The sequence below is a fragment of the Carassius gibelio genome, chromosome A18 (assembly GCF_023724105.1).
Source record: "Carassius gibelio isolate Cgi1373 ecotype wild population from Czech Republic chromosome A18, carGib1.2-hapl.c, whole genome shotgun sequence".
Classification (NCBI taxonomy): Eukaryota; Metazoa; Chordata; class Actinopteri; order Cypriniformes; family Cyprinidae; genus Carassius; species Carassius gibelio.
The window spans coordinates 23212324-23355193 of NC_068388.1; the positions used below are offsets into that span (position 1 = coordinate 23212324).

At 37.5% G+C, this 142870-nt stretch overlaps 6 protein-coding genes and 3 long non-coding RNA genes across 11 annotated transcripts; 7 read left to right on the plus strand and 2 right to left on the minus strand.

Moving 5' to 3' along the window:
* The first annotated feature begins 2078 nt into the window (after nucleotides 1–2078).
* LOC127934693 (uncharacterized) lies at nucleotides 2079–4035 on the plus strand. Its single transcript, XR_008147877.1, has 3 exons — nucleotides 2079–2767; nucleotides 3761–3876; nucleotides 3995–4035. It is a non-coding gene; the product is annotated as an uncharacterized LOC127934693 (long non-coding RNA).
* A 628-nt stretch (nucleotides 4036–4663) lies between these two features.
* On the plus strand, nucleotides 4664–5198 carry LOC127933862 (uncharacterized). The gene is made up of 2 exons (XR_008147590.1): nucleotides 4664–4698; nucleotides 4819–5198. It is a non-coding gene; the product is annotated as an uncharacterized LOC127933862 (long non-coding RNA).
* A 1802-nt stretch (nucleotides 5199–7000) lies between these two features.
* On the minus strand, nucleotides 7001–8721 carry LOC127934637 (uncharacterized). Its single transcript, XR_008147865.1, has 3 exons — nucleotides 8623–8721; nucleotides 8297–8457; nucleotides 7001–7909 (listed from the first exon to the last, which is right to left on the minus strand). It is a non-coding gene; the product is annotated as an uncharacterized LOC127934637 (long non-coding RNA).
* A 14596-nt stretch (nucleotides 8722–23317) lies between these two features.
* On the plus strand, nucleotides 23318–28284 carry LOC127933860 (transmembrane gamma-carboxyglutamic acid protein 4). Of its 2 annotated transcripts, none has more exons than XM_052530888.1 (8): nucleotides 23318–23396; nucleotides 23513–23708; nucleotides 23844–23953; nucleotides 24439–24602; nucleotides 24909–24936; nucleotides 26076–26214; nucleotides 26338–26523; nucleotides 27427–28284. In XM_052530888.1, the coding sequence occupies exons 3-8, from the start codon at nucleotides 23854–23856 to the stop codon at nucleotides 27452–27454; spliced, it is 645 nt and encodes a 214-aa protein (XP_052386848.1). In that variant the 5' UTR covers nucleotides 23318–23396; nucleotides 23513–23708; nucleotides 23844–23853; the 3' UTR covers nucleotides 27455–28284. The 2 variants fall into 2 exon arrangements, with proteins under 2 accessions (XP_052386848.1, XP_052386849.1); XM_052530889.1 differs by lacking the exon at nucleotides 23318–23396 and adding an exon at nucleotides 23397–23512 and having other exon boundaries at nucleotides 23585–23708.
* A 1338-nt stretch (nucleotides 28285–29622) lies between these two features.
* Nucleotides 29623–50910, plus strand: LOC127934625 (glutamine and serine-rich protein 1-like). Its single transcript, XM_052532128.1, is given in 14 exon segments — nucleotides 29623–29890; nucleotides 34440–34543; nucleotides 36273–36425; nucleotides 37419–39123; nucleotides 39125–40854; nucleotides 43385–43641; nucleotides 44986–45102; nucleotides 45199–45332; nucleotides 46150–46370; nucleotides 46861–46998; nucleotides 47099–47196; nucleotides 48378–48524; nucleotides 48672–48767; nucleotides 49861–50910. Coding segments are annotated over 14 exon segments (5127 nt in total). The 5' UTR covers nucleotides 29623–29804; the 3' UTR covers nucleotides 50002–50910.
* Nucleotides 50911–57500: 6590 nt separating this feature from the next.
* LOC127934367 (DEP domain-containing protein 7) lies at nucleotides 57501–73726 on the plus strand. 2 transcript variants are annotated; one of them, XM_052531700.1, is made up of 9 exons: nucleotides 57501–57759; nucleotides 66329–66761; nucleotides 69265–69395; nucleotides 69551–69743; nucleotides 70811–71031; nucleotides 71786–71928; nucleotides 72326–72451; nucleotides 73027–73105; nucleotides 73387–73726. In XM_052531700.1, exons 1-9 carry the CDS (start codon nucleotides 57714–57716, stop codon nucleotides 73599–73601), a joined length of 1587 nt encoding a protein of 528 aa, XP_052387660.1. In that variant the 5' UTR covers nucleotides 57501–57713; the 3' UTR covers nucleotides 73602–73726. The 2 variants fall into 2 exon arrangements, with proteins under 2 accessions (XP_052387660.1, XP_052387661.1); XM_052531701.1 differs by lacking the exon at nucleotides 57501–57759 and adding an exon at nucleotides 61232–61390.
* Nucleotides 73727–74984: 1258 nt separating this feature from the next.
* LOC127934368 (cleavage stimulation factor subunit 3-like) lies at nucleotides 74985–93364 on the minus strand. The gene is made up of 21 exons (XM_052531702.1): nucleotides 93184–93364; nucleotides 91891–91992; nucleotides 91663–91758; nucleotides 85636–85668; nucleotides 84370–84467; nucleotides 83997–84063; nucleotides 83892–83926; nucleotides 83684–83810; nucleotides 83474–83551; nucleotides 83108–83270; nucleotides 82867–82976; nucleotides 82627–82743; nucleotides 81805–81879; nucleotides 80901–81044; nucleotides 80685–80787; nucleotides 80171–80240; nucleotides 77985–78180; nucleotides 77554–77704; nucleotides 76394–76488; nucleotides 76207–76267; nucleotides 74985–75533 (listed from the first exon to the last, which is right to left on the minus strand). Exons 1-21 carry the CDS (start codon nucleotides 93208–93210, stop codon nucleotides 75331–75333), a joined length of 2151 nt encoding a protein of 716 aa, XP_052387662.1. The 5' UTR covers nucleotides 93211–93364; the 3' UTR covers nucleotides 74985–75330.
* Nucleotides 93365–99195: 5831 nt separating this feature from the next.
* LOC127934735 (60S ribosomal protein L35a) lies at nucleotides 99196–104073 on the plus strand. The gene is made up of 5 exons (XM_052532307.1): nucleotides 99196–99305; nucleotides 99740–99778; nucleotides 100566–100718; nucleotides 102830–102974; nucleotides 103910–104073. Exons 2-5 carry the CDS (start codon nucleotides 99768–99770, stop codon nucleotides 103931–103933), a joined length of 333 nt encoding a protein of 110 aa, XP_052388267.1. The 5' UTR covers nucleotides 99196–99305; nucleotides 99740–99767; the 3' UTR covers nucleotides 103934–104073.
* Nucleotides 104074–105076: 1003 nt separating this feature from the next.
* Nucleotides 105077–141410, plus strand: LOC127934584 (ATP-binding cassette sub-family C member 5-like). Its single transcript, XM_052532065.1, has 29 exons — nucleotides 105077–105227; nucleotides 107440–107634; nucleotides 117414–117562; nucleotides 119121–119276; nucleotides 119555–119699; nucleotides 124212–124445; nucleotides 124653–124826; nucleotides 124902–125049; nucleotides 125777–125925; nucleotides 126016–126123; nucleotides 128549–128902; nucleotides 128991–129062; nucleotides 129177–129301; nucleotides 132534–132606; nucleotides 133107–133310; nucleotides 133384–133527; nucleotides 134097–134193; nucleotides 134267–134451; nucleotides 134913–135059; nucleotides 135147–135276; nucleotides 135881–136163; nucleotides 136266–136452; nucleotides 137750–137839; nucleotides 137966–138155; nucleotides 138538–138697; nucleotides 139062–139140; nucleotides 139376–139489; nucleotides 139571–139735; nucleotides 140154–141410. Exons 2-29 carry the CDS (start codon nucleotides 107515–107517, stop codon nucleotides 140253–140255), a joined length of 4284 nt encoding a protein of 1427 aa, XP_052388025.1. The 5' UTR covers nucleotides 105077–105227; nucleotides 107440–107514; the 3' UTR covers nucleotides 140256–141410.
* The last annotated feature ends 1460 nt before the right edge of the window (nucleotides 141411–142870 follow it).

The window sequence follows — 142870 nt, forward strand, 5'->3', positions numbered from 1 at the left end:
CAGTCATGACCAGGAAACTCTAGTAAACAAAAAAAAACATTTATATGCTTACACACAAGTTCTTAATATCAAATGAAGATCTACCATTATGAGTCCACTATGTCTTAAAAATATTTTATTATTGTTACATTAATACTTGAATAGTTTTTGGTTCTATTTCAACCATTTTTTTTATTTGTATAAAAGAAAAAGTAATTTATTTTGAACTGAGGTTTATCTATTATCATTTAAATTTGCTGTTAATGAGCTTTGAGTGTTGCTTCATTTAAAATAACATTTAATAAGCGGTTGCTTGTCTTCTGGTGAATTGCTGCTCATCTTTTGTTGTTTGTTTGTAAATGCACTGGAGTGTTGAGCACAGGCTCACACACACGTCTGTTATCTGTGGTGTCACTGGGTCGGTGGAATTCGAGTTTCAGCAGTTTTGGTTCTTTTAAAAGGCAAACGTTAATTAGAGTAGGAGCCTCCCTGCCACTGACCAACGACAGCCAATTCAGACTAGTTAGTGTTGATCTAACAGTGAGCTGTTCACCGCTGCGCCTCCCTCTGAACCCTAAAGGAAACGGCTCACTGACCTTCTCATTTTGATTCTTTTTTTAATTAACATAAACAGATTTTCTGTTGAGAGGGTGAACTGAATATTAACCGTCTACGTCAGAATCATCTTCATCCAGGAGCTGCAGATCGGTGCTGAAGATGTGGAGTCCGTCGTCAATGACGGTACGGCACTGCACTCCCTTTGCAGACTATTTAAAGTCTATTTTAAATGTCACTGTTTTGCCATTCCATGCTCTGTCTGTATGTGCTAATATATGGATTCGGCTTCTGTGTTCTGAGTCAAATTTCCCTGAGTGGGACAATAAAGTATAACCTTCAACCTAAACTCAACTGTTTATGTAAATTGAACTTTAAAAAGCATTGAAAAAAGCATTGCATCCATGTTCTTGTACAACAACACATACTATTGTGTTTTCCTGTGAATTTCTAGCTATTCGGACTAAAATGGTTTATTGTATGATCAACCAGACACAGCGGAAGGTTGAGGTAAGTCATTACCTACTTTCAGACAAATTGAAAACACACAAATGCACTAAGTTAGTGTGCAGTAGTAGTAGTAAGGGTTGAGTTTGAAAATCTGCCCATACTGACGTGATTGGCTTCTGTCTCACTTCCTGTAGCCACAGCGCACACCGCACTTTTGGCAAACAGCAGTGGCAGCAGCTGCATGACAAACTGTGCTCCTGGAAACCGAATCTGGCTTCTGTAAAGAGCAGCCTTCAGAAGCTCTCTCCCTCTGCCTGACACAGCTGCTTCTGTTTTTATATACATCCAATAAAACACCCATGAAGACCATGTTTCTGCTTCACTGTCAGTGCTGTATAAAGGATCATAGACAGTCAGACGGCAGACATGTTAATGGTTGCATGACCTATAAGTTAGTTTCAACACATTTTTCAGCATATTTGATTTTGACGCTGAAAACTTTGAGGTTGAGATAAACTGTATCTCCAGTATGTCTAGCTATAGACAGACTCTGAAAACTGCTAGGACCGAGCATATCCACAAATTCTTTTAAAATAACCAAAACAATCCAAGGTTTTTATTTAGCACAGTGGCTAAATTAACAAATAACCAGATGCTATCTGATTCAAATATTCCATCAATGTTTAATAGTAATGACTTTATGAATTTCTTCACTGATAAAATAGATAAAATCAGAAATACACAACCCATTCTCACTCCAAAGGCGTCAAAAACCGAAGCATGGTCAAGCGCCCCTAGCGTCACTTTTATGACGCCAAATGTGCCTCTCGGCGTCGACTATCGAAGCACTACGACCTTCATTGCTTTCAGTGGGAAACTTTTGGCGTCAGAATTCGACACGAGGACATGAGATGTTTATCGCTATGAAATCACGTTCAAGAAGTCTCATTCAGCACACATCGCGCCATACTTGCTATCAGTTCCACAGTTTGGGTGAGTAGTCGTATATACGCTCTTTTAATGCCTTTTATCAAATGTATTCTGTCTTCTTTATTAATCAGATTAGTGCCATATGTTTGTATTATATCGGTCATCCGCGGCTGTCTTTGAGTTTCATTGCGTTTAAATAAATGAACACAGCTGCTAATTAGTCTGATTAAACTCTATCTGTCACGTGACGTGCCATAGACCTTCGATCCGTTTTATATTATTATTAATTTCAGGATCAATGATGTAAGTTGTATTTGTAGTAAAATCATGGTAATCACGACACAATAGTAATAAATGAAATGTGAAGTTAAAACACAGTAAATGGGACATTAGTAACTGTAACTGTAGTTTTACTATGATATATTAATAATCAATACAACAATACAATAATCACCAAACCAGCTATGTTTGTATCACTGTAATGTTAGTGTTTTTATGTGCTTTTATATGACAGATATCACAGTAATCATGTGTTCTGTACCATGCTTTTAATACCTTTTAATGTGAATCCAAAAAAAAAAAAAAAATCAAATTAAAAATAAATAATAAAACATGTATTTTTCCATCTTGCAGTTCATTCATATCAGTTTATATATATATATATATAAATATTTTGCTCACAGATCATTATTAACATTCTGTATATAATTCAATTTTATTTTCTCTCCCCTTTTTTATTATTTTTATTTTTAGCTGAAAAGACGTAAAGGCAGTCAGCCCAGTGGTGTTTCTGGAGAGGGATTCCTTCAGAAATGGAGAAGACAGAAAGCTGCGGAGGCAGATATTTGCAGCAGTAAGTCTGTGATAGTTTGTCTCTTTTATCAAAAATTCCTGCTGTTATAATTGTACAGCATTTGTTGTTTCTTAAACTGTTGCACTGTCCAAATACCCACACTTGCCATCTTTTCACTTGACCACTTGATTACTTATTTGAAGTCTTTCCTGTATTTGGCCTAGTGTTCGAGTGAGCATGATGACCACGAGTGTGTGTCGAACTTTTCATGACCTGATGACTGTGTTTCCCAATCCTGATCCTGGAGAACCCCAGCACTGCACGGTTTTGGTGTCTCTCTTATCTGCCTTGGAGTCTTCACTGATGAGCTGATGAGTTAAATCAGGTGTGTTTGATCAGGGAGACATCTCAAATGTGCAGTGTTGGGGTTCTCCAGGACCAGGATTGGGAGCCACTGCCTTATGGGACACTTATGTGTTTAAAGAGATTTTTAATATCTAATTATCAATATTTCACATACTGTACATTGGACAGCTTTCCATGACCTCTTGTGAGATCTCGGCAAAAAGTCTGACGATTTATTCCAAAACATGATGCATGATGGGATACACTAAGCTTTGTATAGCGCTCCAGAGCAGTATTGGAGAGGTTTAGTGTGTGTTAAGGACGCTGTGCTTTGGCATTATTAAGACCGGGGACAGTCTTGTGCACACACTGTCACGTACACACACTCTCAAGTGGCCAAGACTGCAAGTGTGGGTATCTGGACAGGGTCAAAGTCTTAAAAATGATCCCTAAACACATCACAGTCTTAATAATCCAGTTTAACACTTGTATGATATTGTACAAGCCCCAGGACTTTCTCATCTGACACTATCAAAGAATTCATATGACTATAGCTTGTTATTAATTACTTGCTTTCAATAATGGATTCATTTAACATTTAATTATACAGCATCTTTACAGAGGTGTAATGTACAAGCTACACGTAATTAATAATATGTCCTTCGTCTTACAGGATTTTTTCCAGATAATGCTGTTCTTCTTTTTCAGGTCTAAAATATCGAGCTCAACAGCTATTTTAAGAGCCAACCCTCACAAACCTTCCTAAAACCTAAAAGAGCTATTACTGAGTCTCAGCGAATCTTGCCATGATCAGCTCTTCCCAGGTACATTTGTTTACTCCAAAAATGCTCTGGTCTGAATCTTACTTTAAATTAACTTAATTATGTTTAATGAGCAATATTAATTGCACAGAGAGTAAGTAGAGATTATCTTGTTTCACAGAAGAGAAGGAAGACCAAGGATATGATTTGCTCAGGATGAGTAATGAAGATGGCCATCTTGAGCTCAAACAAACAGAAGTCCTCTGGTATGTGTGTGTTGAAGCAATGTTATACAACATTTTATGATGATCTCTCACAGAACTGGTCATGTCAGCCTTGATTTCGTTTTATACTATTACAATTACAGCATGTTAGCAAAGTGTGACTGGACATTTTTAATATTATGTTTTTAAAAACACACCACCTGTTTTATTAGCAGACAAGTGTCATGAAATTGGTTTAGTTGATATAAACACCAATTGACATTATTTCATTGTTTTGTAAATGTTTTGTTATTAATTGTGAATTGATAGTTGATTGGTTTGAAGCCAGGCATTACACTGCACAGACTAAAACACATTTGTGAGAGAAGTCAGGAACTTTGGAGAAAGATTCTAGAGGAAGAAAACACATTTACTGCAACAATAGATGAATTCTAGAGTCTCTGAGAACTACACATGCTAATGTCTCATGAGCAAGACCTTTGCTTCTGTAACTTTTTCTTAATTCTTGCAGAATGACATATTTATTGCAGTATTTTTATTTGTACAGATGATCTCATCAGCCAAATGAGGGGTTTTGACCAAGTGATGCTCTTGAAAGGAGTGAAAGAAGAGGATGTGGTAAATTGTCTTCTCAAAAGATCTTAAAACAGCTTGAAGAATGGTAAGTGTACAGTACTACAAGGGTCATAGTTGCTCACACTGCTAAAATCACACAGAACATAAGCTGAGCTCTCTGTCCATTAAACAACTTCTTCTGCATTGTTTGTTTCACTTTGACCAGGTCTGGGATCTTAGGACTGAGAGATCATCTGGCTGAGAACAAGCTACACCTCATCAGTGCTGGACATCAACCACAAACTGTTTCCAGACACGAGAGAAGAAGATCACGATGGGGAGATGAAACCAGTTTAGATGTGATGATGGGAATCATTATTTTCTGGAACAGTATCACATGTCTTAAATGTATCACATGATCTGTATCACAGTTGACTGGATGGGACTGTGTGACTTTTAAGGACATTTCATCACTCATCTGTGTGAACTGATTTATATATGAGGTTAATGTATCTTTGATGATAATTATTTTCATTGAATCTTATTTGTCTTGATGCTACTTTATCAACTTTATAGTCTATGCTTCAATAAAATGAAAATGGTGAATATTGTGTTCTGAAGATTCTTGGTAAATACATCATTTTACTAGGTAGGCTCATATGTGTTTATTTTAGACTTGGAAAAACGACATATTAATTATTGGGATTATTTTTTTATTTAAGACATGAACATTTTTGATCGGATTAATAACATCTGGGACATCAGTACACCAGAAAGTAATTTTTTTATATTTTAGTAACAAATATGCAAATTTTTTGTGAAATACAGGGAGTTACAAGATTAATTATTCTGCATTACAAGATGGTGCCATGGGCTTTATTGTTACAAGCACTTGACGGATAACTGAGAATGTAGCAGGAATGATCAACGTGGATCTTGTACTGCATTAAAACCAAGAGCACGCACATTACTGATGTCCAGCACATGAGGAGCAAGATACGGGGGTGAGGAGGACATTTTTACACTGATTTCGGCTAATTAGTTATATATAATGCTAATATATATAAATAAATTAATATTCTTAGCACTGCATGAATTTGTCCTTGTGTAATAGTGAAGTATCACAATGTGTATACATTGTCCTTGATTACTGCTTTACAGTGGGGAATAGATAATGGCAAGTTGTTGCAGGTTCATCCATTATATTTCTTGCCATTTACTTCAAAAATCAAAGAAATAATCTATTATTTTCATTATTAAATCATTTCTTTATAATTTTTCCATGTTTCATCAGATGGCCTCACAATGTCCTGTCAAAAGGTATAATAGCCATGATGAATAGAATAGAAAACAGAGGACTGTGAAAACTGTAAGATATAAATGTGACTCAGCTCAGTTTGTTGTTCATGATGAGGAGAATACATATATGTAGGTTGTACTGCCCTGCTACCCCCAGGGGCCCAGTAGCACCCCCCGGAAGAGCCCAAAACTGTACATTTCAAATGGCTGTAAATCAGAGTCCAATTAACATATCAAAGAGAAAATGGGCAGGATTATTACTTATGCTATGCTGATAAAATAATGTTGAGCTCAGTTTTCAGAAATAAGTGGAAAGCTGGCATAAAAGCATTTTAAATATTGCTCACTGTAAAATACCACATTTCAGCCTGCCTCTCAAATATATCATAGAGGTTTGCACAATAAACATATTTAGATATCCAGTTTACCTTAAAATAAATAATTTATTTAGTTTCGTTAATAAAAAGTTTTAAACTACATTACCCACAAGCCTCCGTCGTTCTATCTATAGAAAGGCAACACTAGGGGGCTGTTTTTGTAGTTCATTGAAGTTATGCTTAGGGTTAGGATTAGGATCTCGCTAAAGATGTCATTTTTGTCAAGATAGCAACACTTGATTGTTGACTTAATATATTACTAATGTGATGATAGCAGCAAAACATACTTTTTAACATGATGCGCTGTTTAATATGGGTTAAAAGATAGTCCAACCACAGACTGTCCTGAAAAGTCATAGCCAATGGCATCTAAGCTGAGCAGCAGCGTCACACTTCCTTATCCATGTATGACAGATGTCTTTCGTTTTTCGGCTGAAGGGATAGATTCGGTTAACAATAGATTAAGCTTGCTACTTATTAGATTCTGTTTTATTAACGTCTTCCCCTTCCTCCGTTGTTCAGCTTGACAAAAATTGGGCAATATTGATGTGCACATGCCCAGCAGTCGCAGTTGTATCCAACAGATAGATTCCTCTCATTAAATATAAGACACATTTTTAAGATTTGTATTTTTTTTTTTTGACCAAAGACAAATATATTTACTAATCAAATGACGTGCTTCTAAAATTTACATTGTGTTTTAAAGTTAAAATTGTTCACATTTGTGTTTCTGTGATTTACCATTCTCTACCATTTGAACCCTAGGAATAAAAACAGAAATTATAAATTAATGAATGAATGAATGAACAAATAAATACATAAAGCATAATAAACATGCATATTTTTGTAAGGATCTTCCATTATTTATTGATATGTCAAACTCATTTAAAGACAACATGCCCAAATTACTACACTGCATCCTCTGTCACCAAGCTCGTTTTTGCCACCATAAAGAATAAAAAGGCAGTTATGTTGTAAACATTAACTATTTTCAGTATGCAAATGAAAATGCTTTTATTAAAAAACAAAACAGTAAATACAGTATGTCTTTCAGAGAACACTGGAAAAAGATCAATTTTATTTAAAAAATTAAATTGACCAAAATGTTATACAACACAATGTAAATGTTTCAAACTCACAAAAAAACACCATGAAGACATGCATGTCAAGTGTGCAATATCATCTATAAAACTCAATCAGCACAGCATCAAATAAACACTGATTGTCTGAACAATGGAAGACAGAGAAAGTGTTCAGGAAAACAAACACCTGCTAGCTTTGACAATAACATCATGAATTCACTTCATGACTGGAGCTAGGGGATGACTGTGTATGAATATCTCCTTTACTAAAACTCTTAATTAAAGTCTAAAAAGTTCACTGTATGAAGCTTGAAAAAGAGAACAAAATGCTTTATCAATACGAAAAATACTATTTTTAACTATTGTTTTCATCACTGGTTCTGTAATGTATTCATTATGAGCTTATAAATAAAACAAAGTTACATCTTCTGCAAAAATCAAACCACTGCAAAGTCTAATCACTGATCCAGGGACCATTTCTGTGTGTGTGGGGGATAAAGAGTTAACGAGGTGAGTCCTTGTGCATGATGGAGAACTGCAGTGTTATCCTCAAACAATCCTGTAAAACAGAAATATTACATTACATTCAACTTATACATTACACTGTGTTTTGTTTAGACCATAAAAGCAGCCTCTGTAAAGATGCTGTAAAATTAAATGTTAAATGAATCCATTATTGAAAGCAAGTAATTAATAACAAGCTATAGTCATATGAATTCTTTTGATAGTGTCAGATGAGACCGTCCTGGGGCTTGTACAATATCATACAAGTGTTAAACTGGATTATTAAGACTGTGATGTGTTTAGTACAGTATGTGAAATATTGATAATTAGATATTAAAAATCTCTTTAAACACATAAGTGTCCCATAAGGCAGTGGCTCCCAATCCTGGTCCTGGAGAACCCCAACACTGCACATTTGAGATGTCTCCCTGGTCAAACACACCTGATTCAACTCATCAGCTCATCAGTGAAGACTCCAAGGCAGATAAGAGAGACGCCAAAACCGTGCAGTGCTGGGGTTCTCCAGGATCAGGATTGGGAAACACAGTCATCAGGTCATGAAAAGTTCGACACACACTTGTGGTCATCATGCTCACTCGAACACTAGGCCAAATACAGGAAAGATGTCAAATAAGTAATCAAGTGGTCAAGTGAAAAGATGGCAAGTGTGGGTATTTGGACAGTGCAACAGTTTAAGAAACAACAAATGCTGTACAAATTATAACAGCAGGAATTTTTGATAAAAGAGACAAACTATCACAGACTTACTGCTGCAAATATCTGCCTCCGCAGCTTTCTGTCTTCTCCATTTCTGAAGGAATCCCTCTCCAGAAACACCACTGGGCTGACTGCCTTTACGTCTTTTCAGCTAAAAATATAAATAATAAAAAAGGGGAGAGAAAATAAAATTGAATTATATACAGAATGTTAATAATGATCTGTGAGCAATATATATATATATATATATATATATATATATATATATATATATATATATAAACTGATATGAATGAACTGCAAGATGGAAAAATACATGTTTTATTATTTATTTTTAATTTTTTTGGATTCACATTAAAAGGTATTAAAAGCATGGTACAGAACACATGATTACTGTGATATCTGTCATATAAAAGCACATAAAAACACTAACATTACAGTGATACAAACATAGCTGGTTTGGTGATTATTGTATTGTTGTATTGATTATTAATATACTATAGTAAACTACAGTTACAGTTACTAATGTCCCATTTACTGTGTTTTAACTTCACATTTCATTTATTACTATTGTGTCGTGATTACCATGATTTTACTACAAATACAACTTACATCATTGATCCTGAAATTAATAATAATATAAAACGGATCGAAGGTCTATGGCACGTCACGTGACAGATAGAGTTTAATCACACTAATTAGCAGCTGTGTTCATTTATTTAAACGCAATGAAACTCAAAGACAGCCGCGGATGACCGATATAATACAGCGATTAAACATATGGCACTAATCTGATTAATAAAGAAGACAGAATACATTTGATAAAAGGCATTAAAAGAGCGTATATACGACTACTCACCCAAACTGTGGAACTGATAGCAAGTATCGCGCGATGTGTGCTGAATGAGACTTCTTGAACGTGATTTCATAGCGATAAACATCTCATGTCCTCGTGTCGAATTCTGACGCCAAAAGTTTCCCACTGAAAGCAATGAAGGTCGTAGTGCTTCGATAGTCGACGCCGAGAGGCACATTTGGCGTCATAAAAGTGACGCTAGGGGCGCTTGACCATGCTTCGGTTTTTGACGCCTTTGGAGTGAGAATGGGTTGAAATACAATAGCGAATGAAGATTCTGCAGCGTCTAATACTTCAGTTTTATCCATCGCTCCCAAAGATAAACTGCAGTGCTTTACAACTATAGGACAGGAAGAGCTAAATAAAATTATCACCCACTGAATTACTGAAAGAGTTGTTACCTGTAGCTGAATAACCGCTTCTAAATATTATTAAATCGTTGTTATCTTTAGTTCACATCCCAAAACCATTTAAGCTGGCGGTTATTAAGCATCTTATTAAGAAATCACAACTAGATCATAGAGACCTGGCAAATTATAGGGCTATTTCAAATCTTCCATTTATGTCTAAAATTTTAGAAAAAGTTGTGTCTGCTCAATTGTGCTTGTAGTAATATTAAGACTTCATTATCACAGGAAGAAGGAGGCGGTAATGGGCAGACAATGAAAATGAAGCTTTTAATAATCAAATAAAGACAAAACAGCGTGAGCCCCTCGCGGACGACTGTCGTGCACAAAGAAAAACCAGGTGTCGCTCATCTCCAATCACTCCACCGGCCTCGCTCCGTTCCCATGGCTCTCAGCCCCGCCCCACACGTCACAGTGATCCTTTATGCAAAAAAAAATATCTGTACACATAACCCCGCCCCTAAACCTAACCGTCACTGCGGTTTAGACAAATCGTATAAAATCGTAAGAGTGAGGTCGTACAAATTCGTACGAATAAGCCACCTCGTAAAATACGTATGAATTGGCCATGAGATAGCGTTGTTTAGATCCTACCTGTCCGAATGCTACCTTTTTGTTTATTTAAATGGGGAGTCATCTCATTTATCACCAGTAAAATATGGAGTGGCACAAAGATCTGTCCTAGGTCCCCTTCTATTTTCAATATACATGTTGCCCCTTGGTAATATTATTAAAAAATACGGGATTAGTTTCCACTGTCATGCTAATGATACTCAACTATATATCTCAACGAGACCAGATGAAAATTCTAAATTATCTAAGCTAACAGAGGGTGTTAAAAATGTAAAAGATTGGATGACCAATAATTTTCTCCTATTAAATTTGGATAAGACAGAGATATAAATTATTGGACCAACAAACAGTACACAGAATCTAGTACACTACAGTTTGCAACTAGACGGATTTACTGTTACTTTCTCTACAGTCAAAAATCTGGGTGTTATATTATACAGCAATTCATATTTCCCATATTACAAAAACTGCATTCTTAGAAACATTTCCAAGCTACAAAACATGTTACCTGTTTCTGATGCAAAAAAGCTAGTTCATGCATTCATGACCTCTAGACTGGACTATTGTAATGCACTTCTAGGTGGTTGTCCTGCATCTTCAATAAACAAGCTACATGTAGTCCAAAATGCAGCAGCTAGAGTCCTTACCAGGTCAAGAAAATATTATAATATTACCCCAGTTTTACTTGGCTATTAGTGTGATGTGGTAATGGAGAGAGAGAGGACTCAAATGCAAGTGCAATGACATTTGTCCTTTAATGAAACAAAGTCTGGCCACAGGTATTCCAACAAAGGCGTAGGAGAAATAGATGAACAGAAGATGACCCGTAGACTGGGAAGTACAAATAAACTTAGACGACCTCTGTGGCAGGGGTAACCAGCAGACTGGTGAGGCGGAGGCTTTTCGGGACTCACGAAGGAGCCGATGATAGGTGCTCGCAGAGCGGGGAGGCCGAAGTGTTATTCAGCAGGTAAGGTTCTGTGGGTGCAAATGGTGAGCACAGAGTAATTCCAGCAGTGGTGGTGAATTACTAACCAAACCCCGACAAGACAGGACAGGACAAACTAACGTGCAGATGCCAATGAATGATACTCATAGGTGACAACAATCTGACAAAGAGACAGGAAAAAGAGAGGGTAGAAGTAGCCAAGATAATGAGACAGGATGAGAAACAGGTGGAGGGAAATTATCCTAATGGGAAGTGGAGACAGCTGTAGTAAAGAAACGGAGAGTGAAGGGAAAAAGGAGAAGAGTTCCCAGCAGAGGGAGACAGAGAAAGAAACAAGATCATGACAGGATCATGACAGTACCCTCCCCTCAAAGAGCACCTCCTGGCGCTCCAGCGGGGGAATTCTGGCGAGACCGGAGGAAATCATCAATGAGCGAGGGGTCTAGGATGTCCTTGGGAGAAACCCAGCTTCTCTCCTCAGGAACATACCCCTACCAATCGACCAAATATTGGTGCCCATGCCCCCGGCGGCACATGTCCATGATTTTGCGGACAGTGTAGACCGGGGAGCCTTCGATACGAATGGCAGAGAAAGACGCGGGAGGGGGGGGGCGGGAGACCGGTTTAACGCAAGAAACGTGAAACACCGGGTGAACACGATGAAGATTATGTGGCAAACAAAGTTTGACGGCGACAGGATTAATGATCTTGACAATGGCAGTTTACGAGAATCAGATTGGAGAGGTAAATTGGAAGTAGATAGCCATACTCTCTGACCAGAAACATAACGAGGGCTCTTGACACGCGATCTATTAGCAGCGACACACATGCATCCTCTCGAACGACATAGGGCAGCTCTAGCCCTCCTCCAGGTTCGCTTGCAGCGACTGATAAAGGTTTGAACGGACGGACAGTTAGAATCGGTCTCCTGAGATGAAAATAAAGGAGGTTGATAACCAAGGCAACACTGAAATGCTGAAAGACCTGAGGCAGAGGATGGGAGAGAGTTATGAGCATACTCAGCCCAGGGGAGCTGTTCGGCCCAGGATGTGGGATTGCGAAAGGCTAGACTGCGGAGGATGCGGGCGATAATCTGATTGGCTCGTTTGGCCTGACCGTAAGTCTGGGGGTGAAAACCCGAGGAAAGACTAGCAGTGGCACCTATGAGGCGGCAAAACTATCTCCAAAACTGTGAGGCGAATTGCGGACCCCTATCGGAAACGACGTCGGTGGGCAACCCATGAAACTTGAACACATTATCAACCATAATCTGGGCAGTCTCCTTGGCAGAGGGAAGCTTGGCAAGGGGAATAAAGTGAGCCGATTTAGAAAAGCGTGTTAGGAAAAATCTCCTCCCGGGGGGTGCAGGCGGTTGAGGAATCGAAAAGCCGGGACAGCGCGTCCGGCTTACCGTTCTTACAGCCCGGGCGGTATGAAATGACAAAATCAAATCGCGTAAAAAACAGAGCCCAACGAGTTTGACGCGAGTTCAATCTCTTGGCGGAACGGATATATTCTAAATTGCGATGGTCAGTCCAAACTATAAAAGGGACAGTAGAACCCTCTAACCACTGTCGCCACTCACCCAATGCCAGGCGGATGGCGAGCAGCTCGCGATTACCGACATCATAATTACGTTCTGCGGGGGAGAGACGGTGGGAAAAGTAAGTGCAGGGATGTATCTTGCCATCAGACGCTGACCGCTGGGAAAGAACGGCCCCCACCTCTACCTCGGAGGCGTCAAACTCGACGATAAACTGTCTCGAGCTATCTGGAGTGAGGAGGATAGGCGCGGACATAAAAAGAGTCTTTAGCCGGTCAAAGGCCACCTGCGCAGAGCCGGACCATCTGAAACTCGATTTAACGGAGGTGAGAGCGGTTAGCGGCGCGGCCACCTGGCTGAAGTTGCGTATAAACGACGATAGAAATTAGCAAACCCCAGAAAGCATTGTAGCGAAATGCGAGAGTCAGGAACGGGCCAGTCGACCACGGCCTGAACCTTAGTAGGGTCCATACTAATCTCCTCTGCCGAGATAACGGAGCCCAGAAACGTTATTGATGACGCGTGAAAGGAGTACTTCACGGCCTTAACAAAAAGTCGATTCTCAAGCAAACGTTGGAGGACGTGGGGAACGTGCTGCACATGAATCTGGAGAGAGGGCGAGAAAATCTAAATATCATCGAGATATTAAATTGAGCATATCCCGAAGGACATCATTGATTAGTGCCTGAAAGACAGCGGGGGCATTAACCAATCCGAAGGGGAGGACCCTATACTCGAAGTGACCGAGGGGTGTGTTAAAGGCGGTCTTTCACTCGTCCCCCTCCCGAATACGCACGAGATGATAAGCATTACGGAGGTCAAGTTTGGTAAAGACCCTTGCCCCCTGCAGAATATCAAAGGCTGCAGACATCAATGGCAGGGGATAATGAATCTTAACGGTGATGTCATTCAGCCCCCGATAATCAATGCAGGGACGCAAAGAGCCGTCTTTCTTTTTTACAAAAAAGAACCCGGCACCGGCAGGAGACGAGGATGGGACGATAGTGCCGGCGCTGAGAGATTTGGATAAATAATTCTCTAAAGCCTCCCATTCAGGAACGGAAAGAGAGTAGAGCCTACCCCGTGGGGGCGTGGTACCCGGGAGAAGATCAATGGCACAGTCATACGGGCGGTGGGGCGGAAGAGACATAGCTCGGGAACGACTGAAAACCCCTCGCAAATCGTGATACTCCTCTGGTACTCCCGTCAGATCTCCCGTCTCCTCCTGAAAAACAGAAACAGAAGGCACAGGGGGAACAGCAGAGACTAAACACTCAACATGACATGACAACTTCCAAGACAAAATAGACCCCTTAGCCCAGTCAGTGTGAGGATTGTGGAGTTCTAGCCAAGGATGGCCCAGCACTACAGGAGTAAAAGGAGACTGAAAAATAAAAAAGGAGATTGTCTCTTTGTGGTTACCAGAAATAGTCAATGGAATAGTCTGTTTCTGTACCCTAGGTAGGGAACTGCCATCAAGGGCAAATAGAGGGGTTGAGTCTTTAAGATGTGTGAGAGGAATACCTTGTTGGAGCGCCCACTCCTCATCCACAAAGTTCCCCTCGGCCCCAGAATCAATCAAGGCCGCACAGAAAGCTGACGACCCCGCCCACTGGAGATGCGCTGGAAGTGTCGTACAGGAACTAGAAGGGATGGTTTTAGTAATGGTGCTCGCCTGTAACCCTCCTCTTACTGGCGAGCGCTAGCTTTTACCGGACATGCTGACACAAAGTGAGTAGCGCTGGCACAGTACATGCAGAGGTTTGAAATCCTCCTGTCACGCTCATTGTGTGAGATACGAAGACCTCCCAGCTTCATGGGTTCTGGATCAGAGTGGGCGGAGCTGACAAGAGGCGGAGAGAAGAGCGTGTCCTGCAGACGGTGAGTTCGGCGCCGTTGGTCGAAACGCCTCTCCACACAAATGGCCAGGTCGATAAGATCGTCGAGCCGGGGGGGGATCTCACGGACGAGGACCTCGTCCCGAACCTCAGGAGAAAGCCGTTCCAAGAAACGAGAGACCAATGCGGGTTGGTTCCATCCGCTGGTGGTGGCGAGGGTCCGGAACTGAGAGGCGGAAGGCTGGAGGCGCAGACTGTGAACCTGGAAGGAAAGCTCGGACATTTGGGCGGCCAGTGTCTCGACGGCGTGTCGGGCTGTGGAGATGTCCTACTCATGCTTTCCTAGAAGGACACCCTGGTGTTCAACGGCGGTCTGGAACGGGCTGCCACTCGCTGAGTCCATATCTTGGTCAGATTGTTCTGTGATGTGGTAATGGAGAGAGAGAGGACTCAAATGCAAGTGCAATGACAACTGTCCTTTAATGAAACAAAGTCTGGCCACAGGTATTCCAACAAAGGCGTAGGAGAAATAGATAAACAGAAGATGACCCGTAGACTGGGAAGTACAAATAAACTTAGACGACCTCTGTGGCAGGGGTAACCAGCAGACTGGTGAGGCGGAGGCTTTTCGGGACTCACGAAGGAGCCGATGATAGGTGCTCGCAGAGCGGGGAGGCCGAAGTGTTATTCAGCAGGTAAGGTTCTGTGGGTGCAAATGGTGAGCACAGAGTAATTCCAGCAGTGGTGGTGAATTACTAACCAAACCCCGACAAGACAGGACAGGACAAACTAATGTGCAGATGCCAATGAATGATACTCATAGGTGACAACAATCTGACAAAGAGACAGTAAAAAGAGAGGGTAGAAGTAGCCAAGATAATGAGACAGGATGAGAAACAGGTGGAGGGAAATTATCCTAATGGGAAGTGGAGACAGTAGTAAAGAAACGGAGAGTGAAGGGAAAAAGGAGAAGAGTTACCAGCAGAGGGAGACAGAGAAAGAAACAAGATCATGACAGGATCATGACAATTAGTCTCTGCACTGGCTACCTATTGAGTTCTGTATTAGTTACAAATTATCATTACTTACCTATAAGGCCCTAAATGGTTTAGCTCCTGCATACCTAACTAGCCTTCTACAACGTTACTATCCATCACGCTTCCTAAGGTCACAAAAATGCTTTTTCGCATTTGGATCCCAAAGTCTGGAATAGCCTTCCTGATAATGTTCGGGGTTCAGACTCTGTTTAAATCTAGATTAAAAACACTTATCTTTCGCCAAGCATTCGAATAATGCATCTCATAATTTGTGACTGTAGTTTCATCTGATCAAATGCGCATTCTTATTCTTTATCTTTGGTTAAACTAATTAATTTTACTTTGTTGGAACAGCAGCTACGCTAATGATGTCTCTATTTGTTTCTCTGTTCCGCTACAGGATTTACATCCCGTGGTAACTATGATTTACACAAGCTCCAGTCTGGATCCAGAACACCTGAGAAGAGATGATGCTGACCCTCAGAGGACCCCAGATGATGCTTATCCCTGAAACAACATACAGAAATAACAAGTGTGATTGCATAATATAATAATTGCTGTTAATAATGTTCATCATGTGGTTGACTATGTCTTGTATTAATTTTTCTGAAAAATCCTGTCATATGCACATAAATTGACAGTCGCAACTTATAAGCTACTACTAAATATTGTAGAAACTTAAAGTTGCTTTGTAATCTTTTTTATCGTAAAAAGCACTATAAAAATAAACTTGAATTGAATTGTAAGAGAAATGTTTCAATGAAGTGCAAAATTTCCCTCTTCCTTCCCCTCTCCATTTGCACGTACTATCCCAGGGGAACAGTTAATGCCCAAACGATGTGTTGTGTGAGATCTACCAGTTATGTCTCCTTTTCTTTATCCACTGTGTGCGATTTAAGTGAATCATATTTCTGCTCTGAGAGAAGTGGTAGCTGTTTCTTATCTCTTTGGTTATACGGTGGCCCCACAAGTATTCAGGCACTTAATATTATATATAATAAAGGGGGGAAAACAATGTGCATTTACTTTTTTTTCATTACATTTTTAAATTGTAACTTTTATATAAAGCTATTTTAGGATGACGATGCACCATAAAGTGTTACTAACTGAAAAATGTGGTAACACTTTGAAATATAATTAATGATTTAATTAAATTAGCCTATAGGTTTATATGAATAGTGAAGATTATGTAGCCTTCTGAAATGCACATATAACTTTTGAATAATAACCCATAAATAATATTAAAGTAATAAATTATAACATCCAGGAAGAGGTGGGCTTGAGGCATCTTACTCAAAGATCTCATTTCATATTTTCACTTCAAAAAAAAAAAAATTCTCTTCGAATCTAAAAACATTGTGTCCAGAAATTTCAAAACACAATATAAGATAAATTAACATCGAAACTGATTGACTAAATCTCACAAATGTTTATATTCAGATCAAATGACCAAATATTAAATATGCTAAAATTTTATTTTATGCCATTTATGATCAAAACTTATTTTTGCAAAACGCTTTGCTTGTGCTATTTATTTAAAACAAATCCCACTTGGTTTGATGTTTTATGTAATGACCTAAAGTTTCCAGTTCCCTTTTTTGGGGGGGGCTCTCTGTACATATTTCATAACTTTCTGTGTGATAACCTGTTTATTTTTCATAACTCAAGTATTACAGTTGAGTAATAGTTGGGTGATTTTCTGCTGAGCTTAAAATGATTTGCCAAAGCTGATGAAAGTCGATATCATAATTTCAGCGCAAAATAAACAGAATAAATCTTTTCCTCAGAATGCGTTTTCAAATTTGGCATACTTCCGAGTCCGACACTATAAACCATGAATCCTGCAAGCTAGCAGGAGGTATTTCCCATTGTAGAGATATTATCGCGTTTCCAGCAGCAGACCCCAGTTATCCGTCATTATTCATCCAGAGCAAAACGCATGTTTAAAATCCTCCGGGGTTCTGACGAGTTCAACGTCGTTTGGACTAACAACAGCAGATAAAGACAGGAATGTGACTTTTATATCAGCTCTCTGCCAGGACCGGTGTGGACAGACGCTGCTTAACTGCGTTCAGTGCAGCGGGCCGTTTATGGCAAGTGGTTTTAACATTTAATCATTAAACCGTACTAGTAGTGAACAACGGGGTTAAAGGCATACCTTTTGTACCTTATATTCAATGTTTATTATTGAATTGGATATTACCGTATACCTTTGTACATATTTTTTTTATACTTTTGTATATTATTTTATTCTTTTTTCTTTTATAGACCACACACACCCACACATTTACCTATTTGTACACCAATGCGTGTACCCAAACTACAATATTAAAGTTTGCTGGAATAATTTCTCCGTGCCCTTCTCTCTGACCGGAGCCCTGTCAAAGGAAACTACCAGACCAGTATTATCCCATTCAGAGTGTCCCACTCTATAACAATCTTTATGTTTTGTATTGAACATTTATGGAGCAAAAGTTTTTGTATGAAGTAATTCGTACAAATGGTTTGTTTTGTTTAAATATCTTATACATGTATGAGGTATCAACAAGGGACTTTAACCCCACACACGGATAAAAGGTATACAGTATTGATACAAATAATTTAGCTAAAATAATGGTTTGAATAATGTCTATCTTAATACTTGTTCAAAACAATCACTTTAACAAAGTTGTACTATTTTCATCTTATTTTGTCAATAAATATATTTAATAAATATATACATTTAATATTCATTAAAATATATTGGAACAAAAAAAATACTTTAAAAACACAGAAATAAAGTTATTTTAAAAAGTAAAGATTGTGAAAGTATTGGAGGAGATCCCATAATGCAATACAGATTTACAATGGTAACAACAAATAACATTTTATTATTTTATATCATTAATATGATAAAATATGATGTTTTCATTATAAACATGGTGATTATCTCTAAGATGGACAACGAACATAATATATATTTACCATCTGAAACTAATCATGTCAACAATTGGAAAAGTCAGCCAGCTATTTATTATCATGTAAATAATTGTGCCTTTCGCCCTAAAAACCATACTTTGACATATTCTTCCGTTATTGAAAACTGTTGCTTTGATTACCTATTATCAAAATATTAAATTATCAAAATATATTCAATAATTTTAACAATTCTCAGTTGCTACTTAAATCTACAACATTTTAAAAAACATCAAATATTAGATCAAATTAGCACAGAATCAACTTTTTGCTGCTGCCTGCGATCTTGTCAAGTACCTGCCACATTTGCATGTGCTTCCTGTTTTGGAAAGTGCTATGCCATGTTTTTGTGCCATCTTGTGATTTAGAGGAAAATAAAACCAAAGGCGCCTTTTAACCTGGGGTGACTTTAGCCCCATTGTACCCTATCTATTTTCATGCTACTACTAATTTTGTTAAGTGACGTGACATTCAGCCAAGTATGGTGACCCATACTCAGAATTTGTGCTCTGCATTTAACCCATCCGAAGTGCACACACACAGAGCAGTGAACACACACACACACACACTGTGAACACACACCCGGAGCAGCGGGAAGCCATTTATGCTGTGGCGCCCGGGGAGCAGTTGGGGGTTCGATGCCTTGCTCAAGGGCACCTAAGTCGTGGTATTGAAGGTGGAGAGAGAACTGTACATGCACTCCCCCCACCCACAATTCCTGCCAGCCCGGGACTCGAACTCACAACCTTTCGATTGGGAGTCCGACTCTCTAACCATTAGGCCACGACTTCCCTCAAAGCTACTAGTTCATTCCATTTCATTAGGAAATAGTACATATTTGTTGGCTACCACTGCTTATTCTTTATACTAGTACTTTTTAAAAGATGCTAGTACAATAGATAGTTAGGTAGTTCATTAATTCAATTCAATTCAATTTTATTTGTATAGCGCTTTTCACAATACAAATCGTTGCAAAACTAATTTACAGAAAAATAAGTTTCTACAATATTATTTGATACTAGTACCTATTAAATAGATACTAGTACTTATTTTTACTTATTGTTTTAGGTATAGTACTTATTTATGAGATACTACAGTTCCTATTAAATAGATGCTAGTACTCATTCATTCGATACTACCTATTAAATAGATGCTAATACTTATTTCAGTTGTGACTAACTCTAATTTTTGGTAATGACTTTTATGAGCATCTGTCATTCGGATAACTATTCAGTTTTGACTATGTTTTCCAATTGTGACTAGTCCATATTTTTACGTACTAATAGTTATAACTTAAGTACTAAATTTTTTAGATACTTGTACCTATTATTATATACTTAATCATTAAATACTAGCTATTATTCGATAGATACTTGTACAAATTTATAAGATGCTTATATCAAATGTTGCTGGTAAGATTTTTAATCGAACATTACAGTGGCTATTCTGACCAGTACATAACATAAGTTGGGTAAATAAGTAGTTAGTATAGTAAGTACTAGTAATGAATAACTATTGAGATCTACTAATATTTAATGAAAAGTAATAGTATTTAATAAATATGTAGTAGTATCTAATAAATACCTATTAGTAATATATTAAAAAAATAAACATACTAGTCATTATTGGAATAAATACTGAGTAGTTGAACTGAATAGATGATATATGAATGACAGCAGAACAGTTACTAGTCACTACTGAAATCAGTACTAGTGTCTAATAAATACAAACTAGAATCTAATAAGTACTAGTACCTAAACAATAGGCACTAGGAGCTAAGTACTACTACCTAATTAAATATAGTTATCTAAAAAAGAAAGAAAGAGAGAAAAAAATTAAAAAAGTAGTAGCATCAGAAGAGATACTAGTAGGTTTTGATGAAATGTAAAAATGGCTTGCCACAGTATGATGCTGCAACAGTTTCCAGACCCCTGCTGAAATAGTCCAGCGTATTAATGTTCAATTAGCACCAGTCTCCAGGAGGAACACAAATACATCACTGCTGTTAAACTGGGGACTTTTCCTTGCTGGAGATCATCTGGGTGAGGCAGAGGAGGAGTTGTCTTCCCCAGAAAGCATAGATATGAGGTGATCAGATTATGAAGTGATGAGGTTTGTCTGTGCTGTTTGCTATGTTCAAGATATTTATAAGAAGATTATTTATTTTTGTGGTCTCCATGGAGCATGAAGTCATCTTATCAGCTGCAGCATGGTAATGCATTGAGAGCCTTGTTGATGTTTCATAGATGACATGAAGATACATATGGTTCTGGTGAATGTTTTTATGGGTAAAGACGTGCTTCTGTACATTTAACAATGTTAATGTTAATGTTTTAACAAGGTTAATTACAAACATGCAGTCTATAAATATATCCTGCACTCCTCAAGGGTCAAAGCCAGGGTTTCAGTCTCCTGACAGTAAATTTGTCATTACTACAAGCCTGTATCACTTGTATAGAAACGATTGCCTCTGTCTACTACGGGATAGTACTAACGCAGCAAAAAAATAAAAAATAAAATAAAATACAGTTTACAATCTAAATTTTAGATGTCAGATCAAGTCTTAAGACTGAAAATTTTCATTTGGGGGGGGGGGTATTAACTAAAATCTAGTATCTAAGTGTTATTAAAGTAACATTGATTCAGACAAGAGTTAACTATAAAATAAAGGTCAAAAGTTGTTTTCATAAATTATGTTTTTAATAAATGAAAGGTTGGGACAAACTGTCACGTGTTTTCACAAGATTCTGAAAATGAAATTCAACTTTTGCTCAAAGCTTTCAACAAATGATCTGTGGTCACCAAGTTTTCTGTGACATCTAGTGGTTCATTAAAGTAACATCTAGCTGTGGTTGAAACTTTTTAAAGGAATATTCACCCAGAAAAGAAATAATAATAAAATTATCATTTACTTATCCTCAAGATGTTCCAAACCTGGATTTCTTTCTTCTGTGGAACATGAAAGGAGATATTTCGAAGAATATGTGTAACCATAGAGTTGATGATCAATGCTGACATCCATTGTATCTGTTTTCCTTCCTGTGGAAGCCAATGGTGTCCATCAACTGTTTGGTTAATCATATTCTTTTATTAATTTCATATTCTTTAATCATATTCTTTCATATTATTATTTTATGTTCAAAAGAAGAAATAAATTCATAAAGGATTTTAGGAACTTGAGGGTAAGTAATTATTATTTTGAGGTTAACTATACATTTTTTTTTTTTTTAGATATATAATTTAAGATAGTATATTCATTGTTGCAAAATTAAAAAAAAAAAATATTTCCAAGATCCTTGTCTCTTATGTTTTCAGAAAATATAATAATGTCTTTCTAAACATACTGGACTGGTCTGCTAAACATATTTACTAAAGTTAAAATTACAATCAGAATTGTCTTCAGCATTACAAAAATCACAAACATCATGAAAAGGGATGTAATGATTAATCGCAAGCCAGGTGAAAATGTATACAAATATGTGACGATTTAAATCGGTTGATATGTTACATTTGGGGGTGGGAGTTTATATGAATGTATCTCTGAGGGAAACTGACTGTCTTTAGAAAAGTTTAGATGATATTTTATTTTCATCTGGTCTCTGTGTAATGCATATTAAGCAGCATTCATGAAGAAACGCTGCTGTTCCATAAGCGCCACCTGCTGGCAGAGAGTGAAACTGTGTCTCATTCATAGCTTCTGCTGTCTTTGTTTCATGCAAATGTTTTATGTAGTATAGTTTGACAAAACTAAAGTCAGAGCATTCTGTTTTTGTTTTAAAATGTCAAATTATACAATCTAATTTAGATTTAAACTGCTTATGCTGCTTGTATTCAGCATCTTTGTTTGGATTGTGATTCAAATACAGTGGTTGACTCTAATTTTGAATGGAAAGAGCACAAGCAAAGCCTTTGTTCATTTGAAGTTGTTTTTTTTATTTATGTTTTACTTTATTTATTTGATTTGGGGTTTGTTTTAAAGTGTAAATTTAGTTTTGTTATTTGACATTTCTGATTCACAAAGAAATGTGCAGCTTTGTTTTCAAACTAGGAAACCTTTCATTTACGATTTGGCTTAAAAAAAACAAATAAATACAAATAAAATCCCGAGAAAATCGTATCGTGAAGTGAATCGAATCGTGTGTTGAGTGAATCGTTACATCTCATGAATGTCAGCACGTTTGGCACTGACAGAATAGATGTAAAATACTCAAGTAAACCTCATTTCCCTAATTTGTGACACAAAGCAACCATACAACCAGTTTCGCTTGGGAATAGATTAAGTATTCTACTATGGCGAAGCCAATTGACTCAATATTCTTGGTTAAGGCAAGGAATACAGCAAAAACAGCTGGGCATGCGCACATCGATATAGCGTAGTTTTTCTCACACTGTACAACAATAATGATTTTTGCATTATTGTAAGGGTAGGTTTGAGTTTGGGTAGGTGTAGACGTTAATAAAACACAATCTAATAGGTTGAAAATTCTATTTAATCTTAACTTCCGGTTTCTTCTGGCCACAACCAATATTATTTGACATGATATGAGAGCCATACAGTGACGTGACGTTTTATTCTTGTTATTTGTTTTTGTTTATGTTTATTTTAGTTAACATACATTTGAAAAGCTTTGGAATTCGCTCACAACGTCTGCGTTTCGTCAAACCAGGTAGGCGTACAGGACAAACGTCATGAAACGTGAACTATATTCACGAGCTCATCCTTTGCCATAGTAGGTTTCGTGAGCTCGACTCTTGTTCTCGTTCTTCTCTCACTCCTGGACAGGTATGACGATCGATTAGTCGGGTCTGAGCAGGTGTTTTCCAACTCAACAGTTTGTGTTTGTGCTGTAAACAGAAACTCTCATTTCCTGGAAACAATAAATGACATTTGGTCCAAGCCATGAATGTCTTCAGGTGCTCTCTGGAAATGAAATAAAGTTGGAACGCTTAATTTTGGAAGTATAAACTAATATTCAAAGGTAAGTCATTTGATATCTTCCTTCACATTCTTTCGATCTCGACCATCAAAGCTAGTCTTTTTCCTTGTATGGGTGTGTGTTTCAGTCTATCGTTCCTTGTTGAGTAGCTCGAATTGATGTCCTTTTCCCTCACAGTTGACCAGAAATGCTTATATTTGTCCTCCTGCTGTGTCACTTCACTTTATGTGGACACTGTGCGTGTATGAGAAAAACCCTACAAACACCAACAGATCTAGACAGTAAAGGTGAGCAATGCTTTTATATATATATATATATATATATATATATATATATATATATATATATATATATATATATATATATATATATAAATTGGAGATTGTGCTTTCATTGTTGTGTTTAAAAACAATATATATATAACATTTTGTTTTTAAACACAACAATGAAAGCACAATCTCCTATTAAAATCCTGTCATGATCTAAGATGTAAGTGTACGTTTATGAGACTTATTGTAAAGTAATGATGTCCATTAATTTAGTTTTTATGGTTATGTGCAGATTTATTTTATATTTTTTATCAAATTATGTTTTGTATTTCATCTCTATTCTCTGATTTTTTTTAATAATAATAATTATATATATATATATATATATATATATATATATATATATATATATATATATATATATATATATATATAATATTTATATACTTTGATTATTTGATTATGATTTTGACACATTTGACATTGATATTGGTGCCCTGTAGTGTTTGTTGTGGACCAGGAGGCCAACACATTTTTAGGACGGCACCTGTTGTTCAACCGCTTCGACTTTGAGATCTTCACCCCAGGTAATCTAGAACGTGAGTGCTACGAGGAGATATGCAATTACGAGGAGGCTCGGGAAGTCTTTGAGAATATCCCTGATACAGTTGAGTAATCCCATTATTATTCTTGAATAATGGATTTTATTAATTACACAGGCAGTGACAAGCACTCCTAGTTAAACGACATTGTCATGTGTACTTGCCCATGGGTTGGATTTGGGCAGACAACTCTCATTTTTAGGCAGTACAAATGAGGATGATTATTAAAAAGTGATACCAAAGTGTGTTTGGAACAGCACACTCCCTGCATTCATCTGATTATCAGTTCTTAATACACATATGCATTAACAAACATCCATTTGTTAATTTCATAATGGACTTTAATTCACATTTACTTTTTGATTTGACAGAATAACTTTTGGAAGATATATACATCGGGTGAGTTTTTGTCACACATACACCTGAATGATTTACCCTTAACAGAAACTGCAAAAAAAACAAAACACTGATATCTTTTCATCTTCTAAGTCAAATATGTATCTGCTAAAAAAAACCTGTTCATCCAGACTTCTATACTAATGTAATATTCCCAGTTCATCAAAGTTCCACTTTTTTTCATCATTGTGTTTGTCTGAATCTGAATTTTTGATTGTAAATTTCCATTTATGTTACATCTTTCCATGTATACTACCAGTAAAATGTTTGGAGTAATTAAGATGATTTGAATGTTTTAAAAAGAGATCTCTTACACTCACCATGTTTTGCATTTAAATAAAAAAATACAGTAATATTGTGAAATATTATTACAGTTTAAAATAACTATACATTTTGAAATGTAACTTATTCATATGATGCAAAGCTGAATTTTCAGCATCATTACTCCAGTCTTCCGTCTCATATGATCCTTCAGAAATCATTATCATATGCTAATTTGTTGCTCAAGACACATTTATTATTATTATCAATGCTGAAAACCGTTTATGCTGCTTTATATTTTCGTGTAAACAATGATACAGTACCATTTCAAAGTTAGAAGAAAGATTTAAAAAAAGAAAAGAATACTTTTATTAAGCAAAGCTGCATTAAATTGTTTTATAATTGATTATAATGTATACATGCTTATAATGTTTAAAAAAAAGTGTATATTTCACTTTCACTAAATGCTGTTCTTTCATACTTACTATTCATCAAAGAATCCTTAAAAAAAAGTTTCCTTAACATATTTAAGGGGAAAAACTGTTTTTAAATTATAATCAGAAACATTATTAATAATTGAGCCCCAATGATAATTACAATGATATTAGAATGATTTGAGAAGGATCAATACTGGAGTAATGGCACCCGAAATTTCAGTTTTGACATCACAGGAATAATTTACATTTTATGATGTAGCATATTCAAATTGAAAACGGTTGTTAAATGTAATAAAATTTCAAAAGCTTACAGTTTTTATTGTATTTTTGATCAAATAAATGCATAACTAACAGATATTAAAATAATACTTCTCAAATAAAAATTGTATTTTAGGTTTTTGGTAACTGTATTATTTGATCACTTATTTCCACCTGTATTCATAGATCAGGGTGAATCCCAGTCTAAAGTTGATGTAACAGCATTGCTGGTGGGCATCATCTCCGCTGGAGTCTTTATTGTTATAGTTGGCCTCCTTCTCTGGTACTTCTGCAAGGGGAGGAATAAAGACCATGGCTTCCGAGGGTAAGGCTTTGCGATATGATGTGTGAAGCACATTCTCTATGTTTGAAAGAATTATTCTAAGAGTTCGTCATTTGCTGTAGGATCCGGAGAGAGTGAATGCAATGTTTTGCTTTTTAATTTTAGCTCCATCAGACGCCGATCCACCCGAAGCAATGCCACTGTGATCATCCGGAGACTGGAGGAGGTCTCTCTGCATCCTATTCCTCACACGGGCTCCAATTCCAGCACAGATGCTCATGGTTTACCTTCTTATGAACAGGCCATTGCCATCAACGGACCACATGATGCCCCGCCTCCGCCGTATCCTGGGTACCAACACGCATTTTCATTTGACCCTGTTCACTTATGTAATCTCTCTGTCGTTTTTAACACACCTTTATTATGTCATTTAATTGCTTGTTACCACCCATTTAGAGTTTCTTCATAATAAATAAATGCAATGAGTTGTAATAACTGTTTCACCAAAAAATGTAATCTTTACCCACCTCTCAGGTCATCTGGGATGCAGATGAGTTTGTTTCTTTATCTGAGAAATAAAGTATTGCATTACTTGCTCACCAGATGAGAGTCCAAACAGCTGATAAAAACATCTCAATGATCCACAAGTAATCCACGCCACTCCGTCCACTGCTGGTCTTTCACATCAAAACATATTTGTTTAGAACTATTTTGGACTGTTTTCGCCAGTAAACGGTGCTTGATCTTTGCATATTTGTCTCTTGATTCAGAAAAGCAGACTTTTTTTTACTGGAGAAAGCAATATTACGGATAGAGGTTTTTGTATTTTAGCCAGAAGCAATGGTTTGCTGTTGAAAACATCTTAATGATGATTCGTTTTTTTTCACAAACACACAGCACTTCACTTTTTAATATGTTAACTGATGGACTGGAGTGGTGTGGATTATTGTGATGTTTTTATCAGCTGTTTGGACTCTCATTTTGACGGCACCCATTCACTGCAGAGCATACATTGATGACCAAGTGTTGAAATGCTACTTTTCTCCAAATCTGTTCCTGTGAAGAGATAAACTCATCTGCATCTTAGATGGCCTCAGGGTGAGTAAAAGATGAGCAAATTTACATTTCGGCTGAAACTATGCTTTCAAAAAATGTTGCTGCCTCCACAAGCATCATTCTATTCTTTAGTTTTTAGTTTCTTATAGTGTAATAGTGTCTCATATCTAACTCCACACATCTAATATCTGTCCACAGTTCCAGGCCTGGCAGCAGCCGACGATAACTATACCATTGTTTGCCAAACTGAATCAGGATGGACTAAACCATTTTATTTTATTTTTTTACTGAACTGAAAATGTGTTAAACCATTCGGATGTAACTCCCTGGAATATCCCACTAATATAATTATTGGTAAAATTTGGTAATGCATTGCAGCTTTAAGTCTTATTAGGCAATTAATTAAAACATATTTTTGTATAGTGTATGTAGATAGTTAGAAATAATCTAGCAAGATAAACTTTAAAACCTAATCACCATTTTTACTCTTTTTCAAATTATTTTTAATAGTGTTTAATTAAAACTATAACAACTGAAATCTAATTTTGATTGATGATAATAATATTTCATTTAATATGGTGGGCTTTTATGAAGGACAAATAATTGTATAATTTTTTTTTGTATGCTATAGTCCATTATAATGATCTAGAGTGTGACTTTGAATTTGTGTACTGACTGGATCAGTGTTTGGTGTACATTTCTGAGAAATAATTCTGTGAACAGCACTTCAAAAACAAGATTACCTCCTCTAATGTCAGAGCACGTATGTCACGCTGTGATTTTGCACTAAACCTTGTGCGTATAGATAAACTAGTAATGTTGCTTTAATCTTATTGATTATTATTGATCATCTTATTTAATAATTGTATTTAATTCTACTGGCATAAAAACCCAGCTTTAAAGGGCATTTTGCCAAGCGGTTGATACTGTACAGATGTACGAGAGGTTTCTGGAGGCTGAAGCACTTCTTTGATGCCTTTTGAATGATAGTGGCGAGGCTATGTTATCATAGGGCTATTAATAGACTTTATAATAAACTTTCTTCTTTGTTGACTATTTTTGTATGTAAGTGTTGTCTTGTTGCATTTTGGTGCATGATGATAAATGCTTGGCTTAGATATCACTAAAGCTAATACACCAAAATAATTTTCAGGTAAATGATAATACAATTTCAAGGTCTATTGAGAGTCAGATATTGTTTGCAAATGTTAAGCAGGTTAATGGTTGTTGATTACAAAAATGTTGGGTGACTTACATTTATATAAGGCCTATCAGAATCCCAAACAAATTTTATGTACACTACTGGAGAAAAGTTTGTAATAATTGAGATTTGGGAAAATTAAGATGTTTTTGAAAGAAGTTAATGCCTAATATTTGTGTTTGTGTGTGTGTGTGTGTGTGTGTGTGTGTGTGTGGAACAGCCTTTACTGTAAATTTTGATCAAGCATACTTACTGAATAAAAGTATTACTTTCTTTTCTTTTTTTCAACTTTCCCAAAACGTTTGAATAGTCACAGTTTCCACAAAGCACTAAAACTATTATTAACATTGATAATAATCAGAAATATTTACTGAGCATTCATTTCTGAAGGCTCATGTGACACTGAAGACTGGAGTAATGTTAAAAATACAGCTTTGTATCACAGAAATTAATTACAATTTACAATATATTCAAATAGAAAATAGCTTTACATTTTAATTTGTAATAATATTTCGTAATATTACTGTTTTTTAGCAAGTAAATGCATCCTTGAGAAATCGTACTTATTACAAACTTTTGGACTGTTAGTGTACATTCTCTTCAATGTATTACCCACACAATTTCTTACACAAAATAATATCAGTCTAAAAAAAAACTCTTAAACTCTTGTTAAAACTCTTGTGAGCGTGCTTCACAGCAGCAAGACACAATCATTTAGAGTCTTTACACATCAATGTATCGGCACGAGCCACAGGGTTTAATATGGATTTGTCTGTGCATTTACTCATAAATTCTGTTACCATTTGCCATGCATTGTACGACTGAGAGACTGCAATGACTGGAGCTAACAATCATAATTTGTGTTCTAATCTTGGATGGCCTAGGGGTAAGCAGATAAACATCTAATTTTCATTTTTTGGCTGAAATATCTCTTTAAGACGTCTTGTATGGATCAGTGTACATTTAGCTAATGTTAGAGGTGCACAGTTCTCAAAATCTCAGAAGAATAAGAAAATTTATATAGGGCCAAATCATAACTAAAACCTGTATACAAAAGGAAAACCTGAGGGGACATGCCCTAGTTATATTCATACTGATAACTGTTTCTGATCAAAAGGTGTATTCTGGGCAAAGGTTATTGACAGGGGGAGGGTGTAATAATAGTAGCCTATGGGCACATGGGCACTTGAGACAGCAGCGCTTCTGCCTCTCTGTGTGATTCTGTTTGGGGGACACGAGCAGCGATTCTCACCCTGCGCTTGAACCACACCTGCACCGCAGGACACGGAATGTTTAGAGGAATATGTGATTTTCTCACGCTCGGCTGAATGTGTAACTGTATCGGGGGACGCGCGTCATTCCCGATCCAAGGCGGATGATGGAGAGGAATTACCCGAGCCCCAGCTCCACAGAGACGGGCAGCGCGGCGTCTCAGAGCCCGGACTGGGCCTACAAACCCAGGTACGAGAGGACGTGTCGCCTCCCGAAGAAAACTCCGGTGATAGAAGGCCTAGCGAAAGACACAAACATACACACACCTAAAAGTGTTAAGACACATATTAAGGTAGTTTTAACGGAGTTAATGCGTTTACAGCTGCAGTCATACACCGTGTTGATGTACATCTGTTGAATCACCTTTAAACCCGCACTGCACTTAAAACACTTACGCATAATTATTCATTTTGGTGTATGTTTTGCCTATGAATCATCAGAAAGTGCAGGTTAAGGACTGTGTAAGCTTGTTGTTTCCTATCTAAAACTGCACGCAATGCACAGCAGTCAGAATGTCTTTGCAGACACTGAGGAGGTTTGTAAACACCTGATCGATCAGTGTTGCAGAAGGGCCACGTGCAGGTAACTTTACACAGTGATTTATATGATGCTGTCACTGATTTGCCTTAAACTTGCACACGTATGGCACAAATGCATAATTTTAATATGCATTAATTGCTTCCCTTTATCAGGTGTACCGTTTTCAAATCGTTTATTAAAGCTGCAGTAGGGAACTTTTGACGCTCTAGCGGTTAATAAACAGAACTGCTTGCGTCTTGCGGAAGAACATCGTAGCCGGATCTACTTCTCTCTGTTTATGTCTATGAAGAATCACAAAGGTACTGGGTTACTCCGCCGCGGTATCCCCGAAGCAATCTAAAATAGTCCGAATATAAACATTTATTATAGTTGCACCCTAGTGATTCAGGACAAGCCAAAAACACGGTTTGGAAAATGGATTCATGGTTTACTCGCTTATTATATACATTTTTCTACATTTTGAACACAAACAAAGTTATGGACCGCAGCTCTGATTGGTTATTTTTTACTGGGAGCGATGGAGTTTCTGCAAATGGCAATAGGACACTGGGAGGAGCCAGAGGAGCTAGATTTTTTCACAGATTATCTTGCTGAGTCCCAGTTCGCATACTATCCGTCCTAAATAGTATGCGAAACTAGAATTAGTACGTCCCAAATCGTAGTATGTTGAAAAGAGTATTCCAAAGATACCCGGATGGTCTACTATTTCCGGTTAGAATTCGAAGTGCAGATCAAGTGCTAATATTGCCCACAACCCATTGCGTACGGGAGGGAGGAGCTTTGCGATGGCTTTGCGGTTATGTAAACATGGCAGCCGGGTGCAGCAGCGGAGATGCGCCCTCAGCTTTTAAGTGTAAGAATTCAAATGTTTAACCCTAATTAAAGTTATATTTTATTTCGTTACACACATTGAACATGAACGTCAGAACCAGCCGCCTCACACATGCGTTTGGTTCTACGATGACGCAGCCCTGCTTCTTCACTCCTCAACTTGGTAGAAGAACACATTGTAAAATGTATTGTGAAAAAAAAACGATGAGAAAAAAAGATGGGAATAGTAAATAAAATTTTATTGGACATAAAGAATGAATGTAACGTTAACAGTTGTGGTGTGCGTAACTAGGCAACCGTTGTCGTTCACGTTGCATGACGTCATCAAAGTATGTCCCAGAACGTGCATACTCTTTTGCTACACACTCAAAAGTATGTACTTTTTCCCCTACAGCACCTTTAAGTGTGGCATATTAAAATTGCACTGAAGTTTTTGCTGCACCATCTTATCAGCGATATTAGGACTCATGGTTTCCCAGCTGCCAGTGATGCTTAAAGGGTTAGTTCACCCAAAAAATGAAAACTTAACTTGTTTTACTCACCTTTGAGCCATTCTAGGTCTAAGACTTCTTTCAGACGAATCCAGTCAGAGTAAAATTTGTGCTGGTTATTCGAAGCTCTGTCATTGCAGTCAGCGGGTGTTGCAGTTGAACACTCCACAAGTCGTCAAATAAAGTGCGCCCATCCATAATGAAATGTGCAGCAGAGGGGTCCGGGAGGTGAATAAAGGCCTCCTGTGGCGAATCAATGCATTTTTGTAAGAAACATATCCATGTTTCATACGTAATAAACACTTTTCTCTCACTTCCGGTATCTGTCATAAGTGCAAAACAGGGTAGATGGAACACTATTTTTTAAAGGGGGGGTGAAATGCTCATTTTCACTCAATATCCTTATATTCATAAGAGAAAGTTAGTCTGTACCGATTTTTCCCGGAAAAACACGAGTGGCTGGAGGCGTTCCGTGTGGGCGGAGCTAAAGAATCACGAGCGCGAGTAAGCTTTTGCGTTGAGAGTGTTTGGAAGCTGTGACATTCAGGAGGAAAATTTAACAAGAGCAGCATCAGCAACGACGTCTCTATGTGGTATGTACTGAAACTGTATATATTTGCTTAGCGGTTTTGGAAAATGACTCAATTCCACTTTATGTCGTCTTTTTTTTTTTTTTTTTAGCTGTACATGTGGAAAGTGCAGTTTGATGACAACATCGCATGTTGTTTACTTGATGTGCTTACGCGCCGATAGCTAAGTTAACAACACAGAGATATTTGAAGCAGTTTTACTCACCGCATGCGGTTCCAACACACGATCGTGACCCTTTTTCGTTGGGATTGCATTATCCTTAAGAAATAAACAATGTGCAAATCCAGCGTCAAACCTTGTTTGTAAAACAAGCATATTCGAAATGCAGGGAATAAACAAAAACGCATGCACAACTCCGTTGATGCTCTGTAAAAATAAACTCCATCCACTGGTCCCTTAATGCTGTTTTTTTTTTTTTTTTTTTGGTAATCTGTGCAGGGTTGTCTTGCCCTGGCAACCAAAAACACACTTTTGTGACATTTCGATCTCGCTTTGATCAGTGAAGTCTGTTGTGCTCTCAGTGCTGTGCTATACGGGAGCGCGCGCTCTTCCAGCAGACGCGCCCTTAGCACCCATATAAGGAAATTCCGCTCCATCTAACGTCACACAGAGCCATACTCGAAAAAAACTTTCCGAAACTTGTGACAAACCGGATTTTTGAAAATTTTTAATTTTTGAAACTTTGTCCATGTTTAGCATGGGAATCCAACTCTTTAACAGTGTAAAAAACTCAGTATGCATGAAATAGCATTTCACCCCCCCCCCCCCCCCCCCCCTTTAAGACTTGCATGTGTCTGACTGTGGCCAGGAAACAAACTTCTGGTTGACACATTATAATTGACCCACTTCGACAGTAAAGAGACCTTATTTTTTGGAAATTCCCATTAAATGTGTACTACATAGAGTCATTCATAATTCCTTAAAATGCACATTTTGATCTACCGTATTTTTTTGCCTTAATCTTTCTATGCCATAACACATGACATGATACATCAGCCAGGAAACTATTAAAATATATTTATATTTTAATGTAGTGTATTATAACTATGTTTATAATTATGAGAACTCATTAGCTGTTTTATAATGTAATTGGAATGCTTTTATAATGCAACTTGTCATGTTATATAATCCTGCTTGTATTGTGTATTATCTTGTCAGTAATAAAAGCACCAGGTAGTTTGCCAGACAGAACAAGGGACGTTTATTACACTGTACTAGCATGTGAATAATTGCATGGACAGTTCTGTTCACTCATATATATATATTCAGTAAAAAATAGACACAAGTTTAATATTTGTCCATAATATCCTTTTTTATATCAGTTCCAGTAGGTAGCATACATTAAGTTGTTCAGCATTCATACTGTAGTGGGACTTGAAGTCTGTTCAGTAGTTGCATTTACTATCTTTCTTTAACATTAAAATGATCAGCTTTCACTTGAAGTTTAACATCTGAGTGTAAGTCACCAGTGAGGGACTCTAAATTTTGGTTTTGTCTGATCCTCCAGTTGTATTCTGCCACACTGTGTTAGTTAGTTAGTTAGTTTGCTGACTGTGCTACTAACTGAAATAGAACAGTTAATAGCAGTCCAACAGACTAAAACTTGCTGATGGATATTCACTCTGTTGGTTTATGCACGATCTGTACAGCCATCCACACTGAAACCATCAAAATCAGTCAGGAAACAAATCCAAAAGAACTTCCCCAGCTGTGACCTTTACTTACGCAGATGTTTATTTGGCAAATTATATAATGCAGACTTTCCTCTTTTTAGCAAGAGATGTGGCATTGCTAAAATCAAAACAGTCAAAATAACCAAATACAATATTTTCCATATGATTCTTTGACATCTTTCTATTGTCTCTGTAGCTTGTTCCTTTGTCTGATTAGCTGTGAAGTATAGATAGCACATTTATAATGATGATGATATAGTGATTATGACAGAAAACATGTATAAATATGCACATATAATTAACCAATCTATGCAACTACTACTGGCCTATTACATACACTACTACTTCCAAACTAGTCTGCATCACGGAGAATTCGAGTAATATCTGCTATTATGTCTGGAATAGTTTGTTTTTGTAATACTAAATAGTTTGCAATAGAGTTGTGCAAACATGTACAGTTAACACCTCTAGAGTTAGTTACGTGTGAAGATACTGTTTATAAACGCGCCTGTCTTAATTGAAGATTAAAGATTTTTGCATGAGATCAAGGTTGTGGTTGAATTTTTAAAATAGAAAAATATAATGCCTAAAGGTAAACTTTTTACACTATAGTTCTAGTTATGGTTCTACACAGTTGGACTCTGAGCTTCTCCAACGGCAGTCCTTTGTCTCTAGTCACCAGCCTACGTTTACCACCACCACCCACCATCCCACAGGTGAGCTAGAAGTTCAGTCTGTAATGGGATAAAGCCTGTTACTCCTTGAAGTCTTATTGACTGCCTATTGTCTGTCTATCCTCACGTTTCCACCGCAGGAACTTTCCCCAGGAACTAGGGACTTTGGCCTGGTACTTGGTGTGTTTCCACCGCAGGAACCAGGAACTAAATAAAGTTCCGGGTAAAAAAATTCCCCTCAGAAAGTCCCTGCTGGCGAGGTGGTACTTTTCCAAAGTTCCGGAACTTTCGGGGGCGGGACTTTGGCGCTAAACATTCTGATTGGTTGAGTTCACGCAGCATTGGTTGAGTTCAAACACCATTTATTCGGATCAACATTTTCAAAATATTACTGTTATTGTGTCATGAAATGTAATTTTAAAAGTATTTCAGGCGAGAATGTAGTTGTTTAAAACTCAAATCTATGGTTTATTTATAAAGACAGCGCCTATTTAAAAATGTGTTTCGCCGATCTCAGAGACGGAGCTCCACTTGATCAGCGGGAGCTCAGTCCGCATTTATCCGCAGAGAGCAGCCTCATCTTGGATAGATCTTCTGATATGTGCCGCTGGCTCTGATGTCTCTTCAGTGGTTAAACATAAAATATAATTCAGCTGCGGGGTAAATCTAACAGGTTTTCTTTGGTCTGTATTCAATTTATCTATATGTTAAAATGAAAATAAAAAAGGCAAGTCTATATAATATTTCCTTTCATTGCAATGGCTGTATATAACATTACATATCCCTGAACTAAGTACATTTCTGCAGCTGTTATTATGTTTAAATGAAAACGAAAGGAGGCAGTGGTATTTTATATCCTATTTCGTTTTATTGTAAATATACTGAGCGGAAAATTGCAGTAGCCAAAGCGATCTGAGTTCACGCAGCATTGGTTGAGTTCAAACACCATTTATTCGGATCATTTTCAAATATTACTGTTATTGTGTCATGAAATGTAATTTTAAAAGTATTTCAGGTGAGAATGTAGTTGTTTAAAACTCAAATCTATGGTTTATTTATAAAGAAAATGTGTTTCGCTGATCTCGTAGACGGTGAGCTCCACTCGATTAGCGGGAGCTCAGTCCTCATGTATCCGCAGAGAGCAGCCTCATCTCGGATAGATTTTCTGATATGTGCCGCTGGCTCTGATGTCTCTTTAGTGGTTAAACATAAAACATAATTCAGCTGCGGGGTAAATCTAACAGGTTTTCATTGGTCTGTATTCAATTTATCTATATCTTAAAATGAAAATAAAAAAGGCAAATTTATATAATATTTCTTTTCATTGTAATGGCTGCATATACACATATCCCTGAACTAAGTACATTTCTGCAGCTGTTATTATGCTTAAATGAAAACCAAAGGAGGCAGTGGTCCTATTTCGTTTTATTGTAAATATACAGAGAGGAAAATTACAGGATTCGCATCGTCGCTGACATCACACTCCCCAGGCGAATGCACAAAGTCTGAACTAACTACCGATGATGCACATCCAAAATCAGCGTACCTTTTTTTTTTTTTTTTTTTTTTTAAATCAGCGTACTTTGTATTGAGAAATGCGCAGACCTACGTCACCAGTCTATTTGCCTAATCTACCAGGTACTTTACACCGTGGTGGAAACGCAGAAAGCAACAGGTCTGGGGGGAAAAAAGTTCCTGGGAAAAAAAGTTCCTGGTACAAATGTTCCGGGTAATTTCGGTGGAAACGCGGCATATGATATCTCTCTCCTAGGAGTGTTTGACTCAACACACAGCACAGCCAGTAGCAACACTACTGAATCATCAGTCATGAACTTCCTCTCCACTATTGAATCTAGAGGCCTTCAGGCTGGACCTGCTGGCTCCACTCTTCTCCCTTCATTTAGAAGCCCATCCTGGCAAACTGGTAAATATGTATTATGTCTCTAATTTAGAGGAACCACTGAGGTTTTTGCTGCACCATCGTATCAGTGATAATAGAACTTATAGTTTTCCAGCTGCCAGTGATACTTAAAGGGCTAGTTCACCCAAAAATTGGTGTTATTTAAAAAATTGTTCCGGTTATTCCAAGCTCTGTCATTGCAGTCAGCGGGTGTTGCAGTTGAACAGTCCACAAGTCGTCAAATAAAGTGCGCCCATCTATAATTAAATGTGCAGCAGACGGGTCTGGGAGGTGAATAAAGGCCTCCTGTAGCGAACCCATGCATTTTTGTAAGAAAAATATTCATATTTCAAACGTAATAAACACTTTTCTCTCACTTCCGGTATCTGTCATATGTGGAAGCCGTTCTGGAGGATGACACATGTGGACTGTTCAACTGCAACACCCACTGACTGCAATGACAGAGCTTGGAATAGTCAGGAAAATGAGGTGAACTAACCCTTTAAAGAGTCATGATCTAGATAGTTGGGGTTATATGAAATAAACCAGCTAATGGTAGAAAAAATAATAATAAAATGTAATTTCCCCTATGTTCCATGTATTAGTAGGTCTCTATTTATTATTTCATTAACATTTTTTCCTCACTTAACACTCCCTCACTTAAAATTAAATTTTTAACTAAACAAAATTTTTGCAGCCTCGCATTTAAGACTGTTTTATAAACTCCTTTGCATGTGAAATTAATTATGCATTGCTGCACTTACACATAGGCTGCAATTATGTTGTTTTATCTATCATAGTTTGCACTGTTCCATCCTTAAATAGCAGTCTCATAGCAAAGCCTGTATTACATTTTGACATGTTCACAAAAACATTCTGGGTGAAATGCACCGCTAAAGTTATTACATTCAGAATCGAAGAATCAGGTTTAGTGCAAAAGTAAATTGGTTTAGAGATGTCATGTAATTACAAATGCTGCCTGCAGTGCGTCAAACTTTTTTATTTTCTTTGCTATAGGTGCAAACTCTTCAACAGAACTTTATCTCACCGGAGCCTTGCATCCATCAGGAACGTTCCCGACGCCTTCTGCGCTTTCATCCTACCAGCATCCTAGTGCCTTTCCTACCAGAAGTTTTTCCACTACATCAACACCTGCTGTTCAGGACAGCACTTTCAGCACTTCAAATGGTCTGCTATCCCCTTATGACACTCTGCTGCAGCTCAAATCCTCCCAGTACACTGTGCCAACTGCACTTGCTTTTGGTGGTACGTCTCTAGGGGCTGGCTTGCCACCCCAGTCCTCCACATATCGCTCCGCTCAAGAGTCAGCCCCACACCTCCTTCAGCCTCAGTTCAGCCTGCTGTCCACATCCTTGGGCAGCTCCCAGCAAGTCCCTCAGCCTTACGGTGGCCCGATTTTCTCAAGCTCCACTGAACGAGCACTTCAGCGTGAATGTAGTGTGATCAAGCACCACCAACGGCCTTCTAGCACCCAGCCAGTTCAGGAGCAGCTGGCTAGCGGTGATCAGCACTCCTTACAGGGTTACCTGCATGACGAGAGTGACATTTCATTTCAGCAGAACCATTCACCGCACACACCTGTACCCTGTAGTCCTGCGGATGACCCTTCATTGCTAAATGGCTCCACACAACAGAAGACAACTTCTCAAACTCAGGCCTATGCTTCTTCTGCCCCCACCCCTGGGTTCTCCAGCTCATCTGCAGTAAAGGTTAAAGACCGTTCTTCCAAAATGGCTCAACATCCCAGTGAGAACACAGACACTCAAGCCCAGGCAAGCTCTCCAGGCATACAGCCGCAGAGCTACTCTTCCCCATCCCAGAAACAAAGCTCAATAATCGCTAGCCAGTCACAACCACACACATCCACGCAGCTTCCAGGCCTGGTCTCCATTAGTGCCTCGCAGACTTATATCAAATCTCAAAGCCTGTCGAGCAACCTCAGCCTACCACAAACCATCTCTTCTAGTTTGCCTGAGAAGCTTCCTTCAATTTACAAGACTCTCCCATCATTTGCTAATCAATCTGAAGCTGAGACATCTGTGAGCCAGTCTCTTATTTATTCTTCTAATCAGCAGCAAGATTTGCCGCCTGCGGGAAACAGGGAAGGGTATGAGACACAAGTGCAAACTCTCTGCATAGGAAGTCCTTCTCAAAGTTATTCTTCCAGCCACTCTCAGGGCCTGCCAACCATTAGTTTCTATACCCAGGGGCCGACATCTGCTAGCATAGCATCTCAGAACTATGTGTCAAGTCAGTCTCTAACCCCCATCCCTTCCTTCTCACCCAGTCGTGCCAGAAGTTCATCATCACAGGACTATATCTTAATGCATTCTTCTTCTGGTACCAAGACAGACAGTGCCCTTTTAAAGCAAAAGTACTTGTCGTCTGTCCAATCATCAACCTCCTCTCCAGCCACTCACACCCAAGCTTTACCAAACAACCAGTCCTCTGTTGAGTTAAAACCACGTCAACAAGATGAACGAATGTTTCTTTCCTCAAAAGAGCTTCCTCTTGAGGATGTGCAGTCGTTACAGAAAGGCTCTATGTTGACCTCCTTTCAAACCCTATCAGCCAATGAAGTCAGAGCAGAGAACAGCGTAAAAGATGACGTTTATGTAGTTTTGAAAATGGAAGACAGGCATAAAACCCAAAGTGTAATTCGTAGTAACTCCCAAACGGAAGAGCTGATCCTTACACATTTGGAAAACCACAAAGGAGCTTGATACCAGTGCCAATACCCCCTTTGACCCCAAGAGTAACCCTTTGTTGATGCACTCCACCCATGCACCCTTGAGTGCAGACCAGCTAAAACAGCACACTCTACTTCTAAAAGGGGCCAGTTCTCAGCAGCAGAACCTTCAGGGTCAGATTATCAGAGTTCAATCGACAGATCCCAGACACCTGTCTGAGGACCAAACACAGTTCATTAGAATTCCCAGTGCCCAGGTTCTGCTTGATCCTACACACATGATCGTTCTGCAACAGCCTATACTCCCCTCAGGCCAGAATCAGTCCAAGCAGACTATGTACATGCAGTCTGTACCAGTCCAGTATATCCAAATGAATAGCGACACTGTTAATTTGACCATTAATGGGCCTCACAATCAGCAGGTTGTCTCGCAACAAGTGCCCAACTCGACAGAGTCCACTAAACAGGAGCCAACCCAAAAAGACAACTTTAACCAATCAAATCCTCATGACGCAAAGCAGAATTTTACTGTCAGTTCTGTATGCTTTCCTGACTCGATGCTATTGGCAGATGAGAGGAACATCCTGTCAAATGTGGATGACATCCTTGCTGCTACCGCAGCCGCCTGTGGCGTCACACCACAGGACTTTGTCAAATCCACGTCATCTGATACCAACTTGTCATCGGTAGCCAACCCTGTAGACTCTAAGTGCAATTTCCAATCAGCTGAGAACAGACTTGATAGTTTCCCATCTCAGCATATGATGATCACTAACTCACAAGCCATGACTATAATTGGTGCTCAAACAACATGCTCCAAATATGAAATGGAGGGACACCAAGCGTTTGCACTCTCAAACTCTAATAACCAACTAGAAATAAGAAATAACCATGTGCAAGAAATATCTGACAAGGTAGCAAACACTCATGGGAAAAATAATGTGTTACCCAAGGCACATTTTGTAAACTCTAACCATGGCTCTGCTTTGAATACTAATGCACTTGTTGTTAGTAATACAATGTCCTCTGACTTTCAGTTCGCTGGCCAGGAGCAAAGTCAACCAGAACATCAGAATACTGAAAATGTATCAAATAATATAAGCCAGCCAAAGACATCGAAAGGAATTAAAACTGATAATAGTCCTAGTCAACATCCTACAGATGACTTTCCAAAAAAACGACCCAGATCAAAAGGTTCATCAAAACAATCTGTTGAAGATGAAAATGGTCAACCCAAATCTCAGAAGAGAAGCACACAACGTCAGAATTCTCATGCCAGCGAGGCAAGTTCAACTTCTACCTCAGAGGTTTCAAATGATAGCTACCAACAGCAGGAGAGAATGCGTCAGAAATTAAGAGGGGTTGAAGAAACACAGCCAGAGGTTAAAACTGGATTCTTGGGTTCCTTCCTGGACTTTCTGAAAACTGGATCGAAAACTGGATCATCTCCACAGATACGGTCAGCCAATCGCACTAGAAAGACTTCGGCCTCTAAGAGGCCTCCTAATCCATTACTTATTCCTGTTAAACCTCCCCCTCCTTCAACCCCATTGATATCTCCAGATTCTCAAAGTGTCATTTCTACAAAGCGACTTGATGAAGAACTCCAGAGGAACCTGGAAACACTACCACCGTTTTCCTCCGATGAAGACGATTCAGTGGGAAAAAACCAGGATCTTCAAAAGAGCATAACTTCTGCACTGTCATCTTTAGATGAGACCTCAGACAAAAAGCACAAGTTAGGTATGGAAAACATTTTAATTCATTATTCATAGTAAAGGTGTCTAAATCTTCAAACAGGGGAAAATTATGTTTTATGTTTTGATTAAAAGATAGTTAACATTAAAAGTCAGCTAAACCATAAGAATACACAAAAAAAAATTATAATGGTGATCTCATTATAATGTTATGTATATGAGAGTAGCTTAGTTATTAACGTTCTCCATTTCTGTTTTGAGCTGCGTGCTGAAGATGACCAGTACAATGAAGAATTTAGCAGGTTTTTAATCAATGGGATTTATCTCATCATTTATCTCATATAGAATAAGTTTTATTATTTGTACCACATAACGTTAATATTATGACTGATGTGCACGCAGTGCCCTGAATGCAGAAGTGAATGTGTCTGTGCGGCTCTGAATGAACTCCTTTTTGGACATGTAATGTTACTTCATGCAACAACGTGCTGAAAAATGGCAAATAAACTCTCATTTGTTTTCTAATTTTATTATAATAGTGTTCTCATTATAATGGTATGTATGACAGTCCAAGTCATAGTTATTAATATTCTGCATTGCTGTTTGTCCTACTCGCACTGCAGAAATAATCACCGTACTACAGTGAAATGCTTTACTGCAGTGCAACTCGACCAAATGCATCTTATATGAGATACAGGTTCATGTCAATAAAATAGAATGTCATGGAATGTCATTAATTCATTTCAGTAATGCAACTCAAATTGTGAAACTCATGTATTAAATAAATTCAGTGCACACAGACTGAAGTAGTTTAAGTATTTGGTTATTTTAATTGTGGTGATTTTGGTTCCCATTTATCAAAAGCCCACCAATTCATGATCTCAACAAATTAGAATACTTCGTAAGACCAATTTAAAAAAGGAAAGTATGTGCATTTACTGTACATGCACTCAATACTTGGTAGGGGCTCCTTTTGCTGTAATTCCTGCCTCAATTCGGCGTGTTATGGAGGTGATCAGTTTGTGGCACTGCTGAGGTGGTATTGAAGCCCAGGTTTCTTTGAAAGTGGCCTTCAGCTCATCTGCCTTTTTTCATACTCCATAGATTCTCTCTGGGGTTCAGGTCTGGTGAGTTTGCTGGCCAGTCAAGCACACCAACATTTAAGAAACTTTTGCTGCTATTGGCAGTGTGGGTAGGTGCCAAATCCTGCTGGAAAATGAAATCCGCATCTTCAAAAAGCTGGTCAGCAGAAGGAAGAATGAAATTTCTTTGTAAACGGGTGCGGTGACTTTGGTTTCCAAAAACACAATGGACCAACACCAGCAGATGACATTGCACCCCAAATCATCACAGACTGGAAACATCACACTGGGCTTCAAGCAATTTGGGCTATGAGCTTCTCCACTCTTCCTCCAGACTCTAGGACCTTGGTTTCCAAATGAAATACAAAACTCATCTCTCATCTAAAAAGAGGACTTTGGACCAATGGCAACATTCCATTTCTTCTTCTACTTAGCCCAGGTAAGACATCTCAGACGTTGTCTGTGGTTCAGCAAATTCCTTGACACGCCTGTGTGTGGTGGCTCTTGATGCCTTGACCCCAGTCTCAGTCCATTTCTTGTGAAGTTCACTCAAATTCTTGAATCGATTTTGCTTGACAATCCTCATAAGGCTGAGGTTCTCTCAGTTGGTTGTGCATATTTTTCTTCCACACTTTTTCCTTCCACTCAACTTTATGTTAACATGCTTGGATACAGCACTCTGTGCACAGACAGCTTCTTTTGCAATGAATGTTCGTTGCTTACCCTCCTTGTGAAGGGTGTCAATGATTGTCTTCTGGAATACTGTCAGATCAGCAGTCTTCCCCATGATTGTGTAGCCTAGTGAACCAAACTGAGAGATTATTTTGAAGGCTTAGGAAACCTTTGCAGGTGTTTTGAGTTGATTAGTTGATTGGCATGTCACCATATTCTAATTTGATGAGATCGTGAATTGGTGGGTTTTTGTTAAATGTGAGCCAAAATCATCACAATTTCACAATTTGAGTTGAATTACTGAAATAAACGAACTTTTCCACAACATTCTAATTTATTGAACTGCACCTGTAAATAATATACATTATATAAATATATAAACCAGCTGAAAAGTTTTATAAATCACCTGTACCCTACCTGATCAAAAAAAACAGTCTTTCACTCTACCTATGTAAATTTGAGTTTTGTTAAAGTTTTTAATTTCTGCTGCCAAAATGCAAGATATTTATTTGAAGCTTCTTTCTTTTCAGTTTCTTATTTACAGCTTTATTATAATAGGCTGTATATTTCTCCTTATTGGGAGAAAACCAGTAGTTCTATGTGAAATTAGACATTGAGCTCCCCCATATAGCCAAAATGGCAAGATCATAACACACCATGAATATATGACTGTGAGATTGGGATTCGAATCAGGATCCTCGAATCGAAGCATCGACTCAATGACTTTTCGGGGTCACCCCTAGATTTGGTAACTAAATCACTGACATTTAGATCTTATGACAACCCTAGTTCATTGCCTCCATTTTCAATATAAACCTTCAGGTCACAATACAAAGCAACTTCAGACCTCCAACACACAGCCTACTGATGACAAGCCACAGGACCGACAGACAGCACTACAGAAGATGTCTGCAGAGGAGTTACTAAAGGATGTGCCTCCAGACAAGCTAGCTGTTCAACTGAACTCAGTTGCTATCGAGGGCCTGATGGACGAGGAGCTGTCAGATAGTGGAGGGGAAGGCATGTACCGGGAGCGTGACGAGTTCGTTGTTAGGAATGAGGATATTGAAAGGCTGGAGGTATGCTGGGACTTTTGAGCCTGTTGAAGTCAACATAAAATCAACCCTTACTTGCATGTTCCAGTATTGTACACATTTTTTTTGTTACCTGTTCACCTAGGCTGCATGGGATATTGCTTTCCGATATGGAACAACCACTTGCAAGATCCAGTCCAATTAAATATGCCATTTAGTTAAATAATAATTCAGTAACACTTTAAAATAGAAACCAATTCTCACTATTAGCTAGTTTCGTATAAGCATGCATATAACTAGCAAATTGGTTGTTTATTAGTACTTATAAAGCACATATAAATGCCTTATTCTGCATAAATTGATGAAATTATATAATGTAACGTATCATTTGTGGCTGAGCAGTTATCAATGTTTTCACCCATCTCCTGTCAATTATAAGAGACATAGGGCAGACTCTCTGTGTTTAATCAAACCCTTTGGGCCCTATCTTGCACCCAGCGCAATTGACTTTGTACACCGACGCATGTGTCATTCCTATTTTGCACCCGCGCAAAGCGCGCTTTTCCCTCCACAGAAGCACGTCGCTAAACTAGTGAATGAACTTGCGCTCCCTGGGCGGTTCAGCGCAAAAAAGGAGGCGTGTTCCGGCGCAAACGATCCCTGGTGCTATTTTGTTGTTCCATTAAACAATTGCGCCACTGACCAGAAAAAACCTGGTCTAAAGTCAGTGGCGCGTTGCGCGTTGTTCATTATGCTATTTTAGGGGCGCATGCTTGACCATAATGTATAGCGTGCACAACGCGCATACACTTTGCTCATGTAATCTACACAGATGCAACAGTTATTTTTGCAAATCATAAATTGTTACACTAAAAAAATATTAACACATGAGATGACGGAAATCATTGTGGTGTGCCACGAAGATGTGAAAAAAATAGGCATAAAACTAGCTCACAAATTATTCAGGCTAATTATTCTCCCATCCCCATACAACACAACTTCTCTGTCTTTCACTGCTCTTACAAGAACATCAGTCTCCTCGGCTGTGAACCGCTCCTGGCGTGCGCCTGGTAAATACGCCACAATAATAGCAATCCATAATGGAACTTGCGCACCTGCTTTTAAAGGGAATGTTGGATGACGCTCTGATTGGTTTATTTCACGTTACGCCCAAACCACACCTATGAATAATGAAGCTACTTCAGACCAACCCATTTTAGATTTGCGCCGGGCGCAAGAGCCATTTATCCCGCCGGGAAAATAGCAACAGCGCCGAGACCCGCCCACAAACTTACTTGCGCTTCGCGCTTTGACACTTGCGTTTCAGATCGTTAAAATAGGGCCCTTTGTCTCTTTTAAACCTTTTATTTGTTGTGTTTTTGGGTGTAGATCACATTGAAGGCGGGAGTCGAACCACCAGCCATCTGGAAGGTGCAGAAAGCCCTGCTGCAGAAGTTTGTACCCGAGCGCAGGGACAGGAAACCAGTGTTCTTTGCCACCAACAGTGTAAGTGCAAATACAAAATGTGCTAACATAGTGTGTTTCCAATGGGTCTCTCAAAATACTTTGAACAACAGGCAGTGTCTTATCCTTTTTTTACAGTATTTGGGGTATTTTGGTGATGCTAGGTCCATGTACAGGAGAGTATATGTCAAATTTCTTGATACTCTCAACAAGCGGGAGTATGTTTGAGTCTGCAGCAGGAAACCACGATGCAAGCCCATGCATTCAATGAGGTACAGCCCGTTCCTGAGAGAATTCAGCTAATGAACAAACAACTGTTGTTCTTTTTTTGTTCAGATTTTAAATATGTGGTTAGAAAGTAATGTTTACAAACAGATTTCAGTCTTTCCTCATTTGTGGGCTGTACGTGCATGTGCTGTGCAAAGGACATTAAAAGGACAAAATGGCTTAAAGTCAGGCTGAAATGAAGATCCACCCCATCTATTTTCTAAATGCATAATATAGGTCTAATTTTAAACAGGTTATCCATGCATGTTTCATTTTAAACCTATTTTTGACCTCATAAAGTGTAGTAAAAATGTAATCGTTGTATTTTCTATTTGGTGACATATTCACGTTTTCTCACATTCATCAGCCTCCACTTTGGGACGCCCACATCTCAACATCTGGTCAACAACCGATGCACAGAACCATAATCGGCAATCGATTACACTCTGATATACATCACAATATGGAAAAAAGAATCTGTCGCTACTTTAGAGACATTGGTGTCACCAGTCGTGTTTATGCCTCCTGTCAGTTGTAAATGTGTGAATACAGATGAGTTTTCTTCACTAAAATGTCAAGCTGAGCCACAGGCCTCTATTGTGCAGTCCCACTCAGCCAAATATTTTTCCATGGAACATCAGTCTCCTGCCCAGTGTGTTTGAAATCTTCAACATAAAACTGATCCCACACTTTACTCTATTCCTTCCAGCTAGCTTGAAATTCACATTTTTCATTTTCTGTTAAAACCGTTCCCTTGTTGACTACACTATTGATAATCTACATATTTCAAATGACATCCACTTATTTATTTGTTGTTCCCAGAGGCTCTCAGGCTAAAGCTCTTCTGGCCCAAAGAGTGACTGCATCGTCTGTGTCGGACTCTCCCACGGAGAAAACAACACAACAGAGAGCTCTATCGAAACCCAGACCCAAGCATCCAAAAGCCAAGGCTGAACCTCCGCCTAAAAAGAGAAAGCAATGGAAAGAAGAGTTCAGTGCATCTCCCACCGACCCCTCACCGGAGGCTGTGAGCGAGGATGACGGTGAGACATGTGACGGCAGGGGAAGTATGACCTCGTTGTGCTCAAATGTGCATCTGTGCACATCAGTGTTAGTTTTTGAACTAAATGATGCACTCAAAACCCCACTCACTAAGGACATCTGCTGGATATAGCTGCGTAAATGCAACAAGAACACAGCAAAAATATAGTGTAATCTTAAAATAAGTGTAATCTGAAATTTCAATAAATAGCATTATAAATAAAGTTATATAACGTTAGCAATTTTTTTGTGCACCAACAAGTTTTACAGATGGAATATTGTGAAATTTACAATATCACTTAGAACCATACATTTAAAACCTCATTTTTTTACAGAATCTTCTTCTAATTAGAATGATTTTTACAATTTCAGGTTGTAGTGGCAAATATTTTCTTGCACCCTAATGTCTTATGGGGGATCAGTAAGATCGGTCTGTATGTTGCTGTTGTTCCACACTCATTATTTGTCCAATCCCATTTATCCCCATCTTAGAGTTTAAGCCTCCAGTTCCGTTCGCCTCAAGTTTCCTGAACACCAGAACGATGAAGGAGACCTTTAAGAGCTTTGTTGAGCTGCTGATCACCATCACCCTGGACGCAGACGTCATGAATGCGCTAGAGCGAGAGAACGGTGAGAAGTCGAGGATCAAACTGTCTGATTTGTAACAGGAGTGTTAATGAGTGGCTCATGGTGAAGCTGACCTCTGTGTCTGCTCTGGTCCTGTGTTCAGACGAGCTGCTGCTGCCTCACATGAAGAGGGTGGATGGAATGATCACAGACAACAGGCGCAGGCTGCTGCCCAAACTGCGCATGGGTCAGATCTTCAAAGTTAGTCACCATTTTTCATGTCGCCATCAGTATATGACAGTCCTGCTTCAGCTCACAATAATTATCACATTTACCACTCTGACTAATAGCTTCAGTTTTTTGGGGGTGGGGGGTGGGGGGTTTAGTTAAAGGAATATTTAAGCCAAAAATGAAAATATGCTGAAAATATACCTACCCACAACCCATTCAAAATGTGAAAGGGTGCCGTCAGAATGACCTGAAAATGTACTCACTCTGAGGACATCCAAGATGTAGATGAGTTTTTTTTGTCTTCATCTGAACAGATTTGGAGAAATGTAGCATTCCGTCACTTGCTCACCAATGGATGCTCTGCAGTGAATGGGTGCCGTCAGAATGAGAGTCCAAACTGCTGATAAAAACATCACAATAATCCACACCGCTCCAGTCCATCGAATTGTCTGTAAGAATCCATCAAGACATTTTTAATTGTTCAAACTGTTGCTTCTGGCCAAAAAATGAGTCCTCTATCCATAATATTGAGGTCTCCCGTCTTGTCTGAATCAGGAGAGAAAATTATAATGATGGATTTGTTTCTTACAAACTTTTTTATTCACAATGCATTAACTGATGGACTGGAGTGGTGTGGAGTATTGTGATGTTTTAATCAACTTGTTGGACTCTCATTCTGACGGCACCCATTCACTGCAGAGCATCCATTGGTGAGCAAGTGACAGAATGCTACATTTCTCCAAATCTGTTCAGATGAAAAAAAAACTCATCTACATCTTGGATGGCCTGAGGATGACTACATTTTCAGCAGATTCAAATTTTCAGGTGAACTATTCCTTTAAAACCAACTAGTTGACTAGTAATTAAAATAACCCACAAACCTATTGGTTTAGAAAATATATACTTTTGAATACCCCAAAAGAAAGCCAAAAAATGTCAAATGCACAATCAATTCTGTTAGTTAGCTGACTTGAACATTTCTCTGACACAGCCAGTGAAAGAAAGCACTGCTCTTCACATGCACAGACATTTGTTAAGAATACATTGGATAGATGTTTTTGTAGGCTTGCAGAGTCTTACACAGAAATGCTGAAATGTGCATTCAGACTAATGGAAACAGGACTGATGAAGATATGTGCATGTAAACACAGACACTGTGCTTGCTTATGATTTCAGGATGTGTTTTTAATGCATGTTATTTTGTCCGGCAGAATGCATTAGACAGTTTCCCTGAGCTGTCCGTGGTGACCGAGCTGAAAACAGACTGCGAGACTCCCGTTTTTAAAGTGAGGTTAAGTGGGAGGGCTTACAACAGGAAAACCATGAAGCCCTTGAAATCGCCCTGCAAACTTCCCCTGGTGAGTATTGCAGGTCTAGCAGTACAAGTGTTGCTAATACCAAATATCCTGATAACAACTAGTTACATTTTGTTTGACCACTAGGAGGTATACCATACTGGCTTTTAGGTCACTGTCTTTATTTCTCTGTTTTTCCCACTCGATCAGGAATACACAGTGGATCAGCAGAAAACACATTGGTTTTCCCTGTATCACTCTCTACAACACTATAAGTACCACACATACCTGATGTGTATGGAGGAGGTGAGGCATTAGTGTGTGTGTGTGTGCGTTTATCTACTAGTCCTTGCTGACAAGCTCTAGGAATCTTTGAAAGCATCTTGTTTTGACTAGCGGTGTTCATATCAGTATCAGCCCTGACGTGTCTTGTTTTATCCTCCGTGGTAAAATACTCCACCTCACACTATTTGCGTAAGTAAAATAAGACCTGAACGTTGGCGAAGCGCAAGGTTTCCCAAATGTTTTGTTGGCTGGAACCCCTCAGACACGACATCACATTTACTTGAAGCACCCCCAGAGATTTTACATGAATATTTTTGTTAAAGTAACAACACATTTGCATATTCACAGTCCTCTGATGTTGGTTAATGGTTAAATGGTACAGAAAAAATATGTAATATTTATTTGTATTTAATTCATTACTTTAATGTATTATTGTCATTTATTATTTCAAAATATTATATTGTTTTAATTTTTTTTTTCATATATATATATATATGTATTTATTTATTTCATCTCTTAGTGCTCATGTTGAAAACGACAAAATACTTCTTTCAGGGTCTTCATTAGTAATATTAGTTTTTAACTAAATTAACTTAGTAAAATGTCTTACACTAAAATCTTGCAACATTTACGTCTCAAATGATTCACTCTTAAACGCTCAACCCTTGTGCTTCTAAATTCTCAAACTTTTATTTTGAAAGGAATGCTGGTGAAATTCTTCTGTCCACAGAAATGTTGGAAATAATTTAAATGTGTTAATAAAGTGAACCAAGCACACATTGCATTAAGACTATTCTTATTTAATTAGCTTTTGATTTGATTAGCACACTAAATTGCTGTTTTCTGTTTTATTTTGATTATTTATTATTTGTAATTTTACATTCGGATTTAATAAATTATTAGCTTTTCATAAACTCATACCCCCTGCAGTTCCTTCACGTTGAGCTATGGTGCTCATGTGGGAGATTTGGGTTTGAATCCGGTTGCTTCCACCGAACAACGAACTCCGAACACCCTAAACAGTGACATTTGTCTCTTTAGAAAAGGAAATATCTAGTTTATGTTTTCAGTGCTGTGGGTCCTATGTTGGTTCAGTGTGTTTCTCTCTCATCAGATTCGGTTGTTGAAGTCGCGAGGTAAAGATCTGGGGCAGGAGGAGATGGTTCAGACATGCATATGCAACAGGACATGGGTCGAGGGCCTGTTCGATCGCTTCGGGGAGCTTCTGACACAGGTGCAGCAGGCCTGCCTTTAAACAGAAGCCTAGATTCTGCTGATAAACAAGCATTTATGGGAATGAGCATTCATTCATCTGATGAACCTGCACTGTTGAGGACAGACATCAGTACTAAGAGACTGTGAGGGTTTTAACAAATGGAAATAAATAGACCAAACGGCTACCTTTTTCTGACATCCACAGACACAGAGACAGTGGTTTTACATTGAAACCTGCTTAAGCTGTAGTTGAGTATTGTCTGTACTGAATCAAGGTCTGCGTCCTTTCCTCTTATCAATAAGGACCAGAATTGATCTGTTATACAACACATGTGTCTTGCTGAGAACCTTCTTTGGTTTAAAAGAATAATATCAGTCTGTAATTGTGGTTTGGAGGGCTAGGTTATTATAAAAATAAAATTATACATAGATATATATATGTAAAACATATATTTTTGCGTCTGAATGCCAGATTTCTATTTAATAATGTACATTTTCATTTTGTATAGACAGCTTGTTTGTCAGAGGATTCTCATGAGGAAACTCTGTTTATTATAACAGAGTTGGTGCAATTCCTATACTGCTTTTGTGAAATTTTGTTGTAAAAAAAAAAAAAAATAGCATTTACTTAAAATATTTTTTCTGATATATACATCTCTTTATACTCAAAACATTTATTTTATCTCAAAGATGTATTTTTCTGAAGGAAATACTGTTGTCATTTCTCATACATTTGTAGATGGCCTATATATTTATATGTCATATGCACATTGTATACTACACATCGGAAGTTCCTTTATTTGGGGATTTTACAAGTTTGCCACCGTTTTGAACGAATTACTTTGCCGATAGCATTGAAATTAGTTCTTTTTGCTTTTAAGGTGTAGCTGTGTTACACACTACAATGTTTTTGCCGACATGTGAAAATAAATTTCCTTTTATATGAGAACTTTGAGTGAGTACTTCATTTATAAATAATCATTATTTGTTGTATGAAAACAGATGGATATTTTAATGTTTTTTCTTCACTATTTATCTGAAGTTATTTCTTTAAAACTTAATTTCAAATCTCTTTTGATTGGATTGGTTCCTTTTTGTAGTGTTTTTTCTGACTTTTAATGACTTATTAAAGAAACACAATCCTTTTTCTCATTAGTGCACGTTACATCATTACGTCATGTGAGTCATTAAATGTTCATTGATTTCCGCAACACAAAGCAAGGGATTTTATGAAACATTTAGCCATTGAATCATTTACTAAACCGATTTGGTTCATAAATGTGTATCATTCTTAAAAGAAGCTACTGTGTCTTGCTCGGAAACAAGCAATGCAACTGTTGATTCTGCTGTCAATTCTTCTCAAACTGCTTTTGTTGGCAGACCAAAATGAAAAAAAAGTTGAAAAAAACAACAACACAACATTGTTTCTAAAATGTAATAACTTATAATTTGAACTGAATTGAACTGTTGTATTTTATCAGTAATACTGTGATTCGACAACTTCAGGTGATATATAGTGTATTCACCATTTTAATGATGGAGCACAAACATTTGTAACTTGAATGTGCTTCCAGTTATTTTAAATAGATCTAAACCATCTGTAATGGAGAATTTGCGCGATCACATCGGAGCTACTTGAGTGTTTAACAGATTAAGTTACTTTTATAGTGTGCAAAACTTTTTCAGTCAAAAACGGGAAACTTTTTATGCGTTTTGACTGTTTGTTTGCACGACAACGGTGTTTTGGGGACTGAAAACATAATTTTGAAAACAGGTTTCAAAGTGCAAGTTTTTTATAACGCCACCGTTATCGGAAATCTTTGAAAATGGTTACATCATGCACGTGCGTAGTTCATGTTAGGTAGACACAGGCGGCAAGGAAGTCGACCGGAAGTTGAAGTCGGCTGCGAGCTGCCATCTTGTAGCAGAACTTCACTTGCGTTAGCATCCCATTGACTCCCATTCATTTTGGCGTCACTTTGACAGCGAATAACGTTACAGCTGAGGCGTTTAAAGACTCCATTTGTCCATTATTTATTTCTAAAGATACACGACAATGTATAAAGGGCTCCATTACATCTATGTTACATTATGGCCCCGTAGAAACAGTTTTTGTAAAATAACGATTGCATCATAACCACTCGACTCTCTGTCGCATTACCATACAGACAGGAGGAGAAGCTCGCAGGCAATTAACTTAATATGGCGTACTGGCGTTACATTTTAAAATACTATACAAAATAATTAATCAGAATACTTACTCCTGCTCACTCACGACAAAGAACTCCCCGCTCAAGCTCGCCGTCTCTGCAAGATTAACGATGGCAGTTTGCACGCACAGCTACTAAAGGATTTACATCTGTCAGACAGGTTGCTGACGTCGTCAAGCTTTGTTTGAGTCTGCACGTCAGAAACGGAAGTGCTAAAAAACGCTAAAAATGGGCTTCACTTGTCTCAGTTGAGTTCCAATGGGGTCGCTGTGTCCATTTCTTTTACTGTCTATGGGTAGACATGGGTGTTGATTTTAAAGACAGGTGCGAACAAACATACACAACAATGGCGGAGGATATGGTACTGTTGCTGCTTCTCAAGAGTTTGCTGACGCTTCTTCAGCATAAGTGTGGATTTACTTCAATATTACAACCAACAGCGGAGACGCATCATATAAATCATATAATCGTCTCTTCCCTACAGGTACTGTTTACTAACAAGGTGACAGCGCCAACTACTGGCCTCGAATAGTAATATAATAATAATAATAATGCGTTTTTGGGCGTTTTCGCAGATATATGTAAACGCAAGTCATTTTGAAAACGTGTTTACATGAAATTTCTAAAATGTTTCTGTTTTTGACTACAACATTGCTGTGAAATGTAGCCTAAAAATCATGGGTTATTTTATTTCAACCCCAAAATGTTTTTTTTCAGTGTTTGGGTAGTTTTTGTGTAAGCCTGCTCCTGGGACCAGGACAGTCGCAACAATCCAGCGATTGTAATAAGCGCGGGTATTTTGCATCCTCCATTTAATCTATAAAACTCTTTCTTTGCTGTAAATCATTTTGCAAACGGATGCGATGTCAGTCACTGAAACGAATCACATCAGTCTTTTTGCAACAATAATATGTTAAAATTTTACTTCTTAAATGATTTTTAAACGAGTTAAAATGTAAGAAATAGTGAATGGTAACGTTATATTAAGAACTGTATTTAATCAAAATAACGGCAATATATTAAAGAGAGAATTTGCCATTGTTCCACATGTCCAGTTAAGTATGAAGCTCCTCCCCTCACTTTCACACACACACAAATCACACACATGATACCACACATGTTTCATTTTTTACTTTTATTATCATTTCACACTTAAAGGGGATAAAGTTTTTGACACAGTCATATCATTGTAGCTACATGCTTTTTCATGAAATATAGGCTATGCTGAAATAATTAAACTTGTCATTTTAAAACAAGTCCTAAGGAATGAAATTGCTTTTTGAGGTTAAAAGAAGAATTTCTTTTGATGACAATCGAATATGACAATTACAGTTGAATGTTGATGTTGTTAACAAGAACAATTTGAGAGCAAAGTATAACTATGATAATCTGCACCTTTTGACGTGATCTGAGCTAACTTTTTGATGGTTAGATTTAATCACCACTGGTAGCCAGATTTAGTATAGGCCTAAAACTTTTTTTTTTTATTTCAGTTGGTCAGAACAAAACTGGCAGACGTGTTGTTCAGATTACATTTTTCAGGACATACTTCACACTGGTGTGTTGACTGACAGCCACACACGCTCCTCAAAACATTAGATTCATCCTTGCGGAGAACCCGTGCCAATGCGCAATCCACGCAAAGAACATAATTACGCAAATAACTGCAATTGCATGTTTCAAACAGAGATGGCGACAAAGAGGTAACACTTACTGAGTGCAGCTTAAATAACTAAAATCTCAACATCTAGCACTTTATCTTTAGGTCATATGAATTAATATGATAGTCTAAAATCATTCACACACACTCATGTTGTTTCAAATATGAATGACTTTCTTTATCCTGTGGAACATAAAATATAATATAAGGCTATTTTGTAAAATATCTAAATAGTGTTTTTGTCCATACAATGGTAATCAAATCTGTTTGGTATCCAACATTTTGAAAATATCTTTTTTTGTGTGTTCTGCAGCAGTCTTGCAGGTTTGAAAATTACACGAGGGTGAGTAAATGATGACAGCATGTTTATTTTGTTATGAACTATCCCTTTAAGTGAACGTGTGTGCTTTTATTGTCACTGAGCATTGTGTTTTGTCTGGATGTTTGAGTCAACTTCAGATTTCCCTGTTATCAGTGCACTGCTATCAGTTCCCTGCTATTAGTGAAACCCCGTCACAGGGGTTCTTGACGTAGGCAAAACAAAGTCTGACGGTGTATGTTAGATAACAGGGAACCATAATAAGAAAAACATTTGAAAATGATAGTACTTGGCTACATTATCACTTGACCTTATCAAATGAATCAAGCAGTTGTGTTGATTAAAATAGGAGGACTCTCTGGCAGTAGCAGTGAAAGTGTTTCTGCCACATCAGCCTCAAACAGAAAGTCATATTCTATGATGCTGCAGATTTCTTAGATGTGAGCAGTGATTTATCACTCAGCATACTCACATAGCTCCACTAGAGGCTGGTTAATCTTTAGTCTTTACACAGCTTAACCAGATCAGCTGTGTAGTACATTGTCTGTGTGGTCTGAGAATTTAAAGCAACCAAATCAAGAATATCACATAATATCTGATGCATCATTAAAAGACAATATGCCAAACTAAGTGGAATTTGTTAAGAAATATTGCTAACTTTTTTTCTTTTCTTTTTTTGTCTTTTTGCTTCATTACAAAAGAGCATGATTATTTCTAGTCAAAATACCACTTAATTCAAAATAAACTTAAAAGGCCAAAATTATTATTAAAATAATTCTACCAAATATATACGTTCCATGCATGTGCTCTACAGGAATACAATCAAAATCTCTAAACAATTTATTATGCTCTTCTGAAAAAAAAGTAAATTTTAGCAAATAATATACTTTGAAACATACTTAAGTGTGAACTGAATTTAATGTTATTAAAGTTATTAATGTTATTGATTACTTGCATGTTATTCACAATCGAAATGTCTTATAGTTTAAATGTATATTAAATGCAATTATCTAAAATTATCCAATCTTGTAATGTAATTTCATAATTACTAACCCTAACCCTAATTTAAAAAATATACTGCCAAATGTACCGATAAGCGTAAACTAATAATACTGTAATATAATTTCTATTTAAACTTGTATGAAATGTATTTAAACAGAAATGTAATTGTTTTATTAAAGCATGAAAGATTATTAAAACAACTATTTTAAATGTACTTTAAAGCTTTTATTTTGACATTAAAGTGCACTTTTAAAAAGTGTCCTCATGTTTAAGAAACATTTGTGAAAGTGTTTCTCTTTACGTGCCATTTACTTCAATTGAAGTGACGTGACGAGTGGTCAAGTATGTTGTCCCATACTCAGAATTTGTGCTCTTCATTTAACCCATCCAACTGTACACACAACATCCAACTGTACACACACAGAAGACCTTTGAGTTACTTACAAGTAACAATCATAACAATCAATATGTTCAAGTACAGTTTTTTAAACATGCTTTTTAAGATTTGAAGTACACTACAAGTGTACAATTAATTACACTTCTTTCTCATACGGGTGCCCTTGCTGTTCTCTAGTTGTCTCATGGAAAAACTATTCAGAGACTGTGAGACTTCAATACGGCTGGTCAGTGGACTGTTGAATAAAATATGATTGTTGCGAGACACATCTCTGTGGCTGAAAACAAAGACGCCAATGTCTCCAAATGGCCCGTCATGAAGGAAGCCACTGTACAGTGTAATCTAGTGAGGGGCGGCAGAAGATTCCAGACTGCATATTGCTAGGAGAACTGGATGTTTGTCCAGTCGCAAACGTCTGCCCTACAGCTGAGACACATGAATATGGACAGGAACGTGCTGCTGGGGTTGAGTGGGAGCAGAGCTGAGAGGACTCTTTCACACCGGTCAGTCTTCTGGAATTCGTTTATGGGGACAATTGATGGGCATTTGATACAATCCACCCACTAAACTTATACTCAGTACAACAGACAGGAACTATAAGAGCCTAACTCGCTTTGTTATAAGAAGATTACATTTTACCAAGTCAGTATTTAGAAGTCTTATAAAAGTCTATCCATCCATTCATCTATCTGTCTATGGCATCTGTCTGTCTATTTTTCTGTCTGTATATCTTGGGTTACTCTTTATATTAAAGCTGCGGTAGGTAACTTTTGACGCTCTAGCAGTTAATAAACAGAACTGCTTGCGTCTTGCGGAAGAACATCGTAGCCGGATCTACTTCTCTCTGTTTATGTCTATGAAGAATCACAAAGGTACTGGGTTACTCCGCCGCGGTATCCCCGAAGCAATCTAAAATAGTCCAAATATAAACATTTATTATAGGTGCACCCTAGTGTTTCAGGACAAGTTAAAAACACGGTTTGGAAAATGGATTCATGGTGTACTCGCTTATTATATACATTTTTCTGCATTTTGAACACAAACAAAGTTACGGACCGCAGCTCTGATTGGTTGTTTCTTACCGGGAGCGATGGATTTCTGCAAATGGCAATAGGACACTGGGAGGAGCCAGAGGAGCTTGATTTTTTTCACAGATTATCTGTCTCATATTCTACTGTCAGGACATAATGACAGGTTTAATAAATATGTAAAAAATATATTTTTACAAAAGTTACCTACTGCAGCTTTAAGGTGTCCTTGTTACAGTGCAATTATACATTTAAGTACTGAGTAATATTAATAAATTACATGTACTTACTATATGGTTAGGGTTAGGATTAGTAGTTGGCTTTGGGTTACTTGCATGTAATTATGCATAATTAATTGTTGTTATTATTATAGTATATGTAACAGGTGTAACAAGGACACCTTAAAATAAAGTGCAACCATACATTTCTATCTGCCTGCCTGTAGTTTTATCTGTTACATAGAAACCTGTTAAATTGTTTTACAGTAGCAATAATGCCACTGTACTTATTGTAAGTATGATTCAATTAGTACGGATTTTAAAATGTGTTTATAATTTAAGTTTATCATTAGATAATATTAAAAGTGGGAATTGTGGGAGGAGCTTATTCGTCCAAAAACTATCATATTTGTCCTATCAAAACATGTCATAGTACAAAAAAAAAAAATCTTAATTGTTAAAAGAGATTCAGACATTCCTAAAGACATTCCATACCTGTGCAGTGATGTGTGAAATATGACCAGACCAATAAACGTGACAACGAAACATCATTAATTATCTCTTTAACATGCCATAGCTTATCAAACCCCATGTGTTTCCATAAAGCCCAGGTGATAAAGCACCCTACACAGGGAAGGCGGCTCTGGATCCTTGATAAGAAAACCGGAACAATAACCAGGTACAGTGACCTTGTCCACAGCTTCTCCTGCAGCATGATTTAACCCTGAGCTGCAGGAATGTGTTGATTCAGAGCATAGAGAAAATGCTTTAACCTGTGACACAGACACACACAACAACATCAGCGCTCATGACAAGGACGCAGAAGTAGCAGAACCAGTTCTGATGACACACGTGTGTATTTAGTGGTTGGGAGCGTTAACTTTTATCAAGAGCGTGTTTTAATTGAATACATTTTGCATGAGGTCAGCTCTGGAAACTTTTCATCTTCTGTTGTTCTTTCTGGGTAAGTAAACGCATTTTTCCAACCTTCTTCTTACACGAGTGCATCCGCCATATAGCATCTGAAGCCTTGTCTATATCTAAGATTGCGGATGTTTGCTGGCACACACTGTTTGAATCAGTGTTTGTGTGTATTGGAATGCAAAAGTGCTCTGTGGCCGAGGGGGACAGTAAAAGAGCTAATGACTTGGGAAAAAGGAGTGAATGAGACCCCCTGAAGAGTGTGAAGGCTAGCATTGAGAGGCAAATTCTGTTTTACAATCCTTTGGCCTGGAAGCTGTGACAAAGCATCATTAGAAGGCGGCTTTCTAGATAAGTCCCATTCCTCCCCCATCTTACTGCTTTCTTTACACTGTTTAGCTGTTATCTCAACACTGACACTTACACACTAATAGTACGCTCCAAACGGACTCTTCCTTTGATGGTCAGGACTATACTCTGCTTTAGATCCCTGTCATTGTTGATGGTTTGAATTCTTCGAAATCTCTTAGTCTGAAAAATCTCACCTTTATGAACTTTGTCAGTCGCATGCTCAACAGCCTTACAGTTCTCAAACTGTTGTAACCAAATTCTCTCTCCTGCTGGATTCAGTTCACATTATTCCAATCAAACTTAAGAAAGATAAGATGTCCCTTAAAGATCATAACATCCATCTGAAGTTTTTATGGGGATGTCATGGGCAATGATTTACATGGCGGGTGAAGTAGGACATGCAAATGCACGCGATCAAGAACGTCTTAAAAGAGTTTACCTGTTGGTTTCTTAGTACGCAGAGGCCACCCTATGCAGTGATGCATTAAATATGATGTTTGCATATCAAATTATAGCTTTCTCAACCTTTATTAGCCACAGTCTGTTAATATTTCGAAGTACCTTGGTCATACTCAATTCTTTGAATTTGAAAGCCTTTGGGAGTGCATTTCAATGTTTCAAGTAAACCTTTCTAAGAACTGAATGTCATTAAAAACCACACACCATGGTGTGAGAGCTGTAACAAATAAAGTTTTCAACATTTATTCTATAGTGATATAAGACTTTTATATAGAGTTTCATTTGACTTCCAGAGGCTGATGATCGAGGTTGCACCTATACTTGCAGACTAGTTGATGATTATTTATTCAACCAATACATTATTAAAAGTGTTCTGGGTCAGGCTGTTAATCATAATAAACAAACGTGGAGTCTCATCAAAGCTGTCATTTTGTTTAAAAATGTATTTTATTTATTTATTAATTCTTTGTGATAGTATTGATTATTCCTGGTGAAAAAATATGAATTGATGAATTTGATGTCATTTGTATAGGCTATTTAAAATAGTATATCAACTTTTTAAAATATTTAAAATATACAGTAAAACTTTTAATTTGACTATTAATTGACAAATTAAAAGTGTTAAGAAAGTGTTTCTTTTTAAAAGTGTTAAGAAAGTAATACAAGTGTCTTTTAGTACACTTAAGTGTTTTTATTACATTAATATTATATTGTCTGCGAGTACAGTTTAAATAAATAAATATATATATATATATATATATATATATATATATATATATATATATATATATATATAAGATTTGAAGTACACTTCTTTTTCTCAAGTAAAAAAAATGGTGGCATTAATTTAATGACATGAAAACATAAGTTATTACATATTCACATGATCAAATTAACATTAGCTCACAAAGAGAGAAAAAAGAAGAAAATTTCATACATTTCAATGATTTCAGTGCATTACATGTTTTCAGTGCTTTTTTTCAAGAGATTTAATTTGAAGCCATTTATAAAATGTGCAAAATTTGGTTTACACTGAGCCCATTTTCTTATGCATATATAATTTTGTATAATATGTTGTTTGTTGTTTTTGTTTTCTGTATAAAAAAAGTACATCAAATATAAATGTGCACTAAATTTTTCCGTTAATATAGAATTCCAAATCCTTCCAAAAATAATTTAAAAAATGCTAAATAGTTTTTTTTTTTTTTTTTACCACAAAATTCTCAGTTATATGAAATATTAAGCTTAAATCTTTCCAAAACATGCTTAGCAGAATAAATTCTATGAAGTATTGGGTAAGACACTTCCTTAATTGTATTATTTGATACACAGTGTATTTGGCAGTTTCAATGTTTCAACCCAAGAGATATTACCAAATAAAGAAGACCAAAATATCTTGCTGCAGGTAAGGACACAGAACAAAGAGCATTCCTTATAATCGTATTGCTACACTGTTGTTTTAAAACATCAGTATTTCCAATGAAAATACATCACAAAAAAAGTAACATCACACTTTTTGGAATAGCAAGTTTTTTTTTTGGTTTTGGTTTTGGAATTTCTGAAGAACAAGAATGATAACAAGAATTCCCATGGGAATTAACTATCTTACTAGAAGAATACCTTCCTTGAACCAAGTATGATAGAATAAAGATTTGTTTTTAAATAATATGTCCTTGTTATTCCATATCAAATAGTTGTGGGGTAAAAAAAAAAGTGCTTATGCACCCATTTCCATTGAAAACCAATTTAACATTAATTTTGTCAAAAGAAAAATTCAATTTCAACAAAAAGTCTAGACTTTTCAATACTAATACAAGAGTATTGAATATATAATTAGGAAATGCATTCCAAGGCGTTCTCTATTCTTCATAAACTCTTATCAACCATTTAATTTTAAAAATGTGTTTGAGAGTATTATAATCTAAGAGCTTCAGTTCCTCTTGCTCTTTAGGATTACAAATGACCTCCTTTTTTAAATAATGTGTTTTTTTTCTCCAAATAAAGTTATAAAGAATCAGATCTAGATTTTTAATAATCTTGGGAGGCACATCTAACGATAATGATGTCGATATACCTTCCGCCTTTGACAATAATCCCCTCCCAAATATTGAAATGCCCCTCATTAACCACAAATTAAATGTCTTTTTAGTTTTTTTAATAATTGGTTCAAAATTTAACTGACTCCTTTGTTTTTCATTTGTACAAATTATTATTCCTAAATATGTTAATTTATGTTTAACTGGAATATTCTCTATTTCTGAAGAGGAGCTATATTTGAGGAGAAATAATACAGATTCATCTAAATTCATTTTAAGGCCTGAAACACCAGTTAATTCCTCAATATATTCGAATTAGTTTTTCAAAAGCACTGCAGTGTCATCAGCAAACAGGCTAAGTTTAAATTGTATACCTAAAAGCTGTGATACCATTAAATTGATTTCTTTTTATATGCGATGCTGAAACCTGAGTGACTTACAACAATAAAAAAAGGAGAGAGAGGGCATCCTTGCCTAAAGCCACGATGAATTTCAAATCTTTGTGAGGAACCATAAGCAAGTTTGACTGAACTATTACCCCCACTATACAATGTTTTAACTGCCTTCAAAAACATATCTCCAAAACCAAACAATCTAATAACTTTGAAAAGAAATCATTCTAATACTAACGAGCTGTCGACTGCCCTCGTGACGTCACGGTGAGGCTGCGAGAGCGCGCGGGGTTCGTGCACAGATGAGTTCAGAGCGCGCGACTGTGAGTGTGAACATCAGATACATTCAGCATAAGGCTAAAGAGAGATGATTTACATCAATAATACAGCATCGAGACATCCGGCTTTAACCTGAACTACATGCACAGACCTCCAGGTAGGTTCCCGCGTCTACCGACTAGCTGTTTTAAATCTATTTGATTTAATTATTGTGGACATTTGCACTTTGAATGCTGTAAACAGGCTGTTTCGTTTTTAACTTTAGTGTAAGTGCTAAATATCTAAAATAGCATTAAAATATGCTTATTGTTGCGTTTTTATGACTGAAATTATATGGTTTTGTCTTTGCTAAATGTAAGTGTGTTCTTTAATTGGTAAACTCATGTTAAGTATGATGCAGTCTACTTAAGTGAATTTTGGCATTCGTTTAAAGAGGTTTCGCGGTTTTGGATTTACAGTAGCCAGAGGGTAAACGCGTTTGGCTTGTCTGTGCTTGACAAACTAATGAGTTCTTCTACAGTAAGAATCTAAGTGAGTAGATTTTGTGCTCATTTCTTTTCAACGTGTTTCTTTGTCATATAATGAAAGTTATAGTGTAGATGTGTCATCATCATGAGGTGCTCTCCCTCTGGGGTTATTTATCTGAGTGTTTGGCAAACACATCAGTGTATGCTGGCCATCAGGAGAGGAGTGAATCCCAGCAGATGCGTGCTATCCATGGGGACAAACACCATGGTGACTCCTCTAATGGATGTTCTGCAGATACTGGATTCTAACTTGGTACTAAATGTTGTATTACTCATGCAAACTAAGTCATTGTGTTACAAGCCAACTCGAGTAAAACATTTTATTTAAACTAAGTACCATGGTATCATTCTATACCTGTAATACCAGCACCATATTTGATTGTAAGGTTTAGTTGCTTTTATAAGCAATATATGACTTCAAATTGTTAACACCAAAATCATTTCAAGTACTTCTACAGTTGTTCGACCTGCAGCATGCAAATGAACCAAAGCCTACATGATGTGAACATAACAAGGAAGATTTGATATCAATGAGTTTATCAGATGGAGGGATGAATCTGATGAGTTTAGTCAAATCTAGCCAGTTGGAGAGAAACTGAATTTGTTTTTTTTAGCTTCCAGATTTGCTCATTTGCTTATGTAAGAAAAGAGTTGATACTCACCCTTGTGTAAAAGAACTGTACTTGCAGACCAAACTACGTATAGATAATATAATGTTAATAAAATATTATGCAACTTAAGGATACATAAAGAAAGTACACTTTTATAACTTATTGGCACACTTAAATACACTTTTAAAAAGTGCTTTGTAATAATGTCAAATTAAACATTTTAAAGCAATTTAAAGCAAAAGATACAGTCAATCTGATGTGACAACTAACATACTAAAGCACATGTAATTAGAAAGTAACTGATATTTCTTGAGGTATACTGTGCTATTTGATATAACATTTAGTTAATATTTTAAATGCGCTAAATTTGAGCTTCATCGTTATAATTACAAATATATTTAAAAACATAACATACAAAGTTTATTTCTGCAATAAGCAAGGTTTTGAAAAATATGCCAAAATTAGGGCTGGACCATTTTTATTAGTTTTGATGCTTCGGTAGTAATCTACACCGAATATTCGAAGCTTCGGAGGGAGGGGGCTGAACATATTCTTCTCTCTAACATCGTGTCTACATCAGATGCTGCACCGCGACAAAATACAGTAGAACCTATTATGCTGTCTATGACGTACTGACACAAATTTCTAATGATTTTCAGTGGTCACTTTGTCGTATCCCTTATAGACAGACTTTAGCTGTCGAGTCCGGTGTAGACACGGTGTAATGAAGGCAGGAATCTCTGTGTCTGTCTGTCTGTTTGCATTTTATTATGTCAAGAACCATTCATCCAAAATACTTCAAGCATGCTGGGTGTGGGCTACTGTACGTTTTTTAATGACTGCCATATTTTCCTAGCAAATTAAGTGCACGTTTTCATCATGTGTAAAATTACTGATTAACATACCGATAAAAGCAGTTAGATTTTTTACACCAACAATATACTAAAGGCATACTACTTACAGAACTTGATGTCTTGTTCTGGTTTCAAATATATATAGCGTTTTAAACAAAACAGATGTGTCAAAGCAACTGAACAACATTATTTAGGAAAACAGAGTGTCAATAATGCAGTTAAAGGGAGTTCATCACTGAATTCAGTGATGTCATCATCCATCTCAGTTCAGTTTAAATATTATCTGTGCAATCATTTGCAATCAAGTCAGCGTTAATGCTGTAAATGAAGTGTCCCCAACTAAGCAAGCCAGAGGCGACAGCAGCAAGGAACCAAAACTCTATTGATGACAGAATGGAGAAAAAACCTTGGGAGAAACCAGGCTCAGTCAGGGGGGCTAGTTCTCCTCTGACCAGATGAAACCAGTAGTTCAATTGCAGGCTGCAGCAAAGTCAGATTGTGCAGAAGAATCATCGGTTTCCTGTGGTCTTGTCCCGGTCGTCATCTGAGACAAGGTCTTTACAGGGGATCTGTATCTGGGGCTCATCTAGTTGTTCTGGTCTCCGCTGACTTTCAGGGCAGTAGAGGTCATTTCTAGGTGCTGCTGTACCATCTGGGCTTGATATAGACTGGAGCTGGTGGCTACGGTGACCTCGTAATAAGAGAGAAACAGACTAATATTAGCGTAGATGCCTTTCTTCTAACAATGTAGCAAGTACATCAGGTGTTATTGGAAGGGTTCCTAATTCCGGTTTTCTAATTAATGCAGCCTAAAAAATCCGTTAATAGATTTGGATATTAGAAGTATATTCGTTTTTTATCTGTAAACCAGGTTAAAGAGATGGGTCTTTAATCTAGATTTAATCTGCCTCCTGAACAATGTTAGGTAGGTTATTCCAGAGTTTAGGCGCTAAACAGGAAAAGGATCTGCTGCCCGCAGTTAATTTTTATATTCTAGGTATTAACAATTTGCGAGAGTTTTGAGAAAATAGCAGACGTGGAGGACTATAATGTAACGAGCTCGTTCAAATAGTGAGGTGCTAAACCATTCAGGGCTTTATAATTAATAAGCAAGATTTTAAAATCTATACAATGTTTGATAGGGAGCCAGTGCAGTGTTGGCAGAACCGGGCTAATATGGTCATACTTCCTGGTTCTAGTAAGAACTCTAGCTGCTGCATTTTGGACTAGCTGGAGTTTGTTTACCAAGCGTGCAGAACAACCACCCAATAAAGCTTTACAATATTCTAACCTTGAGGTCATAAATGCATGGATTAACATTTCTGCATTTAACATTGAGAGCATAGGCCGTACTTTATATATATAATTGAGATGGAAAAATGCAGTTTTACAAATGCTAGAAACATGTCTTTCTAAGCAAAGATTGCTATCAAATAGCACACCTAGGTTCCTAACTGATGACTAAGAATTGGCAGAGCAGCCATCAAGTCTTAGACAGCGTTCTAGGTTATTACATGCTTTTTTTTAGATCCTGTAATTAACACCTCTGTTTTTTCAGAATTTAGCAGTAAGAAATTACTCGTCATCCAGTTTTTTTATATCGACTATGCATTCCAGTAGTTTGTCAAATTGGTATGGTTTGCTGTGCCACAAAGAAATATAGAGCTGAGTATCATCGGCATAACAGTGAAAGGAAAGCTATCGTGGGTAACACTATCTCCCAAGGGTAACATATAAAGCATGAAGAGTAGCGGCCCTAGTACTGAGCCTTGAGGTACTCCATACTGCACTTGTGATTGGTATGATACCTCTTCATTCACTGCAACGAATTGATGGCGGTCATATAAGTACAATTTAAACCATGCTAATGAACTTCCATTAATGACAACAAAGTTTTCTAATCTATGCAAAAGAATGTGGTGGTCAATAGCGTCGAACGCAGTGATCCAATAGCACTAATAGAGAGATACAACCACGATCAGATGAAAAGAGCAGGTCATTCGTAACTCTGAGGAGAGCAGTCTCAGTACCATGATATGATCTAATTCCTGATCCTCACAGATACCACTTTTCTCTAAGTAGGAATATAATTGTGAGGATACTACCTTTTCTAGTATCTTTGACATAAAAAAATGCTCCCACACAGCTTTGGTCTTCGGCATTTTTGCCTTCTCTTCCAGATTAACTGAATCATAAAGTTCATTCATGGGCGATTCATATTCATGGGCGAATGAGAACCGTTTCACGGGGTATGCCAGGTGTTCGAGAAAAAAATAGTAAAAGAGGAAATTTAAATGCCAACCCACCGAATGAATATTCAAATAATCTAATATTCTGATCCAGCCCTACTGTAGCTAAAATGTAGTTGTTTTTCAGAAGGGCAAACAATGACTGAATTCACACAACTAGAATTAATCTGTTGTTCGCTGCATCCCAGACTGCCCAGGAAAACTCTAAAACAGCTAGTGAGAATTTTTTATATCACAGTCAGCTGTTGTCCACTTGATGCAGAGCATTCATTGAAGACTAGGCAATGGGTGATAGCCACCCATAGTAAATATCCAGATCCCTGACGGGTCATTTAGACCTTCATCATTACCTCAGGGCTGCACATAAAATTCAGCAGGAAACACTTAATGCGAGAAAAGATCATCCTCCCCCGGTGTCATTTATAAGGCTTATGAGGTATTGATTTTGGCAGCAGACGCTCTTTGTTTTGGAAGTAGGATCTGTAAAAGCTTTCTTTAGTCCAGTGTTACACCAGTGAGAGTAAAACATGGGAAACTTCATGTTCTACAACTGTCAAGTTGATTAAAATGCTAAAGAGCTGAAATTAAATATAGGTAAGCTGAATCCTTTGGGTCCAGTTTCAAAAGCCTGAAGATGCTTCTTTTTGTAGACTTATTCCAGTATTAAAAACGGACAGTGCCAAAGTCTGTGTGTAATTTTATTCCACAGTTTTTAAAGCCTGACTAAACGTATTAAATGCATCTCCTTTCAGTCAAAAGCTTTAGATTTATTGAATGTGTGGGAAATCAGAAACACAAGAATGGATGCTGAGATCATTATTCTGGCGTTTCTCATCCAGTCCATCTCTCAACAGAGACAGGGATGGCTGGAAAGCCATTCCGAGCCACATACATTTGGACGAACATCATCAACAACCTTCAGACGCAGGTGGAGGTGAAGAGGAGACGCCACAATCTGAAAATCTACCATGACTGCTTTCTGGGCTCCGAGGCCGTGGACGTGGTTCTGGCTCACATCATTCAGAGCAAGTTCTGCGGAGATGCCGAGGTGCCTCGTTCCAAAGCAGTCCGCCTCTGCCAGGCCCTCATGGAGGCCAGAGTCTTTGAGGCAGTGGACACTAAGGTGTTTGGGAAAGAAAAGAGGCAAGCCAAGTTTGAGGACAGCAGCTGTAGTCTGTACAGGTTTCTAAATAGGCAAACCCCAAGCGCATCAAGCTCAGAGACCATTGAGAGTAGATACGAGTCTCTCAGCATACAGAGGAACACGTACAGTCCGCCCTTCAAAAGGTAGGTATCTCTCAACACTGTTTCCCACATCACATCACCTTCACTCAGTGAAACTGTATACTGTATAACTTGGAGGGTTGTAGACCCTTTTCTAAGGTTTTCTCTAAAAGACTGGCCTGAAAGGAGCATTTCAGACCTGTAGGACATTATTTAATCTGTGAAACCCAAAAGTAGAAATTTTGAAGATTGTGCTGGCTGCTCTTTTCCATGAAACCACAGTGAACATGGAATGAAGCTTTCAAGATTCTAAAAGGAGGCAAAAATTTGTGGTCCATATACTATTCAAAGTGTTTTTTTGAAAGATATTTTTCAAATTTAAGAAAAGTCCAAAATTCAAAGTTGTTATTTACTGATAATCGTCCTAACTTCTGCCACCGAATCAGATTTGTGAACGGATCATTCAGACTGGTTTTATAAACTGGATCATTTGAATTCTTGATAACTGAAAAGATTTGACTCGAAACGATTGTGCATCAATGTAAAAAGTCAAAAAGTTTTAGTTCAGAACTTCAGAAAGTAACTTGACTGATTGTTTAATTTGATTCTTTACACTATAACACTTGGATTATAGTGTACATGCACAAATCATATTGACTATTTTTATGATGCTTTTACCGTACTTTTGCATCCCTTTTGAAGTTTGAATTCATCATTTCCTATTCACTGAATAAAATGGAGAATAGTGTTTACATTTCCAGTAGGTCACCTACTATACTAAGATATACGTGTTGGTAAAACCTTTCAAAACTAGCTAATCATTTACTTGTTTTTACTTTTATAGAGATCTTACAGAATGCTTGGTATTTTCTCTGAATTGTTTTTCCTTTGAGATTTTGTACTTTGAAATACCTCATATTGACTGAGGTTGCTATTAAAAGCCAATCCTCTATAAATGCCCATGAAATGTCAACATCACAGTAAATCATGGACTAAAGGGCCTTATGTGGTGATTCCTACAAGAATGCATGGTCACACTTTATTTTAAGGACCAATTCTCACTATTAACAAACCAGTAAACTTGACTTTTGCCTCAATAAACTCCTAATTTGCTGTTTATTAATAGTTATTAAGACAATTGTTAAATTTAGGTGTTAAGTAGGATTATGGATGTAGCCAATGTGCCAATATCTTAATAATATGCATGCTAATAAGCAACTAATTAATGAGCCAGTAAGATGAAAATTCTAAGCTTCCTATCACTGTTTATAAGTCCTGTACAATAGGTTTAAATCCATCCAAGGTTAAAAAACATTGTCATTTTGTCAAAATATCATTTTAAAATTACCTCAATTCTCAGAGATCCCCAAACGGTTCGCACGAAGCTGTTCAATTTTCAGATTCAGTTTCCTTAAACCCCACCTTTCGGTAGCATACTGTGTTCTGATTGGTCAGCTGACATAGTCCGCATGTTCCGCACACAACTTCATGGTAAACAATGCGTTAGCATCTTTTTGGGGTGAATTATGTCTTATTCCTCTCATCGCGAAGCAAACAGTAAAATAAAAAACTTGAACAGTCTCGCTGCTTTTTCTTCTGTGTGTGTGTATTCAAGCCGCGCGCTTCAGTTTGAATCTGAATAGTGCGTTCAGCGCAGGGGCGTGGTCACATTAGATATAATGAAGGGAGACGTGAAAAACAGACATCGCGTTGTTTTCATATGGATTACTTTATCACAGAATATCTGTTAGCAGCACTTGTTACACTTCATTTTAATGACGTGTTTGTAAATGAAGATCAGCGCAGAGAAAGGCTGCAGACAGCACACATAGGCTACTGACAAGACGCTCGGGAGAAAACAAACACATAACTTCATAATCATACTTCGCGTTGTGATTCTGAGATGCTTGTTGGTCTAAATAAAGTTGGTAATGAACCATCTTTTATAGCCAAACGCTTTGAAAATCCCGCTGTACTCACCGAGATTAGAAAAGCAGTCATCAGTGAAATGTTGTCAACACAACAAAAGGGTTTTGTTGTACTGATCTGGTATTGTGGTAAAAATGAATTTTAGCCATTGGTTTTACTGATCTTCATTCTTTGGCAGTGAAAATAAAACAAACTTGCCTTTACAATTAAAAACACACTGTCTCCTCGACATGATGCTATCACACCAACCAGAGCGTCTGTGTGAGGGTGGGGGCAGGTCAGAGTTTTGTTTCTCTCAAGACGGTAGGCAGAGATTATTATGCAAAGTGTTCTAGTGACGTACATAGAGATGGGCAAAAGATCTGAAATCTATAACGACTCGTTTCAGCGATTCAGAGTCGACTCCTTACTTTAGAAGCCAATAACTTTATAAATCGTGTACTTTTTGGTTTAATTATTTGCACATTGTTTACACTGATGGACAGCTACATCATACACTGTAATACAGGTAATTTTTGATTTCCCATCTGTGTGGCTCTTTAATAGTGAGAATTGGTCCCTGTACTGAAGTGTTCCCGAATGCTTGTTCGACTGGTTTCAGTCATGTGATATACTATTGTCTGATTATTTTCTTCAGGAAAGAAGATTCTGTGTATTCAAACAACTCACCTGTCAAAACAGATAAATCTCTGGAGGATGTTTTGGGAAATCTGAACATGAGCACAACCATCACACCACAGATGATGAATCTGGGGTTATCGCAAGAGTGTATGTTTTCTTTGGAAATAAATGCAAGCTCTGTCTATTGTCATGAAAAACAAAATGATTATTTGACAAAATGATTATTTATTACTAAAAAAGATTGCCCAAATCTATTGGATTTTTGTAAGTATTAAATCTGATGTGTGTCATGTCTGTGTCAGTGATGGATGAGATATGGCGGCAGCAGACGGTACTAAGACTCTTACAGCTGATTGAGCTTCCGCTTCTGGAGAGCCTGCTGGAGGGCCACGAGAGCCCTCGCCCGTCCCTCCACAGCATGGACAGTGACCCAGACCTCCTCTACACCAGCAGCTACCTGGACCGTGAGATCCTCAAGGCCTTCAGCGAGGCTCAGTATGCTGATTATTTACATCATGCTCCAACTCTATTTTTTAACTCCTCTCCTTTTTATTCTGCGGTGTTTTAGGGCTGCAATAAATGACAAAACTAGACTTGTACATGTCATGAAAGAGATATATATATATAGAGAGAGAGAGTTGCAAAAAGTGTTGTTTAAAAAAAAAAAGCCTTTTCCATAAATGTTTAAATAATCTTAAAGGTTTAGTGGACTCAATGGGAAATATAAAGTATACAAGTGTCTCATAGTGGTTAAAAAAACAAATGCATGTACGTCAGCTCGGCTCAGCTGCGCAGATGAATATACTGTATGGTTTGACGCACCGGTGCATGAATTCAGGACGTAATCAGAGCAGATGGACAAATAAATATCAGTTCTGTGCTTTTTTTACAAATGATTAAACAAACAGAGGTTTGCCTTTTAAATGATTCATGGTCATTTTTTTCTTGCTCGGTGTGACAACGAACTTTCAGCTGCACTTTATTCACAGCTGGAGCTTCTTTTCTCTTCTTTCTTTATTATTGATTTATTATTGCAAGTATAAACAATTAACTTCAACAATTAAATGCAGCGTTGGATGACATTATGGACACCAAAATAATATAGGAATGCAATAAATAAATAAATACATTGATAAAACATAAATACAGAAAAAGTACGTATATTCAGCAGATCATTATACAGTTTCAGAAATTTGAACATTTTTTTTTATTGATATTAATATTTTCCATTGTTCACAACCGGAGTTTCTTTGATGAGGCACGCATGGGCGAATTACGTTATGTATGCATTTTCCCGCAAAATCCATCCTGAAGTTGAAATGCACAGTGATCTGAACTGTATTGTGTGCGGACGAGGTCAAGCTGGTCATTATGTAACAGTTCTGTTTAAACCCAAACCATGAGGCATTTTCATTTTCAAGAAACTCCCTTTTTAATCTCTCAGTTATCTTATATCTTTTCATTCATTTATTCTGTCCTTGTCTTTAATGTGTTGTGTTTTTAGATGGATGTGCTTTTAATTGATGCAGTGTATCTTTTTCCCCGTTTCATCTGGTGAACAGAGCAGACAGCTGGCTGTCGGCGGCTGTGGACTGTCTGGAGTTTCTTCCTGATCAGCTGGTGGTGGAGGTGAGCCGAGGACTGGCCAGGTGTGCGGAGGAGACGTCCCAGTACAAGCAGCTCCTCTACGGGACCCTCGCTCAGCACTACGGCCGGTCGCACCACCCTCCGCTGCTCAGCAACTACATCTTTGACATCCACTCAGGCGTCTCCGAGCTGCTTGGTGAGAGATCAGTCCACTATGTGCTGGCTTGACCTGACATTTATATGAAATTAAATTTGGCTTAATAGTGGCCCTTGAAAAAAAAGGAAGCAAATAATAATGTATTTTATAATTGGAAATAAAATACTTTACTAAAGTGTTTTTTTGTTTTTTTTACTGAAATGCAAATCAAATCAAATATATTGTAGTTTAAATTTATATTAAATGCAAATAGTTGAAAGTAAGAATGCTTTTTGACCCACTTGAATAGGATTTAAAAATAATTAAATCCAAGCCATCCAAGATGTAGAAGAGTTTGTTTCTTCATCAGATCAGATTTGGAGAAATTTAGCATTACATCACACTCTTAGCAATGGATGCTTTGCAGCAAATGGGTGCCGTCAGAATGAGAGTCCAAACAGCTGATAAAAACATCACAATAATCCACACCTCTAAAGAAAAGCTGAGTAATTGTAAGAAACAAATCAGACCTCTGGCCAAAAACAATTTCTTTATTCATAATATAGCTTGTGAAGAAGTTGTCTCATCTGAATCAGGAGAGAAATATGCACAGATCAAGCACCGTTTACTCGTGAAAACAGTCCAAAGTAGTTCTAAAAAAACTTAAAGAGGGTTCTTTTTGAAATGTTTGTGCTACAAGATCAAATCTAGTTGCTGAAAACTAATAGCAGCACCGTAGAGACCATCCATAACACCCTGGCAATGTGCTAGTTTGTCACAAATCGCGTTGTTGTATTTTTGTGCGTGTGTGCAGTGAACGGGAAGCAGGAGCAGGCTCTGGAGTCTCTTCAGCTCTGTCTGAAGCTGCAGGATTCACGCAGTAGAGAGGAGCTCCGCAGGTTACTGCGCTTCATGGCCCTCGCAGCCGGCCCTCAGGAGATCAAACTACACAGAGAGGTGCCAATAATCTCAATAATACGGTATTTTATGCTGATGTACTTGTAAAACAGGTAATGGAGTGTTGATGAATATATAACAGCACTGTGACTTAGTTTCTGAAAGAGCATCACAATTTGGAAATCGTTAAAAAAACTCTGGAAAAAATGATACACTGGAATTGACGTGTAACTTCAGATCAGTGCACAGTACGACAGTGTTTCTGTCACACAAAAGTGCCATTGTCAAAAACAGAAACGAAAGCGAGCTTTACAGTTGCCATGCTTGTGAAAGACACCGAATTAAACAACAGCCTCTGTTCTGCTTTCGCCCGCTAATCATTTATTACACCTACAGAAATACCATTCCTTCATCCCTACAGAAACTTGACAAGCTGTTTGTTTGTTGGGTTCTGTAGATAGAGAACAGAATGGCAGTGAAGAGGGCGTTCTCCAATGCTATTGTGTATGGGACTAAACTAGCCAAGGGCAAGGTTGATCTTCTGGTTCTTTTCATGACGGACCACCACCACGACCTCTTCAAAGTGAGTCAGCGGCTCAGACTGGCCTCCACTAACACTGAGGAACTACCTGCACTGTGTGTGTGTGTGTGTGTGTGTGTGAGACAGTGCTGTTAACAACCAGACAGGTCTGTAGGAAATGCTATTCTTTTAAACTTTCAAATCATCAAACAATCCTGGAAAAAGTATCATGGATTCCACAAACATTAAGCAGTAAAAACTGTTTTCAGAATGATTTCTGAAGATCATGTGACACTGAAGACTGGAGTAATGATGCTGAGAATTCAGCTTTGATCACAGGAATAAAATGCATTTTAAAACATAAAAAAAACATTTTAAAACACTTATTTTACATTGAATAATATGTGACAATATTACTGTTTTTATAAGATTTTTGATCAAATAAATGCAGCACTAGAAGAGACTTGAAAAGAAAAGAAAGAAAAAACAATCTTAATGACCCCAATTTTTTTGATAATAATAGTAATGAAAGCAATAGTCCTTGTTTTTTTGTTGTTGGTGTTTTAAATGAGACATTGGTCAATCATTTCGGTCGATGTTCTTTCATAAACGTGTGTTTCTGTGCATCTTTTCCCCAGATTCCCGTCACCCTGCACAAACTTGTAAGTGATAAACTGTTGAGTGTCATCAAAGGAACGGATCCTGATCTCATCACAGGTATAACTGCAAACATATGAGAACATTTACATTTCAATAGTTTTTTCATCCTGTTTACTTTTTTCAAGTGAAAAAATATTGTTCAGGTCTATGAAATAACAATAAGAGATACAACTTTTGATTTTAATTATGTAATGACAATAACTGAGATGAACAGATGTTGTAGAAATAACTTTCCTTGTTAGTTCAATGCTTATTTTAAAGCATCATTGAAATCTTATCATAGTAGATGTTTGTGAGGCAATTTTGTAAACTGCTAATAATGGCTGATCCTCTCTTAGGAACAACGTACTGTCGCCGTCTGACTGGAAAAGATTACCTGGAGACGGTTCAGAAGACCACCAGAGAGGAGCTGTGGACCTTACTGCAAACGATTCACGAGAACTCGAAGCTGTCTCTGAAAGAGAAGCGCCGTCTGCTCGGACAGTTCTACAGAGGACATCCCGAGATATTCGTGCAATATTTTGGCAACAGAATATCCAATGTTTATATTTAAAGGACCTTCGTTTAATATTATACTGTATGATATGTAAAAAGTATTTTGTGTGTTGTAAATATGTACATATTGTGGAAAAACTCAATACTACTTTTATGAGGGAATGAGATTTGTTTGACAAATAACACATTTTACTTTTCTTGATCATAATTATGACCACAACTCAATCCTATATACAAATTTGAATACTTTATATATATATGTGTGTGTGTTTGTGTGTGTACCTGGACCACAAAACCAGTCAGTTTTTTTCTGAAACTGAGATTTATACATCATCATAAAGATGGATAAATAATCTTTCCATTGATTTATGGTTAGGTTGGATATGACAATATTGATGAGATACAACTATTTGAAAATCTTGAATCCGAAAGTGCAAAAAAAAAAATCATAATATTGATAAAATTGCCTTCAAAGTTGTCTAAATGAATTCTTAGCAATGCATATTACTAATCCAAAATTAAGTTTTAATATATTTACAGTATGACATATACAAAACATCTTCATGGAACATGATCTTTACTTAATATCCAAATGATTTTTGCTATAAAAGAAAAATAATTTTGAACCATACTATGTTATTTTTGCTATTACTACAAATAAATCCCAGAGACTTAAGACTGCTTTTGTGCTCCAGGGTCACATATTGTAGCCTTTTTCTCATTTGTAATTTATTATAATATTTTTAACCTAAACTGGAAATTATAAACTTTAAAATACATATTCTCCATCTATCATCAGGGTTGAAGAGTCCAGACGTCCAACATTGTCTGTTACAGATGAATCTTTTCTTTGTTGTTATGTAACAGGGATGTCGTTCAGAATGCAAATATAGACATCCAATAAATTCCCCAATAAAAATGACAACAAAACTAATTCAAAATATTGATTAAAAAAAAAACTATAATGTTATCACAAATATATTAAATACCACTAAACGTTCCATTTTTTTAGTCCCAAGTCAAATCAAAGAATTATTTTAATAACCTATTTTTAAGTTATTTATATATTTAATATTGTCGTAAAATTATAACATTTTGTTCTGCAACAATTACACAATTTTAGCAGGAAAAAAAAAACCTTGGCTTTTCTGTACTGAGATTGTGTGTGGGAAAGATGCTTGCTTGTCCTGAAAACAATGTTATAATGCAACAGCCCTAAAACAGCTTTCATTTACTTAATGCTATATATGTCTTCTGATTTTGAGGTGAAACAACCTGGAGATATGCGTGTCCTCATCCTGGTGTACTGTGGTGTAAAAACATCTGCTGCACTATAGTGCGTCCTAGTGGTGAGCACAAAAGCTCGGCCGCTTGTTTCAGAGCTCACACACTGATGAAACAATCGGACAGTGAACACACACATATACACACACAGCACAAGCCCTTTTACCATTTTCTTTTATTGGAAGCAAGTCGTGTGTGTGATCCTCAGTTCACTACAAAATGAGATTCAACTCTTCCATCATCAGCGACCACACATGGCAAGTTCAGAACTAAGAGGCAAACGAGAATAAAAACTTTATACAGTATAAACCACCCAGTTTTAAAAAATAAAACTGTTAAAAAGAAACTTTGAAAAACGCTGAACCAAACGGAGATTAGCGATGATTTCTGATCTCTGAAACACAAATGGACGTCTCTGTCCTGTCGCTGTGGGCGTGCAGAGCTCACATTGTCTTTGTGTTGTTCAGGGGTGTGTGTGTGTGTGTGTGTGTGTGTGTGTGTGTTTATCGGATCCTCTTCTGCTGCCGCACTCGGTAGATGTCGTGGATGGGAGGTGCGATCGATCCTTTATCTTCCTCCTCGTCTGAGTCGGCGTTAGGCCTCTTCAAGGACTTGTTAGCCACAGCGTGGTTCTCCACAGGTCCGTTTCCTTCGCTGCTCATCTCCGACTGCTTCCCAGTGATCAACTCTACAGCAGCATCAACCGCTGGAGAGAAGCAGAGCGTGAGCATCAACATGTCAATCTGACAAAACCTCTAGAATGGGACAAATAAGCAGCTTTACGCCTCATTACTTTAATGCAAAAAATTTGAAATAAAATGTGTAATAATTCCAAAATATCATATTTAAATATATTATATTAGTATACACAACCTTTCAAAATTGTGAGTTGGCAAGAAATTTTTACAATGTTTTTTAAATCCCTTTTAAATTATTCAAATATTTTTTTGCTTAAAAATATAGTAAAAAAAAAAATATTATACACACACACACACACACATGATCCTTCAGAAATCATTCTCAAATACTGACTTGCTCCTCAAAAAACTATGCTGTTTTATATTTTTGTGGAAACTGACAATTTTTTTTGGATTCTTTGATGAATAGAAAGTTCAACATAACAGCATTTATTCAAAATAGAAATCTTTTTTAACATTGTAAATGTCTTTACTATCACTTTTGATCAAACTAATGCATTCTGGCTGAATAAAAATATATAACTTACCAACTGCAAACTTATAAGTATATCATTTAAATTCTACAATGTTTATTACACATAGTTATATTTATTGAACTGCTGACATCCCTGTATTATAGTAATGAGAACGATTGTGGAGTGAGATTTCAGAGATCATGCGATGATACTCAGTGATACTTACTCTCTGGTAATACACATCTTCTGAGAGACTCCATCAGCTCATCGACCTGCACAAAGGGCCCCTGAAAACACACACACGGTCACACGGTCTTGAACTACGAGAAGTCTTTGTTTAAAAATATCTTTAGGACTCTCTATGTGACAGTCGTGTTCTGGTTTGGACTGAAGCGGTAAAGAGATGAACTGACTGTAAAAGAGCTGGGAGGAGGCAGCAGCTTCATGAGGAAGACAGCAGTGGGAGGGACAGGAAACACTCCTCCAGGAACAGGATGCAGACCAGGAGCTGTCAGGACGACACGTCATCAAACTTAGCACAGCAACCGCTCAAAGTAAAAACGGTTCAACGGAGACTGATCTATTGACATGTAACTGGCAAAATTTTTCTCTCACAATTATGACTTTCTTTCAGAATTGCGACTCGGATTTGTGATACATAAACTGAATACTGAGCAGAAAAGGCCAAATCATGAGATAAACAGTTGAAGTTACCTTTTTTTATTTTTTTAGAAACAAAAAACAGTCGCAAGATGTATATTCAGAATTATAAGATAAAGTCAGAATTCTGGGATGTAAACTCAAAAAATAAATAAATAATTGTGTGATATAAACTTACAAAAAAAAAAAAAAAAATCTAACTTACAATTGCAAGAAACTGTCAGAATTGTGGACTGTAAACCCAGGCAACATTTTTATGACAACCATGTAGTCAAAATTGGGGAAAAAAATGTCTCTTGCATTTTTTAAAAAAAGTTTCATGTAAACAAGACAACATTTTCGAAACGATTTGCATTTACACATATCTGCGGAAACGTCCAAAAGCGCTGTATTAAATGTATGCCAGGCCAGTAGTTGGCGCTGTCACCTTGTTTGTAAACAGTACCTGTAAATTCCCATTTAGGATGTTTACACGGAAACTATAACGGTGCCGTTTTCAAAAACTTCCACTTTGAAACACGTTATCAAAAATATGCGTGTTCAGTCGCCAAAACACAGTTGCCGTGTAAACGAACAGTCAAAACGCATAAAAAGTTTTTAGATGAAAACGTAGTGTAAACGGCCCCCTTCTGAAAAACTCAGAATTCTGGATTTAACATCCCACAATGCCAAGAAAATTGTGAGAATTGAGGATGAAAACTTGGGAATCCCAAGAAAAAAAAAAGCCAGACTTTGAAGAAAAAGTCTAAATTCCGAGGTATAAATTGTGAGAAAAAAAAAAGAGTCAGAATACAAAGTCACATTTACCTTAATTTTACATAATTCTTTTTTTTTTTTTTTTGGTGGAACAAGGTTCTATATGATCTAGAGCAGAGATCCTTGTGTTAAATGTATGTGAGGTGCTGATACTCACGCGCCAGATGACGTGGCTGGAAGGGGATCATCTGACTGGTGTCAGGTTTGGGATACTCAGGTTTGCGGTCAGCCTCGTCCTTCAGTGCAGGGGTAGAAGGAGTGACCACCGCCTCTGGCATCAGTGCTGCGTATTTGGCACGAGACACGTCCTGCCAATCGACACGTTCAAATGATTGAGGATTGTACAATGAATTAGTGATGCATTTAAAGCCCCCATATACTTTGGTATACTCCCTTTGGTACAAACATAAGCACGTCACTGTGATCAGATGCTTGCTGTTTCCTCACCATTGATACTATTGTTGTTTTTACTCCTAAGCAAACAACTGTGCTGTGAGTATATAGGGGCTTTTGCAATTACTGGCAGCAAAAAAAAAAAAAAACAAATTCATGAGTATAATTTGTGAATGATTCTGTTTCCTATTGTACCTTGTAGCCGAGGGCTTTGAGTTCGCAGGGGGAGCAGGGATATAAATCCATGTACTTGTATCTGTCCACCAGCAGAGCCGTCTCCTTTCCCTCGTATTCGTCTTTAAAGGCCATGAAACGCCTTCGCTCCACCTTTATGATACTGGCCAAGTCCCCGATGTTGCTCTCAAAAGACAAGAAGCGTGCCCAGATTTCCCTGTTACACAAAATTCACAGGTTAACAGCAGGAATATTATCTTTTTCACGTTACATTAAATCCTGGGTTAAAGTAACAATGAAACAGATTTGGTGAGAGACGTTCAGTTGTTGGTTGGATGTTGAGAAGTGGGCGTGGCACTCAAAAGCGGCGGCAGATAAATGCGAGTTGCAGGGGTGGAGTTTAAGGGACTAAATGGTTGGAAAAGACCTGTATACATCATCAGAGAGTCTGGCGTTTTCACTGGAAAATCCAGTTAGGATGTTTAGATTAAACACTAAAAGGCCAAGAAATGAAACTTGCACAGATGAATTGTTCACAACGAGATCTATAACATGCATCTAGAAAATAGATTTAATTTCACACTTCTAGTTTAAATAAATTGGTCAATATTTGGCTATTTTAGGATTATCGCCTGCCTGATGCATGATAGATACAGCTTGTATCAGATACAACATTTACCAATGGCTATTATGTAAAATAAATTTATTGTTTGATATTAACTGTATATTTTAAGGAAATAATATTGGCCTACTTGATCTCTAGATATCAGTATTAGCCAATGAAAAATACATATTGGTTGACCAATATGAGTACCGTGTAATTACAAACTGTACGGTGTGAATTACTAACCCAGGGTTAAAGTATGAAGTATGAACAGTGGGTATGTTTACACGGACCACTCCAAATCCAATCCCATTTCAGATACTTAAAGAGGTCATATGGTGTGATTTCAAGTTTTCCTTTCTCTTTGGAGTGTTATGAGCTGTTAATGAATAGATAAGATCCCTAAAGTTGCAGACTAAAGTCTCAAACCCAAAAATATATTTTTTATAAAAGTAAAGATTCGTCCACGCTCTCCTAAAATGCCTCGTTTAAACACGCCCCCACACGTCTACGTCACAATGTGGGAAGATTTGAATAACACCGCCCAAATGTTCACGCAAAGAAAAGGAGTAACTTTATTGCTGCTGCCGTGGCCATTGACGCGCTGTGTTTCATTGTGAAAGCAAAGCTACTTTGTTTGGCTTTCCTAAAAAAAGGCACTAATAGAAATCTGTGTTTGAGTTGTATTTACAACACTGTTCCAGAAAAATGTAACCCAAAATATTCAGATGTGTGCAGCACATTTTATGGAGGACTTTTTCCTGATCCTTGTAGAGAAAACTACAATGCCAACTGTTCTGACGATGCAATGTGTCAAAAGACGGTACAAGTCATTATAATCGGTAATTATGTCCCCACTGGATGCAACAAATGGCTCGTTTGTAATGAGTTTTATTGTTTTTGTCTTGTTGCGCTGGTGATCTGACTGGGACACGGATCACGGTGTGTTAAGGGGTTTAACATTTCCACCACACGCTTGAAGTATTCGGCCAATCACAACGCACTGGATAGCTGACCAATCAGAGCACACCTCACTTTTCAGAACGTTCTTTGTAAGAAATGATGCGTTGGGGCATAGAGGAGAAACAATTTACAGTATGTGGTCAATAATGTGTTTTTTTGACCTTAAACCACAAACACATTTCATTACACCAAATACTCAAAATAATGTTCTTTTTAGCAACATCATATATGACGCCTTTAATGTTCGGTTTATGTGAATCCATAAAGTGATCTGATTCACATATGTATTCGCACATCTTATAGGTTGCAACATTTATGTTAACATAAGTATCAAAGCATTGGGCATCGCAAAGTGTTTTTAATCCAGCTAAGAAAAGTCATGCATTTTTTTTCTATTGCTCCGATTACTTCAGGTTTAATCCATTCCTTCCAATCTGATTCAAATTTAATTTGGATCGAGTTCAGTCAACAGCCATCAGTTAATTTACTAACGTTGCATTGAAACGTAGCCTGTGTGAACATAAATGTTAATGACTGTTGGGTTAAAATGAGTCAAATAGTCAGACAGTTAGCAATGTTTAAGAGCAAATTAAAAGAAACCGAGGGTATATTTGCATAAAATAATCTAAATCCCACTAACCCAGATTTCTCAGGGGAAAGACTGCCGGACGTCAGGACTCTCTCAAACAGGACTCTGGTGTTGTTGTCCTCTGTGATGAAGGGAAGGGCAAACAGTTCAATAAGTCAATCTCATTTTTGAAAACTCATACCTGGCCAGGCTTTTTACTTCTCCTCTTTTTTTGGTAATAGCCTAGCGACAATATAAACACGTCCGATGTTTACTGCTTTGCAAACAGTCTCCTAGCTATCTGCTTTATAAAGGAGATGGATGCTTTGTTTGGTCTGATAAGTGCTCCTGTGTCAGACATCATCATCTGTGTGTGTAAATAAACAGCCATCACAAGGGCAATGATACACTCTCAATCTCTCAACGCTTTGGCTGAAATTGCTTTTCTACAGTATTTCAGCCAATAGGCTGTATGAAATGTGATAGGGCGGTACAGGTGTAATAAATATCACCAATTGTTTGGAAGCAGATTAAAAGGAGACTGTCCGTTCACCAGACGTGTGGATGGAGGGAATCGCATTCTTACCGTTTAAGTGAGAGAGGTAATCAATGTACGCCAAAATGTATTCAGGAATGTCAACGTATTTCTTCAGTCCAAGCTCAAATATCTTAAAGGCCACCGATTTGTCCTGTCAGCAAGGGAAAAGTCTTGATGAGCATAAGAGAACTCTTACGAAAACAATTGAACCCAAAACGTTTGAAGGGTAGTGTATATGTAAGAGATGTGTGGAGTTGATGTTACCTTGCTGCAGTAATATTCCATAAGAGCAGCAGTGACGTACACATGATGCCGTGTGCGAGGGTCCTCTCTGGCCTTCTTAAAGATGGAGCGACCAGACTTGATGCCTTCAGCTCTTCTGGCAAATTTCATGTACTGGATATAGACCTGAACAATTCAACGGGTCAGTCTCTGTTTATTCACAGTCAGAACATTTCGCTTTATGCATATCAGGCATCCCACACAATTTTAAAGGGATAATTCACCCAAAAAGGAACATTTTTATGCTTATCTGCTTACCCCCAGGGCATCCAAAATGTAGGTGACATTGTTTCTTCAGTAGAACACAAATTAAGATTTTTAACACAAACTGTTGCAGTCTGTCAGTCATTTAATGCAAGTAAATGAGAATCACAGCTTTGAGAGTCAAAAAAACAAGAAACTGAACAGTATTTATACAGTTTTTTTACCATATAGGTAAAAACTATATAAATACTGTTCAGTTTCTTGGTCACGTGCTGCAGGGTTTAATTTGGTTTTGTTCGTGTATGTTTTTTTTATTCTCATCACTTGCATTATAAGATTGACAGACTGCAAAGGTTCGAGTTAAAAATCTTTGCTTGTGTTCTACTGAAGAAACAAAGTCACCAACATCTTGGATGCCCTGGGGGTAAGCAGATAAACACCAAATTTACATTTTTGGGTGAACTATCCCTTTCAACAGTGAATTTCCCAGATATCTCCATAACCTCTCCAGTTGAATGTGATAACTGGAGAGGAACTGATAAAAACGATTCAAAATGATTTCTTGAATCTCTCAGGAATCAGACACACTATGGGCTGCGAACAGGTTTTTCTCCTGAAGTTTTAGCAGAACTTCATTATTTGTCCACCACAGGCATTTGTCTCCAAAGACAGCTGGACTCACCAAAGTAGGGTCGATATCTTCTATGGCCAGGAAGCGGTTGTATATACTATGTACTTTATCGTGCTTCATGCGACTCTGTGAAACACAGATCAATAATGTATGAATTAATTACAGGCAACAGGGTTTTTCTTTTACATTTAAACTCCCTAAAAAAACAATCATGACATCCCAATTACGGTTATTATAGTTACCTAAAACTGCAAAAAAAAACATTTTGCTATTTGAAATAATTTGTACCTGGAAATAAATTAAATATCTTACTAGCTGAAATAAAAATTGTCAATTTATTTGTAGGTAAAATTATATATATATATATATATATATATATATATATATATATAAAATAAAAAAAATAAATAAATAAATAAAAAAAAATAATAATAATAATAATAAAAGTAAAACGACAAAGAAAAATGTAAACAAAAAACAATTTACATACTCGAAATAAAATGAAAAACAAATATCAAATTCAAAATATTAATAAAAACTATAACAGTATCTCAGCGATACAAAAATAATTCTGGTCACAACCAGGAGCCGATTTACACATGACATGATGAACTTTTAAATAATTTACATTTTTACATCTTAAAGGTAGGGTAGCAAAACAGCCTATTCAATTGTAATGGAGAAGCAGAATTGAAAAAAAGCTGAAAAATGATCACATAACTAAATAAATTCTGAATCTTTTTGGTGCTAGAAACCTTGTCAAACATAAGAGGACCTCATGGAAGAGCTTAAAATGCAGCAAAAGTGTAGAATGCGGTCTGTTTAGAGGTAAAACAGCTTAATCATCCTTTAATGCAGTTCTAGAGATCTTACCTCTTCATAGTCTGCAAAAGAGAAGTACAGTAGCATGTTCTTCTTGAGCAGAGTTCCTATGGCACGCTCGTAGATGTTAGCGGCCTCATCACTGAACAGCTTGGCATTGTTCATATCCTGAATGAGGAGATCATGAGTGAAATCATGCAACATGCAAACAGACACCAGAGGCACTTGAAACTATTTTAATTTCAAGGACTGGTGGCAAAAAGGTTTATATAAAATGATGTGCACACCAACCCCTTTTTCTGCCAGCAGCTTGCTGGACTGTTCCAGGTACTGTGCAGCTTCGTACCAGACGTCCGGGTGATGGCCGAGCACCAGAAGGCACTGCTCATAGGCGAACATCACTGCAAGTGACATAAAATAATTAGATTCATAGCAAAGCTCAACAGCATGTTTGCAAAATGCAATGGTGCTGTAAACACAAGCCTGAAATAGCAGTTTATTTGTCATTATTATGAATCTTCCTGTAAGTCACCTCTCTTGGTGATGAGGGTCTGATCTTCGGTACGCAGTGGGTTGTTCTTCTCCCACTGGATGTATTTCTTCCACATCTCCACCTGCTGGGCCTCCTGTGGGGAGTTCTGGGGCGGCACCGAGGGGGCGTTCCGGTCCAAACCCTTCATCACCGTCTCATACTCCTGAACGGGACAGAAATCAGCAGAGAAAATCAAGAGAAGACAGACAAGCAGATGTGATTGTGGTCAGATTTATAGTCCATTTTTTGAAACCTAAAAAATGGCCGGGACCAAAAAACAAACTGTGAACCCAATCATATTCTCAGACCTATCAGAAAACCTTATCGATTTATCATAACACACACTTTAACCTGTGCAGAACTCACCTTGGCGACTCTCCTAGCGTTCATGTAGTCTCTGCTCCGGTCTTCAATCATCTTTTTGGCCAAATGCACATTTATGCCCTTTATAATGAAACAAAAGCTATTTATGATATGCTCGAGATGAAGCATGCACATTACAAACCAAATTATCAATAGAAAGTTGAAGAGGACTTTATGGACTCTAATACACCCATTAATCTTCAGTGTCCTCACCTCTTCATACTTGCTGTAGTCCCTCCAGAGCTGCTCGATGTTAATCATGGGGTTGACGCAGCCTCTCTGATACACGCGTCTGACGGCTGTGATGCGCTGGTTCTCTGCGTATGACCCCACGGCCTCTCTAGGGTCGCAAACAGAGAGACTTTAAATGCCTGATGAACTTCTTTCAAATGAGTTTGGAAAATACAAACGGTGTACTTACACTCCCTTCAGGAAATTGATGTAATCCACCCAAATCTGAGAGAAGGAGAAGAGTTTTGAGCTTGCGTTCATGATGCCAAAGAACAAGTACTGTCAAAACACTCACCTGATAGGACATAATCTCCATCCCAATCTTATCCAACGCAAAATCATAAGCCTGTGCCATCTTTTCCCTGCCAAAGAACAGCACATTTTAAGTATTTCAAGTGACTTTCTAATTATGTGTGACAAGAAAACATACAACTCACAATGCCAAGTGAAAGTAGTGTTTAAAGTAGTAGTGATATGACGATCATCAACCAATAATGTGAACTTTGTTTTCTAAATTCGTAAAAGTGACAATGTAAAATATAATTGTGTCTCATTTGCTAATATTCATAGTATTATATACAATAGGTCCAGAAAAAAATGTTTTTATCTTACATTCTTCTAAGCTAAAAACTCTCTACCACTACTTTAAAGCCATGCGTGTCACATACTTATAGCTGGGCAGTTTTCCTTTGGTTTCCCGTACATATGAGAGGTAGCACTTCCACAGGTCAATGTGCAGGACCTTCATTAAGCACCTCTGAAATAACTGAGCAAGAGATCGAACAGTGAGCCAACTCTTCTGACAGACAAGACGCAAAACATACAATTACAGTACTGACTTAATTACTGCAATCCTTTACAAAATATAAAAATTGTACCACTGTACATATTTGAGACTCCAAAACCATGTTGGATGTAAACACAAACACACATCGAAACCAAAATATTCTAGATTACGCTTAAGTTATAATTGTGCTGCAGGTGCTTACGTTGATAATCAGCTGACAAAACCATGCTACTTCAATATAACACTGAATGATTAACATTCATATCTGACCCTGGAACACAAAACTAGTCAGAGGTGTCTGGGGTATATTTGTAGCAACAGCCAAAAATACATCGTATAGGTCAAAATGATAAAATTTTATTTTATGCCAAAAATCATTAGGATATTAAGTAAGGATCATGTTCCATGAAGATATTTTGTAAATTTCCTACTGTAAATATATAAAAACTTCATTTTTGAGCCGTAATTTACATTGCTAAGATTCATTTGGACAACTTTAAAGATGATTTTCTCAATATTTTTATTTTTCTGCACCCTCAGATTCTTGATTTTCAAATAGTTGTATCTTAGACAAATATAAAGCTGCATTATCCAGCTTTCAGAAGATGTATAAATCTCAATTTAGACAAACTGATTGGTTTTGTGGTCCAGGGTCACATATATCATGGCATTTGAATGGTAATATAGGGTAATGCTAAGAATACCTTGTCCTAAAACCATGCTACTTTTTTGATAGTTTTCAGAAACAAAAGGGTCATGAAAGGTAACAGGACTCTAAATTGACCCCGTATGAATCATGTTTTGTTGCTCAAAATGCATTAACAGTGAATTGCTCACTGAACTGAGATCTAAAAAAATAAAACAATATATCCGACCAAGAATCAAATCAGTATGTTTTTCCCCTTGTTTTATAATGTCTGGATGCCTGTTTGCCGGATTCAGCGGAGCAAACAGGATATTTCTAAAGTAGCATTTTAACATCTTGGTGTTTACTCTGCCTGAGCTTTTGAGGACCTAAAGTGGTGATCTAGATGGAGCTCAGCTTTTATGGTCTCACACCTGTGTATGTGTCTGACACAACAATCAGAGTAATATCACACGATCAATAAACTCGACATGTGGCTTCCAAGCCAAAACAAACGCTTACCTTCTCAACCTTGTCAAAGTTTTTAGCCTTTATCTGTGGACACATGTGAAAACCAATATGATTAAAAACGTGGTCTGTAGCAAGACGGATTTGCTTCACACACACATGCACACACAAACACTTTAACGTCAACAATGTGACATTCACACAACTCTACATTACATTGTGTCAGTTATCTCGGTTCATTAACTGCATGTGATGGTCACAAGATTCATCAGAGCTAGGGTTTGAAGAATTACTCATTTCAGGAGCGTGGAGACAGGCCACAAAGCAACAAATGTTGTGATGCGTATTGGGCATTATGTGTAAGTAAAACTACTCATTTTTGGAGTGCATAGTCTTGAAAAAGCATTGCGCCTAAGAGTCCCATCTGAAACTTTTACAATGCTGCTGCTGCTGTTCTGTCGTAGTAAGTAAAAAATAAGTACCATAGAGTTGAAATCATACTGTGGTCATATATGAAATATTATGCTCAAATGATGATGATAACTTAAAATTCAGGTTTATTCAAATTTATTTCAAAATAAATGAATAATTTAATTTCACAGAGGTTACAAATTAACATTTAATCATTTTTGTAGTAACATTTAATCCTCAAATAAATACTTTGCTTTGAATAAAAGCCAACAATAAACAGCAAAAATACTGCAATGCTTGTGTTAATAATGTAAAGAAAAAAAAAAGAAGAGAAAAACCAAGTAAATAATTTCTCACAGCATTTCTCACCAATAAAAATAAACTGCTGGCATGACAAAAAAATATATAAATAATAACTCATTTTGTGAGTGTCAGAACAAATATAATTGACATTTTTCATTAAACTCTTAAGTTCCCCAAAGCTGCACACACACAACTATAATGTTAATACCATGACAGCTACAAAAGGAAGCCGTTTCCGGCATGGATAAAAACTAAATAAAAAGGTGACGGCAACTCAACTCACAATAGACACTTCTCAAGATTTGGAGTTTAAGATTGAAGTTATAAACTAACATCTTGCAATTTTTTTCTTTGAAATAAAAATGAACTTGCAAGTCTGAGAAAAGTCTAAATTGTAAGACAAACTCACAATCATGAGAAAAACTTGAATAATTGTAAAATAAAGTGGCAAATATCTTCTTTAAATTTTGTTTTCGATTGACATAAAAAACAATTGAGATTGAATTTAGAACATTGAGGAAAAAGTCAGAATCCTCAGTTTATATCTCACAATTCTGACTTTTCACAGAAGCACTAAAGGAAAAAAATAGGAACTGCTAAAATAAAAGTCAGAATTGTGAAATAAAGTCAAGAAATAGAAATAAACATGTTTTATAGTGCAAAACGTTTTTAGTCTTCAATCTATTCCAAAACATGTTCTTAAGTTTAATGATGGTCATACAGACAACTAAGTCTACAAAATCTTCATTTATTACCCAGTTAATATGATTATTTATAAGAAATGTTCAATAAAACACAGAAAATCCAGACGCATACAATGGAATGCATGCTTTTAGTACCAAACTGGGCAAGTGATTCTGGTAACGAGCCTAAAACTAAAAGTCCTGAACTTGAACAAGTTACAGTATTCTGATCTAATATAAATGCAAATGCACAAACAACAGCTAAGAGTGAAGATTTTCCAAGCACTCAAATAACTAGTGTTTCAGAAGGACAGAAGCTCTGAAGGATTGTGTAACTATTCTGCTGGGACAGTGTTTTTTTTTTTTTTTTTTTTTTTTTTTTAAATAGTTTACCCAAAAACAACTGCCCAGTATCAAACAAGCCATCAGGGACTGCAGCATTTTTTTACTAATAAAAAAAAAAAGATAAAAGCAGATTTTTTTAGCTGAATGAATCATGTTAATTCTTAATCGTCTGTACAATTGCACTACATTCTAGTCTAGTAATATTAGAACAACATTTTTTTTTTGTACTGAAAACGGGTCAAATTGCAGCATTAGATAATATAGCTGTTGTAATCATTTAAAGGATATCTGACCCAAAGATTTAAATCTTTTAATAATTTACTCACCCTCATGCTGTAAACTGTATGAAGTACTTTCTACTATGGAACATACAGGTGCATATCAAAAACTTTGAATATCATGGAAAAGGTCTTTTTTTTTTTTTGTAATTTAAAAAAGCAACCTTTCTTATATTCTACATTCATTGCACACAAACAGAAATATTTCAAGAGTTTTTTTTTATTTTTATTGATGGTTGTGACTTACAGCTTAGGAAAATTTTTAATTCAATATCTCAAAAAACATTCCATTTTGCTCTAGATTAGTTTGATTAATTTTCAGTATAAATACTGGGATATAGAACATGCAACCACAATTATGGGACTATAGACTACTGACTTGACAGTTGTCTAGAAAACCATCATCGACACCCTCCACAAGAAGGGCAAGACACTAGAAGCTCATTGCTGAATGGGATGGCTGTTCACAGAGTGCTGTATCGAAATATATTCATAGAAAGTTGACTGGAAGAAAAAAGTGTGGTAGGAAAAGGTGCACAAGCAACAGGGATGACCACAGCCTTGGGAAAATTGTCAGTAAAAGCTGATTCAAGAACTTGAGAGAGTTTTTCACAGTGGATTGAAGCTGGAGACAGTGCATCAAGAGTCACCACACTCAGACATCTTCAGGAAAAGGACTACAGCTGTCACATTCCTAGAACCAAACCACTCCTGAACCAAAAAACACGTCAGAAGCATCTCACCTGGGGTAAGGAGAAAAAGAACTGGACTGTTGCACAGTGGTCCACATTCCTCTTTTCAGATGAAAGTAAATTTAGCATTTCCTTTGGAAATCAAGGTCTGGAGGAAGACTGTAGGGCACAGAATCCAAAGTCCAGTGTGAAGTTTCTGAAGTCAGTGATGATTTGGGTGCTTTGACGTCTGCTGGTGTTGGTCCATTGTTGTTGATCAAGTCAATGCAGCTGACTACCAGGAGATGCTGGAGCACATTATGCGTCCATCCACCAGACAAGCTTTATGGAGATGCTGATTTCATTTTGCAGCAGGACTTTCCAAGTGGTTTGTTGACCATGATATTACTGCGCTTGACCTGACCTGAACCTCACAGAGAATCTATGGGGTATTGTGAAGAGGAAGATAAGTAACATCTGACAAATATTCGGAGCTGAAGACCGCCATCAAAACAACCTGGGCTTCAAAAATCCTCAGCAGTGCCACAGGCTGATCGCCTCAATGCAACACTGCACTGAAGCAGTAATTTGTGCAAAAGGAGCCCCAACCACGTATTAAGTGCATAATTAAACCTACTTTTGGAGATCTTGAACATTTCTGTTTAGTAAATCATCTTTTGAGAAGATACAGAATTTTTAATTTCCCTAAGCTATAAATCAAACAAAAAAAAACTCTTGAAATATTTCAGTTTATGTGCAATAAATCTAGAATATAACAAAGTTTTTTTTATTTTTATTAAATTACCAAAAATAAAACCTTTTCCATGATATTCCCATTTCTTGAGATGCGCCTGTAAATGCAGAAGAAAACAATTTAATTCCAGTTTTCACTCCATATAATGGAAGTCAATGGGAATCAAAACTCTGGTACCCATTCACTTTCATTGCACAGACAAAAAAAAACATTTCTCCAAATGTATATTTTGTTCCACAGAGGTTCAGGTTCAGAACGACATGAGTTTGAGCTATTTCAGATCATCTCTATGGCTCTTCTTAAGATTACATGGCATTAATATCACTGAAATCAGCTATGAGAGGTAGCTGGCAGTGTGTCTGTGCTCCAGAGCGGATGGTGACAGCCTGACATACTTCACCAACCACTCAACAGCTCCAAAGGAAAACAAAACTCAGCATAACACTGTGTGAAAAACACTGGTATTGAGGCAGAATGATCACTGCGGCACCGCTGTCTCCATGCCTCGGACAGACACACGCATACACACACACACACACACACACACACACACACACACACTGACACAAAATACTATGCACATTACAATGACAAGCCAAACTTGTTGCAGTGCATTTTATTACAGTAGGGGTAAAAAATTTTTACGTTTTGTCAACCAAGCAGTGAGGAGAAGCTTGAAGAATAATCAAATAGCAATTATTTTCATGATTGGAAATGCTCAATCATACTGCAAGTAATCGGATCCAGATGAGTGCATAAACATTTCAGTTGTTTGTCCACGACTGTTCTAATATCCACATTATTTTTGACATTAAGAGCAGCCTGAAAGCATTTGAATGTCTGAGGCTTTTGTGCCATTCACCTCCAGTTATTCCAGCTGTTATGCTGCTTGATATTGCAAACTGGTTTGTTATTTTAACAATCATAAAAGCATTGGTTTGTATTGCTTTTACTGTTTCCATACTTGTTATTCTTCTAGTTATTCACCTATAGTGGCTAGTGAATCAGAAGTCTTGAACATTCAAAGAAAACCGTCATAAGGTGAATACTATTTCAATTAAATATACTGAATCACATTATAATTTTTCAGACTCAGAAAAAAAAAAAAAAAAATTAGGAAAACCGATAATAATATATGTAAATCGAATTAATTAATTAACCACAGCTCTCCAATTATTTGGACAAATTATCCATGGTGATGCCTTTTTTTGGAGAGAAGATATTGTGGATGTGATTGGAAATACAAAGCTTACTGACCGTTCACGAAGATCAGTCCTAACTGACTTTACAGAACATCCCATAGAAGTTAACGCAAATAAAATGATTCTCCAATCTAAAAATAGATTGGAAATATTTCTTACTTGGTCTTAAATAATGACAATACAATGGATCTTATCTTTCGGATACAGCAAGGATTAAAAACTGTTGAGAGTGCAAATCACAAACACTTCAACTCAAAATAAAATGATTTAAAGTGATTACGAGTGAGTAATTGAACAATGCATTCACAATATTACTGTTGAAATGGATCACTTCAAAAATGACTTCAAGTTAAAAAAACTATTTATTCTGAAGCAAATGTAGGTTCTTTTACTGATATTATACATATTTGTTGGGGAATGAGGCCTGACAGTTTTGGTTGGAAAAGGAAAAACTCATCTGTGTACTTTGTTTCACTACTGTAAATGATTCACCAACATTAACATTTTTCATTTTTTTATAATACTCTGCATAACATTATATTAAGAAAAAAAAAAAGCTTATTTGATAAATGGTGGATGGCAACATTTCCAAAGGTGGGATTGGTCAGTAATGTTTTAGGGCGGGACAACTATAATGATCAATTAAGCAGAGAAGGAAAAATAAATAAATAAATAAAATGTCAAAAAATAAAATAAAATCACCGCACCAACCCTCCACCAAAATGTTTTCTTAGCAACGTTGAATCATTTGTACCGAGAAAAAATATACTGTTTGCCAACTTAAGAGGCAATGAGTCAAGAACCTTAACATAAAACAAAAAGTGACTACGGTAGTTAATGTGAAGTTAGTTGAATGTAGTGTGTGCATCTAATTGTTACTTACCATCATAACACTTAATCTGTCCCTAAACAGCACACTTATATTTATAACGCTTTTTCATATTCCCTAACCGAAAAATCCATGTGGCCAGGTGTTGCATTTTTTGGAGCGAGTGTGCACGTGTAAATCAGGATTAAGCCAAACTAGTTAATGTGTGGCCTAGTGTGCATGCTAGACTACGACTCACATGTATAATATGGGAAGACGGACAAGAGAATAATGGACAAAATCGTAATTAATAAAAAACCACAACAACCTCAAAGAAATGACACAGGAGGCAAGAAATTGACACAAGTAATAAAGGCTAAAGCACTCCAATACCATTAAAATTGTTTTAATGCTGTTGCAGATAAAACATGCAACAATATCACCTCATAAAACTGAAAAGCGTAAGTAAAAGAATGACTTGAGAGGCCCTAAATGATACAAGCTATGGGAGTTTCCTCCCTTGACGCCCTGCGATTATTGCGCATTGTTGTGTGAATATCACATTGTTGATCAAAACGGAGAGAAGCATTGTCATGCACAGATATGGAAAATAATTAAAGTATAACCTCAGCTTCAATGTATAGCTTCCAGAATCTGCCCGAACTGGGAAACTGGGCGACAAGTCGCTCATACGTCTTCTTTGCTTTGTCTATGGGTTGATTCTAAAAGGAGTAAAATTCATTTACATACAGAATCATAAGGTACATCCCGTTTACATGAAACGGCACCCTCCCATTCCCTCCCAAAACACGTTACCCCGGGGTAGAAAGGAATGCAACCCTGTGTCACTAAACCTGTGCTTCACGAATCAGTATGCTCCAAGCGTCCAGGTCATATGGATTTTCTTCCAACTTCTTCTCTGCTTTCTTCACCTTCTCTGGGATGTACTCCGCCGCCTGTTGAATGGAAAACGAAAAAAAGTGTGATATGAGTGCTATGTGCTACAGGTGACACTAGAGAAACGCAAAGACATATCCATAATCTTGAGTCAAATCTCAAAGTCGAGCGTTCTCCACATTAGCCATGAAATGTTGCAAATCTCTCTTAACACATTAAAGTTAAAAAGTTATTTATTTATTATTATTTAGTTAAGTTATTTTAGATTTAGTCTGTGAGCGTTCTGTCCCTCTATTGAAACTGTGCACTGTATACAGTCCATGTCCAGAAAGGTAATAAAAACATCAAAGTAGACCATGTGACAGAGGGTCAGTTAGAATTTGTTGAAGCATTGAAAATACAGAAAATAAAAAATACAGGGTCAGAAAGCTCTCGGACTAAAACTAAAATATCTTAAACTGTGTTCCGAAGATGAACGGAGGTCGCACAGGTTTGTAACGACACGAGGGTGCGTCATTAATGACATATTTTCATTTTAGGGTGAACTAACCCTTTAAATTCACGTATTTGAGCCTCAATTAAAGATATAACACTAATGCCATAAACCTAGTTTGTCTAATATTATATAGATAGATAGATAGATAGATAGATAGATGTATAAACTGTGCAGTACTGAGGACTTAAGGATTGAAAAGCGACCAAACACAGGTTAAAAAATAATTCCTAAAATACCTAAATTTCATTTAAAGCTCCATTGTTCATTTTGGAATGGATCTTGTTATCAGTAAATTCATAACTCGGAGTGTTGTTGTAAACACTGGTGAAAGTAACATACAAACAATGACATCGTGGTGTTACAGTTCATCTCTCACCTGAGGAACCGCATTACATCGACGATCTAACGTTACTTGTATACATCAACTTACATTACCTCAATGATTTCACAAATATACTACATTAATCGAACGCGACTGCAGCGCACGCGCATACACACACATACATAACGTTACATACATGCACAACGTTACATACATACATACATACATACATACATAAACATATATACACACACACACACACACACACACACACACACACACACACACATACACACACATACTCAATCGACAGACGTGTAATAAACCGGTAAACATCTACACAACGGGCCGCTTCAGGATTGATCTCGACAGCTAGGCCGCAAACACATATCATATTCGATCTCAAACACTCCACAGATGTCTTTACTTTACCTGGTCCGATGGAGTTTCGGTGGACATGATGGACTATGAGGGCTATCCGAGTCAACAACCGTCGAATGCTTTACTATCACAAATAAACTAAGCGCAGAAGGTGACTATTGCAGCATTGTTTATTTGTGTGCACTCGCCCCTCGCCGCGCGCTAAAATGGCAGCAGAGTGAACGAGACGTTGCGCCACGCCCACCGGAAATGACTCACTTCAAAATAAAGGCCGCTAGAAAGATAATCGACTGGTAGTTTTTAATAATAATAATAATAATAATAATAACTATAATAATAATAATAATAATAATAATAATAATAATAATAATACAATTCGAAATTTAGTAAATTATTTAAGTATATATATATATATATATATATATATATATATATAATGCACAGTGGTGCAATGTAACGAAGTATTTTTTGGGAGTATCTGTACTTTACACACATTTACTCCACTACATTTCCTTATTAAAATGTATGCTTTTACTCTGATACATTTCCCCGAAGCATATTCGTTACTTACTAGGCCTACAACATAGTCAGAAGTCAGAAAAACAAGAATTATATTATTATTATTATTATTTTTATTATTATTATTGTTATTATTATTTTTATTATTATTATTTATTATTATACTTTTTTTGTTCTGTTCAGCCCCTTTCACACTGCATGTCGGACCTGGCATATTGCCGGAACATTGCTGGGTTGCCTTCTGTGTGAAAGCAAACACGTCCCGGGATTGATTCCGGCACTGAACCCGGGTAACTCAGGTCCACACTCCACACTGGGTGGCGGTAATGCACCTTAAAGCTGAATGCCACCCGCCATAAAACAAAGAAGAAGAAGGAAAGACTGTAGGAAAGCAGGTTTGATGAATCAGTGGTCTGGCGTTTGCAAGTTAAAACACCTTTGCTCATGTGCAAAGAAGTGCACACAACCGCAGATTATTAATTTCCCACTCAAATCGAGGCTGGTGTGTGCGATATACACACACAACATCGTCTGCGATAATATAGTAAGTGTTGTTGTAATGATGTGCAATCTGACTTTATAAAGTAGCTATATTACCAAATTACACACAGAGACTGCACACACGTGATTTATTAGTCTATTAAAGGGGTCATCAGAAGTTGATATGATGAAAAGTCTGTAACAAGTTTTGTTAAAATTTCTCAATGGTAGTATAAAAAACAGTTTTTTTACCTTGTTAAAAACAGCTCTTTTCAGAGCAAGCCATTTTGTAGCATTTTCCTTTAAATGTTAATGAGCTCTGCTGACCCCGCCCCTCTCTTCTGAGCTGTTCACTGAGGGACTGAAGCTGCATTCAAATCATGAAACTTGCTAATTAGGACATTATTAAGAAAGCATTGCCTTAGCGCAAAAGGTCGTGGTTTCAATTCCCAGGGAACACATATACTGGAAAGAAAAAAAAAAAAATATATATATATATATATATATATATATATATATATATATATATATATATATATATATATATATATATATATATATATATATATATATATTAGTGGTGGGCCGTTATCGGCGTTAACGTGCTGCGTTAACGCGAGACATAAATAAATATATAAAAAAATATCGCTGTTAATCTATTCTCAAAATTGGGTTGAGATCTGAGTCTATACTAAGCAAGCTATGATGACTTTCACCTTGATATTTTATATAACTGACTCGCTAAGGCCAGCCTAAAAAGACTCTCAGGACAGTTGACAGGCCACTGCTGCGCATTGTCACGAAAGCTAATCTTTTCCACGTGTTGTCGTCGATTTAAACATTAAAGCATCCAAACACAAGACATGGAAAAGCTGAACAGAGTAGCGCGTTAGGTGCGCACGAGAGAGAGCCGCATATCACGGACAGCGACACTTCACCGAGCTCTCTTCTGCGAAGTTCTCCTCGAAGTCCCTCCTGTACTTGAACGAACAAATACAAATCGCAGTTTGAACAAACAAAAAGATGTGAAAGAACCAAATTCAGTACTCGTGGTGTTCTGGTGTTCAGGGCTCACGCAGAGAAAGTCGTCTCGAGATGCTAAAAATAAGCGTTTTCAAGTGTTTTTATCAAAACTTGAAACATCGAATTTGCTTATTTTTGCTCTAGTGCCGACAAATACATACGAAATATGTCAAAATATCCACCTTGGAAATTATGGTCAAAAAAACTGTCAGTTATTTATTAAGTGAAAGTAAACAGTTGAGGAAAAAAATGGGATGTGTATTATATTGGATGCGTTCATCGTCTCTTAAAGGGACCGAGCCTAATTAGGCCACTAGCTGCTGTAATGTTAATCCAAGAAAATGAAAATGAAAATCACTCACTGCTCTTGACTACTTTGTAGTTTTAACAGTCAAACCAAAAATTATTCAGACACCAGATATATTTTTTGACATATATAGCAAAACTGTAATAAGGTGAGAAATGTTGAAGGTGTCTGAATAAATGTAGGTTTGATTGTATATTTTATTTTTACATTGAAGACTATCCAGTGCTATTTTACATTTAATTATTTAGTTTCTGTACTTCGACACCTACAAACCTGAAAAAAACGTAAACATTGTGTAAATAGCACAAATAAATAAAAATAAACGAACATACAAATTAAACAATTTCAAACAGGGCCCACTGATACAACCTTCACCGGGTCCCCGCTGACCCCAGCTACGGCCTGCTCACGTCTGTTTCACACATAATCAGTCTGCAGTGCGTATGCAGTCCGTGTGCGTTAAGTATGAGGTGCAGCATGGACTCGATGTGCTTTCACACAGGCGGTGTATATGTGAAACAGGCGTAAGGTTGTTTGCACCTTGTGCAATGTGGAATTAGTTTATAGCTTTTTCAAGCAGTTTGTGATGCATTTTGGAAACAGGAGATGTACATTTCTAATGCACCATTTATCTTGATAAACCGCTTCTCAAAGACTTACTGTTTGTCAATTTTATTTGGGTAACACACATATTCTGAGTGCCGTCGGCAGAATTCGAATGAGCCATTTTAATCTAGAATAATCTAGATTAATCTAGATTAATTTCAAGATCACAGTGAGATTAATCTAGATTAAAAAAAAAATCTATGCCCACCTCTAATATATATATATATATATATATATATATATATATATATATATATATATATATATATATATATACATATATATACGTATAAACGTATATATACATATATACGTATATATACATATAACCTGAATGCCTGAATGCACTGTAAGTCGCTTTGGATAAAAGCGTCTGCTAAATGCATTAATGTAAAAGCGATTTGATAAGATTCATTAAAAAAAAACCTTACACTCGCCTTTTCTGTTGGGGAAACTGGGCCTCAAAATATTTGCACAAACATAGACACATATAGGTAGATCAGGGAGGCACTTCCTTCAAAAACAAATGTAATCCACTGTGTCTTCAGCAGCTCAGATGTCAGGAGTAAATGACGACTGCTATGTTCATTATTACATCCAACAACAAAACATCTCATTTGCTTGGGAGACATTCTAGTCAGCATCTTCTCCAGCGGTGAAACAATATCAGACTGATGAGAGTCACTCAGGGGCGGAGCTAAAGTAAGACACCAGTCCAGTACAGCCTGTGCTGAAACACTACTGTCAATCAAACTATAGTGGGAGGGGCCTGTATGTGTGACGTCACAAAGACATGCACCTAAGATCAGCTCGATTTGAGAAAGGGGTAAAGATTTTTGTGAACACTGGGTAGATCTTTATACTGTGATTGTGTATACACGGTGCCAACACACATTTCAGTTCAAACTACTTGTAAAAGAGCATGTAGCATCCAAAGACTGCTTTAAAGCTCAAAATTCAAAGCATTCAAAATTGTAGATGCAAAAAATGCTTCTATGCTTTTTATATTTACATAACTTATATAATATAAATTTGCATTTGCATTTACTTGTACTTTTACTTTAGATGCTTAAGATTAAAAATATATATACTTTTTTAGTATAATAAATATCACATACTTTAAGATTTTTACTCAAGTAATATTCTAAAAGCTAACTTCAACTTATACAAGTCTTTTCTGGTGAGATATCTGTACTTTCACTTGAGTATGTCTTTCAGGTCATTTATACACCACTGCATGTGACTTACAGAAACACATTTGCTTTGAAATGTCTCTGTGAAAGTGTACTGAATCAAAGAGAATGCAACATTGTAACAGGTTTGCAACAAAGCAACTGACCTACAAGTTTAAAAATACCTAACATGAACTTAAAACCAGCTACAAACCAGCTCAAGTCATGAGAACTAAAACTCATTTTGCTTTTTTCCACACAGTTCTCCAGACAGCAAATCTATCAAGTGCTGACTTCCATTACAAAGTCAGCTGCCTCAATTACTGCTGATTTAATACTAAAGCTGTCCAAGATACTAGGCACTGCTCCTTATGCAGTTGTGATCCCCTGAAGATGTTCAGCAGGACACATCAGAAAAACCAGACATCCTGAAGATGGAACAACTTTCATATATGTATCCGCTTGAATCCTTTTTTGGGATCACGGTGGACGGTCTCCTCAGCAGTGCTGTCTGTGATTTCAGCGACTCTCTGGGTGAAGATAAATTACGTTCCTCTGAACTCGCTGACATTGTGATGGAGCAAGTTCTTCTTCAGGTGAATGTGGTGATGAAGAACAGCATGCAGAAGATCAGCACACACTCCTCACCATGCTTTGTTACTTCTGTCCTGATGATTTCTGCACTGATATTGATATTTTACTGTCTTTACTTCTGTCATTTAGTGGTATAGGCTAATAAAAGCCTAAGTAAAGTCTGAAAATAAAGTGTGTGTGTGTGTGTGTGTGTGTATTTGAGTGTTTGTGTGTTGAACACATACACCCAGGTGATTCTGGAAAGGTCCCTGTTCTGAGCAAACACAAAGATTAGTCCGTTTAGTCCCCAATTTTTCCCAGACATGAAAATATCCAAATGAAGTGTTATTAGTAACCCTTTGAAATAATCAATTTTTTTTTGGGGGGGGGGGGGGGGGGAGTGAGTGAAAAATTTTGTTGTTTTGTGTTTTATGTTCGGTCAGAATTGTGAACGGTGGGATAATGTGTTTACTGAAATAATATATTTCTTCAGTCATAAAATGGTTAGATATCTCAGCCAAGCTATTGTAAACTTTTTGATCACATTATGCATAAAAAAACTCATGCAACATTGATACTTTTTTGTAAAATATAGCATAACATTTCTACATTAATGCTTAGAGTATTACAACATCGTTATTGAACATTCTCTGTAACATTTGAATGATTAATTTAGTGCAATTTTTTGTCATTGCAACATTTTATTGTCATTTTCACTAGCAACTGCAATTGGATTTATAATGTATTGCTCAATCCACTGTTATCCCACTACAGTGACCATCCACACATTTACTCATTCTGTGACCACACTCAACAAAACTGAATATAAGTGAATGCATTTATTAATACTAAACACCCTAAAGATCATGTGGACGAAAAATCTTTGTCATATATTCATGTTAAGACACTTTTTAAGTCTTTAGTTTTGAAGCTTTGAATTTGCCATCAACCTCTCAAGGTGCAAACGGGAAATAAACTGCTCTGGTCATGTGACAATTTGCTCTAATCATGTGAAACTGCACATATTTAATTGAGAACCTTTATTAATTTTTTCCATATTTGCAAGTGCAGTAACATCAGTCAGAAAGGGTTTTAGAGCTTTATAAATGAAAACCATTTTTTTTTACAGTCACTTTTGTGTAAAAGTGTAGTGACTATGTCTTTGGTGTATTGATTACAATTTGTATAACCACAGTTTTACTACAAATACTATTGTTATACTATGGTTAACTTGTGGTTACCAAGATTTAATTATAGTAACCATGTTTATTTTTAGTAAAGCCATGGTTAATTAAAGCATCATTAAGAATAATTTAAAGAACACATTTAATTATGTTGTTGTTTATGTTGTTGATGATTTATGTGCAACTGGAAAAGTGTTAGCATTTGAACCCCGCATTAATTTTAGTCAGGCAGGTTTTCAGACAGCATTGCTAACATTTTCCCAGCGTCCCTTGCGAGCGGTCTTTCTTCCATTTTTGAGACGGAATCAGGTGAGCGTTTCTGAGCTCGGCTTTTAAAATGTGACATTTTAGTCTTGCGCTGTGTAAACTAAACCACAATTTCTGCCAGGATTAATAAATATACACATTTAGTCCACATCCCCCTGAGTTCTGCCTTGTTTGACTGAAGATGCTTTAGATTTGAAACGGATTGTTGGACGCAGTCGGCTCAGGCTAAACTCTCTCATCCGGGTCTCAAATCTCCTCATTACGCTACAAACATGCGTTTAAATTCTCCGTCTGTTGGGTTCTACTCTGATGAGTTTGTTTTGAAGACGTAGTAACAACTATGGGATAGGTCTAACGTGTAAGAAGTGATCAGAGTAACTCCGCGATGAGGGTAAACATGATGCTAATGTAGTGCAGTTGAGTTCTGTACAATGAGGGACTGTATATGACTAAATGTGTGTATATCTTAATTTTAGGTTTGTTTGACCTGGTCGAAGCATCATCATGCCTGGAAGGTGAGACACTAAAGCAGTCACTGATGTAAATCTAAACTGATGTGTGGTTGAGTGAGATTACCGATCGAAGCTTTGCTGAAAAAAGCTAATGCAATTAAGTCTTGTTTGCTGTATATATGTGTGTGTGTGTGTGTGTGTGTATAACCTATTAGAATATATTTGGCTATATAATTATTTTTTGTTTGTTAGTTTTGGTCTCTAGATTAAGGTGACCAGATTTCTGAAATGGTTATTTCCTAGTTCAGTGGTCAATATGTCATTTAATCTTACTTGTATTGATCTACAAAAATAAAACACGGGGACTGTGTATTTATTTGTTTAATTATTTTTTGGTTTCCACAATAAATAGTGATGTTTGAGGATCAGACCTTCCTTAGTTTATTAACAGGCCTAAAATTCACCCCCAAAAAAATCACACTATGAAAAGTAGCTAAATGTTAACGGTTACAAATACTTAACAGTTCAAAATAGTTTTATAACGTACTTATTTATAAAAAACACATTAAAAGTAAAACGATAAATGAGTGCACATAAACAATCTAATTGTTTTCACATGTATAGTTAGTATGTGATTACCCTGAAACCAAAAACGGTGTCTCTTGATAATTGATGATAATAGCGCACTGCTTTCGTCCTAGTTCATGTCTACAGTAGCTCGAAAAGATTCAGTAAATGGTTCCTTTAAATATATGAATGACTATTATGTGTCAGGCTTTATAGGGTTAAATGTTGCTTGGTGCATACACAAAAAGATAATTAAACTGTTTTTGCCTGGTCTCTCTTGTAGGCTGTGGAGCAAGGCCATCTTTTCTGGCTACAAGCGTGGCCTGAGGAACCAGCGTGAGCACACTGCTCTGCTCAAGCTCGAGGGAGTCTACAACCGCGATGAGGTCGACTTCTACCTGGGCAAACGATGTGCATACGTCTACAAGGCTAAAAAGTAAGTGCCGCACAGACATGAGTGGCATGTGTGAGGAAAGACTTGACTCCGTGCTCGGATGTTTTTGCTGTTGTTGAGACCCCACATTAAAGAGTCTCTTTGGAATCATCACTTCGTTTTTGAAGCCAACGTTTATTATATCACTTTAAATGCAAATAAGATCTACACCGCTATTATTACGATACTATAAATGTTAACTGATTTTTATTTTTATTAAATATTTACCTTGTGAGACGTGGGCTTCGATTTATCTTCATAAATGTCCACTTGTCAATTGTGCACATGTCAGTTTTTCATTATTATTTTTCACAACATATTTTATTTTACACAACTTTGCATCAAACATTATTTAAATGGAGAAAAACGGCTGTAAAATGATATAATTAAAGGTCCCATGACATAAATGTCACTATGAGGTTTTTTATCATTAATATGAGTTCCCCTAGCCTGTTTATGGTCTCCCAGTGGCTAAAATTTTTGATAGGCATAAACCAAACCTCCCCTTTCTCTGCTTTTCCCGCTCCAACATTTACATATAATTCAGTCGCAATGTCAGCACAGGCGTTACAAACACTTTAATGATAGGTATTCAACAGCACCACCACAAACAGTGAGTAACAGTGTTCATTAATGCCTGATCTGTGGTCAGTGATTTCTAATGTGTAGCTAATCATTCAAGTTCACACAGACTTTCTTTCTAAATCGTTTAATACTGTTTATGAATCAGTGAATCAAGCCTGTGACTAAACTATCAACTTTACATTGTTTCTCTTAGTAGCATGAAACAAATGTTATTTAAATTGCGATTTAACCACAGAGAACAATCAAAGAAATCTTCTTTTATATTGTTCGGAACTGTGAAAGCATTTTATGAGAGAAAACGCGTTACAATGACGAGAACCCTGCATTCACATGATAAACAGACTCTACTCGATGCTCGTCACTGCAGCCTTTCATGTGATGGGAAAAGATCGAAAAAATTATGCTATAATCAACACTTCCATGATTCGTTAATCTCGACAGCTGTAATAGTAAAAAAAAAATAGTAAAAGTATTTGAGAAGGGTTACAGATGTAATGCTCATTTCGAATGCAAAGATGTCAGCCAATCACAAAAGTTGTCGTTTACTCTGAGTCTCACTGCAGACACGCCCCTTCAAACAGAGCATTCAAGCCAGAAGACTACAATCAGGATATAAAAATGCCTTTTATTTTATATTTTAATCCTAAAAATCATACTAACAATATAAGTACACCCCAGGAAACATTAAAAAATGTGCTGCTTATAGACAGATAATGCTTTATGCTGTAGATCTTAGACAAAACTGAAACATTGATTAAAAAGCACATGAATGCAAACACTGATCTTTTAATTGATGCAAACCTACCATAATTACAATACTTTAAATTGTACAGTTACAGTTATAAATTATCAAAAAGTTATTAAATGTGACTGAGTGTCTTGTTTGACAGTAGGAAAACCTTATAATCTTAAGGATAACAGTCAGAACAAAATCAACTCTCTGAAAATGTGAAGTATTGCATATGAGTGGTTTGTGTTTGAATAAGATCCCTGTGGACTGATTAACCTGAAGCTGATCCGCATAATCAACAGAAGAATAAAGCAATCTCCACGTTGTATCTTGATAAATTTCCACACAGAGGTACGCAAAAATGTAGGGAGGAATGTTTCTTTTGTCTTTGATATACTACTATTTGCTGTTAAAATTTAAAAATATTATTTCGTATGCAAGTTTCCATTACAATTAAGACTGGAAGTTTAGGCACACTCGCGTCGAGCCCGTTACCTGCCGAACGATTCTGCTCTTACTTTGAATGATTACTTGGTGCTCTATTCCAAAAGTTCTTGATGGTTTTTTTTTTGTTTTTTTTTCAAAATTTAATATGTATAACCTTGAGTTCATGATAAAAAGTCTGTCTGTTGGATTCAACTCATGTTTCATATGGAAATAAAATGGGTCGTTTTTCATGTTGACTCAAATAGACACCTTGATACATGTTGACATTTGCATGCAGGGACATGTTTCATGATGTCTGTCGATGGTCTATAGTCGTCCGTGTTATTTAATGAGTGTTGTATGTTGTCTGAAGGAACACAGCAACACCTGGGGGTAAACCCAACAAGACGCGCGTCATCTGGGGTAAAGTCACACGGGCTCATGGAAACAGTGGAATGGTTCGTGCCAAGTTCAGGAGCAACCTTCCCGCAAAGGCTATCGGGCACAGGATTCGTGTGGTGAGCGCCCTATAGTTTCTCTCTCTCGCTTCAAAGGCATAGTTCCCCTAAAAATGAACATTCTCATCATTTACTAAACCAAGTTGTTTCAAACCTATGAGTTTGTTTCTTCTGTTGAACACAACACTCATTTTAAAGATTGCTGGTAACCAAACAGTTAATGGTAGCCGTTGACTTCCATAGTATGGAAAAAATGATGATATTGAGTGAGTAAATGATAACAGAATTCTCAGTTTTGGGTGAGCTATCACTTTAAGTATGAATGTCATTGAAGCACAGAATTACTAGCCTGACGAGATTTTTAGGGATGGTTATACTTCAAACTGCATTTATCCTGAACTGTAAATGTGAGTTTAGGTTAGGTGTTATGCTTGAAGGAACCGTGAGAAAAGAACATTTCCAAATTCACTTATGCAAGGACAGTGCAGCTAGAGCTACTTGGAGTTGAGGGTCACAGTGGGGTTTTGTAGATCTCTCACATGGGCAGCTCTTTTTAGCATAGGAATCAAGCACACCTGAGAAGAGGTTTTGGTAGGTCTTTGTACTTGACATGTCAAACTCAGTCCTGGAGAGCCGTGGTTCTGTAGAGTTCAGCTTCAACTTGCCTTCACACACCTGTCTGGAAGTTTCTAGTATGCTCAGTAAGACCTTGATTAGCAGGTTCAGGTGTGTTTAATTGGGGTTGAGCTGATTGAACACACCTGACTATGATGTTTGGACACTAATGTGTTCTCTTGTCCTTTATAATCTTCAGAAAAGGGGAATGAACAGTTGTTGATGCATGACTTGATGCTGTAAATGTGTTACTTTGACTTCAGTCCTGTGAATAGATTGAGCCGTGATGACTGTCAGTTTGGTTGTGGCAAAATGCATGAAAAAACGCTTTTTGTAATGAAATATTAACAATTAACACATTGTTTGCTTTTGTTTTTCAGATGCTGTACCCATCTCATGTATAACATGCTTTTGTGTACAGACAATAAAAAATTATTCAAAAAAATGCCTGTCTGGTCTGTCTTTCAGTATTGCAAAGTGTTAAATTTCCTGCAACCACTTTGAAATCTTCCTAGCATTACAGTTTTCTGCCATTTCTCCGCAGAGCAGAGTTTCAAGCCAGATTTGCAGAAGAACTGAAAAGAGCACCGTTAAGGGAAAATTTAGGTTTAGTCTTTAACACTTCCTTACTCGAGCACTGAAAAGAGCATTTTGCCCTGGGTTTACTCTAGATCAGTAGATGGTAAATAAAAGCGGTGCTTGTAAGAAACTCCATACAGTGACATTTACCTGTCTTGATGGGATTAAATTAGTTTGGTAGTCTGTTAGTAAAAACTAGTGAGTTTAATGCATTGAATAAACTACATAAAATGAATTTAGTGTTAGAATCTACTTAAACTAAATTAATCTTAAATGTGTCCTTGTGCATGATTGTAACTTGATATCTTGAATCTAATTTCTATATATTTATATATAAATGAATCTGTAAAGTGAAAAGGAAAATGTCTGGTAACACTTAACTGTTTACATGTAATATTAGCTTGTAAATGTGACTAAAATTAAATGTTTCATTATTTTAATTCCAGCTATATGTGTGTGTGTATGACTTGTAGGTGGTATATTAATAGTATATAGTTGATTAATATCCTGAATCTACAATGATTTGAGTTAATTGATAATTAAACATTTTGATGTCAAATCAAGCTTGCAGCAAATGTTTAATTGTATGGATAATAAACTGATATTATACTGATATTTTTAATTTTTGGCTGTTTGTGGAAAGGAAATGCATTGGCATTTTCGTGTTTCCAACTTCATAATTCAGCTCTGAACGGGTTAATATAAGTCTGCTGTAATTTCCGATAAAACAGTGAAACGAGAAGAGTAATGTCCGCATATTTTGCAGTATCGTCATCACACTGTATTTTCTGAAATTGTAAAATGTCACCTCAGAGCCTCGCGCTTATCACCACACTCACTGTAATACAAGCGTGTGACTGCAGAGGATGCGCGTCGCCTTCCATCGCGCAATAAGCCCCGCCCACTGGCAGAGCTCTGATGCGTTCAAGGGGAAGCGAATTGTGGGTAATGTAGTTCCATTAACTCACCACTTAATCGATGCGCACTTGTAGCAGACGCTCGTGACACTACATTTCCCACAGCAGGGTCCATCCGAGCCCTTCAAATAGCTGGTTTATAACGAAGCTGTTTTTCTTCGTCCGCTGTTGAAGAAGAGCCGAAGACCAGCCAGATAAACAGGTATCTGCAGCAGTGGATGCTTTTTATCTTTTATTCGATATGTAAAATAAGATTTATTGTAGTATACTTTGCATGCCACACATCTGTATTCCTGACACCATAATTTAAAACAAATGTTTTAAACCGTTTCTGATTTTAGCATCATTTGACGTGCAATTGCAAATTATTATATTGACTTTTAAGAAGATTAAACAAATAACGCGTGTTTCACGTGAATATGCTGCTTAGATGGACATCGTCCTATATTTATTGTCTCAGTACAGTTCTCATGATGCACTCTATTTAGAAAGGAAACGTATTTATGCAATTTATATTTTGGATGATGTCTGATATGAAATAATTATGCGTCAATATTTCATTATAATCCAAATCAGGATGCTTATATGCTACAGAATCAACGTAAAGTGGGAAATTATGACTTAAAAATGCATTGTGAGGATTATAACAATAATAATATGATTAACGTTACTTGATGTGTGCTCTTTTGCCATAATAAAAACATTTTGGGTTTTTGGTAATGTTAAATGTATATCTCAACCCTTTTTTTTTTTCTTTTTTTTTAGTCTAAAAATGCCCGTAGATGTCCCTGAATGAGACCCGTGTTGTGTTGTTTTCGGTCTTTTCGGGAACTGTTTGTTCTCTTCTGGTTAACGCTAGAGAAGCGGGTCCTAGAGCACTCAAATAAACACGACAAAGACCTAAAGCGTATCCAGTGTCGTCTAATAAAGACATCGTTTGTGTTTGTATTGTCTCTTCCGAGAATGCAGATCTGTTCATTCAGCGCGTAATGGGATACTCGCCGGATAAACGCTTTACAAATCGATATATTAATGTGTGCATTCATAACTGTCCGTAATGTCGAAATACTGTCCGTCTGTCAGAAGTTAGTGAGCTGTCTGCGTAGTCAACATCATTAAAGCACTAATAGTAACCACACTTTTGGTCATCAGATCACGTGAAACACGTGTCAAGAACATGCTCGGGCATATCGCATTAAATAAAGAAATAATACACTATATTTAGATCAAATGAAAGACTGCTAAGATATGTTTCACTGTGACATTAATACATACAGCTGAGCACATTTCCCCCTCATTTTGATTACCGTTATGCGATAAAGTCTATAAATATGTGGTATTTATATGCCATGATAGTATTTGCTTTTGTGCCCTTCATTTATGCATATTTAAAAAAAAAAATTTTTTATTTCATATATTTATTTATTCTAAAGCAATAAAAATGGCTAAAAGGAAATTCAAAACGTCATTTTAGGTGAAAATTGTCATGAAAATGTATCTTTATCTGACACAGATAAAGAAATCAGGCCCCTGGGTCTCACACAAATGCAAGCATGGTCAAGGTTTTGAATTATAGGGCAATATTTGTTGGAAACATCTAAAAGGTTACAGCCTATGATCATAACCTGAAGGATGGTATTTACCCCTGTCGAAGTTCTTTGTGATACAGGATTTACACTACTAAAGCAATAAATCTAAATAGTAATTATGCAATCCGTACTTTATACTGGCAAATACTATTTGCACTTCAGTATTTCGTATATTAAAAGGATGCAATAATAACGTTGAGTGTAAATAATGATTTATTGCTTGGCAAAAAGTGCATTTGAACCTGGGTTTGATTGCATCAAAAGCCAATTCTGAGACTCTACTACTAACTCCACTGAACGTGTCTTTTTTAAATTGTAAGCGTACCAGACATTGGTGGGTGGAGCTAGTGCAAATATTGTTCACCATCAAGCACTCTTTTTGCACTTAGTGTAAAGACAGACAAAAAAAATTAAATTCTTCCCATTACTTGCGCTCTAATTGCGCATGGGCTCGTGCCCATGATGCCCATTGGATGATCCAACCCTGGTCTTTATGTCCATTTTCATTTGATTTTAGCTAGACGTGATGTTTTTGTGAAATTCAACAAGCAATGCACTTAACCTGGCCAAATGATGGCAAAAAAATTAACCGAAGGTATCTACTCAAAATGACCTCAGGCTGATGTCATTAGATAACAATATTGGACATTAATGTTTTTCCATACAATAATTTTCCAATAACAATACCAGCTTGTCAGACTTCAAAGCGTAAAAAGGGAGTAAATGGAATTAGTGCATGTAATGTGCTCGATCAGTGCTGAGTTTGAGTTGGACTAAATAAGAGTAACATTTGCATTCACGTTTATCCATTCCTTCTCTCATCAGTTCAGATTTGGTGACTTTGACCAGATAAAGCTCAGAGTTGAAGCAACAAAAGCGCTCCTATGTTGGTGGAAGAAGATGAAAGGACATGATTTGGGAAAGGACTGCCTGGCATCTGGTTCAGCGTACAGGGCCGTACCGTCCAGAGAGACTCTACCTGGAGCTGAAGTGGACCATTACGAGCTGTCTAAAGTGCAGGTCAGTCTCATTTCTCAGTGTTTTCAGATTTGAGATATTGTTGGAAGCACTTTCAGAATTTTTTTTTTTCAGATGCTGTACTGTAAAAACTTTGACAGCCAATAAGAATCTACTTGACTTCAAAGAGCTTGAGCATTTAAAGCAGCAGGCGATAAAGCTGCACTATGCTTATAATCAGCAGAGGACTATCGTCCATCGGTCTGGACTCTAATATAGTTATCATTATTGGTGTAAATGGGCCTTTATCAATAGATCGCTCTATTAAAGGGGACATAGCACACAGTTTTGGCTATCAAACTAGGCCTTGTTTCTAAAATATTCAGCACTGAAATAATGGGAACAATGTAACACTCTTTGCCTCATTGAGGAGTATTAAAATAATCATTAAAAGGTCATTCAAGATCTGAAATTATTAGATACAATCCAAATGTATTTTCCTCACCATGTACAGTATACCAAAGCCTTTTTGAATACACCCTGAGTATTCTGCATGGCCAGTTGAGTGATGCTTTCCCAAAGTGTGTGCTGGATGGGATAGTGTTTACTCACGCTCATGTCAATCCAAACCTACATGACATTTTTCAGAAGTCATACAGGTTTGGAAAAACATAAGGGTGAGTAAATAATGACAGGATTTTCATGTTTTGGTGAATTAACCCATCAGCATTAAAATGCTGCAGCTGGTGTTTGTGCTCATAAAGGTAGCCAAACGCTTTGTTTTGGCGGTCGCACCCCTGCCGTCAGCATTGTGTCAGCATGTTAAGAGAGAGTCCTGTGCTTTCTTTGTCTTTTTCCATCACACTACCTTTCTCTCTCTGTGTGTGTATCTCTCAGCCACTCAGTACCTCACTGGTGATGCTGTGTGTGCAGTGATTTGGATTGGCTGCTCACCCTGTATTTAGAAGCTGTTTACATAATCTAGCCCCGCCTTATTTGGCACGACAGCCAATTGCGATCCTGGGTTCCGGTGATGCGTGCAGCAGCCTTGCCTGCTGATAGGTCGATGCCCCCCTCAGCGCTCAGACAAGCTGTGTGTTTGTGCAACGTGAGTGCATTGGAGAGACATGGGAAGAGGGGGACGTCCTGCACGTGCTGAGGAGCATTGCAAAAAGCTACACATCTAATTCTTCACCGTTTCCTGCTTTTTTTTTTACCGCTAGGCTGACATACCTCGAGGTGCTTTAGCATGAGTGTTCAAGTGACAAAAACACAAAAGTAATGTTTTACAGTTTATTCTTTGTCTATTCTTTCACTTTCTGTTTTCTGGAACCTGAGCTGTCCTTCTCAGCGAGCCTTTGGTTTCTAGCTCGCTCTGTTCTCTGCATTCTGATCAGTCCCAGATAAGGCTTTTTTTCCCCCTCCTAGCCTGTTTCCCATGAGAGCTTGTGACAGAGTTGCTAAAGCTGTGCTGATTCGTGGTGCAGCTGGCTGACAGAAGACAATTAGCTGTGTGTTGAAATGTTCTCAGCCCCTTTCTGTTAAAAAACATATAGGGCTTTAAATGCCAAAAACATAAGGGAACATTCTTCCATTGTATCTGGGAATGTGAGGTGATCAAGACATTCTGGCAAAAAGTGACAGCACTAATTTCTTCAATTATTTCAAAATTAATTCCAACGACCCCTGAAATTTGTGCTTTGGGTTTAATTCCTGTAAGCCTATCACTATCAGGTTATCACACTAAAATGATTGACATTTGATGATTGCAAGACGTTTAGTAGCATTCTACTGGAAGAACATAGAAGGTCCATCTATTGATCATTGGGTAAAAGATCTGTCACATTGTATTGCATTGGAAAGAATAACCTACAGTATAAAGGCCAAACTAAGATATTACCATAAAATATGGGATCTTTTTATACATTTTCTGGAAAATAACCAAATATCAATACAGGCAATATCAGATACCTCTCACTCCACTGATTGATTTATGTATATGATGTGCTTATTTGAAAATATGTGGACATGTCTGTCTTAGCCTTTGTATAATAACTATTCCTGTGTAACAGGGTTTTTTTTTTTTGGATGCTGTGGGTGGTTGTGGGTGGGAGAGGGAAGATAGTTAAAATATATATAAAATGTTTTTGTTTTGGAAATGTTATTGTTATAGCCAATGTCTTTCAATAAAAATATGTAAAAAAAAAAAAAAAAAACCTTTTAGGGCAGTATGATTGCAAAATCTAGCCACAGAATTTTGCAAATGTTGAAGAAAAGCTGACAGAAATATATTACTATAGTATAGTAGAAATGTACTTCTCAAATTAATACGTTATTAAAACCTAATTTTAAGAAATATCACACAATATCACACTTTTTGTTCAATTTAAAAATGTAAACCTGTTGTGCAGCACTTTGACAAAGAAAAAGCTAAAGGAATTGTTACATTTTCATATGATTACATTTTAATTAAGTTGTTAAAGTTTTATGCATTTATTTGTTTACCGATAATACATTTGTATTTGATCATTATACACAGGGTCCATATAAATTGCATTTGAGGGCTATAAATAGACAGGGAAACTAGGCCTGGGCAATAAGGCAAAAAACGATATGTCTCTTTTTTTTCATAACGTTCGACCGATTCTCGATTTTTATTTAATTTTATTTTTTCCCCCTAAAAAATTTTAACTACAACATGATTCAAGTAGTATTTTCTTTATCAACCAACTATTCTAGAAAGTCCTATTCCAAGACATCTTGACAATGCATCATGAAGTTGTCAACGTAGTGTAAAATAAAACAAAACACTTGTTAAATACAAAAATATAAAATATAAAGAGAGTAAAATACACAGAGACAAAATATAAAGTCTCCAAAAAAAAGGTAATTCAAATTCAAAAAGACTACAAGTATAACACCAGTAGACTATTATTAACTATAAATGTTTTGAAAAAGCAATGGAAATAACATCAGATCATGCAAACATAAAATATCAGACATACAGTAGTACTTCTTTACAAATTATTCATTCCACTGCGCTGCTTTTCCATAGTTTTTTTCCTTTTCTATGTAAACATGCACTTGATGGATGTGTTTGGCCATTGCGCTCACGTGTCTTGCAGCGTCTCATGCATGAAATGGCATTCTACAAACACAGCGCTCAAGTTAAAAGGTGCTCAGCTCCCATCTCCTTGTGTTTTTTTAACCCATTCCACTGCCCGCAGAATATATTTGTCAATGCAAAAGCGCATTCTGAGTGAAATAGAATCTACAGCGATATGTTCAGTCAAAGTCCATCATATAGCATGACACATGAGCGGTTAATCGTGCGCCTTCATGCGCTCAGATCATTCTTTTCTCTCATCCTTAGCATACTGTCATTGTGTTTAATTTTAACGTTGAAAGGTAATAGTTCTTTTCAAAATCCCAATTCTTTGATTTATACAAAACAAAATCGAGATAAAACATTAAATTAGAATTAATCAGAAAAATTGCACAGCCTTAAACGAAATACTAGGGATTAAACTAGATAATGAACTAGACAAAGGTGTAACACCAGGGCCAATCGAAAACCAAGGCAACTAATGAACAGGGACAAAGGAATCATAAACCAAAATAGGAAACAGTGCAAAGCTAACTGTGCAACTCAGGACAGGACTCAAACACAGATGTGATGTTACAATATTAGTCTGGCGAGTAAAAAAACTGTACTAGCCAATGGTGATTCTATTGCCAAGGTGTGCGTAAAGGGTTGTATATGTACGTTAACATCGGATGCCCATTTTCCACAAGTTGAGGTTATTCTTTAGGGTCTTAATGAAAAGTATGTAGCATAATTTGTTTAAAAGTTCTCAATGGTAGTGTAAAAACACTTTTTATTTACCCTGTCAAAAACCGCTCTTTTCAAACCTAGCCATTTTGTAGCATTTTCCTTTAAATGTTAATGAGCTCTGCTGACCCCGCCCCCTCTTCCGACCCACTCTCAGAGAGACTGTTTACTTTAGCCACATTCATCATGAAACTTGCTAATTAGCACATTATTAGAAAAGGCGAATTGTAAAGATTCATTAAAAAACCTTCGACGATTGACGATGGGTGACAGACATCACAATGTTAAACTGACATTGTGACCCCCCCCCCACCCCCGATCTCGTTGCAACCCAGGTCCGTGTACAGAAAAGAAATTAAGTGTACTACTGGGAATAAATAGCCTACGAGATGGGAGGAAAAAAAAAATCTATACTTTTTCTCGTAATTATATCGTTGGATAAGTATAGGCGACTTTATATACATTTATATACATTCGCCATCGTCCTATCAGACATTTCTCCTTACTCTGTGTATGTGGTAAGTCAGCTTTCATGTACTGTAATGCGACATGCTACCACTAGCAAGCGGCTAACCTTTTAGTGGCTGCATAGAACGTATGCATATTAGTCACGATTCGGCACATTCGGGTACATCCCACAGAAGAACACCTCGATCTCTTAGGAGACGTTCTTGTGTACATCCGCTCCGGCGGTGAAACAATAGTAGAATGATGACAGTCACTCAGGGACGGAGCTAAGGCAAGACACCAGGTTGTGGTGAAACGCTACTGCCAATCAAACTATCTTGGGAGGGTCCTGTCTGTGTGATCGGGTAGATCATTAAGAAAGGGGTAAAGATTTTATTAGAAAAAGAAAAAAAAACACTGGGTGGATTTTTATCATTAATGGGTGGTTGTTCAAACAACTTGTAAAAGTGTGTGTAGCATTCGATGACCCCTTTAATAAATGGATGCTTATTGTAAATGTTACTATAACATTCTGGGCCCCGAGCACCAGTGGTGCATGGACCCTCTTGGAATTGACCCTTTGCAAAAATACAAAAAATACATAGTGGAGCGAAAAGGACACTGAAAATGCACCGATAAAGAAGACTGAGCAGGTTACCTCTGGTATAGCTTTTAAATGTTGTCATTTTTTAAAAGGAATTCAAACAATAAATACCATTTTGTGGCTCTTCATTGTGGCAGGTCATTGCAAAGCCTCAGTTCAGACAACATCTTATCGTCTTTACTAGTTATAGCACATAATAAACATCAGAAACATGACCGTCAGAAGGTTAAGACATAATTTTTCAAGTTCAAGTCCATTGTCGTTAATCTACTCTCCTGTGTGGTTTGTCTGTCAGACAAAATGGCAGATTCTGCGTTATGATTGGTCAGATCTCCTGTCAATCAAACTCCCTCATGATGGGAGGTTGTAGATGAGCAGCTGTCTCCAGTTGTGTGTAGTTTGTTTTATGATATCACTAGCGATGTTTGAGGAGGCCCATCCTGCCTTTAAATTGAGATGCTATAAAGTACATGCTGTTGCCTTTAGTGAGCTAATCCGGCAGGCCTTTTCACCCTGGATTTTGAAACATTTTGGAGACGCACACAAATACACACACACATACACAGACGCACACTCTTGACTGGTCGCAGCACGATACGCCACAGCACTCGTCACCCAGGGCAGCGGCCCATATAATCAACAGTTATAAAATGTTTTATTTTGTTTGTTATTTGGCACATGTCACAGTGTGTAGCTGCACGTGGGGTCAAGTACATCGGTCACACTTTAATTTGGGGACAAATTCTTACAATTAACTAACAATTAACTATGACGTTTGCCTCAATAAACTCCTAATTTGCTGCTTATTAATAGTTAGTAAGGTCGTGGTTAAGTTTTGGTATGGGGTGGATTAAGTGCTCTGAAATATGGACATGCAGGATAAAGCATTAATATGTGCTTTTTAAAATACTAATAAACGGCCAATATGCTAGTTATATGTATGTTAATAAGCAACAAGTAAATAGTGGGAACTGGTCTAGTGTTACCAGTACATTTGACTTAAACAAAACACTTTAGGCAAAACCACAGTTTTTTTTTTGTTCAGTTTTGAACTGGTCAGTTTTGATGTTTTGGCCTATTCTGCTCTCTTTATATGGCTTAATTTCAGACAAGTGAAAATAAAACATCCAAAGTACATATTTAAGTGTTTATTTTATTAAGCTTTATTTTTGGCTTCTGTAGATTTCAATGACAGTGCATTATTTTTAAAGACCATTTGCTCAGAATTAGTTTTTATTTTATATACTGCTGTAGCACTTACACTAAACTAAAAACATATCTATATTCTGGAGGTATTTAACGAGGAGTTTTTTTGATACATTATTCGCCTGATTTTGATTTTATTCGTAAAAATAATGGTTATAATGGGGAAAGTGAGGTGATATCTGTCAATTTTTTCCCCCTATTAAGGCTATGTCTACATTAAAGCAGATACCTGGTTTCAACAGCTTTTTCATTTAAAAACACTCTTCGTCCGCACAAGTGTTTCACATCACAGTTTTAACCACACTGCACATGTGTAAAATCTCATAAGAGCTCACTTAGATGATACAGACGCACAATATTCTTCTGGCAGAATCATCTTCTTTAGGAAAATATCGCACCAGTCTAGGGCTGAAACGATTCCTCGAGTAACTCGATTACAAAAAACGCCTCTTTTAATTTATTTTAAATCTCACATCAGGTTCTTTCGCAATTATTTTTTTTAATGTGACATTGTGACATGTGACATGGGGAAGTCGTGGCCTAATGCTTATAAAGTCGGACTCCCAATTGAAAGGTTGTGAGTTCGAGTCCCGGGCCGGCAGGAATTGTGGGTGGGGGGAGTGCATGTACAGTTCTCTCTCCACCTTCAATACCACGACTTAGGTGCCCTTGAGCAAGGCATTGAACCCCCAACTGCTCCCCGGGCGCCGCAGCATAAATGGCTGCCCACTGCTCCGAGTGTGTGTTCACAGTGTGTGTGTGTGTGTGTGTGTGTTCACTGCTCTGTGTGTGTGCACTTCGGATGGGTTAAATGCAGAGCACAAATTCTGAGTATGGGTCACCATACTTGGCTGAATGTCACGTCACTCACTTGTCACTTAAAATGTGACACGAGATCGCATACTGCAAGGAGTCAGCAGTGTTTTGATTTGAGTGTGTGGGCAAACGTAAAGAGAACGTCATGGCGTGTGTCCATTGCAAGATAGAGCTGGCATACCACAACTAGGGCCCTATGATTTCCACGATGCAGAAAACGCGGAGGGACTCACGGAATCCAGTCATAAAAACGGAATTTACAGTTCAACACGAAATGGCACGGAATTTGCCAAAATTTTGAATGAATTAATCAAAAATATGTAATTGAACTTGCATCAAATCCCGATATGGACTAATATCTGTATATATTAAGCTGGAACAGTCTATTTAAATATGAATCCTGCATGTTCTGCGTGTCTGTGTTAATGAATGGAGCAGAAGCGAGTCTTCCTTTATCACAAACACTGAAGCGCGCATGACGCTTCGGTAATTTCAGCGTCTGCTGTCTCACTAAATAAGATGTGAACACATAAACAACATCTCCAGAACTGCTCTGACAGTCCCTTCATGAGCATTTGACCGTTTGATGTCAGTAAAACTAGCGTCACATCACACTGTAAAGGCACGCCAACCCGTCAAAATAAAAGTCCTGTATTATTATTGTTCAGCAGAATGTACATAGCCTACTACTAAAAAAAAAAAACATGATTTTTTTTAGGTTTAATCACACAACAGTTCTTCCATGTTTTATTTTAAATAGTAAATCCCGTGTTTACCAAAAAGTTAAGTTTGGTTAATTAATTTTCAATAATTAAAAGATAAATTAAAATAATGTTTTGTGTGTTTAATGTTTAATGTTCATGTCAGAAAATGCTTTATTTAAACCCCCAACTGAATGGCACTTAATTCATCTGTCAACTTTATTGTCATTGTTCACAGTACAAGTACAGACAGAGAACAATGGGTAATAATTAAATTTTTATTTTTGATGTATTCATTACATTCTATGCATTTAAAAATTAAAAAAAAATATTTCTAAAAAAGGAAACTTAGTTGTTCATTTTAAGAGACCTAGTTGTTTAATTTTCTCTGGCATAATTAATATTGCACTTTAATTAAGCAAAAACACATTTTGGGCCCTATCTTGCACCCAGCGCAATTGACTTTGTACACCGACGCATGTGTCATTCCTATTTTGCACCCGCGCAAAGCGCGCTTTTCCCTCCACAGAAGCACGTCGCTAAACTAGTGAATGAACTTGCGCTCCCTGGGCGGTTCAGCGCAAAAAAGGAGGCGTGTTCCGGCGCAAACAATCCCTGGTGCAATTTTGCTGTTCCATTAATCAATTGCGCCACTGACCAGAAAAAACCTAGTCTAAAGTCAGTGGCGCGTTGCGCGTTGTTCATTATGCTATTTTAAGGGCGCAAGCTTGACCATAATGTATAGCGTGCACAACGCGCATACACTTTGCTCATGTAATCTACACAGATGCAACAGTTATTTTTGCAAATCATAAATTGTTACACTAAAAAAATATTAACACATGAGATGACGGAAATCATTGTGAAATCTTGCTTACAAATTATTCAGGCTAATTGTAGTAATTAAGGATCAGACCTGTTTGCCCGATAGTGGCAAGACATATATGTATATAAGGACATCTGACAAATTTGTTTGTCCGTCAAGAACCAGGAAAAAAAAAATCGATGAAACAATTGTGGCTATTTCCTCCCACGCCTGTTTAACCGACGCTATTTTGGGTGGGTTTCTCCCATCCCCATACAACACAACTTCTCTGTCTTTCACTGCTCTTAAGAACATCAGTCTCCTCGGCTGTGAACCGCTCCTGGCGTGCGCCTGGTAAATACGCCATAATAATAGCAATCCATAATGGAACTTGCGCACCTGCTTTTAAAGGGAATGTTGGATGACGCTCCGATTGGTTTATTTCACGTTACGCCCAAACCACACCTATGAATAATGAAGCTACTTCAGACCAACCCATTTTAGATTTGCGCCGGGCGCAAGAGCCATTTATCCCGCCGGGAAAATAGCAACAGCGCCGAGACCCGCCCACAAAGCTACTTGCGCTTCGCGCTTTGACACTTGCGTTTCAGATCGTTTAAATAGGGCCCTTTATCCGATTACTCGATTAATCGATGGAATTTTTGGTAGAATACTCGTCAATGATGTGTCCAGGTCACACTCAAACAACATCATATGTTTGGGATAAAAGCAACCGCATTTATGTTTTGCCAAAGGACAGCAAGTGCCAGTACATTATCTGTCATCTTTGCAGGACTGTGATAAGAAGAGTATACAAAGTACTGTATCTTTAGCGAGAGTGTGAAAGTGAATAGCACGTAACAGGCACAATACTGGTATAAACACAGATAACTGTCAGTACAATATGCATCACAACTAAACCTGCGTCATCGTTCTCACAGTCTACACTACAGTGTGAACTTCTCAAAAAGCTTTGTTTTTATATAGAAAACCGCAGACAAAAATGAAGAGAAAGAGATGCATTTTCAAATGAAAGCGTATTAGTGTTTCGTAGTCAAGGCTCATCTTGTTTTAAACAATCTTCTAAACAGTTTTTTGCCTGTTCTTTAACTGTCTGTGTTTCAAGGCCACGTGCAGCACAAGACTCGATGGTTCCCTTGCAATGTGTGCTGGTTTTCCCCCAAAGGCATTATTAAGCTGTATGGGCTGCACAGTTTCAGGACTCTGACTGGTTTCCTTCCCCTGTGTTTTTTATCGCTGATGTTATATGCCTTTGCCCAGTATATGATGACAAACAAGCCTTCTTTCATTTCCTGTTAACATTTTTTTTGCATTGTCACATTTTTCCATTGAGAAGTGCTGAAATGCATTAAACCACGCTCAAAAACAAACCTGGCAGCTGAACACCTGATCTGCTGATGTTTCTCCCAGGATGCTTTTGAAACAGCAGCGAGAGCTGAGGGTGGCCTCTCACTGGATGGAGGCAGTGCAACCAACGAAAAAGAGTTGGAGGATGAAGTCGGGAGAAGCAAATACCACCACAGTATCTGTGTACTCAAGCCCATCCGCTCCACCAGCAAGTACGTACTAAAGTTACTGATCAGTGTGCAAAATCATGTTTGGTAACACTGTGTCCATTTTCAGATTACAAGGTCAGTCTCTTGAATGTTAGAGAGATGCAAATCGTGAAAAACAGAACTATTTGCGAAGATAAGAGGGTCAGCTGTTTAAGTGGTTAATAATAGCCTTAAAGCTGCGGTAGGGAACTTTTGACGCTCTAGCGGTTAATAAACAGAACTGCTTGCGTCTTGCAGAAGAACATCGTAGCCGGAACTACTTCTCTCTGTTTATGTCTATGAAGAATCACAAAGGCACTGGGTTACTCCGCTGCGGTACCCCCGAAGCAATCTAAAATAGTCCGAATATAAACACTTATTATAGGTGCACCCTAGTGATTCAGGACAAGCTAAAAACACGGTTTGGAAAATGGATTCATGGTGTACTCGCTTATTATATACATTTTTCTACATTTTGAACACAAACAAAGTTACGGACCGCAGCTCTGATTGGTTGTTTCTTAACGGGAGCGATGTATTTCTGCAAATGGCATTAGGAGCACTGGGACGAGCCAGAGGAGCTTGATTTTTTCACAGATTATCTGTCTCATATTCTACTGTCAGGACATAATGACAGGTTTAACAAATATGTAAAAAATATATTTTTAGAAAAGTTACCTACTGCAGCTTTAAAGGAATAGTTTACTCAAAAAATGAAAATTTGCTGAAAATGTAATCACCCTCCGGCCCTCCAAGATGTAGATGAGTTTATTTCTTAATTTTGGAACAGATTTACATCACTTGCTCACTAGTGATCCTCTGCAGTGAATGGGTGCCGTCAGAATGAGAGTCCGAACAGTTGATCAAAACATCACAATAATCCACACCACTCCAGTCCATCAGTTTATGTCTTGTGAAGTGAAAAGCTGCATGATTTTAAGAAACAAATCCATACTTGAAGCTTATTTAACTTCGTTGAGTTCAATAGTGATTTGCGTGAACGTATTTGAATGAATGAGTGTGAATCTCCATTGAGGTTTTAAAGCAAATTACATGGATTCGCACACCGAAGTAAAACAACTCTGTGAATACATGAATTTGAGAATAAGCTAAGCCAGGAGATTGACACAGATTGCAAGATTCGTTTCGATTTCAATTCACAAGCTTGCAATTTTTATGATTATTGGATTTGAGGCACGCTATAAATAATGTTGTATTAAGTGTTGTTCATGCATCAGTTGAAAACGTCCTATAATATAGATTCTCAGGATCTAAGAATCAGTTCATCAAAATGAGAATCGATTCAAATTGAGAAATCACTGTTGTCAACCCAGCCCTAGTAAAAACAGCTTTCAACAAAAGCCACATCTAAGTAAAATCACAACCCTGTTAAAATATCACTGCTGTGATGAAGCTCAAACGACACAGTTTTATGAGAAATACACTGTGTCCCTGAGAAAGGCACATGGGACTCACATTGGGTGGCCCTAATAAAATAAACCAAATGAATTAAATAAAAACCGCTGAATTAAAATACTAATCCACAACTTCTCTTGTCCTGCTTTTCATTGTGTCATCACAGGTATCAGCATCCAGTCGACAACGCTGGCCTCTTCTCTTTTATGACATTTAACTGGTTGACCTCACTGGTGGTGTTGGCCCATAAGAAGGGTCAGCTGTTTCTGGAGGATATTTGGGCCGTGTCACAGTTCGAGAGTTGTGAAGCCAATCGTCACCGGTCAGTACTGATACATGACTTCCTATCCAAATCAAGCACTCATCCAGCTAAAATATATCTAATTCAGGGCTGGCAGATGCAACCTCCTCACACAGTACTATGGTGGTACCAAATGGTGTCAAATGGCACCAATACCTTAAATACTTCACTAAATGATTGATACATATGGTAGTTTCATAGTACCCCAAATTACTTGGCTAATGTCCGAATCAAGTACTGCTTGGGACCTGGAGCAAGGTCTGATGTAATTGCATATTAACAAGACATTATTTCCACAGGCTGGCCGGGCTGTGGGATGAAGAGGTCAGGTCACGAGGGGACGGGGCGTCTCTTCGTCGTGTGGTCTGGCATTTTTGCCGCACGCGTCTGCTGCTGTCCATCCTCTGCCTTATGGTTACTCAACTCGCAGGCTTCAGTGGCCCAGTAAGTAACACCATCTCAGCTCTGTTGTGTCTTTCTGGTGTCTTTTCCTTCTATCTGTCTCTCTCGCTCTAGCTCTGTCTGTGTCTCTGTGTATTATTAGCTTTGTAGACCCACCTATCAAATCCTGCTCAGGTGAGTGTTCAGATGGGGAATGAACGGTGTGTTACATTGTCACATTGTTACATTGTTTCCAGTGTGGCTCCCAAAACCATTTTATAAATTCATTTAACCATTAGTGCTATATATATATATAAAGTGCCTTAATGATGATTGTGCCAACACCAAGAGTATTACAACTTGTCTGCTGCTTTTCGCCAAATAGTCTGACTTTCACATCACGAAAATAGGGGGAACCTTATTAATTTAAAATGTTATAGTTTAATGTTACTGAAGTATGTTATATCTGCGCTACTAACAGCACCAAATTAAATTTCAGTCCAATTGATCTGCTCAGTTTGTGAGATATAACAACATTAGCTCAAATATAAAGTGCATTTGTTGGTTCCAGAAACATTTTTCTGTAAAATTTTCCCATAGGGATAAAAAAAAAAAAAAAGTGTTTTTCAAAGTGTTATAAGCTATGAGGTGAATCACAACTTTACAAACTTTAATTTGAAGCAAAAAAGTATTTGAAAATCATAAAAAAGGACTTAACGCAATAGTATTAGTGAAGGAAAGAACTACAATCCCATGAAGAATTGTAAAAGGCATAATTTAATAGAAAAAATGGAGAAACATAAAACTATTCATTTAAAGTTGTTAATTATGTCTGTAGACATATATATAAGTAAATGTTTTGTAAAATATGCAAGATCTTTTGGTGAGAGTAGCTCGCCGCAACTGATTGGAGGGATTTTTGCATTGCATCATGGGTAATGTAGTTTTTTCACCAGGAACTGCAATATGAAACTAGTTTAAAAAATAATACAAACTGATGGCTTAAAAAAAAAAATCATTTTCCATCAATCAACAACCTCGTAGCCCACAGCAGATCTTTCTTTAAAGGTTAATAAGATATTGTTAAAAGTAAATTTCATTTTAGAGAAAACAAATGGAGTTTTTATTACATCCGCACCAAAACTGCTGCACTCAGAGTCAGAGACAGGACTATCTCCAGTCAGTATTTTCTGTTTGGTGCTGTCGGTCGTGCAGAAGTGACACAATTCACCTTTAATTAAGCAAGTTTATTAGTTAAGGCCAGATGTTATTAATCAGAAATGTCCTGTAGTTTTAATGAAGCTAAAGATTAATGACTCAAAGCTTAGTCGTCAGTTTCAGAAAAGCAAAAACAGAAACAAATTTAATGCACCTGTTCAAAACTCCTTCTCTATGATTTTGCAAGTTTCTGTTTGTCTCTTGCTTTCCAGGTCCCAGGTGTTTTATATCTGTGCTGTTAATATCGGGTAGATAATAAGGAAAGTATTCTGTTCTTACGGTCCACTCTGAAATGCTAGATTTGGGTGACAACTTAAGTTTAGGGGCATTGCATGTAGCACAAACATAGCCTAAAGAGAAATCTCCATAGATCAGGAGGATAGGCTAACATTTTCTTCAAGGAGAGTTTCTGTCACTGTCCCACCATGGGCGACACAGCAAGGCTCTGTCTCCTTCAACCTTTAGGAGAAAATTGGGCTTATCAAAGATTCTGTTTAATCATCAACTGCCTTTCTCTCCCTGTTGTCTTTATTTAGCAGCTCCCTGTAGAGCATCTCCTTGAAGAGATCCCTGTCCTTGCTCTGATGACTGAGGTCAGGGGTGGTTATAAAGGAAGGTGGGTCAGGGCTTAAAGTTCTCCGTCACTGTGCCGGATTTCAGGCGTACAGCGTTTGGCTGCGGAAAAAAATAATCCTACATTAAAAAAAAAAATAAAAAAAATATCGATTGATATCACTTTCGAGTTCATGAGTTCGCCTACCAATGGTATGAGAGGAGCAGCTTTCACTCTCAACCAAACTAACATTACTAGCTAGTCAGAATGTTTTGCTCTTATAAACATGAGACGCGCATAATATAGTTTTCAATTGCAGTGTCGAGCCCTAAATCATTTATAAACCAACACAGGAGAATACATGTAAATATGCAATGTATTGTACATCACAATTTCAAAATAAAAGTTTCTGCATGTGCCCAAATATTAAAATATAATGGATATAAACATTGTTTAATCACACTGTAAAGTAAAATGTCACCAGGCCATTGGCAACCTCTGCAGATATTTGTTTTAATACATAATGTGCTAAATTTGGTTATGTTCTTATCATGTATGGGCATATTACATTATGTGTTTTAACAGTGTTGTTCAATACAATCATGTAATTTCTAGGCTTTGATAGTTTATTTTAGTCAATTATTATTGCCTCATCGTTAGTTTATATATAAATAGTCATACTAAAGCCTGGTTTTCAATTAGGTCTGTTTATGTTACTAAAAAAATATCAGATTAGGTTGTCAAAATAATTAGTAGATTACTACTATACGATTACCAAAATAATCATTAGTTACAGCCCTAGATTAGTTAAAATATTTCTAAATACAACTGCATTGTTTTACTTTTTTTAATTAAAAGACAAATATTTTGTCATTTGAAAATTTCGGAAAAAAAAAGAAGAAAATATTAAATTATTGTCACGTTCTAGTGAACTAAGAATCTGTATTTTGTCTCATCTGGTGAGCTAAGTGTATTGTCACACCCCTAGTGTCGGTAAGCAGTGATATAGCTCATAATTTTACAAGTGTATGTTAAAGATTTTTCAGGTCAATCATATATTCATGAAAAAGAAAATCAGTTTGAATAAAGAAAGCGATAACTTTGCCATAGTATCCTTTCAAATGTTAAAGTTGTCACAGTCACTGCATGCTTTGCATGAGCTGCCCTGCCCCTGGAAAAAGTTCAGGCTCAGGATTTTCTTTTTTTGCTTTACCCCTGGTGGGTGTCTGTGGGGGGTGGGGGGGTGTGTTCAGATTGGAGTTAGGGGTCAGAGGTCGCTGGGTCCCCATGTGTGCGACATGTGACAGAGGCTATTCTTTAGACTCCACAGGGTGTCCATTTAACCTGCGGGGAGAGCACAGGGCAGGCAGAGCCGGTGAGGATTCCTGGGAGGTAAGGGCATGTTTCTTATGCAGGGCTGGATCAAGAGTTAATGCTGTTTGCTGCCCATCTCTCTCTCTCTCTCTCTCTCTCTCTTTCTCTCTCTCCCTCCCTCTTCTTCTCTTTCTTTCTGTTTCCCCTCTTTTATTTGATCTCTGTAATTATTCACATTTTATGTGTCTGAAAGGTTGGGTAACTGGTTGGCAAATGATTGTCGAACCGTGCAATGTATGTCTGATGATGGATGTGGGCAATATTTTGTGCCAATGGACAATTGTTTCAAACTTCTCCAGATAAATGCCAGTGTTTTTTTTTTTTTTTTTTTTTTGCAAATGGAAACCGGACTTATGGGGGTTTTATATTGCTGGGGTTTCTCATTTTGGACTGAAACGCTCTCAAGTTTCACGAGCGTACAGGCTGTTGTCACACCCACATCTCTTGTCCTCAATGTGTTGCTGGATTTTTGCCCAATTTCATGGACACCTTTTGGGGCAACTGTATTGTGTAAATGGGTTTTGTAAGATGTGCGTCATTCAGGGAGGGATCGCTGCCCCACTAACCTCGATTAAAATTAAATGGGACAGCTTTTAGCAGTGATGACGACCTACAAATGGACTCCAAGATGTGACTTTTATTTTGACGTTCTCTTTTATGCAACAATGTCTTTTGTTTGTTGTTCTTGCAACGTCATTGTACATTTTGTTTTTCACAAACTGCTGATGTTTCAACTTTCAAGGTTAAATATTCAAGGTTTCCTTAATAAAATCTAGCAGCTGTGTTCAACCACATGGGTCTGCCCTTGTTCCCAGTTAATGTCTGCATATCCTTGACTGCGTATGTGCATGATATTTGAGAACGGTGTGCGTGTGTGCGACTGTGTGCTCGTGTGACTTTCTTGAACTGTCAAGCTGTTACAGTTTTCTGTGTTTTTAATTTAATTGATATTAATTTTCAGGTGTTAAAACAAAAGTACGTCTCCATCCTGTACCCCAACCAGATGTGACTGTAGGTAAAAAGTCTTTGACTCCACAAACAAGGGGCATTGTATCCATGATTATGTCACATTGCTATGTCTCTCGCACAGATGGTACTGTCGCACTGTTTCATTGTCTCTCTTGTTCTTTTCCGAAGGCTAGAGAAAAGGGCCACATAAGGTAATAAACCATTAGGCTGACATTGTCTCTCAGTAGACGTTGGCTGCTCCCTCACTGTCTCCAATGATTAGAAGCCGTGCATTTTATGATGAAGCCCCATACATAGCATACAATGAACTGCATCTCTTTACCTTTTTTCTGCCCAATGATGTAAACATGTCAGATGTTTTATGATGAGGAAGGTTGTGAAGTGTAAATATCGGCTATGTTGTATCCTCAGTCACGCCTGCTGTGTCCTGTCGCCCCCTTGCTCGTCCTCCCTCTCCGCAGGCGTTTGTGGTGAGGCGGTTGCTGGAGTATACGCAGAAGAGCGAACCCGACCTGCCCTACGGCCTGCTGCTGGTGCTGGGCCTCTTGGCCACCGAGCTGATTCGCTCCTGGTCCCTCGCCCTCACCTGGGCGCTCAACTACCGCACCGGCACCCGTCTGCGAGGAGCCATCCTGACCTTGGCCTTCCACAAGATACTGCGTCTGCGCAGCCTTCGGGAGAAGACCATGGGAGAGGTACGATGTTGAGGGACGGGTGAGGAGTTTTGGATTAATGAGTTGGACATTTAGGAAGGTTAGGCGCAGATATCCTAGGGTGTTGAATGGTGAAGAGATGAAGAGTGAAGGAAAATTGCTAAAGAAGGTGATGCCCGCATATATTTTATGGTAGTCTACGGTATGTCTTGTGCATCTTGCTGACGTATGTGTCGCTTTTCTCTTTAGCTGATCAATATGTGTTCGAGTGACGGGCAGCGCATGTTTGAAGCCGCTGCTGTGGGCAGCCTGTTGGCTGGAGGTCCCCTGGTGGCCGTGCTGGGAATGGCATACAACTTATCCGTATTGGGGCCGACGTCTCTGCTGGGCTCTGCTGTATTCATCCTCTTCTACCCCACTATGGTGAGCTTTTCGTTCAGGCTTTGTTTTGTTTTCCCATTGGGAGTTTCCGTTGTAACTCCGATGTTTCTCCTGTAGATGTTTAGCTCCAGGCTGACGGCGTACTTCAGGAGGAAGGGAGTAGCCGTGACTGACCAGCGTGTTCAAAAGATGAATGAGATTCTGAACTACATCAAGTTCATTAAGATGTATGCCTGGGTGAAGGCCTTCTCTCAAGCTGTACGAAGTTAGTGTTATTTTATTTTTTTTGGCTTGCATGTTTGGCTCAGTATTATTATTTAGTATCACTGATATACTAATTTAGTTTTTGTTAATATTGTGAATTAGTTTCTATTTTTTATATATTAATTTTCATTTTAGTTAAAAGTTCGTTTTTTTGTTTTTAAGTTTTCTTTAATTTTTATTATTTTAGTACTTCAGCTTAAACTAAATGGAAATTAGAAATTTAAATAAAGTAAATAACTGAAACTGAAATACATTTTATTTTAGTATTTTGAGTTCATGTTTATTTAAATTAGTATATATTTTTATAGATTTAATTTTAGTTTTATGTAATGATATTAACCCTGGTTGTTTGGCATAGTATTATCTTATATTTAATATACTATTGTAGTTTTTATTAATAAACGGAATTAGATTTTATTTTTCTATTTGAATTTCATTTTCATTTTAAATTCGGTTAGAGTTTTGTAATTTTGCTTAAACTAAATGAAAATGCGAAATGTTGAAAAGTAAATTTTTATTTTATTTCAATTATATATGTAACTTTTAGTTTTAGCTTTTAGTTTGGGTCTAGTTGTTTTAATACTACACTTCAACTCGAAATTCGAATTTTTCTTTATATATTTAGTTTTTATTTCAAGTAATGAAAATGTTTTAGTCAATAATAGTAACCAACTTTTGGCCTATTTCTATGTATTTGTGTTTGCTTATCATTATGTACGATCTAACAGGAATCAGAGATGAGGAGCGTCAGATTCTGGAAAAAACAGGATATTTTCAGAGCATTACAGTCGGCGTGGCACCGATCGTTGTGGTGATTGCCAGTGTGGCCACATTCTCCACCCACATGTTGTTAGGTTATGACCTTACCGCCGCACAGGTCAGGTTACTTTGCTTGTTTCGAGGTGTAGGCATTACCACAGGATTGATGTACTCATGCACTGACTCTACTTCATTTCTTTTTGTCCAGGCATTTACTGTCGTCACTGTTTTCAATGCCATGACCTTTGCTTTAAAGGTCACCCCATTTTCTGTCAAATCTCTATCAGAAGCATCTGTCGCCATTGATAGGTTCAAGGTGAGCTTCCTCTCCTTCTTTCTCCAGATAGTTACTTCTACCTTTGTAGTCTGGTAGTGTGTTTTTGTTTGTTTTATGTTCCTGTAAATCCAGGTATGGTATCATTAGCCATGTTTCCACCACTGGAACTTTACCCAGGAACTAGGGACTTTTTTCGGAGACAAACAGCTCCACGCGATCAACTGGAGCTCAGTGCTCATGTTATTACCGACGAGAGCAGTCTCGACTCAGCTAGTCCTTCTGACATTTGCCACTGGCTCTGAAGTCTCTTTAGTGGTTAAACATAAAATATAATTAGTTTTGGGTAAATGTAACCGGTAGGGCTGGGACAACGCGTCGAGGTCATCGATGACGTCGTCGAAAAAAATACGTCGACGCAAAATATACGCATCGATTCGTCGACCTGTTTTTATTTCTCTAAGAAACATTTGCAAAACTTTTACCTTATGTGCGCTGAATATACGCGATGGCCGGATCAACATTCTGTCCAACGTTATATAACCGATCCAGGGGGTTTTCTGCATTGATCTTTTATTTTGCCGGCTGTCAAAGCCTTATTTGATCGGTGAGTGATCTGTTGCGCCTGACAGGGTGCGTACGAGAGAGAGCCCCGGCTGCGCACGCACTCACAGTCTTCAAACAACACGAGCGCTTCTTGTTCTCTCTCTCCCTTGTGCATATTAATCAAAATCATTAAACATGATAGAAAAAGGGCGGAACACCAAAGTTTCACGCGCGATCGCGCACTCACAGTCTTCAAACTACATGAGCGCTGTCTTGCTCTCTCTCTCTCTCTCTCTCTCTCTCCCTCCCTCTCCCCAAAATCATTAGACACAATAGAAAAAGGGCGGAACGCCAAAGTTTCACGTGGAGCATTCAGAGTTTTTTTTTTCTCCATGACAGGCTGCTGGCTCCCACTGTTAATTTTTATTTATTTATTTTTTGGAAAAGCACTCTCTGTATTAGCTTAAAGCCCTCAAGTTTACATTGGTTACTGTATTCTTTCAATTGCTCTAAACAAGTATTTTGGGTGACCTTTTTTATTGAATGCTAGACATCAAGTTGTTGTTATTTTCATTTGAAAGATGAACTTTTTTTCAGTAAACTAGGCCCTATGTGTTCAGTAAGCTTGTTTCAGTAAGCTATGTGTTTTCAAGGTTTCAAGGTTTATTGAATGCTATCTCTATACAAGTGTAAAGTAATGCATTCTTAGTCAGTCTTTTATTTTGTAATTTTAAGAGCAATAAACATATATTGCAATGTTAAGGAATACATGTTTTTTTCATTCAGATATGTAAATCAACATGTATAAATTGTTAGTAGTCAATTAATGGGGAGATAATCGAAATCGAATCGGTCTGAAAAAAATGCATCAGAAAAATAATCGCTAGATTAATCGATGCATTGAAAAAATAATCGCTAGATTAATCGTTTAAAAAAATAATCGTTTATCCCAGCCCTAGTAACAGGTAATCTTTGGTCTTTATTCAGTTTATCTATATTTGTTAAATTAAAATACATTTTGTTTCTTTGTAATGCAGGCTGTGTACACATCTCCCTGAACTACGTTTCTGCAACTATTATTATGTTTTTTTTTTACCTTTATTTAACCAGATAAAAACTCATTGAGATTAAAAATTTCTTTTTCAAGAGTGACCTGGCCATGTTTAAATGAAAACGAAAGGAGGCAGTGGTATTTGATATCATATTTTGGAAAATTGCAGTAGCCTAGACGAGCTGACTAATGTTGTCAAATACGCTGCTGTTTGCAGTATTACCAGACTTGCGGCATCCCATCCACGGGAGATCACACTCCTGAATCGAACTGGCAAAGTCCAAACTACTGAGGGATGCAAGTCTGAAATTTGTGATCGAGAAATGCGAGCAGACCTATGTCACCAGACTTGTCTGCCTAATCTTTAGGGTACTTTAGACCGCGGTGGAAATGCAGAAAGTAACTGGTCTGGGGGAAAGTAGTTCATGGGGAAAAAAGTACAGTTGTTCCAGGTAATTTCAGTGGAAACGCGGCAATTGATGAGCATTTGATATGGTCCAGGTGGATGATCTTGGGGTTGTGACTGAATGAGATGGCGAATTAACCTGTTCTTGGTACCATATCGAAAAACTCCAGTTGCCATCGAACTCACTTATATCTCTCACTTAATCATGCAGATAATATCTTTGTTTCTTTTGTTTCTGTCTTCAGTGGTAGATGACAAGAATCAAATTAAGTCATGGCTTGAATCATGCTTCAGTAAACTTACACATCAAATGTAATGGAGATGATGTCACAAAGGGCCAATTTTAGGAAAGTTGCTAAAATAGGAAAATGAAAGTGGACACAATAAAGAGTAAAAAAGGATGTTAATTGTCCTGTGAGATGGGCTCACGTAATTTGTTTTCTGTTTTTTTAATTTTCCTTCAGAGTTTGTTCATGATGGCCGAGGTCAAGATGATCCGTGAGCTCCCAAGTAATCCTTCCATTGCCATAGAGATGACTGGTGCCAGTTTGGCTTGGGAGACGGGCGGACACAGCGCCCAGCCCACGCCTCGTGGTACACCCTATGTAGGCCTTGGAATGAGAGGATGTCGTAAGAAGCGCCGGCAGCGTGACGACCCAAAACATCACGGGATGCTGGAAGAGGAAACCCATGGCCGGCTGTTGAATGATGTGCCTGTAGACATGGCGTCCAGTCCCGACGAGCAAACCCTTCAAGTGCCCACCATCAGCCAACGGCTGCAAAGAACTCTTCACTGCATCGATCTCTCCATACAAAAGGTCTTTGCCTTTCTGAATCCTCATTTGGTTGATTTGTGATGGTAGAGATAAAAAGGAATAATCATACTAATAATGTTTGAATCTTCAGGGGAAGCTGGTTGGTGTCTGTGGCAGTGTGGGAAGCGGCAAAACTTCTCTTATCTCTGCCATTCTTGGCCAGGTGAGCGATTGTCTGATTTGAAGCTCAAAAAAAGAATATGTTAAAGGCATCATGCATTAGATGTGTTCTGAAATCCTCTTATCTGTTATAATGCCTGATGTGTGTGTTTCCCAGATGACTCTTTTAGAGGGGACTGTTGCTGTAAATGGAGATTTCGCATATGTGGCACAACAGGCCTGGATTCTCAATGCATCTTTCCGTGACAATATCCTGTTTGGCAAGGAAATGGAGGAAGAAAGGTGAGCACCAAACAAAAGGAAAATGTAAAGGCCTCAAAATACTCACAGCAAAGTTCTCTTTCATTATTCACTTAATAAAAAGAAAATCGAAATACTTAAGCAACAGTTTTCTGTTAGCAAACGTCCCATCTAAGCGGAATTTAGATGAATATGTAAATAAATGCTGCTCATTTTCTTCAAAATAAACGCACAGCAATAATGACAGTAGTGAGAAAACAGCAGTTAAGAAAGCATCTGATCATAGTGATATCGATATGTTTGCATCAGTTCTGCAATTCGGCACTCGCGTCAGGTTTGTTTATTAGCCCTTTATACAATAGATTGCTTTAAAGTAGCTTAACAGTATTAACTCTTTACCCACTATTTTTTTTTTTTATTGCCAGCCTACGCTAGCTTTTTTGATCATTTTCACAAAAGTTAAATTTAGAGCCCGACCGATATATAATTTTGCTGATATTATCGTCTGATATAAGCCTGACGCCAATATGATTTTTTTTTTTTTTTTACAGAACATGTAACTCTGAAATGGTGTAAAACTGAAATGGTGAAATTACTTGGTTTGTCCAGCAGAGCAGACTCCATTGTTTAAAAATGACGACCTGGATGAAACACTTTAAAGCTCAAGTCTGTGGAAAACCATAGAAACTTTGAATGGCCACATATTTGTAACGGCTTCGAATCCGGACAAAATTCGACGGATCCCTTCAGCTCGAGGAACCCTCTCTAACACATATTCCTCGAGCTGAAGGGATGGGGATGGTGGCGATCCACCAGCGCATTAGCGAGATAGTGACACCAGTCAACAGTTTCCCTTCAGTAAGGATGTTTCTTGTTCAGGCAGCATTCAAGCGATGTCTTATTCAACCGTAAGTGCCCTGCGAAGTGGACTTAAAATGAAATTACAGCATGATTCTAGTTCCAAGGGAACATACAGTATTGTTCAAAATAATAGCAGTACAATGTGACTAACCAGAATAATCAAGGTTTTTAGTATATTTTTTATTGCTACGTGGCAAACAAGTTACCAGTAGGTTCAGTAGATTGTCAGAAAACAAACAAGACCCAGCATTCATGATATGCACGCTCTTAAGGCTGTGCAATTGGGCAATTAGTTGAATTAGTTGAAAGGGGTGTGTTCAAAAAAATAGCAGTGTCTACCTTTGACTGTACAAACTCAAAACTATTTTGTACAAACATTTTTTTTTTCTGGGATTTAGCAATCTTGTGAATCACTAAACTAATATTTAGTTGTATGACCACAGTTTTTAAAAACTGCTTGACATCTGTGTGGCATGGAGTCAACCAACTTGTGGCACCTCTCAGCTGTTATTCCACTCCATGATTCTTTAACAACATTCCACAATTCATTCACATTTCTTGGTTTTGCTTCAGAAACAGCATTTTTGATATCACCCCACAAGTTCTCAATTGGATTAAGGTCTGGAGATTGGGCTGGCCACTCCATAACATTAATTTTGTTGGTTTGGAACCAAGACTTTGCCCGTTTACTAGTGTGTTTTGGGTCATTGTCTTGTTGAAACAACCATTTCAAGGGCATGTCCTCTTCAGCATAGGGCAACATGACCTCTTCAAGTATTTTAACATATGCAAACTGATCCATGATCCCTGGTATGCGATAAATAGGCCCAACACCATAGTAGGAGAAACATGCCCATATCATGATGCTTGCACCTCCATGCTTCACTGTCTTCACTGTGTACTGTGGCTTGAATTCAGAGTTTGGGGGTCGTCTCACAAACTGCCTGTGGCCCTTGGACCCGAAAAGAACAATTTTACTCTCATCAGTCCACAAAATGTTCCTCCATTTCTCTTTAGGCCAGTTGATGTGTTCTTTGGCAAATTGTAACCTCTTCTGCACATGCCTTTTTTTTAACAGAGGGACTTTGCGGGGGATTCTTGAAAATAGATTAGCTTCACACAGACGTCTTCTAACTGTCACAGTACTTACAGGTAACTCCAGACTGTCTTTGATCATCCTGGAGGTGATCATTGGCTGAGCCTTTGCCATTCTGGTTATTCTTCTATCCATTTTGATGGTTGTCTTCCGTTTTCTTCCACGTCTCTCTGGTTTTGCTCTCCATTTTAAGGCATTGGAGATCATTTTAGCTGAACAGCCTATCATTTTTTGCACCTCTTTATAGGTTTTCCCCTCTCTAATCAACTTTTTAATCAAGGTACGCTGTTCTTCTGAACAATGTCTTGAACGACCCATTTTCCTCAGCTTTCAAATGCATGTTCAACAAGTGTTGGCTTCATCCTTAAATAGGGGCCACCTGATTCACACCTGTTTCTTCACAAAATTGATGACCTCAGTGATTGAATGCCACACTGCTATTTTTTTGAACACACCCCTTTCAACTAATTGACCAATTGCACAGCCTTAAGAGCGTGCATATCATGAGTGCTGGGTCTCATTTGTTTTCTGAGAATCTACTGAACCTACTGGTAACTTGTTTGCCACGTAGCAATAAAAAAATATACGAAAAACCTTGATTATTCTGGTTAGTCACATTGTACTGCTATTATTTTGAACAATACTGTACGCATTACAATCAAAGGGCATTAAAGTGCGCGAGATGTGAACTTATATAATATTTATTTACAGCGGTAAGGGAGAGCTGGGCACAAAGTAACACTTTTTGACTTTCTCAGGTTTATCCACAGCAATTTTAAACTTGTTTAGTGGCCTACAAATATGTCACTTTGCTTCAAAATTAAAAGTGTATACGTTTATCTTTATTTACCCTCAGAAAATGGAAGTTAATTGTGACAACATGCCCCATAGACATAGAAAGACAGTTTCTACTTTAAAGCAGCTCTCCAATGTGTTCATGCATAGAAGAAATGAACTCTGTGTTATGTTATCGTCACACACCAAATGGACTTCGTTATGGCATTGACATTGTGAACTAATATTCTTCAAAATAATGAGTATCCTTCGGCCTTGATAATGGAACATGTCAGTACTGAGTAATGTGTTTGAGTTTGTGTGAAGGAGACTAAAGGGCCGAGCGAGTGAAATGGGGCTGCAGGCCAACTGGAGAACTGAGCACCAAGATAAAATGAGCACTGACCTTGAGCGCTTGTGCTTTGTCATTAAATAGCCTCCACATGTTTCCTGATATATAAAGAGCTGTAATGACACCTTACCGTTGAAGAATAAGCATCTTTTGTTTTTTATTCTCCCATATCTTTTATTTGTCACCTGCAGGTATCAGGCTATTCTGAGTGCTTGCTGCTTGAGATCAGACTTGGCCATCCTCCCTAATGCTGACCTGACTGAGGTAACACATCCTACACAAAAATCAAGATCCTCATATGCCCGTTATGCACTGCGCACACACACTACACACACACTGAATCCCTTCCATTCTTGTTATGCATTCTTATGTTCACAGCGGCAGGCCAAAACAGTGAATCTAATCACTATACCAGCAAATGATCAGTTCAGGAATATGGCAAAAAATTAGGTGTTTGAAAAAAACTGCGCAAAAGGAAACAATATGATCATTTTTCAGAGTTTATTCAGACCACAAAACTACAGTCTCACAGGTGAAGATACAATGGAAAACTGTCACATTGTGGGTGATCGAAACACACAAATTTACTCTAAGACAACAGAAGTCCTTTAGGGTCCCAGAAATGAGTTTCAAATGCCAAAATTGGACAGTGTGCACCAGGCTTTAGACCTGAGCTACTAATACAGAAACTCTAAACTGCCCTTTAAATGAAGGTATAATCGGGGGCAAGTCTTTTTGAAAAGTGATGTGATTTCCTCTGTCAGATTGGAGAACGTGGGGCTAACCTGAGCGGCGGGCAGCGTCAGCGGATAAGCCTGGCTCGAGCTTTATACAGCAACAGGGATATTTACATTCTGGATGACCCTTTAAGTGCTCTGGATGCCCATGTCGGAAATCACATCTTCAACAACGCCATTAGAAAACATCTGCGTGGCAAGACCGTCATCTTTGTCACTCACCAGCTACAGGTATTATAATGTCAGGTCTGGTCGAGTGAGATTTCTATGAATCTTCCATTCAGCTTCCTGTTTCTGTTGTCAGTATCTGGTGGACTGTGATGACGTGATCTTCATGCGTGACGGCAGCATCACAGAGCAGGGCAGTCACGAGGACCTGATGAATCTGAATGGAGACTACGCCGCCATTTTCAACAACCTTCAGCTGGGAGAAACGCCATTCATTGAGGTCAGAAAACCCCAAGATGAAAACGGTCATCATTTACTCACCCACATCAAGAACCAATGGGGTTTGACTATAGCTGACGCATGAGGTTGAAGGAATAAAGATTAACATTTTTCGTGAATTATACCAGTTGAGATTAATTAATTTCAAGTTTTTTTGAACTTTAATGGATTTTCTTATATGGTCAAAACATTTAAAGCATTCTTTAATGATTTTCGTTTGTGGTCAACAAAATAAAGCCATAAGGGTTTTTGAATGACACTAGGGTTTGTGATTTATGAAAAAAATATATTCAGTTCATTTCTAAACCGTAAAAAGGAAGATGTTTCTAAACCGTAAAAAGGAAGACAGTTCAGAGACCGTTCACCCAAAAAGCTTCCTCATCATTCTCCTCGTGTTTTTCCAAACCATATGACTTTATTTATTCTGTGAAACACAAAAGGAGAAGTTTTGAATGTCTACACAGCTCTTTTTCAGCAGCCCCATCGGTTCTTGCATGTTTTTTGCACAAGCACAAATGAGATCGAAGCCATGGTGGAGCTTTCACATCTTGTCGTTTTGTGTCATCTCAGGTTCCGAATAAGAACTCTGGGAGTTCTTTGAAGAAACCCTTAGAGAATAAAAAGGCAGGATCTGTCAAGAAAGAAAAACCGGCTAACCAGGGTGATGGTACGTACCAATAAACTAGCGCTATACTTGACTGATGCTTTGATTTACCTCACTTCTGTCTGTTTTCTTTCAGGTCAGCTGATGCAGGTGGAGGAGAGAGGGAAAGGCTCAGTGCCCTGGGCGGTGTACAAAGTCTACATCCAGGCTTTAGGAGGCTGGTCCGTCTTCCTCTTCATCCTTGCCCTCTTTGTTCTCAATGTGGGCAGCACAGCCTTCAGCAACTGGTGGCTCAGTTTCTGGATCAAACAGGGCAGCGGGGTAAGAGACCATGGGCAGATCAGAGCAACGGAAAGGCTTCGATTCCATCAGATCAGAGTAGAAGTGTTTAAATATTTCATGCACTTCTGACTGTTACCCTTGGTTCGTTTCTTTTCTTTCTAGAACTGTTACTGTTATTGTGTCTTCACACATTGGAAATGACAAATAATGCCCTCAGTCTTTAACCAGAAATATTAACTTTGCAGCGACATCTCTTCTAGCAACCTGTCACTCACATGAGATTTCAGCAATTAGCCAACAACAATGATCCAGTTCATTCTCAGTACTTTTCAAGCCGACTTTAAAGATTAAAACAATAAATACCAAAATACCATACCATGAACCAACCTCAATATAAATGGATCTTGTTTGTGTGGAGGTATATATGTATATATATATATATATATATATACCATGTTTTACTGAATAATGCAGTGCGTCTGTGGTGTATTGCTCAACAGAACACGACGGTGCAGGTGGGCAACAGTTCAGTACTGAGTGAGAGTATGCGTGATAACCCTCTGATGCAACACTATGCTGCTGTCTACACCATGTCTATGGGAATCATGCTCCTTCTCAAACTATTGAGAGGCATTGTGTTTATAAAGGTGAGTTTTTACATCATATAGTTCCTTTCATAGCAATTATAGTTATGCATGATGGACTTGTTTCATCTTTTGATTTATTTTTTTAAGGGTACTCTGCGTGCCTCCTCGAGGCTCCATGATGAACTTTTCCAGAAGATTCTTCGTAGTCCCATGAAATTTTTTGACACGACGCCCACGGCTCGCATCCTCAACCGATTCTCCAAAGACATGGATGAAGGTGGGACCCGATGGAGGGTTAGACACTATCATCAGATAGGGGTGTGAGATATTGACAAGAAATGATGTTTCTGGGATTTTGTGGATAATTAGATAATTGAGTATGTTTTGTACTGGTATCTTGACTAGTTTAGGTCTTTTATGAACAGCTGATTCCATAAACATTTTATACTCTTAATCAAATCTGTTCAGAGAAATTAACATTTTCATCACAGGATGATATTTGCCTTTTATATGGCAATTTTTTTTCTTACATTATTTGATAAATGCATCATCTTTTATTTTAAATTCTTACATTTTAATCAATTAATTCAATTAGAATAATAAGAATTTGCCACATTGCCAGTCGAATTAAATCAACAAAATCCACTAATGCACTGCAGAAGTGGCACAGAAGCTGCATCTGAAGTGGCATTTTGGATATAAAAAATGTAATAGTATTTAAATATGAAATTAAAACCACCATTAGGTGGCTGCAAGTCTGAGTGAGTCACTGAGTCATTTACTCAACTGATTCACTCAAATGTATCATTTAGGAATGAAGCAAGTGACTGTCTTTATGAATGAATTGTTATTGTTGACCTGTCTCACATTTCTTCTCTCAGTGGACACACGTCTGCCGTTCCAGGCTGAGATGTTCATTCAGAACGTGCTTCTGGTGCTCTTCTGCTTGGGTGTGATTGCCAGCGTTTTCCCATGGTTCCTGGTGGCAGTAGGGCCGCTGGTCCTCCTCTTTATAGTGCTGCACGTGGTTTCTCGGGTCTTCATTCGAGAACTCAAACGATTAGACAACATCACACAGTCACCTTTCCTGTCCCACATTGCCTCCAGCATTCAGGGCCTGAGCACAGTGCATGCTTATGGGAAAGAGGACGAATTCCTTCACAGGTGAACGCTGGGATATCAGTCTGGCTCACTATATTGCATATTTCTTGCATATTTAAGAGTTCCAGCGAGTGCGGTTGATGGACTTTGTGTGTTTTCCCCCAGGTATCAGGAGCTGTTGGATCAGAACCAGGCTCCCTTCTATCTGTTCAGCTGCGCCATGCGCTGGCTGGCTGTGCGTCTGGATGTGATTAGCGTGGCTCTCATTAGCATCACGGCTTTGATGATCGTCCTCATGCATGGCCAGATTCCTCCTGCATATGCAGGCTTGGCCATTTCCTATGCCGTGCAGGTGAGGGGAAATTGTGTAAAATTTTGTTATGGATAGTTCACCCTAAAATGACAATTCTGTCATTTACTCACCCTAGTGTCATTCCAAACCCATAAGACTTTGGTTCTCTTTCTATATTTGAAACCTGGACTTTCAATGGAGGGACGGAAATCTCGCTCAGGTTAATAAAAAATATCTTAATTAGTGTTTCAATGGTTATCCAAAGTCTTCTGGCTTTGTAAAGACACGAGAGTGAGTAAATGATGCCAGAATTTTCATTTGTTGGATAAACTATTCTTTTAATTCGATGCAAATACATCTCTCATCACTGCTGAGAAAATCCCACATTCTTTGCATGTGTGGCAGAATAATGCAAGTGCAATTCTGTGCATGTAACGTCTTTTTGCCTGATTGGTTTTCTGCCAAATTAGGTGCCACTAGTACTCACGGCGGTATTCGTGTTGAAGACGCTAAAGTACTATGGTTTAGAGCCAAATATCACAATGTGAAAAGAGACCTGCGGTGAAATAGGCAGGGAATCGAACTCAAGTTTGGACCAAATAGACAAAACAAGTGCGAAAATGAAGTGTAGGATGCAAATATTTGCATAAGGTCAGATTGTCTTACAACAGAAGCTATTGTATTGTATAAAGGAAGCAGACTGTATCAGGGTTGTTATATTTAACTAAAACTATATATATATATATATAAAAACAAATTACCTAAAAACTAGAATAATTTAGCTTATTTGAAGTACTCATAACTAAAACGAATAAATAGTGCTGTCAAACGATTAATCGCATCCAAAATAGAAGTTTTTGTTTACATAGTGTGTGTGTGTGTGTGTGTATTATGTATATATAAATACACAAACATACAGTATACATTTTGGAAATATGTTCATGTATTTACATGTATATATTTATATTAATATAATTTATATGATACATATTTAATAAATAAACATGAAATATATACATGTGCATGTGTTTGTATTTTTATATGCATAATAAATATACACGGTACACACATTATGTAAACAAAAACTTATTTTGGATGTGATTAATCGTGATTAATCGCGATTAATCGTGATTAATCGCGATTAATCGTTTGACAGCACTACTGATAAATATAAATAATTGTTATAATATTATAGAATTTAATAGGATAGTACAAATTACAAAAACAAGAAAATTACTAAAAAAATAAAATAACATAAAAATAATTCCAAATATTAACAGAAACTGTAATATTATATCAGTGGTACTAAAATAATAACTGATTGTCTGTGGCTGAACATCTCTTTCGTCTCTCACAGCTTACAGGGTTATTTCAGTTTACTGTTCGCTTGGCCTCAGAGACCGAAGCTCGGTTCACCTCAGTAGAGAGAATCCACCATTACATCAAGGTACTAGTCCTGCATCATTGACAATTTCAGCTTCTCTTCCAGATCTGAGGCCTGTTGTCACTCTTTTACGATGAATTGAGAAAGGATGAAGTTCTACCTTTGCTTAGTCACTTCTGTCTGTCTTAGTCTCTGTCTCTGGAGGCTCCTGCGAGGGTGAAAAACAAGGCTCCTCCATCTGACTGGCCCCAGGAGGGTGAGATCGTGTTTGATGGGACGGAGATGAGGTACAGAGACAACCTCCCGATGATACTGAAGAAAGTGTCCTGCACCATTCGACCGAAAGAGAAGGTGGGGATTGTGGGACGAACGGGCTCAGGTCAGTCTCTTCTCCTTATGTCTTTTCTCAACAGTTAATACGTTTCATTTTTCTTTTCTGTAATTTTGTTACCATCTACAAAAAATTCCATCCCACAAATAAATAAATGAACAATACATAAAATACAAGTAAAAAGAGTGAGATTCTCATTCACATAAATAATAGTAATGACAAAAATGTCTAATAAAGTGTATAACCCAGGTTAATAACAAATGTTTATAAAGACATCATTAACTTGAAAAAAAATCGAATGCAAGTTAGATAACTTTTAGAATCAGGCCTTTTATGAAACGACTTTAATGGTGAAGATAGAAGGTGAAATCAGAGAAATGATGTATAATAAAGAGAGAAACAATAAATGTGTGTTCTCGTCTGTCCTCAGGGAAGTCTTCTCTGGGAGTGGTTCTCTATCGGCTGGTGGAACCATGTGGCGGCTCCATCAAGATTGATGGTGTCAACATTTGCAACATTGGCCTTGCTGATTTGCGCAGCAAACTGTCAATCATTCCACAGGAGCCAGTGCTTTTCAGTGGTACTGTCAGGTAGGCGGGACCTCCTCTGACCCAAAGACCATTTCACACGTATCATTCGAATAAAGGAACTTATTGACATCAACATCAGCACTGTTACTGAACTGAATCAGCACTGACTTAACCTGAATAATGACATCACTTCTTCTATAGAGCAGAAGTTACATCTCAACAGGTTTCATAACTGATGCAGTTTACAAAATAATGTTTAAATAATTTGAAGCTGCTTTAAAACCATCTATATTGTATAAAGCGCTGTCTAAATGTAAAACATTGACACGAGTCATGCAGAAGCGTCATAATCCTGCTTCTTAATGAATGTATTAATCTCATTATTCTTATTTAGTCATACATCTGCTCTCTGTTTTGTGTTCAGATCCAACTTGGATCCTTTTAGCCAGTATTCAGAGGAGCAAATCTGGGATGCCCTGGAGAGGACACACATGAAAGAATGTGTAAGCCAAAGAAAACCCTTTGAAAGTGACACCGTGTTTAATGTTTGCAGGAAGTAGAAGTAGTTTCAGGTTGCCCTCTCTGTCACATAGCAGCTTGTCATTTTGTTTCTCACGCTTAAGGGCAAGTATTTGTCTCCGATGACTTCTTGTTGCTCTTGCCTCCTTCTTATCATAGTTTTCCCATGGTTTCGAATCTATGTAATTCATTGTCTTGCATCTCCTCTCTGTTGTTCAGGTGTCTCAGCTGCCTTTAAAGCTGGAGTCCGAGGTGGTGGAAAACGGGGAGAATTTCTCCGTGGGTGAGCGGCAGCTGCTCTGTGTGGCCCGAGTTCTTCTGAGACAGTGCAAGGTGAGTTAACAGCCCGTCTCTGATCTTGTCTGTGTCTGTGAGAGCCTGGGTAATCCACTTAGTTTTCCTCCTGATTTCTAGATCTTGATCCTGGATGAGGCCACAGCGGCGATGGACACAGAGACCGACTGTTTGATTCAGGAGACGATTCGGAATGCGTTCCAGGACTGCACCACGCTGACCATTGCACACAGATTGCACACGGTGCTCAACTGTGACCGTATCATGGTGCTCAATCAGGGCCAGGTACAGAATAGCAGTCTGATGACTAGTTTTGATGGAAAACTATTTTAGAATAGAAAATATCAGAGTTTGTGATGGAAGGTTCAGAAACAAACTTTTCCATTAAGTAACCAAATGTAACCAATTAATCAATCAATTGATCAGAATGCTATAGACCAATCAAGTTTTATCAACATCAACCAAAACCTTCTCCACGCTGCCCAGGTGGAACGGAAGCTGCATCTGACATGGCTTTTATATGTATTTACACTAGTTGCATAATGTAAACAGCCTGCATTTAGGATATCAATAAAACTGGAACTTGTTACAGAGTAGGGCTGTAATGCTAAGACAAAAAGTATTTTTATTTTGCCGGATGAAAGAATCCTTTGTTTTACTGACTCACAGCCTTTTTCTCACTTTTTTTTCTTTTTTGACCCAGGTGGTGGAATTTGACGAGCCGTCCAAGCTCTTGGCGAACGAAAACTCACGCTTCTGTGCGATGCTGGCAGCAGTGGAGAACAAAATCTCTGTAAGAGGCTAAAGGATGTCCAAGCCAAGGTTTCACTCCCGAGGGCTGAAGGGAACATTCTCCATTAATATTCCAGTCATTGCTGCTTCAATGTTACTCCCTCCTGCAAACCTGCAGGGTCCTGGGGAGGGAGAGTATTGTATTTCCATGAAACTCATGGGCTGTCATTAGGGGCATGCCTGTTAAGATGTACTACTTGCGAGCTTAAATGGTTAGGTCAAGAAACACTGACACTGTAATGATATTTACGTAACGAAGAGGGGAAATCAGTTTTCATGTAGTTCAAATCATGCAAACTGGTATGTTTCACAGAGTACATATCTCTGTTTATATATATATATATATATATATATATATATATATATATATATACACAAAGTGGTTGCAGAGTCCTTTTGTACTGATTCTGCTAGTCTATGTACAGTGTGTAATATATATATATATTCAGATGTATCATCTTTCATTACAGTTTAATATTTTTGACAACTTGACTGTTTTCAGTACATGTGTAAATGTCGTCTTGTGACTTGAACCCTAAACTTTGGCACAGGTGAAGTTGTCCACAGGATGCTGTACAAGCACTGAGTAAGTGGGACTCTTTAAGAGAAACAGTGCTGCTTATTTACTGTCTCCTTGTTCAGCACACCAAGGATTCAGTCTTAGCTAAGATGCCTTTGTATATTTATAGCCTATTTCCACTGTTAACATTTTTGTCTCTTATGTGGTATTGTTTTTGCTCTTTTACGTATGAAAGAATTTCTAATTTTTGGCTTATTTTTTTCTTGCACTTTGGTTCCACCTCTGTAGGAGGTCACTGACTTTGTTTTGACTTTCTCCTAAAAGAGATGCTTGTCGAGCATAATCTTAGCAGGCCGAATTTGCTAGAACGGGCCTTTTGTATTTTTGTGTTTGTAATGTGGTCTGTCACAGCGCTGGTACAGAGGTCGCACTGAATGGACCTTCTGAATCAGGTTGTGATGGTCGTTTGTGGTCTACATGAAGGGGAATCTGATTTCAGAAGTCCCCTCATCAGAACCTGCAAAACTGTCTGTCATTTTCGTTTCTTTCCATAGCCTTAGCATGATTTTTTAATTGCCTTGTGAAAAGGGTGGAAGGAGAGTAGGAGAGCGTACACTCTTCAATCTCAATAAATTTATTTTAGGTTTACCCTTTTTGTGTCTGTTTCTGGATGACTGAAAAAGGATTAACTGTAATAAAAATGTGAAACCAGAGTGATATGTTTATAGAAGATGAAACTACTGAAGGTCATTTTAGTCATTATACAAAAAACCAAATACAAATTATACTCCATGTGCCTTTTCACAGATTCACTCCTGTTACACATCCTCTTATTCTGCCATTTCCTCATAATAATTACCTCCAATATATTTTTATTTCTGTTCCCCTTGGGTGGAACAATTATATAAGAAAAGAACATTACAATTTCTGAGAATGACAAAAACCTGAAAGAAAGGGTGATTTACTTGAGGCAATTCAAATTGGAGCGTGGTAGAAGGCTAGTTAGTTTCTAAGATGGAAGAATGCTGTTTTTGTAACATGGGAAATATGATTTTCAAAAGAAGTTGTTGTCTAATATACAGATTTTTGACTGTAGAGGAAGTACATCTGCCTAGATGCAAATTTTAATCCAAGAAATTATGTGTACTGCTTTGTGGTCCAATAAGTAATATGTCTTAACCAAAATTCAATAAGAGAAAATTATTGATCATCCAATCTTTTACATTTTTAAGCTTCGATCATTTAGAAGTTTCATCTGGCCTCGTTGAGATAAATAGTTGAGTATCATCAGCATAACAGTGGAAACTAATCCCATATTTCCTATTATATTACCAAGGGGTAATATGTATATTGAAAATAGAAGAGGACCTAGGACATATCCTTGTGGCACTCCATATTTTACTGGTGATAAATGAGATGACTTCCCATTTAAATAAACAGAGTGGTAGCAATTGGACTGGTAGGATCTAAACCATCTTAGAGGCTCCCCTCGAATACCTGTATAGTTTTGTAATTGATCTACGAGTATGTCATGATCTATGGTGTCAATCACTATAGATCCAACAAAAGTAGCAATGAGATGCAGCCTTGGTCTGACGCAAGAAGTCATTTGTAATTTGAACAATGAACGAGTCATTAACATTTTTAGAATATTACATTGAATTTTTTCTGTTAATGGGAAGTCAAATTAATTTTGGAGAGAGTATGTTAAGTCCCTTCCACGAACACCTCTGTCCAGTGAAAGAAGGCAGGACGGTGTTTAGGATGACAAGGGAAACCAGCACTTGTAAATGGACCTGAGCAGCCAGCACAGTATTTTATGCTTATGCAGGATGGCTCTTTCCCCTACAGAATATCTGTGCCAACCGGATACGACAAGAGTTACAGCAGTATATTACTGGGGATATTCATTTAGCCAACACGTTTCCCAAGAACTGTCCCCCTGGAGAAACCTGGGATCAATGGAATAGTTTCAAACATCATACATAATGTGATTCATGAACTATTACGATTGTACCTTAGGCAAAATATCAAAAAAAATAGTTTATCCAAAAATAATCACTTAAAATAAAGAGAAACAAAAGAGATTTAGCGGAATGTTCAGAATG

What these genes read in the sequence shown, in the direction of transcription:
- LOC127933860 (XM_052530888.1), top strand. Translation starts at nt 23,854, where the DNA reads ATGCTTATATTTGTCCTCCTGCTGTGTCACTTCACTTTATGTGGACAC. An exon ending in AACAGATCTAGACAGTAAAG is followed by an intron (nt 23,954 to 24,438) that starts GTGAGCAATGCT and finishes GGTGCCCTGTAG; the next exon opens with TGTTTGTTGTGGACCAGGAG. An exon ending in CCGCCTCCGCCGTATCCTGG is followed by an intron (nt 26,524 to 27,426) that starts GTACCAACACGC and finishes ATCTGTCCACAG; the next exon opens with TTCCAGGCCTGGCAGCAGCC.
- LOC127934367 (XM_052531700.1), top strand. Translation starts at nt 57,714, where the DNA reads ATGAGGTCAGCTCTGGAAACTTTTCATCTTCTGTTGTTCTTTCTGG. An exon ending in AAGGCCTTCAGCGAGGCTCA is followed by an intron (nt 69,744 to 70,810) that starts GTATGCTGATTA and finishes TCTGGTGAACAG; the next exon opens with AGCAGACAGCTGGCTGTCGG. An exon ending in AGGCGTCTCCGAGCTGCTTG is followed by an intron (nt 71,032 to 71,785) that starts GTGAGAGATCAG and finishes GCGTGTGTGCAG; the next exon opens with TGAACGGGAAGCAGGAGCAG.
- LOC127934368 (XM_052531702.1), bottom strand. Translation starts at nt 93,210, where the DNA reads ATGTCCACCGAAACTCCATCGGACCAG. An exon ending in TTACCTCTCTCACTTAAACG is followed by an intron (nt 80,241 to 80,684) that starts GTAAGAATGCGA and finishes CCTTCATCACAG; the next exon opens with AGGACAACAACACCAGAGTC. An exon ending in CTCCTCCCAGCTCTTTTACA is followed by an intron (nt 76,268 to 76,393) that starts GTCAGTTCATCT and finishes GTGTGTTTTCAG; the next exon opens with GGGCCCTTTGTGCAGGTCGA.
- LOC127934735 (XM_052532307.1), top strand. An exon ending in TACGTCTACAAGGCTAAAAA is followed by an intron (nt 100,719 to 102,829) that starts GTAAGTGCCGCA and finishes TGTTGTCTGAAG; the next exon opens with GAACACAGCAACACCTGGGG. An exon ending in TCGGGCACAGGATTCGTGTG is followed by an intron (nt 102,975 to 103,909) that starts GTGAGCGCCCTA and finishes TTTGTTTTTCAG; the next exon opens with ATGCTGTACCCATCTCATGT.
- LOC127934584 (XM_052532065.1), top strand. Translation starts at nt 107,515, where the DNA reads ATGAAAGGACATGATTTGGGAAAGGACTGCCTGGCATCTGGTTCAGCG. An exon ending in TCGCAGGCTTCAGTGGCCCA is followed by an intron (nt 119,700 to 124,211) that starts GTAAGTAACACC and finishes CCCTCTCCGCAG; the next exon opens with GCGTTTGTGGTGAGGCGGTT. An exon ending in TTCTTCTGAGACAGTGCAAG is followed by an intron (nt 139,490 to 139,570) that starts GTGAGTTAACAG and finishes CCTGATTTCTAG; the next exon opens with ATCTTGATCCTGGATGAGGC.